We start from the raw sequence: 123,517 nt of genomic DNA on the forward strand, positions 1-123,517 counted from the left end.
TTGATGATGGGGGACTTTCTTTAAACATCTCTTTTGCTCTGTCAGCTATTAGCCAGGCCAGAAATGACAAACTGTATTTCTAGTGAGGCTTGTCAGGCTTTCTGTTGCTGTGTTGTTTGATTTAAATTATTTACCTTCTTTTCTTCCTTCACTGCAAAGAGCATTGGCTTTGGTGTCAAGCTGTTGAGTTAAATCTTGGCTCTGCAGTCTGGTGGCTGGGAAACTTTAGAAAAGTTACTCAACCACAAGTGTCAGTGTCTTCATTTGTAACATGCATTCATGAGATCTACAGTGCAGCTTTTTTTTTTTTTTTTTTTTTTTTTTTTGATGGAGTCTTGCTCTGTCTCCCAGGCTAGAGAGCAATGGTGCAATCTTGGCTCACTGCAACTTCTGCCTCCCAGGTTCAAGTGATTCTCCTGCCTCAGCCTCCTGAATAGCTGTGATTACAGGCACTTGCCACCACGCCCAGCTAATTTTTGTATTTTTAAATAGAGACAGGGTTGTGCCATGTTGGTCAGGCTGGTCTTGAACTCCTGACCTCAGGTGATCCACCTGCCTCAGCCTCTCAAAGTGCTGGGATTTCAGGCATGAGCCACCACACCTGGCCCAGTGCAGCTTACTTATGAACATAACATGTAGGCATTCGATGAATATCAGTTCACTAAAAATTATTCGCAGATTAGTAAAAAAGATGCTGCCTCTCCTTCCCCCAGATGGTCACCTTGACAGAGAAATTCTGTTTGCGTTTTAAAGGGGTTTGAGGACATTGAAAATACACTATTACTTTTGGAAGGAAAGTTTAGCAAAGTGCAAGGTTCATGCAATGATTTAGAAAGAAGTAAGGGGTGGGGAAGGTCACATCCACACTCTCCAAGCTTTGTCTCATTCTCGGTTAACGTTGCCTTAAAGTGTTCACATGGACCCCAGAACTGATTTTCCAGAAAAGTCATCATCTACATTATTCTCTTTAAGCAATCCATTATTTGAGAGTTAGATTTTATATTCAGATTTTTTAATCATAAAGTATGATTAAATGTGAATTCAACAAATTAACTCATTTTAAGAATTATTTGGGAGGGAAATCCAGAACTCAATTTCATACTTATGTTAAAACAAAGCCCAGACATATGCAAATAGAAGAGAACACTGATAAATATTTTAACCTTATGTGACAGTAATGGCCAGTCTTTTGATATAAATTTAAAAATTATTTTTAAAAACATAAAAAATAACAATATTTTTGAAAATTTCAGAATGGCAAAAATTATAATAAGAGAAAAATACAAACTGAGAAATACTATTAGTAACACGTGAAAGGCCATAAACATACAAAAAAGATCTCACAAATAAACATACAAAAAAGATCTCACAAACAATGAAATAGAAAAATGTGCAAAACTGTAAACTGAAAATTCACCAAATACTAAAAGCAAATCATTACATAAAAAGATGTTCAACTTCATTAGTAATTATAAAATATTTTAAAACACTAAGGCTGTTCTTTAATATACCAAAATTAACCAAAAACTTGACAAAATTAAGCATTCACTGGGAGCTTAGGGAACCAATCCTTTTAGTGCCCTATTAATGAGGTAAATGTCACAGCCCATACATTTTAACAAAGGGTATTAAAATGACAATGTGCATGTTGTGTGATGCCACAACCCTATACATGATAATTTATACTAAAGAAAAAATAAAAAATGCATGAAAGTTATGTGAGTGCAAGACAATGTATTACAATCAATCTGTTTCTGAGAAGCAAAACCAGGCTGTAGGACTACATGATCCTATTTTTATAAAATTGTACACAGAGAGAGGTGCATAGAAAGATATCTGTAGGCTACTCACCAAATTATTTATCTCCTGGAGATGGGATTTACTTCTTATTTTCTAGTTTTGCATTGATTTTCTAATAGCTCATGTGTTGTTTGCTAATGGGGAAAAGATAAAGCCATGTTCTTTATTTTTAAAAATGATGTCAACTAAGTGTAAAGGAAAGAGTGCTGATGGAGTCAGATCCGCTTGTAGCTGGTGTCCATGAACAAATGACTTCATACTTACTGACCTCAGGTTTTCTCATCTGTAAAATGTGGGTATTGGACACTGTGCTCACGTTTAATTTTAACATTTAAAAATTCAATGTCGGAGCCACTCGGGATTTTCTTGACAACAGAATGCCCATATCCGCCTTATCCGTGAGGAAGCTTGCCTTGGGCGCCCTCTGCTGGCCCTCCTGAAGCTAACGGGGCGAGTGCTCGGTGGTTTACAAATTGCCTCCATTCAGACTATGAAACTGTTCAGCCTGCTATAGTTAGATCTCTGGCACTGGCCCAGGAGGTCTTGCAGGTAAGAACAAAATCTCTTAAAATTTTCTAACCTGTACATCTAACTTGAGATTCCCTTCATTATAAAGTCTGCATTTAGCCAGGAAAATATTGTATTATTTTCCTCCATATGTATTAGTTGGCATCTAGATTCCTGGGTCCTTCTCACCTGTGCAAATGTGTTCAGATTTGCAGATCAAGGAGAACCCAGGAGTTTCAAAGAAGTGCTAGCAAGGTGTCTGAGATCCTTGCACTAGCTACATCCTCACGGTAGGAGGAAGATGGCTTCCAGAAGCATGCGGCTGCTCCTATTGCTGAGCTGCCTAGCCAAAACAGGAGTCCTGGGTGGTGAGTATCCATCATGTAGCTGGAACCGAGCCACAGCCAGTGTTCACCCAGCCCATGTGGGACAGCCATCCATTTGCCCACAAAAACATTTAGGAACTGCAGGAAATAGATTTTTAAACATGGGGATGAAAAACAAAGATAGGTACTAAAAAATTCAAGGGCTCTAGAATCCAACAAAACTCAATTTCGTATGATTATAACCCATACTTAAATCATCAGTTAAGTGTAAGTTATAATATTAATTTGGCAAGTTTATTGTGAAGGGCAGAGATAATGTGTTTAAAACACCTGTTGCCTAGCAGACTGTCAATAAGTCAGAGCCATAATTAGAATTCCCCAATGCTTATGCAATGGTTAATCATTTTGAGCATTATTAGGGATTCCAGTTTGCAAGGTACCTACAATCTAGTTAGAGAGATGGCACTTACGCATTTATAGATCACACATCAAGTGCAAAGTAACATGGCAACAAAGTGGGTAGCAATATTGTAAAATCCACCAATAGAGAAAGCAGGGGAGGAACAGTGTACGAGTGAGCTAAGAAGAAATGTCGCAGAATACCAGAAATGGAAGGAAATGAAATGTGATCTTATCTGGTGTAATGTCTTTATTCTATTTACAAGGAAAATGAATTCCAGAAAAGGGTAGAGATTTGCCCAATGTCACACAGTAAGACTAAGTGATGCTTGGGCTTCTAGTGCCTTTCACAGTCCCATGTGGCCTTGCTGGGTGTTGGACATGTAAGAGTGAGTGAAGAATCCATACTTGAGCATTGCCTCTGTTGAGAAGAGGGCTTCCAGAGGGGACCAGTGCTGTCTGTTACTTAGTACTGCTACTGCTGGGGAATGCCCTCGGCCAAGGGTAGGATGGTTTGGAAGGACATACTAAGAGAAGCAAGGTTCTTTGGGCATTGTTTTGGCCCCTATGGCTGAAGTCTGCGGTCCTGGTCATAGTTATCCCTAATATGTCTTTCATGGCTCTTTGTCTTCAACCCTACACGAGTTCACTGAACTATCTCAGGCTGCTCAGGACCCGTGGAACTCAGCTATGCAAGGGAAACCATGCAAGAGAGTGCAAGTCTCTGGGGGGCTGCTCTTGAGCCCCTCCTGCAGAGCTGCCTTCTGCGGCCATCTCTATGTGGCCAGGTGGTTCCCTGCCACTCTTGTTCTGTGCTGACTTCAGACCTCCTTAATGAAACTTGAAATTTGCCCAAGCTATATCCTGCGGAATGTGATACAACCTTCTTCCTATCCCTGGGATCTCACTAACCTCTCTGGCTTCTCTCCTGAGGAGGAGATGCAGACACAAGATTCACCACAGGTCCTTCAATTCCTCTTTTCTAGGTAGATCTCCCTTCCAGCTGCAGAAGGACATTCTACTTATTCTTACTATCTTGGGGGAACCTCCCTTATGACATATCCTAAATGTTCTTTGCACTGCTGTACTTAAGAGAAATCGAGGGGACTTAGAATTTAATTTTCTCTCTCAATGAGACCTTGTAGTGAATATTAAACTCTTATTGCTTCCACAGTGAATTCTTTGTCCTGATACCTGCCCTTCACCCGAAGCAATTCATGGCATTGATTCAGTGAGTGGAGAGACATAGAGCAACATCATTTATGGACACTAAAAAACTTCATCTGGCTTATCTTTTCAAAACTATTACATAATAATGATGATGGGTTTTAATAGCTTCAGGTTTTAACTAGCTACTGTTTATCGAACAATTCTTATACACTAGGCTCTATGCTAATCACTGTACGTGAATTATCTTAATTAATCTTCCCAACAACTGTGTGAAGAAGGCATATATTGTTGATCCCACTGTACAGACAAGAAAAGTAAAGCTAAAAGAGGTTAAATCACATTCCTAAGGTCATACATGTAATAAGTGAGGGAGTAGAACGAGTATTGGAGTAGTCCAGGCAAGATGCTAGAAGCTGAAACCTCTTGATACTGCATGTGTAGAGATGAGGGGCTCTAGCACCATGTGAGGCGGGGTCAAGGTTCTAAGGCCACCATGGAAACATTGGCTTCTCTCCCAGTTTCCACCGCACTCCCCATCTGGGTAACGTCAGCAGGTTACTCGCCCCTATGAGGAGGGTCCCTTCTCTGTACAGTGGAAATGGTTATCCACACCTATCTCTCAGGGAGGCTCTGGTAATTAAACAAAATAATCTCAACGAATGTGCTTGACCCATGTAGGATTTAAAGCAATAACTTGAGCATCATTATTAAGATGACTAAGACTTGGGGTCAGACTCTCTGTCTGGGGTCAAATCTTGCCTTTATCATTTATTTGCTGTAGGATCCTGGGACACGATGACTTCTTTCTGCCTTTGTTTCTTCATCTGGAACGTAGGAATAATGACAGGGTTATTACGAAGATGATTAGAATATATGTAAATGGCCTGGACCTGCATTGGGTACATACTAAATGCTCAATAAATGTGTGGCATAAGGCCGGGTGTGGTGGCTCAGGCCTGTAATCCCAGAACTTTGAGACACCAAGGCGGGTAGATCACTTGAGCCCAGAAGTTCCAGATCAGCCTGGGCAATGTGGTGAAACTCCGTCTCTATTAAAAAAAAAGTACAAAAAACTAGCCTGGTACGGTGGTGCTCGCCTGTAGTCCCAGCTACTCGGGAGGCTGAGGTGGGAGGATCACCTGAGCCCGGGAAGTCGAGGCTGCAGTGAGCCGAGATGGCGCCGCTGCCCTCCAGCCTGGGCGATGGGAGTGGGGTAGCGCAAGGCAGAGCCATAGCGCAGCAGAGCGGCCGTTAGTTGCATATCTAGGAGCTGAAATGTCTCCACCAGGGGGCTCACGGCCAGAGCCGCAACTTGCAGAGTGCAGGGCAGAGGGGAGGGGAGAGAGATGAAGTGAGGAAGGAGGAGGGGGAGAAAAAGAATGAGAGGCAGGGAACAGACAGTCATAGGCAAGGAGGGACACACATAGGCACAGAGAGAAAAGAGACAGAGTACAAAGACAGGGAGAGAACAGAGAGATACATAGAAAGTCAAAGACAGAGATGCATAAACAGAGAAAATTGAACACAGAGAGATGGTCAGACAGAGAGCACCACTCAGAGAAACACAAAGAGAGACAGAGAAAGGGGAGAAAGAGAAGAGAGAGAGTCATGATTGTCTGGGCTCCGGCATGGTCCTCCAAGTCCTCTGCGTGTGTCCCTAGGCCCTCTGCTTTCATGGCTTGGATCCAGGGGAAACAAAGACCATGGTGGTAGAGGGTCTGTCCTAACATGTTTGCTCACGGAATGCCAAGGACAGTTGCTTCAGAGTGCACAAGACCAAACCAGGAGCACCAGGTGTGATGCCAGGGGTCTTTGTCCTCGGGCCAAAGGTCAGAAATTTGGGTTCCTCTTTGCCACCTCTTTCAGAACAGTCTCACCGGTATTACATTGGAAGGCATGTTTTCACAGCTGTCCCTTTCTGAAATTCAAGCCCATGTCATTATCTGCCCTCTGGTAATCAATCGCCAGCCTTCTTTTAAGAAGATCAATTTTTACTTGAAGTGCAAGGATTTCTTTTCTTCCTGACAAAATAGTCAAGGCAGCCCAATTAATTATTTCTGTTGCTAAGTTTTGAATTTCTCATTTTTACAAAGGTTGAGAGGATTGGTGGCAGTAACATAGATTTTTAAATCATAGAGAACTGCAAAGCAGCTTTTCCATCTTACTGTGTGACCATGGGCAGATGACCACCCTGAGCCTGTTTCCTCACCTCCTCAAGCAATTATGATAAAAATGCAATATGGATAAAACACTTAACATGGTGCCTGGCATCAAGAAAGCACCTTGCAGGGTGAGGGGCAGAAAGGGGAGGGGAGAGAGATAGAAAAGTGAGGAAGGAGGAGGGGGAGAAAAAAGAATGAGAGCAGAAAACAGTCATAGACAAGGAGGGACACACAGAAACACAGAGACAAAAGAGACTGAGATGTAGACAGAGTGCAAAGACAGGGAGAGAACAGAGAGATGATAGAAAGTCAAGCACCTTATCTACAAAAGCTGGTGACAGTGGTACTAGTAGTAACAGCAATGGCATAAAGGCTGTGTTTTATTTATCATAAAATTATGTTCATATTTCTGAATGTAGTAGAAAATGAAACATTTAAATATATGAATATCTTTGCTGTTTGTTTGTAGTATATTTGACATATTCACTGAAACCTTTTCTGCCTTGCCTTAGCTAGGTTGGTCATTATTCATTATTCATAGATACAAGCAATAGCACATACAAAGGATCTAAAGCTACACTGAGCATTCATGTTCCAAGACGGAGCTGGGACTGTGGCATAGAAGGATGTGGCTGGATAGGGGCATACAACCAGGTTATAAAATCTCTTACATGCCAGATGAGCAGAGAGCTCATCTGAAAGCAATGGGGAGCCCTGGGAGATGCATAGGCAGGGGCTGAAGTAAAACAGAAGAGTGGGGCAAACAAGCGACAGTAGTATCATTTGAATGAGGAGAGAGAAAATGCTGTTATGACAGCTGCAGTCTGTGGACCTCCCTTATGGAAGGAAACACTTTTGCACCCATCATGGTGTCAGAAGGTAGCCACATAGTCACAAAGCCTACACTTGCTAGCTTGACATCCCCTTGATCACCTGGTGCCTCTGTACATCCAGCCATCTCACCCTCTTTATAAACCTTCAGATTCAGTGACATGGCACATTCACCAATGGACTAGCAGGAAAAGCATGTGCCTCCCTGAATCATGGATTCCTTTGCTTCTAGGCCCTGGCTCTTTCCTATTTCTGCCATGGTTGCCTGACAGACACCCTGTACTTAAGGCAGACTTAAGTGCTTGCTGTTTCTATGCACACCCTCACATTCCTGCCTCCTTTGCCTAAAATGTTCCCTCCCCCAGTACTGACACATAGCCCACCTATGCTCAAGTTCCAGTCAAGTTGCCATGTAACCTGTCCCTTGTCTCCCAGGCCAAAGTGACTTCTCCTTCCTTGGAATGCCCCAAACTACCAATTTGTGTCCCTCATCCACTCTTGTGATGCCTTAAATTATAGTTGTTTGACCCACTGCTAATACAAGATTCTGCCAGCTGCTGAGAATCTATTCCAATTATGAGTGTCTATCTAGTCCAATTATGTATGTATGTATATTCCAATTATGCATTCCAGAACTGGGGAGATAACCACAGCATGGGTTCAGGGGACCCACTGGACTCACTGGACCCACTGTGAGGCAGATCAAGCTAAAACTCCATTGATCACCTGACTTCCATAACCCCTACTCTGACTGGTGGACCACAGTGATGTTTTCTTGGAATTAGTGTCTGTTCAGAGGCAGTGTCCAGTAATCGCAGAAACACAGTCACGCTGGTAAAAGGCTATAGGTCCCTTTGGGTAAAGCCAGAAGAAGGGTAAGCTGTATACATTTTTGGCAGTGTAGCAGGACCCTTCATGAAGGGACTCTCTTCATTCAAGGGGTTCCTGATTGCAAACTGTATCAAGTCTGGGAATTGATTGTTTTTGCTATCATAATGTGCAATTGCCTTTTGTTTATGTGCAGATATCATCATGAGACCCAGCTGTGCTCCTGGATGGTTTTACCACAAGTCCAATTGCTATGGTTACTTCAGGAAGCTGAGGAACTGGTCTGATGCCGAGGTAAGAAACTTGCTGCCTGCTTGGCCTGGCCTTTCCAGAGCAAAGGACTAGCCAGAGCCCCAGATCTCATTTGATTCAGGATCAAATGTCCTTCCTGGGCACTATGAAGAGAAGCCCGTTTGGCTGGTGAAATGGAGAGAAGAGGGTTGTGTGTTCAACTCATTCAATTCTGTAAGCATTGCTGAAGCAGGTGCTGTATGCCAGACCCTAGATGGGCTACAAGCACATACGGATACATAGGAAAGAGCCCCTACCCTCAGCAAGCTCACTGTCAGTAAAGGAGACAGAAATACATCAATCAAAGGAGGAAGAGAAGATGAGGAATTCGCAGAAAGGATAATGGAGTGTCTGTACGAGATTTACCAGAAAGAGAGTGGTGTGTAGACATGCCTGGAGCAGACACCTTGGAGCCGCTGACAGAAGGTGAAGCAGTCCAAGAAAATGTGGAAACTTTTCTGCTGCTCTACACAGTCCACAAACTTGTCCATTTTATTTCATTGAAGCTTTGTCTGAGAGATAGCCAAATAGTCAAAGTAAGTTATCTCAGCCACATATGGAGAGTGGATGTTGCTGAATTGTGATTAATTGGGGGAGCCATATAGGTACATTTGGCATGATCTGGGCCCATGCGGTCTCAGAATCCCTGTAGAAAACTAGACAATGAAAAACAGAAAACAAAACAAACAAACAAAAACAAGAATGAAGCACCTACCACATGCCAGCTACTGAGGCTATGAACGTATTCTCTGGCCTTAGAAAGCCCAGGATTAATGCAGGATTGCGACATTTAAACAAAACATTTCAATACAGCATAAGTATAAATGACTTTCCCAAGTTTACACCGAGAGTAACTGACACAGCAACCCCAGCAAAGTCTGAGCTGAGTCCTGAATAATTGTATAAAAAAGGGAGAGAAACAGAGTGAAGAAAGGGTTTCCCAGACTCTGTCCCCGGAAAGAAAATGAGCTCGTGGAGAGGAATAGACTTTCTCTGTGAAAACAAAGGGAACAAAGAGGAAGATGTCTGGGAACCGAGTAGTAATAGAGACCTGAGTTTACATCACTACTCTGCCACTCCCTAGGTTCCTCCCTTTACCTGTTTCCCTACTGGAAAGTGGGATAATACTTTTTACTTTATGGACTTGTCAGGAGGATTCATTAAAACGACTCTCATAAAGCCTATGGCACATGGTAGATGCCAATTCAGGGTCTCAAGAAAGAACAGCCCACAGGATTGACACTGAACCTTAACAAAGTTAACAGGACCAGAGTGCAGACAGGGTGCTAGGACGGCGAAGCCAAAGAGGACCCCTCAAACCCAACAAGGGCTGTGCGGCTCCCTGATTCCTCACCAGTGTTGCTACCGCCCTTGGCTCTTGAGAACCCTGGAAGCTAATGGAGGCAACGTGAGAAGCACATGTACATCCGACCTTGAGCCTGAGAGGCAGAGGCCTGAGTTCTAGTTACAGCTCCAGCAGTACCGGTTGTGTGGACTGGGAGGGAGGCTATCACGTACATACTCCAAGCCTCCAAGCCTGTTTCCCCTTCTGATACAGGATCTTTTGTGGCAGGTACACAGTGGCCACTCAATAAGTGCTATCTGGTCATCTGGCTGGCATGCCTCATGGGCCTGAGAATTAAATAGAATCACAGTGATAGAAGCATGCTGGTATTGTAAGTGGGTGGTAAGTGTGATGACTAAATTATTATTAAATAGTAATCACATCTAATCTTGGATAAATTAGTAAAAGCAAGAATGGGAGCAGTAAAAACCTAAGCAACCCAAACTAAAATTTTATTGAATTAATTCAATTTCTTGTCATGTAACACAACCCCAGAAGAGAATAAAATAAAGTTTATATACACACACCCATATATATAAACATTTGCCTTGTTTAATTGAACAATAGGTTTCTGGTTACAGAATAAGAATTTTTCATGTCATGTGTTTCATACAATCCTTAAAACGTGAGTGATTACCATTTATTTGCCCACAAGAAAAATTCAGATTGCATGGCCTTGGATATGAAAGAAGACAGCACTTTTGCAAAGGAAGAAGGAAAAATTGGGGATTGATATGCAGACATACAGAAGTAAAACAGATTTGGGATTAAAGCTGAAAGTTTCAAAAGTTGCAACAAAGCAGATAGTTACATATCTGCCTCTAGTGCCCAGGAAACCCCCAAATCCAACCAGATTTGGCGGCATGGTTACTGTTGAGGAAAGACAAAGCGGTGGGCATATTCACCCCCAATCGGCAGGAATTCTACACCAGCACGGGGAGCGGACTCTTCTCCTCTGGAGGATCACCTCACATGTTTAGGCAGTTGATCCATGCCCATTCACTAGCAAGTCAAAATAAGTTACAGACCACTGTTTACAATTTACAATGTGTTATTCTTATGTAACATAGGGTAATATTAATTTAAAATAAACACAATATAGGCTTAGGAATTAGGGAGAGCTGGGCTCTCTTCCTGTGTCCAGTTGCCCATTCCTGATCCTCTGTCTCCCCATCCATAAACTAAAGGTGGGCCCCACCTCCTTAGGCTGCTGTTAGGACTGAATGGTGAGGTGCCCAGTGTATTGGAGGTGTCCTGCGAAGAGCACTGCCGTAGTGTCTGTTCTTTGATGCACATTATGTTCACGTACTGACACCTCTAAAATCAGGCGTGTGCTACAAACACACTGTGTCACAGTGTATCATAGATTCATTGACAGTGATTTTATTTTCTTTCTTCGTGGGACACAAAATAATGGCACATTTTACAATCAGCAGTTTCTTAGATCTGTTGAAATGCAGTACTATAATACAATAGGCCTCATGACAGGTCCTAGGTAGCAGTAATTATTTTACAGATGAAGACACTGAGCCTCAGAGAGGTGAAGTGATTTGTCAAGGTCACATACACCACTGAGAGGCAAGACCAGGACCCCGGGCATGTCCTCAGACCCTAAATCTCTTGCCCTGGCCTTGTACTGCCTCTTTCTCTGAGACCGAACGCTGCGGCAGTTGTGTTTTTTCCCAGGGTGGCAGGAAGCCTTCTGTGGGGCTTAGAGCACGATGTGTGGAGGAAGTGGGGGCTGCATGAGTCCCTCCTTCTTGGCACACTAGCATTCTGAGGGGAGGGCTGTGCTTTAAACACATTATGCAGGCATAATGACGCAAGCATCATTAACAGGACCTCTCCTTGTATGTAGCTCGAGTGTCAGTCTTACGGAAACGGAGCCCACCTGGCATCTATCCGGAGTTTAAAGGAAGCCAGCACCATAGCAGAGTACATAAGTGGCTATCAGAGAAGCCAGCCCATATGGATTGGCCTGCACGACAGAAGGTAACCTCAGACTTGGCCACAAAGGCCCTCTTGGGAAAGCTAGGCTGGCATCTTCTTTTTGGGGAATGGCCTCCCGGCCTATAACAAGGACACAGTGGGTGGATCTTCTCCAGATGTGCCTCCAGCTGACGGAGACCAAAGCGTCAAGGTCAGGGGCCCAGTTCTGGCCCTCGGTGGAGGATATGATTTAAATGACTCCATTGTATAGACCTTTGTCTAATTAAGGCCCTCCTGAATGGCAGAACACAAAATTACCAGCTTTCTAGAGCCTTAAAAAGTTTGTGTGTGTGTGTGTGTGTGTGTGTGTGTGTGTGTGTACACACAGGCCTATTATGAGACAGATTAATCAAATCTCCATTGGATCTTGAGTTAAAGTTGAAAACTTTCAGCCAGTCTTTTTTTTTAGATGCTGTAATTTTTTTTATGTTATCCTTGATGTTTTTCAATGTAACTTCCTGTTCTTTTCATCAATACCTTCTTGTAAGAAATGAAGTGAGTGGTCTTTGTAAGGAACAGCTGGTTGGTGAGGTCTAGGTGTGGGGTCTTCAGTTCACAGATTCTTGGTGGGGCTTCTTTAATTGACTCAGACAAACACAGGGAACATAAAGCGGGAAGCCCCATACTTCCTACTTCTTAATAAAACTGCTGAAGATACCGCACATTTGTTCACCCTCTTTCATGAATATGTATGTGTTCATCCTTTAGTACTTGTCTATAAACATCTTATGGCTTTTTCTCTTTTTGAATATTATGTTACAGAAAAACAGATAATTCTTTACCATAGTTGTTACAAATATTTTATACAATTATTTCATTTTTAATGTCATTTATTTGACTATCAGAAATTTTACATTTTTATGTATTCACATTGCTATCAATCAGAACCCTGTCATTCAGATGGAGTAAATATTTACATCTATTTCTATTTTTTGCAGTAATATGGGTAATGTTTTCCTATTAGTGGTTGAGTGGAATGACTTTCTCTTTTTCCTTCTTTAAGCATTTCTGTACTTTCCCAATGTTTGCAATGAAAACCATGTTTTAAAGGGGACTGAGGGGACTTCCTTGGCTGTGGCAGGTGGGTTGCTGAGCTGTACACTTCTCCATCTCCTGTTGTTGCAGAGGCAGCAGTGGCAGTGGATTGATGGGGCCATGTATCTGTACAGATCCTGGTCTGGCAAGTCCATGGGTGGGAATAAGCACTGTGCTGAGATGAGCTCCAATAACAGTAAGTTATAATGCACCATCCCTCACCACTTCCCAATGCGCAGACTCTTCCCTTTACCTAGTAAGCGCAAAAATAAGCACAGGGGACCACTGCCCTCCTCATTCTACACCAACAACTCTTTTCTCCAGCAGGGCAGTGGCCTTGCCACAGACATTGGTTACCAACCTTCAGTCCTTTGTGATCACTTTACAGTCTTTGTCATATCAATGTACCAGCTGTTCTGTTATTTACTCAATATTTTCTTTAAATCCATTCATTTCTTTCTGAAATACACTTATTTTAAAATCACATTCTATACCATGAGGGGGATATGTATCCCATTTTGTGAAACCCAGACCACAGGGAGTAAATATATGTGGTGAAAACAGATAAATCTCTTCTGACTTCTTTAAAATGAGGGTTTGCCATGAGCCCTGGAAAGCCAGTCTTTGCCTGAGTTCTTCTCTCCTGTCTGTTTCCCTGAATCTTGTCCCCAGAATGTGGTGGCCCGAAGCTCAGCGCAGGCTGCACACACTCGCGTGAGCCTTCTCCTTTCTCTGGCCTGCTTTCATTCTTTGTCTTTATGCTCATGAGTTAGACTTTTCAGCATTCATACTGGTGACATCTTGGGCTGGATACTTCTTGGTTGTGGGGGCTATCCTGTACATTGCAGGAGGTTGAGCAGCATCCCTGGTCTCTAATCAGTAGGTGCCAGTAGCACTCCTTCTCCCAGGTCATGACAATTGAAAATATCTCCAGGCATAGCCAAGTGTTTCCTGTGGGGGGCAAATTCACCCCCTGGTGAGAACCATGATTAATAAGCGGTGTAGAAAACTTCAGCTGTACAAGATCACAGAATATTAAAGAACACTCAATGCCAAAGTTCGTATACTTGAGAATATCCCAGTGGGTCTAATAGGCCATCATAGTGACACCAGGACCCCCTGCCAGCCAAGAAGTTGGCCTGGGGCAGGCCTGGGCTGAGGTCTCAGCTATTGGACTGGGGTAGGGAGGGACTCGGTTACCCACAGCAGGACATGGGGGCAGTTTACTGTTGTCAGAGGAGTAAACTTATAAGAAGGAAAGAGAGAGTGAGAAAACTTTCTAACAGCATGAGGCAAAGGGCAGGCATGAGGAGACACACTCTGAGGAAAGCCCTCAGAGATAAACAGCCATAGAGGGGATTTTCACAGACCAGTGAGAGCACAGCTGCTGCTGTTTAAGGCAGAAGTCGGGTCAAATGGAAAGAACACAACCAAAACCAATAGGTAGAGGCTACCAACAAGTGGATTTTTACTCTAATCAAGGAAAAAATTTTAAACAGTTAGCACTGCTCAAACACATAATGAGCTACCCCAGGAAGTAGCGAGAAACCTTATAACCAGAGTTAACCAAGCAAAAGGTGGACATTGTAGTTGTTATTGCAGTTGACACATTAAAAGTGTTAGAAGCGAGGCTCCGTGGCACAAAAGAATCAAATGAGGAACATTGTAAAAATACCAATATCAGGGATTTGCTTTTCAGACCTGCAGCATCAGAATCTCTGGGACTGGAGGCCAGACCTGCTTTGGGAGCAGTAGACTAGATGCCTCCCCAAGTCCCTCACATTCCCCAGATTCTGACATTCCCATTGGACAAAGTTCTCAAACAAAAGTCCTTTCCCTGTGAGTCGATGATCACATCAGCAAAATTCAGTAGCGAAGTTGCCTCTGTTGTGTGGATGGGATCCAGAAGCCTGAAGCTCTCTGAGAACAGCACGTCTTTGGGTTCCTTTCCTTTCCCATGGTTACTCACACAGCTCGTGGCGGTCAGAACACAGGCTCTCAAGGCAGAAAAGTGCAAGGAATGAAGTAAGGATTTGAGAAAAACTGGTGGAAGGTAGAATTTAAAAGCACATCCCCCTCAGCCACATCAGTACAATGGATTTTGCTCTCCACTCAGTTTCTATTTTTTTTAATTCAAAATGTATATTAATGCCCCAATATACAGCCACACACACATTCTTGTTCTCTCTTTGTAACAGGGCTGTTCCTTTCTTATAACTCTTTAGAAAGAATTCCAGAGCATTTTATTGTGTGTGTCCCTCTCTCACCCTTTCTGACTCTCCCCTTTACATCAAAATGTGTTTTGTGATTCCGGAAAATTGCAGCTTGCAATGTTTCCTGATGTTTTGCTGGTCCACTTTGAGACATTTAATAACGATAACTTGGGTTTTCCGGTTGGAAAAGAAATTTCATATTCAGTATACATTGAGGTCAAGAGCATGGGTTCTGCATTCTGAATGCCCAGGGTAGAATTCCAGCTCCTCCTAGATGAGCTGTGTGACCCTGTGCAGACCTCTGACTTCTCTGTGCCTCAAATGCCTCTTTATAAAAAGGAGGTAATAATCGCCCTAATCATCTGAATACATGTGTTATGCTTATCACGTGCAAGCTAGGCTCATGGCTCCGTGGCCTGGAGAAAAGGGAAAGTAAGGTTTCTCACTCACCCTTCCCTGCACTCCGCCTCTAATGAGGTAGGAAAAGCAGACCTCTCTAGCTTAGTGCCTGTAGTGAGCTGTGCTGTGCTTGATTGTTTGAAGCTGCTATTCTAGCTTATCCACAGGCTCAAAGGGCAGCAACCTCAAAAGGACCCGCTGATGAGAGGGTCAGTCTCAAGCCTGGCCCATGGCCTTGTGCCCTATTCTCTTTGCCCCACACTGTGAAAGTACCCACAAGCTTGCAGGCCCTGTTTCATTTATACTCTGTGGCCCCTACGCTGAGCACTATGGATGCAGGCATGGGCAGGCCCCATCCTCTGTGGCTCCTAAGAACTAGGAGTGGGAGGGGAACACCTCACCCTCTCCTCTCCCCAGGGCTCTCACCTACCCACACGCACTGGGAACAGGGACAGATCTGCAGGTCAGGGCCCAAGCAGACACCTCGCCAGGGAACAACTCCTCGCTCTGCTGCAGACACCCATGGAAGACAAGTGATGCTGTGGAGCTTGGCTTCTGGGAGGGAAATAGCTGGATCTCACCTCAAAAATACTTTAGTCCTTCAAAAGGCCACCTCCACCTTAGGCTCTCTCCTTTTTCATAAGCAGATGGCCTGTTGAGATGTGAATGGCTTTAGCAGCTTTCAGTTCTTTGAACTTTGAACAGGAGCTTCTTAGAGCCTCAGCTGTGGGCTTGAGGAGAGGCCACCCTCAGATCCTCACTGCATCATGCCTCAACACAAGAGCCCCTCATTCTCAGTTGATTCATGTCAACCCCTGCCTTTCCTCAAAAGCAGTGCTAGAGTGGAGCTTTTGCCATGGTGTGTGACATTTAAAGTGTTTTTCTTTCATTGGGAAAGTTAGTATCTGTATTACAGTTCTCCAGGGAAACAGAAGTAGTTGGATGTATATATAGAGACACAGAGATTTACTTTGAGGAATTGGCTCATGCAATTGTGGAGGCTGTCAAGTCTCAAAACCGCAGGACAGGCCAGCAGGCTGGAAATTCTTGCAGGACTTAATGTTGTTGTCTTGAGTCCAAAGACAGTCTGGAGGCAGAATTTCTTCCTCTTTGGGAGACCGGTCTTTTCTCTTAAGGCCTTCAATTGATTGGAGGAGGCCCACCCACATGATGGAGGGCCATCTGCTTTACTCAAAGTCTACTGATTGTTAAACGTTAATCACATCTAAAAAACACCTTCACAGCAATCAAACAACTGTACATCATAGTCTAGCTAAGTTGACACATAAAGTCAACCATCATATCGCCTTATCTATGATTCCAAGAAAAACACCCAGATAACTCTGGCAAGCTCAGTATAGGACTGAATGGATTTAAATGTCTGTTTATTTTCTTACAGACTTTTTAACTTGGAGCAGCAACGAATGCAACAAGTGCCAACACTTCCTGTGCAAGTACCGACCATAGAGCAAGAATCAAGATTCTGCTAACTCCTGCACAGCCCCGTCCTCTTCCTTTCTGCTAGCCTGGCTAAATCTGCTCATTATTTCAGAGGGGAAACCTAGCAAACTAAGAGCAATAAGGCCCCTGCAGCACTGGCTTTTTTAGGCTTAGAGACAGAAACTTTAGCATTAGCCCAGTAGTGGCTTCTAGCTCTAAATGTTTGCCCCGCCATCCCTTTCCACAGTTTCCTTCTTCCCTCCTCCCCTCTCTCTGGCTGTCTCGAGCAGTCTAGAAGAGTGCATCTCCAGCCGATGAAACAGCTGGGTCTTTGGCCATAAGAAGTAAAGATTTGAAGATAGAAGGAAGAAACTCAAGAGTAAGCCTCTAGACCCCTTCAGCTTCTACACCCCTCTGCTCTCTCTCCATTGCCTGCACCCCACCCCAGCCACTCAACTCCTGCTTGTTTTTCCTTTGGCCATGGGAAGGTTTACCAGTAGAATCCTTGCTAGGCTGATGTGGGCCATACATTCCTTTAATAAACCATTGTGTACATAAGAGGTTGCGTGTTCCAGTTCAGTAATGGTGAATGTGGAAAAGTGAAATAAGACCAAGAAATACACCCAAGTGCTTCTTCGTCTCCTTCATCTGAGTCTCTGCCTCCTGCACCACAGCAATAATACTGGTTCAAGGAGAGGAGAGATGCAGGTGACATGCCTGCCAATTTCTGAGCAGGGTTGGGTGAGTGGGTGCTATTTAGTTGTGAGTGCTTCTCAGCTTATGAGGGGGATGACAGTCACGGCAGGTATGGTGGAGCTGACCTGGACCCTGGACACTCATCTCTCGCACTGCCACTGACAACCTGTGTGGCCTTGTGTGACTCTCTTTGCCCTGTGAGGTTTGCAATGGCTTATGGGGTGGTTACTTCAGTAATGAGGATGTGATTTTGCCTGCAAACAGATATATGACTCCCTAGGTCATGAATCTGCATGGTCATGTAAAAAGAAGCATATATGGACTCAATGATTATAGCGTATGGCTGTGGTATGATCACATTCGCATTCCTTAGAGGGAAATGCCACCAGACAGGAGAGGCCATGTGGGTTGGCCATGCAGTTCAGGCTGTGTAGATCGCCACTTGCTTCATCCATGATGTGCTGCCAACCGGCAAACATACCAAGTCTTATTCCCTAGTCTGAGAACACTCCCTCTCATCTTAGCATCTATTAAGTACTGGCTGAAAGAAGAGTAAAAGAAAGGGGAAAGGGAAGTCATGGAGCCTCCGCCCTAACCGGTTCTCCTTCTACTCTCCCTTCCTTTCTTCTTCCTTCCTTCATCACGCCCTTGTCATTCTTTTGGTTGTCAAAGAGGAAAACGCTAGAAAGGATGTATTGCTCCTCTCAAGTATAAAAAGGCTGGATAACCCAAAAGATAAATCTCCTAATAGTGATATTTCAGACAAGGTGACAGGCAAATGGAAAAGGCTCATTCTTTCAAAGCATATAGTTAGCTTCAGCAAAACTGCAACCACCAACTCCTAAGAGGGTTTTGGGCAAGTCACTGTCAGAGAAACAAACAAAATTATCAGACTGCATGATAGAGATAAAAGATAAATTGGGGTGGCTCACACCTGTAATCCCAGCACTTTGGGAGGCCGAGGCAGGCAGATCACGAGGTCAGGAGATCGAGACCATCCTGGCTAACATGGTGAAACCCCGTCTCTACTAAAAATACAAAAAAAAATTAGCCAGGTGTAGTGGCGGGTGCCTGCAGTCTCAGCTACTCAGGAGGCTGAGGCAGGAGAATGGCGTGAATCCGGGAGGCGGAGCTTGCAGTGAGACGAGATCACGCCACCGCACTCCAGCCTAGGTGACTGAGCAAGACTCTGTAGTATTACCTGTAGGAACCGAAAAAAAATGCAAAGGAAACATGGCTGAGAATATCTCAGAAAGGTAGAAGCTCTCAGTTTTTTTCTGACTATGGCACATATGAAAGTTAAAAAAAGAAACATCATGGCCCATCTCCCTCTCCTAATTTATTTGCTTTTTCAAGAGGAAAAACACCTCATGATAGCAAAGAAGTACAGATGAACAAAATAAAAATCAAAAAAATTACAGATAGCAAATCTACTGAGACAAAATAAAGTCATTCTATAGATATTTACAATATATAAAAATATGTACAATATATTTAAAAATAGTTCCAATTGAAAAGGATCACCAACTTAAGACCATCTTGGCGATGTAATAATAACAAGCCTCCCTCCCTGAAATTGCTGAAATGCTGACAGTCTGCATGTGCACATACGCTGGGAAAGGCATGGATAAGTAGTCACCCATCTTATTGGAAGGCTGGGATAGTACGGAGTTAATTCTAGAACTGTCATGATTTTCATTTATGTATGTAAAATTGTAATAATCCTCAATAATTCACTGAGTGGATATATCATTCAACATATCTTTATTGAATGCATGCTGTATGCCAAGAACTCATTTTAGAAGCTGAGAATCCATCAGTGAGCAAAACAGATAAAATTCCTTGCAATCATAGAGTATCCATTTCATCAGGGATGGGGAGTGGATGTAGACAAACAACAAACTAAATAAGTAAAGGACATAGTATGAGAGGATGACAAGAGCTGTGGTGAAAACATAAAGCCAGGAAGGGGTACAGGGAGCAGGGATGTGTTGGAGTGTGTATGGAATAGGTGCTATGCTTCTCCTGCTCCTTTGGTCATAACTGACAGCCAGACTCTTTCAGCATTAAAAAAAACGTATGGGTTTATGTCACCCCACAGTCCATAAGTATATTTGAGCTTCAGGTATAACTTGACCAACAGCTCAACGAAGTTACCAGATGGGAGTTTTCTCTGTTTTGTGGCCATTTTTTGCTGGGGATTAGCTTCATTTTCTGGCCCCATCTAATGCAAGGTGGCTGAAGCAGGTCCAGCCTCACCTCTACCAGGAAAGAGATCCACAACCCTTAAACAGGAGCCTCCAAGTTAAGCCTCATTGGCCAGGAAAGGCCCTACATGAGTTATGTGCTCATTCTCCAATAGATTAAGGTAGCAAGGAGGATGGAATGTGATGATTAACTTAGCTAAGTCATCACCTGTAACTCCTCTAGAGCCCAGGAGTTTACGCAGCTTCACCTGAAGGACAGGACCACTTCTCACCCATATGGTGCCTTTGTAGAAATTGAAAAAAAAAGATGCCCCTTCTTTGTAAGAAGACATAGCCCCATGGTCTCTCAGAATCAAGACAGGCTGGAATTTAGCCCTTTCTTGTCCTCTTAGTTGTGTGCCTTTGTGCAGTGCACAAACTAGACAGTCCTATTCTGTGGCCCAGTGTACATGGAAGGGGAGTAGGGCAGAGTGGTTCTCAACCCAGGGGACCAAGGACCATGCTTTGGGAAATTTTATCCTAAGGACTTACTGCAATAATTTAGAACCAGGAGTCTCAACTGAGACTGGAGAAGCATCTGATGCAAGAGAAAATTCAGGTAAATGTTGTTTCCTGAGATGTGCCCATTTATATGACTCCAGCCATGGCTCATGGCAGTTTATTATGGTGGGAAGAGCAAAGGGTTAAGAGTTAAGCCACACTAGAACTGGCTGACTCTGCCTCAAACTGGCTGAGTGACATTGAGCCTACAGTGTCTGAGCCTTTGTTTTCTTTTCTCCGGGATTCGAGGATTAAATTAGTTAAGATATGTGATGCATTTGGAATGGAGCCTGCCATAAATGCTTAGCAAATGTTATTGTCTCCATGTTAAATCTTTGTGATCTCGAATATATGTCTCTCTTCCAAACCACAGTTTATCTATAAAATGGGGGCCTTAAACTAAATCCCAATGCTTATAGGGTTTAGTTAGACGTGAAGAAGTGGAGTGGTCTCTTGTAGGGCAATTTGAACTGGGAAATGAGCACGCAAATCAATTTCTTTCAACCATGTGAGAGCCAAACAAAGCAGATCTGTTGACCTTTGCCCATGGGACCAGTTGACAACCTTGGAATAAACAATCCCTTCCAGCTCCAGCATTATCTTGTTCTGTTTATATCTGGATCGTGTACTTCCCTAAGTCAAGAATCAGTCTCTAAAGTCACTGAGAACTTTTACAAAAGTAAGTGAATATGAAATAAAAGAATATGCACAATAACAGTGGATCAGATATGTATCCTACTTGAGGACAGTCATTTCAGGCTATGTTGGAACCAAGGAACAGACAGTATAGACATAAGCAGGTTATGAAAGTAGAAGTTTATGAGCAACCTCAAGGCCCTGCCCTGTAGCCCAAGGACCCCATGAAGACAGCTGGAGAGGAAATTTTAGGGACAAGGTGGAGCAAAAAGAAATCTGCAGGTGGAATCCTGGATTTGGGAGTAATGACTCTGACTTTAAACCTTTTTAAGGTTCTAGAATATAGTATTATGTCATAGTAAATTCATAGTCAATAGTAAATACATGATTGATCGATCGTAAAACTATTATTGCTTCCAAAAACTTCAGAAGATAGAATTAAGACAATGAACAGGTCTAGAATCTGATAACCTAGAAGGATATGGCTGGGTGCGGTGGCTCATGTCTGTAATTTGCACTTTGGGAGGCCGAGGCAGGTGGATCACCTGAGGTCAGGTTCGAGACCAGCCTGGCCAACATAGTAAAACCCCGTCTCTACTAAAAATACAAAAAGTAGCCAGGCGTGGTGGCGGGCGCTTGTAATCCCAGCTACTTGGGAGGCTGAGGCACAAGAATTGCTTGATCCCAGGAGGCAGAGTTTGCAGTGAGCCGAGATGGCACCACTGCACTCAAGCCTGAGTGACAGAGACTCTGTCTCAAAAAAAAAAAAAAAAGGAAACAATGCATTGATTTTCATTGAAACACCAAATTTTTTACAAATTAAAATGGAATCACCACAATACCTATGAATAAACATTGCAAAAATAAGGGAAGGATTAGCATAGAAAAAAAGAAAAGCAGATAAACAGCTCAATGGGAAAAGCAAGGGAATAAGGGGAGGAGATCAGAAAAATTGTTCTCCATTTATTCAAATAAATTACAGATAACGTGATATCCACTCCATGCCCCTCTCCCAAAAAGAGCTCAGAGAAGAAATAATAAGGGCATCTGGTAGAATTGTAGAAAGAAAAAGAAAGAAATTAGCATTGAAATGAGAGAGTAGAAATAATTAAAGGGAGAAATAATATTACTAAGAAAATCATGTGGCATGGTGAATTGGCTTGAGGAAATCACAACAAAAAAAGGAAAATAGCAATTATATTTAAGTGGTTAAAGAGAAAATGATAAAAATTGAAGACATAAAAGAACAAATGTGTAATTTTTGTTCCTGAAGAAGAGAATAGCACATATAGAACAGAAAAAAAATTCAGAGATAAAATATAAGAAAATTTCATTGAACCTGCATCTGCTCATTGAAAAGACACATGCATTCCTGGAAAAATTCATTCAAAATGATAAACACCAAAACATATGCTATCTTGGTTTCTGAACTCTATGGGTAAAGAATCTATTGGGTACATAGGAAAAATAAAGACAAATACCTGGGAATAAACATCTTGTCAGTCTCAGACTTCTTAACAGCAATGCTCAATGTCAGAAGACAGTGAAGCAATATTTACAAACTTCTGAAAGAAAGAAGTCTGAATAATAATTTTATATGTAATAGAGTAAAAAGGCACTAAATAGTTAAGCATGCAAGAACCAATATACCTCTTCTGAAACAAACTATCCAATAATGAAATCCAAACAATCAAAAAAGGAAGCAAATAAAGGACTCAGCAATGAAAAAAACATAATTAAAAATAGTAATTATTTAAAATTAAAGTTAAAATTATTGGTGGCTAATTAATTATAGAGCTAAGGCTGAGTAACTAAGATTTATGGTAATGGAATGGAATGCAAATGTTTTAAACCATGACAATATAAAAAGAGATTATAATTACATTGGAAATATGAAGGGGGAGAAAACAGAATAAAGTATAAATGCATGAATTTTCTAACTTTGAAGTAAGGAGGTAATAGATACTCTCTAAAGTTGAAACATGTATTACTTACAATAATAAAAATAGTTGAGGTTTTTAATATTAAAAAATGCTTCTTCAGATACTAATATTTTCTGCTGCAAACATTTATTTGAAGAAAGACAATTCCTTTAGTTTCACTACAGGTGCTTATTTTATACAAAAATCAAAGCTGATACTTTTATCTTAAATAGATGCATCTGCTATATCCCCATATCTAAAATTATTTTTTATCTCTCCTTCCATCTGCATGTATGTAGGTAGACATTTGAAGCCATGTCACCATTGTTAACAATGTTTATTTTTGCAGTGGTGGGATTGAGGTAACCTCTGTTAAATTTACTCTTTACATTTTTTAGAGTTAACTTTTTATAACTTGCATATTTTGTTTCTAAAAAGACAATAAGGCTATTGTACTTTAATAAAAATATTGTTTTCAAATGTGAGTAATGATCAGAGTTTTTATAGTGAAAAATTCTTGTGGCTCCCCAGTGTATAAGAGAACTATCTTCTTATGTTAAATTCATACAAACCTTAAAGTAAGCATATGTCCGTTATGCTTGTAGATCATATAAAACCAAGAAAATGACATATTAAATAGAAATAAACTACATATCTAATAAACTTCAAACTCAGATAAGTTTGATTTCATGGAGAATGTGGGTTTGTTGCAACTAAACTTGGCTTACAAGACAAGCCTGGAATGCCTTGCTATGGTTCAGGTTCTTTTGGGGTTTGACAGTCAGTTTTTGGCTGAAATATTACTTTACTTTTCTTTGTTTAAAGATGAAGTGGTGTAAGGCCTTTGTTCTTTGAGAGCCCTGCAACACTTGGCCTCTATGCCACACCCTGTTCCAGAGGAAGTCAGCTTATGTTCTCTGCCATTATCTCAGTTACTGTGCAACTTGATGCCAATGAACTTTAACATAAATGCAAAATGCAGCATGAAAATCCCAAAGCATTTCTCAGAAAGTAATCAAGCACGTTATCTAGAAAACTCTGTCTTTAAATACACAGTATTATCCAAATGAAAATAAACTTTCAAAAAACAAAGGGGGCAGGTGGAAACTTTTGGAGGTGAAGGCTAAGTTTATTGAGTTGATGTGATACTGGTTTCACAGGTGTACACTTTTCTCCAAACACATTAAGTTGTATGCATTAAACATCTACAGCTTTTTAATATCAGTAATACCCCAATAAATTGACTTAAAAAAAATACTGGCTGGGCGTGGTGGTGTGCACATGCAATCCCAGCATTTTGGGAGGCTCAGGTGGGAGGCTCACTAGAGCCCAGGAGCTGGAGGCTGCAGTGAGCTATGATCACAATGCTGCACCAGCCTGGGTGACAGGTAAGACCTTGTCTATAGTCTCTAAAAAAAAAGAAAAAAGAAAAAAAGAAAAGAAAGAAAATACATTTTAAGATTTTTTTTCAGTTAGAAAGAATAAATAATACCTAGTATTTGATAGCATAACAGGGGGACTATAGTTGATAATGATTTAATTGCACATTTAAAAACAAAAGAATGTAATTGGATTGTTTGTACACAAAGGATAAATGTTTGAGGGGGGTAGATATCCAATTTTCCATGATGTAATTATTATGCATTGTATGCCTGTACCAAAATATCTCACATACCCCATAAATATATACACCTAACTATATACTCACAAAATTTTTTTTAAAAAATAAATATTTTTCCAGAGAACCAGTAGCAAAACAAACTCCCCAACTTAGGGAGACCCCTGATGTGCTTCCCCCTGCAGAGAACCTATGAATGGACGTGCAGTTAGGGAAGTTTCACATCACCAAGATTCCTATCCCAGAAAAGCAGATGTTCATAGCTCTGGGAATGGAATGCAACCCCTGTGGAGAGCTATAAATGGACGCATGGGAGGCAGCTGTCCATATGGATAAGAGAGGGTTATAAACGCCCTCATCTTGCCATGGCTCTTCTAGGCCTCTTTAGGGTTAAGGCATACTCCCTTTTGAGAATTTCTGGTCTAACCAGTTGTCTAGCTTCACATCCTTTTTCCATGGGTTGTTTGTAACCAGCTTTTGTTGCAGTTGTTACTGCTGATTAATATCTTGCTAATCATCAGTTATGGAAAGATTGTGTTTCTGTTTTAAGGCTCTGTTAGAAATTACTGATGCACACACTATATTGTAAATTCTTATCTCTGTATAGTGTACTTCTGCATACAAATGTACTGTACTTCTACATACAAATGTTATGTTAAAGAATTACTTCGAAGATGGCCGAATAGGAACAGCTCCGGTCTACAGCTCCCAGCGCGAGCGACGCAGAAGACGGGTGATTTCTGCATTTCCATCTGAGGTACCGTGTTCATCTCACTACGGAGTGCCAGACAGTGGGCGCAGGTCAGTGGGTGAGCGCACTGTGCGCCAGCCGAAGCAGGGGCGAGGCATTGCCTCACTCGGGAAGCGCAAGGGGTCAGGGAGTTCCCCTTCCAGGGGTGACAGACGGCACCTGGAAAATCGGGCCACTCCCACCCGAATACTGTGCTTTTCCGACGGGCTTAGGAACCGGTGCCCCAGGAGAGTATAGCCCGCACCTGGCTCAGAGGGTCATACGCCCACAGAGTCTCACTGATTGCTAGCACAGCAGTCTGAGATCAAACAGCAAGTCGGCAGCGAGGCTGGGGGAGGGGCGCCCGCCATTGCCCAGGCTCGCTTAGGTAAACAAAGCAGCCTGGAAGCTTGAACTGGGTGGAGCCCACCACAGCTCAAGGAGGCCTGCCTGCCTCTGTAGGCTCCACCTCTGGGGGCAGGGCACAGACAAACAAAAAGACAGCAGTAACCTCTGCAGACTTAAATGTCCCTGTCTGACAGCTGTGAGGAGAGCAGTGGTTCTCCCAGCACGCAGCTGGAGATTTGAGAACGGGCTGACTGCCTCCTCAAGTGGGTCCCTGACCCCTGACCCCCGAGCAGCCTAACTGGGAGGCACCCCCCAGCAGGGGCAGACTGACACCTCACACGGCCGGCCAGGTACTCCAACAGACCTGCAGCTGAGGGTCCTGTCTGTTAGAAGGAAAACTAACAGAAAGGACATCCACACCAAAAACCCATCTGTACATCACCATCATCAAAGACCAAAAGTAGATAAAACCACAAAGATGGGGAAAAAACAGAGCAGAAAAACTGGAAACTAAAAACCAGAGTACCTCTCCTCCTCCAAAGGAACGCAGTTCCTCACCAGCAACGGAACAAAGCTGGACGGAGAATGACTTTGACGAGCTGAGAGAAGAAGGCTTCAGACGATCAAATTACTCCGAGCTACGGGAGGATATTCAAACCAAAGGCAAAGAAGTTGAAAACTTTGAAAAAAATTTAGAAGAATGTATAACTAGAATAACCAATACAGAGAAGTGCTAAAGAATTACTTCATCCCCATGTGACCATCTCACCTCATAATCAAATGACCCTAAATCCCTCACTAACCTACCCCCGCCCTCACTAAACTTAATAATAAATGCTGGTATATCCAGTGTATTGTTGAAACCATGGGACCAGAAGGCGGTGACCCCCTGGACCCAGCTTTCACTATCTTGTGTGTGTCTATTATTTCTCAACCTGCTGATCTGCCTGGGAACAAAGAGAGAGCCCCATTGCATTGCAGGCTGCTGGCCAGATCCCACAATACCCAACATATTTCTACAGAGCACAAGGGGTGCACAGGCTTCAGTCTGAGGTGTTTAGGTTCATGAGGCAAGTCTTTATATTCTCTTTCTTCATGTCAGAAGACAAGGAAAAAGCATGGATTTTTGTTGTCAAATGCACTTGGGTTACAATCCCAGGTCTGGCAACTAATAGCTCTGTGACTTTAAACAGCTCACTAACCTCTTTGAGGCTGTTTTCCCACCTAAAAAATGGAAGGCGGGGGCATGGGGGGAATGACTTTTTTGTGACTGTGGAAGAGATGACATGAAATTGTGTGTCAACACAGGTATTAAATTAGGAGCACAGTGACATGTGTCCCTAGACCCCTGTAGTGAGTCTGCCCTTTCAAGAAATAACACATTTGAATGGCTGCTGTCAATCTATGGCAACAACGTATTGTCCCAGGCAGTCATTGTCCCGGGATAAGGATTTAACAGAAAGTTTTGAGGCTTGACTAAAATTTCCTGAGAGTCACGGTAAGCAAAGTTGTCACAGGGAGAGATGGATCATCTGCCTAAGCAGCTCCAGAGCAGGAGAAGCACCCTGAGCTCTGTAGAATGGGAGGGCATGGTGCCATCAGCTCAGCCCATGGCTGATTCTGCAAACTACTGGGAACAAGCTCTCCCAGCCCAATGCCTGGGCTTCAGGGAATACTGGCTGAGCATGAGAGGGGGACCTGAAGGGGCTATGGGCTTAGATCCCAAGCATGGGCAAACACCTTGACCAGATATCTCCCTCCTGTGTCAGTGAACAAAGGCATCAAGTGAATGTACCTGACCAGACTCCGATAATCAGAATCAAGAGTGACAGCAGCAGTAGTCCAGCACTAGAGAGAGCAGCCTGCTCCTGTGAAGGGTTCGTGGGTGGTGTGGATGCTTGATATTAGGAATACCCATGGACTGTGATGAGCCAGAGTTTGAAAGAATCCTACTTGCAGACTTTTTAAAAATGAGGGCAAATATAACATAGTTTGAAAAACTATTCACAGGAGAAGACAAAGTGACTACAGCTTTAATAGGATATTAATTTTTCTGACTTCCAGTGTGATAATAGAGAAGGGAAATAACCAGAAAGTGATTTTTAAAGATCCTAACTTTGTCTAAATTTCTCAAAAGACTAATCTTTTTGAGGCACGAGAGAACCCAGTATAGTCATCCCCCAGTATCCTGTGGGTGATTAGTTCCAGGACCCTTATCAGACACCAAAATCCTCAGATACCTGAGTCCCTTATGTAAAATGGTGTAGAATTTGCATATAACCTTCTTACATTCTCCCAAATGCTTTAAATCATCTCTAGATTACTTATAATACCTAACACAATGTAAATAATTGTTATGCTGTATTGTTTTTTGTTTGTATTAACTTTTATTGCTATATTGTTATTTTTATTAATAATCTAGTATTCAAAATTTTCTATCACATTTGGTTGAGTCCGCAGATGTGGAGCCTGCTGATATGGAGGCCCAACCCTGGCCTGGGTTACGCAAGCGTGCCTATTGCCCAAGCTGGGAACAGCCAACAGAGATGAGGGCTGGGGTGTGGGACAGCCAGGGAGCAGCTCTACTTGCCAAATTGAAATGCTGAGATGCCAGAAGAAACCTCTGCCATCACTCTCTCTAGGAAGAAATATTTGAATCTTGACTGGAAAGAGTGCAGATATCAGAAAGGAAGAACAAGAGGAGGCTAATGTGGTTCCACTCCAGAAAATGTCTCCACAGCTGCAGGGAAGTTCTTGCAAGCCTGTAAAACAGTGTTTGGAAATAGGCAGAGCTGCCAAATAATGCTGGTAAATTTCTCATAGCAGAGTAGGAGAGAGCTTCAGCTTTACAGCATTTTAGAAGATTGCATAAATTCATAAGTTAAATATATGACATTCGTGTTCAGGAAGGACAGAACTTTACCCCACAGACTTTTGAAATGAGCCATGGAACAAGGTCCTGTGAGCCTTGACCTGGTCCTGACGTTGGAAAAATCAGGCAGTGCTGGCAAGCCCTGCAGAAGCAATGATGGAGAAGCATTATTGAAGAAATACATATTCACCAGAGAATTGTTGGGCCATCCTAATATTTATTTTCAGCAAAAATCGTTCAGGAGGAACAAGAAAGGGTGGCAATATTGGCTGTTCTCAAAACAAACCAAAGAGCAAAGTGGGCTGGGCCTGGTGGCTGGCACCTGTAGTCCCAGCTTCTTGGGAGGCCAAGGCAGGAGGATTGCTGGAGCACAGGAGTTCAAGGCTGCCGTGAGCTATAATCATGCCACTACACTCCAGCCTGAGCAAGAGTGAGGTCCCATCTTGAAAGAAAGAAGGAAGGAAGGAAGGAAAGAAGGAGAAAGAAAGAAAGAAAAAGATAAGAAAGAAAGAAAGAAAGAAAGAAAGAAAGAAAGAAAGAAAGAAAGAAAGAAAGAAAGAAAGGAAGGAAGGAAGGAAGGAAGGAAGGAAGGAAGGAAGGAAGGAAGGAAGGAAGGAGAAGGAAGGAAGGAAAGAAAGAAAGAAGAAAAGAAAGAAAGAAAGAAAAAGAAAGAAAGAAAGAAAGGCAGGCAGGCACCTTGAGGTCAGATCCCTGCCAACAAATTCCTAAAGAGTGGAAAGAAATAATGCTCCAACTCTGGTCAGAAGTTTCCATAGAGAACAGTTTTCTATGTTGCATAATAAATTACCATAAACTTAGTGGCTTCAAGCAACGCACATTTATTATCTCTGAATTTCTGTGCATCTGAAGTGTACACATGACCTAGCTGGGTCCTCTTGTCCAAGGTCATGTAAAGCTGCTGTCAGGGTGTCAGCAGGGCTGTGTTTTCATCAGAGGCTTTAAGAATCCTCTCCAGACTTGGGTTTTGACAGAATTTATCTCCTGGTGGTTGTGGGACAGAGGCCCCTATTTCTCACTGGCTGTTGGCTAGAAACCAGACCCTGCTCCTAGAGGCCAGCCACAGTTCTCATCCTGTGAACACTATAGACAGTTCAAACATAGTAGCCGTGTTCTTCAAAACCGGAGAGAATCTCTCTCTCTAGTCTGCTGTAATGGAACATAGTCACAGGAGTAATCATCTTATATTCGCTTGGCTACAGGTAAGTCACAGGTTCCTTCCACTCTCAAGGGGAGAGAATTAAACAAAGGGCATGACTCACTGGGGGTAACGTTAAGGTATGTCTGCCACGCACCAATAAAATTCTTTGTGTGTGCATGTGTACCTGTGCACACAGGCACATGTGTATGTTTATGGGAAAGGCAGATCACTGCCCTGGTTTTGAGTTCCCCAAGGCTCAGACTCTGAGGCAGGAATTCATGTGGAGCTGGCCTATTTGGGAGCTGATCCTAGGAAATGCCTGCAGGGCTGCAGGTGAAGGGGGAATTGCGATAGTGAAGAGAGGCAGCTAAGAAAAGATGTGTTAATAAATTATAAACTGTGGACTGCTTGAGCTTTCATCCCTCTGGGAATTCAAGACTCCCAAGCAATACACACGCGTCAGAGTACTACCTGAGGGCTGGGGGCTGCAGTGTTTATCCACCAGCAGCAGGTACTGAAAACAGCAGGAACTGAGAGGATACAGGCAGAGACCTGAGGGCAACTTCATGAGCACAAATATCACAAGGGTGATCACTAGACTAGCACCCCTGGTACTTAGCATGTAACTTCCTCGAGAGAAGGAAGATGAAGAAATATGTTTGTACTGTAAGTCAGTGGACTACTAGGTCTCTTCTCCTAATCTATCCCATAGGGAGAGAAGTTTTGAATCCAAAATTGTAAATATTTTCAAATACTTTCCTCAGGTTGAAAACATCATGAGATGAAGAACATTTCATTTACAAGAACCGTGGAAGAACCAGGGAAGCCAGAAGGCCAGGCAGGGCTGCCCTCCCAGAGAAAAGCTGTAGAAGACTGCACCTTCCAGGGAGCTGTACAGAGCAGAGATGGGCACACGTTTAAAGCAGGACCCCTGTGCATGAGGGGTGCAGTGGGGACGCAGCTGACAGATGACAGCAGAAGCATCCCTGATTGGCCTGACCGCCAAGGAGGCACTGTGGGAAGAGAAGAACTGTCAAAGTTGCTTTAACTTTTTATTGAGTATACCATACACGAACAGAAATGTGCACATAAGTACACACCTGAATGAATTTTCACAGACAGGACACAGCCATGGAACCAGACCCAGATCAAGAAGCAGAACCTGCACAGCACCCCAGAAGCTGCCTTTGTGCCCACTTCCACTCCTGATCCCTCCCCCCAAGGAGGCAACCACTATCCTGACTCAGCACAACGTGGACTTGCTTTGCCTGTTTTCATATACATGGAATCATATAACATATACTCATTTTTGTCCGACAATATTGTTTGTGACATCATCCATGTCATTGCATAGTTCTAGAGCATTTATTTTCATGCTATGTCATATTTCATTCTGGAAATATATACTAAATTGTTCGTTCTACTGTTGATGGGCATTGGGGTAGTTTCTTAATAGGATTTGAGTTTGGTTGAGTTTGTTTGCTCTGTGGCATACAATATCATCATTTTCCCTGTCTCAACACAAAATCTTTAATCAATGATGTGGGGCGTGAAAGGATTTTGTAAAGTCAATGCAAAGAAGTGCCAAGTCCAGTGTCGGGTATAGTGTAGCATGGAACAGAAGCCACGTTCGAACCAGCCACACTAGGTCGATTTTAATTTCTTGAGTTACTCATTAGATTTCATTCAACGAAAGTGCATCAAGTTACCTAATCAGGCTGACTGGAACCAGGCAAATTTAGACAAATGCCTCCAGTGGACATCTTGTATAATTTTGCTTTTTTGCTTCCCTTCTTGAGAAATTCCATGTAGTCCAGAGCTGTTGATTATAAAATCCCACTTATATACCAAGAAAATGGACATGGGACCCAAAATAGACCAATTAAAGTTTCATTCTTAGGAATTTTAATTTTGTGCATGTGACTTTCTTAGTTGTTTTGTTTGTTTATTTGTTTAATGAGACAGGAGGATCTCATGATGGTTTCGAGACTGGTCTTGAACTCCTGGGTTTAAGGGATATTCCTACATCAGCCTCTGGTGTAGTTGGGATTATAGTCATGTGCTACCACACCCAGGAATTTGAATCTTGAGAATCAAATGTTTTTGAACCTGAGTTACCGAGCGCACACCCAAAGCAGATGGTTCTTGAATAAGTGCTACTGCAATTCCCAAAGGGTGCCTGGTTCTTGCCCATCCTAAGAACATGAACAGCCCTTCTTTCTAGTCTGCCAAAGAACTGGAACTGTTTAACTCTTCTGACCCAAAATTTCTTCCCCATTACCCAGCCTATACTTTTTTTGAAATCCCCACATTAGTGATTCCTAGAGGGTCATACAATGAAAACATACAATACTACAGCTATTGTATGAAAGTACTGGGGAAGGAAATTTTTACTCAGCTAAAATTAATCACTGAAATATTAGTTGTCATGATACCCCTGCAGCTGAAAATCTCTAGAAAACTGGGAGAAAGTTAGGAGGATGCAGGGAGTTGAGTGGGTGGAAGGAGGCTGCTGAAGACAACAGCTGTCAATGTCATGGCTTTGGTTAGGTCAGTTTAACTTATTGTAGGTAGTCAGGAGTGTGGCCTCATATCCACAATAAATGGCACAGAAAGAGTATTCTCTGTTTTCGTTTTTGCTTCCAGTGATTATCATGTGCTACAAGTCTGGGAACCATGGAGTTAAATGCTTTATAATAACTTTGCTTGGGATTTTACCTCAGTACATTTTTATGTAACATTACCTTTCCTGAACTTCTAGAAGGTGGGGCTGTTAGAGGCAACTCATCCAACTTTGCAGAGCTCCCTATTCTTTGTTTTTTGGGTAGTGCTCTGAAGCGTGGCCGCTTGCTCTCTGAAATGCCCTGGCTCTGTTCCATCCCCACTTTTTATCTCAACCTTCTCTTCCCTTCATTGCTGTTGTCCTTATTCCTGCTCAGTTTTTATTTCACTCCCAAAGGTCCAGCCAGTCCTCGAAAAGAGCCCTGGCTCTTCCCAGAGTTCACAGCTGCCTCCAACCAGAGTCAACTCTGTATAACACTTCCCAGCGTCATGTTCATGTCAGTAGCCTGCAATCGACTGTGATGAGAGTGTTTACATCATGGAAATCAACAAACACTACAAATCAGGTTGTGCAAGCTATCAGCACAGCACTGTTTATGCTGTGCCAGCCCTTGAGATCTTATTTGGGGTTGGGGAGTGGAGCTTAAACTCATCAGCATTGGGGTAGGCAAAACTACTTCTGATTTGAGCTACTGCTGCTGAATCGGTCTGCCTGCTCTCCAGTGAGTTCTCTGGCTATTCAGAGATTCAGATTCCTTAGACACATCATTGCTGCCCTCTGCTTCCTCCCTCTCAGATGCTGCTGCAGGTTTCATGACTGTTGGTTTATCCTCATCCATTTTTTTTGCGGGGCTTCTACTAACGAGACACACTATCACTTGGTTTTATTGCAAATACTGATCTGCAAATTTTTGTTTTCTTCTGTTTTTATGTGGGGATTCAGATATTTGAAAACTATGCCACCACCATCTTCCCAGAATCTATAAGATGGATGACTTATAGATTCATTCTAAGGTTTGTTCCTGTTCTGAAATTGTCTAGGTTCAAATCTCTGAAAACTCTTTTTGTGAAACAGTGAGTTGGACCTAGAGCTATAGCTGGCCTCTCATGAGGCCCCCGAAGGCCTCCTGGGGGTCAGGGCTGGAGTACTACTGATCTTTCATAGAAAACGCCTTCTGTTAAATTTTTGTAGAATGTGCTTCTCCTTAGCTATCAGCTCTCTGGGGTCCTGCAGTTTCCACCGTTAAACTTCATGTCCTTCTGCCTGCTTCACACAGCCTCTGATGTTCTCTTGACTTTCTAGTCACTGTTTAACTCAGCAGATGCCAAAGTAATGTAAAACAAAAACAAAACAGGGTTTAAAGTCTTTAGCTCCAGAACAACCATTTTTCTGGAATTGTCTCCTCCAAAAAAGAAGGTTCCAAGACTCAGGGTCAGGAAATTTCTCCTCGGCTTAGTGTCAGTTTCTCACTTTGCAAATTAAAAAAAAAAGGGAGTCGTGCTAGAATCATGGTGTGTTTTCTGTTTGCTTATTTACATTTTTCTGAAATGAGTTTTGTCTTTATATTGAGAAGGGAACAATCAAGGAAACTTGCTCTGTGGGAAAAAAATTCACATTTGCTGTCCAGATGTTTTTACTAAGAATTCCAGGCCGGGCGCGGTGGCTCTCACCTGTAATCCCAGCACTTTGGGAGGCCGAGTCCGGCGGATCACAAGGTCAGGAGATCTAGACCATCCTGGCTAACATGGTGAAACCCCGTCTCTACTAAAAATACAATAAATTAGCCGGGCGCCATGGAAGGCGCCTATAGTCCCAGCGACTCGGGAGGCTGAGGCAGGAGAATGGCGTGAACCTGGGAGGCGGAGCTTGCGGTGAGCCGAGATCGCGCCACTGCACTCCAGCCTGGGCGACAGAGCGAGACTCCCTCTCAAAAAAAAAAAAAAAAAAAAAAAAAGAATTCCAGATATTTTACAATAATTTGCAGGCACAAGAGTTTTCACGAGAGTAGGAGTCTGGAGTCCCTGGCACCACCGCTTAACCAGCTACGTGCACTTGAACAAAGCATTTCATTTTTCTGAGGCTGTGTGCTCTGTCCAATGGCTTTAATACTTGACTTTTCCTCCAGATCCCGTCTCCCCATAACCAAACACGTCCTGAGTTCAAAAGGAAGGGGAAAAGAAACACCAATAAGCACACACAAAATTTATTTTTTATCACTGTACTATCAAATCATACAGCCATGGATATAAAATTTATGTTTTTATGATTATTTATTTTTCCATTTCCAGTTCCCTCCCCGAATTCACTGTGGCAACTATTCTTGTTTTTATCTGTTTTTGTGAAACGCATATTTTTGTTTTGTGGGTCTTTATTTTAAACTTATATAAATGTTACTTTGCATTACTTTAGCATTGCCTTTAAGATGCATCCATGCTATCATGTGCACATTTAATGTGCTTTTTCTAACAATTTCACAGCACTCCGTGTCATATCTCCAACCACATTTTACCCATCTCTCCCCAAAGATGTACACCCAATTACCCTCAACTCCTTGTTTGAGCTCGATTTTATTTTTCTCTACATCATTTACTAAATAATCCATTTGATTTTCTGCCAATTGACTAGGGGTATGATATTTGTCATTAAAATGTCCATCTATACATGAATTTCCTTTTGATCTCTCCGTTCTCCAATGGTCTTTTTTTTTTTTTTTTTTTTTTTTTTTTTTTGCGGAGGTGGGGACAAGGTCTGGCACTGTCACCCTGGCTGGAGTGCAGTGGCACTATCAGGGCTCACTGAAACCCCCAACTCCCAGGTTCAAGCGATTCTTATGCCTCAGCCTCCCCAGTAGCTGGGATTACAAGCACCCACCACCACACTGGGCTATTTTTGAATTGTTAGTAGAGCTAGGGTTTCTCCATGTTGGCCAGGCTGGTCTCAAACTGCTGGCCTCAAGTGATCCAACTGCCTGGGCCTCCAAAAGTGCTGGGATTACAGGCATGAGCCACCGCACCCGGCCTAATGATATATTTTTTGTGGCACCAAAACCACACTGTTTCTATTACTAGAGATTTGTACTAAGTTACAGTGACTGGTAAAAGAAATCTTCTTCATTATTCTTATTTTTCAATTTTAACTTAGTTATTTCTGAATATTTATTATCTCTTTTCAGTGTAGTTCAGAATAATAATTCAAGTTCCTCAAAAAATCCAACTAGAATTTGTATGGGGATTGCATTGAATTTTTGGATTAATTCAGGAAGAACAAATACCTTAATAATAGTAAATTGTGTCATCCAAGAGCACAGAATATTTTTCTATTATTTTAAAATCAGCTGGGCATGGTGGCTCATGCCTATAGTCCCAGCACTTTAGGAGGCCGATGTGGGAGGATCGCTTTAGCCCAGGAATCTGAGACCAGCCTGGGCAACACAGGAACGCCCCTGTCTCTACAAAAAAAAAATAAATAAAATAAATAAGTAAAATTATTTTCTATATTATTTGTTCAAGTTTTAAAAGTTTTTCATAGAGGTCTTTTATAGCCTTTGTTAAAATAATTTCTAGACACTAGTTTTTGTTGTTATTGCGAATTGCTCTTGTTGGTTCATTTTTTCATCAAATTTTCTAGTTGATTAATGCAAATGTAAGGAAATCCTACTGATTTTTATAAACTGATGTTGTCTGTTGGAACTTTGTTGCATCAGCAATACATTTACCAAAGTATTTGATCAGCCATGCTTTTTCTGTACTTAGTACTACATCCTCCTGAATTTGTTTTTCTCTACAAATGTAAAGAGATTTAGCTTCTTCCTCCGATTCTGTTTCCATTTGGGTCTTTGAGTGCCTGAGGACATATTTGTTATGCCCATATGTTTGAATGATAATTTCATGTGTCATCTTCATCAGTTCTTTAAATATATTACTTTATTGTCTAATTGAGTCCAGTGTTGCTGATGCGTAGTACAATGCCACCTGACTTTTTTCTTTTTAGGTGATCTTTCTCTCTAGCAGCGTTTAGAATGTCCTCTTTGTCTTTGTGTACTCTAGGTCCATTTTCTCCTTAACTCTCTTGTTTGTTCCTTGATGAGCTTTTTTTGTTGTTGTTGTTGACACTGAGTCTTGTTCTGTCACCCAGCCTGGAGTGCAGTGGCGTGATCTCAGCTCACTGCAACCTCCGCCTCCCAGGTTCCAGCGATTCTCTTGCCTCAGCCTCCCAGGCAGCTGGGATTACAGGCACGCCCCACGACACACGGGTGTTTCTTGTATTTTTAGTAGAGCAGGGTTTCTCCATGTTGCCCACACTTGTCTCGAACTCCTGGCCTCAAGTGATCTGCCCACCTCAGCCTCCCAAAGTGCTGGGATTACAAGCATGAGCCACTGCGCCCAGCCTTTTTTTCTCTTTTTCTTTTTTTAAATGAGATGTGTCATCTTTCCTTAAAAATGGAAATACGTCTTTATTAGTTCTAATTTTTCCCCTGTGGGGATCCCGTTATTCAAATATTCTTGCTACTTTTATATCTAGTCTGCCAACATCTTAGCACTTTTCTAAATGTTTTCTCTCTTTGCTCTTTCCTTTTTTGTGAGAGTTCCCCAATCAAATGTGCCTCCTCACTAAAAATATGCCTCCTCATTAATTATTTTTAGTTACATCCATCCTGTAATATTTCTCATTTAGCATATTCTTTATTTCAACATCATATTTAAGTATTTACACATGTAATTCTTAGTTATGATTTCTTTTTAGTGCACTATAGTAGGAAATCTTTCTTTGTGTCCTTGAGTACATGTACTAGATTATTCTACATTCTTGGTCTGTTTCAGGTGGTGCCTGTTGTTCAGCGTGCTGTCTTCCTTTTCTAATCCCCAGGCGTCTGATTATGTTGGTGTGTGAGTTCATGTTCCTTGGTGATCATGGCTGGTGCTTCTGGGGAAGCACAGAAGGCCTGGTCCCAGCCTATGTCCCTCCAGGCATATGTAAGGTGAGGGACGGGGAGGAACCCCACAGTGGAGAGCCCTAGACATGGCAGAAGACCATCCCTGCTTGCTGCCTCTTCACCTGGAGACTCCTGTGACCAAGGTTTCACATTTAAGTTGCTAGAAGGCAAGAGCACCAGGAGGAAATTATTGCTGCGACACCCATCTGGGGGGTTGGAAATGGAGGTTTGTTGGAGTGATTGTCAAGAGTGTGAGTGCTCAGTCCGCAACTCTTGTCATCAAAGAGGCCCCACGGTAGGGCTTTTACAGTAGGGCTTTTACAACGTTCCTCCTCTCACTGCCATCCCCTACCCCGCCCAGCCATCCTCCACCTCAGGCTCCAGCACTTCCTATCCCCAGCTCTGCCTCTGACCTTTACACATCCAACTCCTCAGAGATTTTGTGGCAAGTCAGGTCTCACTAATGCAGGTCTCAGTAACAACTGTTTCAGTACTGACTGGGTGGTTAAGTTAAATATTAAAAGCTGATTGAGCCAGTGCCCTGACACAAAGGCTAGATTGTAACAAAAGCCCACCAAGAGTTTTGCCCAGGCCTCTCCTGGGCCTTGAAGCATTACAAGATAACCAAGGAATTCTTAACAGGACCCATTTAGGATTAAACAAGTTTTATTGGGGATCTGAACAAAACTTCCCAGGCCTCCATAAACAAATTTATTGGGAGTCTGAAGGAACTCCCCAAATCTCCATGATTTAGCAGGAGACAAGATAAGGTTAATCACCCCAGCACCTGGACCCATTTAGAATAAGTAAATTTACGAGGCTCCTGAGGAAGATCTTTAGGACTGAGACCTTAGTTATAGATTAGAAGAAGTTAATCACTGATGTCTTTAGATGAATGCACACTTACACATTGACATATAGCTTAGAAGGTATATAAGCCCTTGAAAATTTTGTAATTTTGAGCTGGTCTGGCAATATTTTCCCGGCCTTCTCCCTGTACCTGGTTATAGAAATAAACTCTCTTCTTTCCCAGTTCACCAGCATCTTGTTATTGGGCCACAAGAATAAACAGTCCAACCTTCGGTTTGGTCCAGGAACAATTTCTCTCAGATTTTTTTATAAATTGTTTTTCAAATTAATACTTCCTTTTTTTTAAGTGCCTTTCAGTTTGATTTTGGAAAAAGCACTCCACAGCCTATGACAGTTTACCATATTGCCAGGTAGAAAAGTGATGACATGATAAAATGTTATGCAATTATAAAATATGATAAGAACTAGGACAAATACTTGATAATTATCTATCAATAAACTTCTAGTGCTCAAAAACGAAAAAAGAAAAGGAAGTTAGTTATGGGTATTATTGTGACATTATTTGTTTGACATAAAGTGGCTGTGAGAACAGATTTTTTTTTTAACTGTTTAAGTGTCCGCGAAGATGAAAGCTTGACAATAGACACCAAGAAGGATTGACACATAGCGATGTCGGGGTCAGGTCCTTGAGAGCCATGGGCAGCTGCACACTAGGTCTCCCCATGCAAATACTTAATTCCCACTTCAGACTCCAATTAGCTTGTTAGGCTTGCTCCCTAGAAACTGAACATACACTAAGGAACACCCGGAATGGTGAAACTTGAGAAGCATCAAAACACCAGTGCTCATTGTTTTTGTTTGGGAGATCTCATCAGACTCCATGCCCTTTCCCCTACTTTCCTCTGGACCTTTCACCTAATTAGCTAGGAATTTATATATACTAGTCACAGGGTTCAGGACTCCTCCCTCACCAAACTCTGCAGGCTTTGAAATCAAAGGTCTAAATGTCTCCCCAGGCAATCAGAAAAGGCAAGGCCTGGCAAATAAGAGATTGTACTAACCAGTAACAAAATCACAAACAACATTTGCTCTTCCCCTTCCACAGCAGAATCCACAAGTAGGTGCAATGAAAGAGCCCTAGATTTGGAGCCAAGGCCATCAAATGCCCTCCCAGCCATTGTCACTAATCACATATCCACAAGCCAGGTCACTTAATCTCTCAAAGCCTCAATGTCCATATCTTCCAAATGGGGCTAATAATTCAGGTTAACTCCATGGAACTTTCATGAGAAAAGACTGTATGCAAAAGCAACTGAAAACCGATATGCTAGTACTGCATTAGTATCGTGAAATAAATGGCTCATTTCCAAAGGTACAAAGACCCTGCAAGTATAAAGACTTCTTCCTAGGTCTAGACGTTCCATAAAAATAGCTTTCCTACCCACTTTCTGATGCCAAGAATTTTGAAAGTTCTTTTTCCCTTAGATTGAGATGTAAAGGGGAAATCTGCATGGGAAAAGATTGCTTCAATTTATCAGTCATGGGAACCTGGGGTAAATGCATTTTCAGAGCATTTATTGAAAGGAGAACAGTGGGCTACTGAGGTAGAAGAGTTGCAATCTTTATGTGGGCTAAAAGAGGCAAATCCAGGTACCTGGGAACCTTGTTTATAGTTTTGTTCTCCTACACCAGCAATTTTGTCAGAATTGCTTAAAAAACAAACATTGTTTTTGCAAGACCTCACCCTAGATGTCTAAACTTCTAAAATCCCTCATAATCAATTTTTCTGACTTTTAATGCTTATCTGGCAGGTAACATGCATTTTAAATTAATCCTTTTATCAACACTTCAGCTGAAAAGCTGAAGTCTAGGAGTTGAAGGACCCTAAAGTCTCAAAGCAAAAATAAATACATCTTTTTTCATCTGGAAGTATCAAAATGTGGGTTTATTTAAGTATTTGGGAGGTAGTATCTTCTTCAGACACAAATGTTGTGTTCCATTTTCTTCAACACTTTGAGCAATTAGTAGACAAACCAGTTATTTGATTGTATTTGAATACAATTACTTGACTAAGTCATATAAATTTCCTTCAGTATGAAAAACTACCACCTAATGGTGTTTTACTATTATTTCCCTCAATTTATACTTTGCATAATGCATTCCTGGTGCTTCCTCAATCTACAAGTTCCCTTATCCCAAAGGAACAACTTAATATTAGATTGGCCATATAAAATTTCCGCCTTCCCAAGTCAAAAATGGTTCATGATTTATGTGTAGAGCCAGATACCTGGATTCAAAGCCCATTCAGGCCATTTACTAGGTCTAAAACCACAAATGGTTATATAATTTTTCTGAACCTCAGTTTCCTCATGTGTAAAATCGGCTTAACAATAGTGCCAACCTCAGACAGTTGTAAAAATTAAATGAGATAATGAACGGAGAGTACTTAGCACAGTGCCTAGCACACAGTAAATTACTTAGTACATGTCAGCTTAAAAGAGAGAAGGGAATGAAGTTGATCCACCTATCTGTATTCCCAGTGCTTATCACAGTGCCTAATTTGTTATATACACTAATTAAAATTTGCATTGGATTGGATGGTTTTGGTCTTCAATTCTATCAAACTGAGCCATGATGTATCCATAATCCCGTGTGATGTTTGTGTAAGAGTTTAATATTTCTATTGTTAAAAGAAAAACTTTGAACAAATTAAATTTAGTTGAATTTATTTGAGCAAAGAAACCATTCATGAATAAGTCAGCACCCTGAATTAGTAAAGATTTAGAGATCTCCAATATAAATACTGGACTGTCAGTATTTAGAGACAAAAATAGCTTGATTGGTTACAGCTGGCATTTGCCTTACAGGAACATGTTTTGGCAGTTTGCAGCCTGCGATTGACTGAAAGCGTGGCTGCTATGATTGGTCAAGACTCAGCTACTTGTTACATGAATACACTCTCAGGTTAGGTTGCGGTTTGTTTATATATTAGGTTAAGTACCCTACCTACCTAGGCAGTTTTGGGCCACATTAAATTTACTTTAACACTATCGAGTTTTATCCATGGATTTTCTTACTGGAATAAGGAACATGTGGAGACTACCTGAGCACTCCAAAATTTAGAGATCAGAAAGAGGGGAGCACCTGTGGGGAGTGGCCAGGGATTTGGAGGAAAACCATGGGATTGTCAGGTCTAAGGGCAAAATGAAAAAGGTGCTCTGAGAAGAAGGGAGAGCAGCCTTGCCATTTGCTACTGAGAGGTCTAGTAAGCTGAAGGTTCAAGACCAAACACTGCATTTGGCAATGGGGAAGCCACTGGTGACCTTGATGAGAGGGAACTCCTTGGAGCACTGGGTGCAAAAGCCTAAGTGGTCAATTAAAGACAGAATGAGAGGTAAGCATGTAAAACACTGAGAGCAGTTTAAATAAATTTCCCTATAGATGACAGCATAGATTTGGTGGCACTCAGTAAGACATATAGAGTCAAGAGGAGGTATTTAAAGATGGGATTGTATAAGAACAATAACATAAGAAGAATGTAGTAGAAAGGGGAAATAGATCATGAGAAAGAGAGGGGAAAACTGCAGGAGCACAGCCTTATGTGAGAAACAAGCAGTACAACCAGTGCACACGTGGTGGTGCTGGCCCGAGGCCAGAGCAGGGACTGTTCCTCTGCATAGTGAGAAGGCAGTGAGAAGGCAATGTGTGGGGTGTAAAGGCAGGCAATTTGCCAGATTTGCTAATGGAAAACGGAGTTATTCTTTTCTGATTGTTTCTATTTTCTCAGTGAATTCAGAGTCAAAGTGATCAGCTGAGAATGAGTAGAAAGGGGCTATGGCAGAAGAGAAGTTGTGACTAGCCCTCTTGGGATGCGAGAGCAAATGGACTGGGAAAAGGTAGTAGAGTTACTAGGCCATGGTGAGGGTCCACTTGAGATGTATGTTTGTAAATTTAGAGCTAACAAGTTAGTACAAAGTTGTGTTTTTCTTCATCTATGTTTAGCTGCTCAGATGCAGGCATAGAGTAGATTAAGAGTTGGGTTTAACCAAAATTGAAGGTTTGCTAGGCCAGTCCGACAGAGAGCACAAATGGCAAAGTGTGTGCAAGGGATTGCTTACGGTGAGGCACCATGGTTAATCTGACCTGGATAAGGAGAGAAAAGAGGTGATGAGGTGTAATAAATGGTAAAAACATAGAGGAGTCAGTGGTAGTCTCAGTGGGAGAAAAAGGTGTGGGAGTACTTTAAACAGGAGTGGGGAAGATAGAGGTGGTTGGGAATTGGAATGATGAAATTAAAATGTTGGAGGTGGCATAGACACTGTAATAACAAAGTCCACATTATGACTGTGGAGTAGGAGGCTAAAGTCATGTCCATGAACATGGACATGGACGTGGGAGCTTCAGTGAGAGGCTAGGGCAGGTGAATTATCTTTTCTTTTCTTTCTTTTTTTAAATTTAATTTAATTTTATCTTATTGTTATTATACTTTAAGTTTTAGGGTACATGTGCACAGGTTTGTTACATGTGTATACATGTGCCATGCTGGTGTGCTGCACCCATTAACTCGTCATTTAGCATTAGGTATACCTCCTAATGCTATCCCTCCCCCCTCCCCCCACCCCACAACAGTCCCCAGAGTGTGATGTTCCCCTTCCTGTGTCCAAGTGTTCTCATTGTTCAATTCCCACCTATGAGTGAGAACATGCAGTGCTTGGTTTTTTGTCCTTGCGATAGTTTGCTGAGAATGATGGTTTCCAGTTTCACCCATGTCCCTACAAAGAACATGAACTCATCATTTTTTATGGCTGCATAGTATTCCATGGTGTATATGTGCCACATTTTCTTAATCCAGTCTATCATTGTTGGACATTTGGGTTGGTTCCAAGTCTTTGCTATTGTGGATAGTGCTGCAATAAACATACGTGTGCATGTGTCTTTATAGCAGCATGATTTATAATCCTTTGGGTATATAGCCAGTAATGGGATGGCTGGGTCAAATGGTATTTCTACTTCTAGATCCCTGAGGAATTGCCACACTGTCTTCCACAATGGTTGAATTAGTTTACAGTCCCACCAACAGTGTAAAAGTGTTCCTATTTCTCCACATCCTCTCCAGCACCTGTTGTTTCCTGACTTTTTAATGATCGCCATTCTAACTGGTGTGAGATGGTGTCCCATTGTGGTTTTGATTTGCATTTCTCTGATGGCCAGTGATGATGAGCATTTTTTTCATGTGTTTTTTGGTTGCATAAATGTCTTCTTTTGAGAAGTGTCTGTTCATGTCCTTCACCCACTTTTTGATGGGGTTGTTTGTTTTTTTCTTGTAAATTTGTTTGAGTTCATTGAAGATTCTGAATTATCTTATGTGGAGATTGACATCTGACATCCATTGCGATGACTGATGGTGGAAAGGAAAGCAGTGATCTATGTGCTTAAATTTTATCAATGAAGGACAGTGGAACATGACAGTTAGTTGACTGCAAGAATAAAGGGCACTGGGTGGCACAGACTGTAGCATGTGCTTTAAGACAGCAGGGTTTTCGAGAGGAGGAAGAGGAGAAATACCCTGGAAGTGATAGTGTGAAGCAAAGAGGACACAGGCCTTGTTGTAAGCATTTAAAGTGCATTGGATTGACAAGAAGCAACAGGTATTTCAGAGAAGAGATTGGAAATGAAGAATTTCACTGATGACAGAACTTTGCAAAAGGCTCAGTGTAAGAGCAGGAGGTGACACAGCAAGGTAGGAGACTGAGTTAGAACACCAACACACCAAGATATATGGAGATAAGAATTTAAAGATAAGATGGAAGACCTAGATATCCTGGACTGCTGGGGGCACCTAGACATTCTCTCTCTGTAGGAACATGAAGTCAACTATATCCCCCTAAAGCAGGAACCACTCCAGCTCTTTTCTGTGTTCTCTACACACTCATATTAGACAGGGGGTTGGTGGTGGGGATGACTGAATGAACTAAGGAGTGAATGCATGACTCTCATAAAAGGTAGAGGAAGATTGGTGCTGTGGGAGGAGTGGAGGGAGACATTCATTTGGAAAGTCAGATGGCAGGAACCTTTTTATTGAGTAGTAGAAGAGCAAAGCAGAAGGACCAGAATCTGGAGTCAAAAGACATGGTTGAGTTCTCATTCTGCAACTTCCTAGCTGCAGGTCTTTGGGAAAATGACTCCTTTATACATAACTCTGACCTCATCTATAAAAACCTTTCCTCCTTAGGAGATTGAGCTTCAAACTGTCACCTCTTTGAGGCTCCTGTCCCTTTACTACAACACTAATTTCATCCCATTTGGAAATTGTGTAGAGCTGTACAAGTAAAAGGGTGGACAATAAACAGGAGAAATATAGTAGGTTCCACATACTCTAACGCCCAGCCCTTGGCCTATGCACCAACACTCACTCCCAACTCCTTGAAAAGCTACTATTAAAAGAGTTTCCCTTTGGTTTTGAAAGATGTTTCTTATAATGCATAGCACATTAAAATAATAACAACTAACACCGCAGAAGAGTGTGGAACACCCAGTGAGAGTAATACCGATAAGGAGCCAGGGTCTAAAACAAGACACATAGGGTTACCTTGGGATGTGATACAACAAGGAACATCATAACCTCCTGCTTAGATGGCTGGGCAGAATCAAGGCTGCCACAGAGCCTGATGGAGTAGGAGGAACCACGCCCAGCCATTCCCACACATGCTCAGGAGCAGGGCAGCTATGTGCATGTTGGAGAGATGCTGTTTGTCTTTGACTCACCCATGTTCTGAGTGAGCCCTTTGACCCAGTTTTAGAAGCAGACTGAGCCACGGTGAGCAGAGGCGGGGCTTAGGGAGGCAGGAGTCTTGGGGCTTTATAAAGCCCTGCTGGGCACCACTGGGCATCTCTTTCAAGGTTTCTGCTGGGTTTCTGAACTGCTGGGTTTCTGTTTGCTACTCTGGAGATGCAGCGTCTGTTGACTCCAGTGAAGCGCATTCTGCAACTGACAAGAGTGATGCAGGAAACCTCCCTCACACCTGCTCGCCTGCTCCCAGTAGCCCACCAAAGGTGAGTCACTTTTTGAGAAGCACCTTGTAACTAGTAAAAGATAGTTTTTCCCTGCTTTTGGGGAAAACTCACTAGAATCCCACTCAAAATTTGGCAAGGCTTGTGCACAGCAGCCTTAGACAAGCAAGTTAACTTTACAGGGTCTCAGTTACCTCATCTCTAAACAGACAATCCCTTTCAGCTGTGAAGTGAGAAGAGCCCAAACCTCTGACACATGCTGTGTTTGTGAGCAATGGCAACTTTTACTCCACCAGCTGCACGAAGCAGTAGAAATATCAGTACCAGGCCACAGCTTTCCTCTCTCCACCACCATTCCCACCTTTACCCCTAGCCTCTGCCAAGACCCTCAGGACCTTGTGCCAACTGCAGTGTTAGTAAAACCAGTGACTTTATATCACTGCAGCAGGATCAGAAATGGACTGAGAATGAGAAGCTGTGTTTGCCTTGTGTTCCAATTTTATGAAAAGGGGAAATGTGTGTTTATGTGTGTATGTGTACATGCTCTTTGCAAGAAGAACATGCACACTCCTTTTCTTTGTAAATAGTCCCTGAACATGGCCCAAGTGCTTATGTTTTCCATCATCAGCGATGATGGTAACATAGCTATCGTTAGTGCCTCAGGCTCCCAGCCACCTGTGTGTTTCTGTCTAATCCCCAAAACATCCGCTACACATTGGGACTAGTTCTTTATTTCCTTACATTTTTACTCTATATTCTATGACTACTAAATATTTAGAAAAATGATTTTGACCTGGTGTCTTTCCTTGCCAAATACCCAGGGAACCTGGGTGTATAGATGTGCATGGTAGAGGCGGATGCACATAGCTTTCTTATATTCTTCATTATGCTGCCATCATCTCACTCTCCCCATGCACTGCCAAATCCTGCATGTGGGTTAAATGTCCCAGCTCAGGATTTAACCTGTTTCTATGTTTGTGAAGAAGAGATTGATGTGGGTTTGCTTGTTTTGATAGCAATAGTTGGCCATCAGCTAAAAGACACACATCAATCCTCCCCAACATTCTGACTCCCTTGGTTCAAACTCTTGGAATCATTCCCATTTCCCTTCTGGTATATTCACCGTTAATCCCATTATGCATGGCTTGAACTAATATTGCTTTTCATGAGTCACCTTTTCTCTATATGTCTAATCGCCTTTAATCCAACCCACATTGGCTCTAACTCCAACCTAAAAGTGAGACTTCCATCTCAGCATCTGCTTTGCTGTCTTCAAAATTAGGTAAGACTTGTGCCCTCCACTTCCTGTATTTCTCACATATTGTCTTCCTGCTCCCCTATACACCTGCATCTCCAGGGTTCCTTGCTTGTTCAGTCACCCCCTGCCATGGCCACTGACCCTTCATTCCCCTCCAGTTCTTCACTGGCAGAAGTCTGTCATCCATCAAGGTTTGCCTCAAATGTGGTCTCTTCCGTGAAGCTTCCCTGATCCTCCAACCCACTGAAATCTCTGCTTCCTTTGAACTCCTGTGGATTTTGCCCACATCCCTCTTGCGGGCCTGACCACATTCTGCCTTGAAGTTGGGTTATATGTGTGCTTATCATTCCTCACACTGGTCAAGGAGGTCTCAAGAACCTCACCCTCTTCTTTTCTTTGTCCAACCCCTTTGTTCAACCCTCACAAACCCTTCCCAGCACAGTGCCTGAAGTGTAGTAATTCATTTTGAAACACAAGGGAAGGAGGCAAGATGGAATACAGAAGTAAAGGTGTGGTGCGTGTTCTTGAAGTGGGCAACACCAGGAGAAAAATGATTTAAAATTACACAAAGTGATCATTCTTAAGAGAAAGCACAAGATGAGAAGGATACTCTTAACTTCAGTGGGCTGAAGCTTCTGGAAGCCTCTACGTGTTAATTTTCTTCAAGGCTTTATAATCCATTTCTAGAAATAGCTCCCCACCAAGACAGCTACAAAAGTTACCAACTGACCCGTTCTAAGCTTCTTCTCGCAAGCTTAGATTTCTAACTGGGAAGAAAGGGAGGCAGCCAGCCCAGAGAATTCAGAGTGAGAACGAGGCTGAGAGAAAGGCAGCCAAACTGGCAGGACAAGCGCTGGATTAACCATTAGCTCCTAGGTACTGGGGAAGCTCCTCCGTAAATATTTGGGAGTACAAACTCCAGTTATTTGGAGGGCGTCAAATAAATAGGGAAGATAAATAAACTCCAAACCTCTCCTGTCAGATATAATGCGTATTTATCACTCTGCCTCACTATCTTGTGATCATATGATCCACTTTTGCCTCACAGCTGTCCTTAAAAGTGACCTTGCTGCTGGGAGAATTGGGGCTACCAGAGGCTCAGAATCCCAAAGATGATTGATAGACACATTCAATCTGAGTTCCAGCTCCTGTAGAATGGAGCTAAATTTATAAGCCTGGCACCCAGGGCAGTGAAGGGACAGAGTATTTCTAACACGTGAGAAACTATGAAGTTACCCTGAGTGCATCACTTTAGCAGTGTGTGCCTTGGTTTCACTATCTATAAAATGAAGAATGTTGCTAAAGTGAACAGAAGGTATAAAGTACTTTTATATGGGAGCAGTACGAAGATCACCAAGTTCACCTCCCATATGCTCCCATACAAAAGGGAGCACAGATTTTCACCAGGGATATTAAGAATCTGGGTTAAAGAGAAGTGGATTGGTCCAGAAAAGAAATAGATCATCCCTCCCCTCTTCTGCTGACCCCTTCCCCTTTCTTTTTTCTCTGCTCTCATTTAGAATTGCACTTTCTGCTCTCTGTGTTCCCTGCATATTTAGCTGTAAAAATGTCTGCCTCTTTCATTGGGCTGTGCTGTCTTTATGGGCACAATGCATGTCTTATTCACCGCTGTGTATTTGGACTAGAACTGTGTTGGGTGTGCTCAATAAACATTGGAAGGCCCTATCAGAAAAATCAGCTAGCAGAAAACTTACTTAAAAGTAGGAAAACAGTGGGTATGTTCTTGTGTAGAAAAAATAAAGAAGAAGGAGAAAGGCATGTAATTAGAGGTACACTTTTAAAATGAGTAAAGATTGTATAATTATGCCCTATAAGGGCTTATAACATGTAGAAGTAAAGTATATGACAATAATGGTTCAAAAGGATGCAGAGAGTAAATAAAGTCAACCTAAAGTTTTTGCAGTGTTCCAAAAGTAAGATAAGTATTAATTTAAGTAAGATTACAACAAGCCAATTATGCATGTTATAATCTTTAAGGTCACCGGTAAAAGGAAAAGAGAGTGTAAAATGAATAATAAATATTTGCTTAATCAAAAAGGATATGGGAAAGGAGGAATAAAAGAACAAAGAACAAATGAGACAAATAGAAACAAATAAAAAAATAGACAGTTCCGGCTGGGCGTGGTGGCTCACGCCTGTAATCCCAGCACTTTGGAAGACCGAGGTCAGGAGATTGAGACCATCCTGGCTAACATGGTGAAACCCTGTCTCTACTAAAAATACAAAAAATTAGCCGGGCGTGGTGGCAGGTGCCTGTAGTCCCAGCTACTCGGGAGGCTGAGGAAGGAGAATGGCGTGAACCCAGGAGGCGGAGCTTGCAGTGAGCAGAGATCACGCCACTGCACTCCAGCTTGGGTGACAGAGTGAGACTCCATCTTAAAAAAGAGAAAAAAAAGATTTAGTTCCAACTATATTAGTAATTACAACAAATATAAATGGATGAAATACTCAAATTAAAACACCACTATTGTTAGACTTATTAAAATTTTTTTAAAGGACTAAAAATATATACCGATCACAAGAGACATATGTTAAAGATAAAGACTTTAAGAAGTTGAAAGTAAAAAGGGACAGAAAAAGATATACCATGCAAACAGTAAGCAAAAAGCTAGAGTAGCTATATCGACGTCAGGAAAGGAAACTTTATGCCAAGAATATCACAAAGATGAAAAGGGATATTTAATAAGGATAGAAGGGTCAATTCAATGAAAAGATACAACAATACTAAATTTGTAGTCATCTGATAACATAGATTCAAAATATATAGAAAATTAATTAAATGATTGCTATATTACTGTCTTTTGAGGAAATTGTCTACAAACCATTAGTGGGAGTTTGATTGTTATCTCCATCACAGGTTTTCTACAGCCTCTGCTGTCCCCCTGGCCAAAACAGATACTTGGCCAAAGGACGTGGGCATCCTGGCCCTGGAGGTCTACTTCCCAGCCCAATATGTGGACCAAACTGACCTGGAGAAGTATAACAATGTGGAAGCAGGAAAGTATACAGTGGGCTTGGGCCAGACCCATATGGGCTTCTGCTCAGTCCAAGAGGACATCAACTCCCTGTGCCTGACGGTGGTGCAACGGCTGATGGAGCGCATACAGCTCCCATGGGACTCTGTGGGCAGGCTGGAAGTAGGCACTGAGACCATCATTGACAAGTCCAAAGCTGTCAAAACAGTGCTCATGGAACTCTTCCAGGATTCAGGCAATACTGATATTGAGGGCATAGATACCACCAATGCCTGCTACGGTGGTACTGCCTCTCTCTTCAATGCTGCCAACTGGATGGAGTCCAGTTCCTGGGATGGTATGTACTGCCACGAACCTTATGTAAGAAAGGTGCTGGAATTGGAGGCTGAATATTACCAGTTTTGCTTTTCTGTTCCCTAGGTGGCTTCATCTAGTGAAGGAAGGACAATATATTCACACAGCTGCTGCTATCATCCAACGATAACCACTTAGACTTATATAGCTTTACAGTTAGGTAGCATGTTCACATAGCCATTCATTTAATTCTTACAACAGCCTAGGAAGTGTGTATTATACCAGATTTATAGAAGAGAACATGGAAGATCTGATATCTTACACATAGTGAGTGGCAGAGGCAAAAATGCCAAACCACATCTGACATATTTCCTATTTTACTGTACCTGTTTCTCTTAAAAATGTCCTAAGTCTCTGAGAGATTGGTGATGTTGAAAGATTTATGTAAGTTTAGATGTTCGGGAAAAAAACACCTTCATAGAAACAGGCCCAGAAAACCACAGGATAGACTGTGAATATTTCCACCCTTTCTCCCTTAGCTGGCTCCTCGCATATCGCTTTTTCCTTAACATATTAACATTACCTTGTATCTTACTTATATCTTCTCCCAATGCTATATTGGAGGACTAACCCCTGTTGTTACAGCAAGAAATGATTCAAGGGAAACAGTACAGTATGAGAGTTTGAAGCCATAGCTCTATCAATAATCATTGATAAATTCCTGAACCTCTTTGAGCCTCAGGGTTATTTGCCTATCTGCCTTGCTTACCTCATAAGAGGACTGAATAGAATAATTCATAGAAATGTGAAATTTTCATAAAGATGTGAAAAAACAGTATGTTGGCAGTAGTTAAGACACTCTATATTTACTAAGTTTGAAACTAGGATTAAAAACCTTAGAAACCATGATGAGCATTAATTATAAAATTAATCAAAAAGCCTTAATATTGGCAGAGTCCTCAGAGGTTATCTAATTCAATATCTTTTGCTTTAGAAAAAAGAGGTCAAGAGGAGTTTAACAGTTTATCTCTGTACATGCAGCAAGACAGTGCAATTCCAAAAGTCCATTCCAAGATTTTCCAACTGCCCTACCTGGCTCCATCATTAACAATTCCACTGACATGGGATGGTCCAGTCTACATCATCAAGTCTGTTCTTAAAGTGCCTCTCCTACTTGATACTTGTATTACTACCTCTCTAGTAACCCCTACCACCATTACCACCACTGATATGTCCAACCAATTATTTAGTTGAGGAGTAGAAATGAAAAATAAGGGGCATTCACCAGCCTTTAGCCAAAGAACAAAGAGTCTATTATTGAGAGCATTGTCAGCCTTAAGCACGCCATTTCAAATGAGTAGATTCTTCTGAGGGGCTGGGTATTCCACAGATGGGGTTGCAAATGCATCTTTAAAAAAAATATGGTATCTGGGTATAAAAGTAAAAATTTAAAAAACAAGTTATTGAAATGTGAATCTTTAGTTTGTATTTAAAACAAAAAACAGCTAAGCTTGAGCCCGGACACTCGGACGACATACCCTGCAGGTGACAGTAACCACCAGGACCGGAGGATGCCAGTGTGAATGAGAACTCTGCTTCTGACCTAGCCAATCATTCACCTGGGGACCCTCAGGTGGGAGGGAGTGGCTCTGAGACTCAGGGAGTTCGGAATCATTCCAGAGAAAAGAGGAGGGGATGAGGAAAGAGACGAGTATTTCTGGCTCAGATTGGCTGGGAGTCCCCATGTTTTCTTGTGTTTTTTTTTTAAATGAAAATAATTAAAATTTATATTTGGAAAAAAACATACACATACACAAAAGTATATAAAGCAAAGAAAGACTCCTCATTTGACCCCCATTACCACTTCCCAAAATTTAACACTAATGGTTTATATGTATTCTTCCAATATTTTTTCTAAGTACCTGCAAGTATACACATATCTATTCCATTTTAAACATTGTACAAAATATTCCTCATCTCTTAGGTCTTAGAGGTAATTCTGTATCAACATATGTAAGGTCTATCTGATTCTTTTTAAAACCACAATATTCTTTGATGGATATGCCAAATTTTATTTAATTAATCCCATATTGATGGATATTTAGTTTTTTTGCAATGATAAATAAAGTTTTAATGACCATTGTACAATAGCTTTGTATACTTTTGGCATTGTATTATAAGAATAAATTCCTAGAAGTGGAATCTCAGGATAGGTTGATTTAAAAGTTTGATAAAATGTGCCAAATTCTTCTCCAAAATGTTGTACTAACTTACATTCCTACAATGTATATATTATCAAACTTTATAATCTTTGTCAATTTAACAAGTAAAATTATAATGTTTTTGATTTGCCTTTCTTTTACTATAAGAAATCTTGAATATTTCTATGTTGTTTATTGGCCTTTTTTATTATATAGCTTGCCTTTTTTAATTTTTTATTTATTTATTTTTTTAGACACAGTCTCGCTCTGTTGCCGGGCTGGAGTGCAGTGGCGGTGATCTCAGCTCACTGCAACCTCCGCCTCCCAGGTTCAAGCAATTCTCCTGTCTCAGCCTCCCAAGTAGCTGGGACTACAGAAGCCCACCACCACATCCAGCTCATTTTTTGTATTTTTAGTAGAGATGGGATTTCACTGTGTTAGCCAGGATGGTCTCGATCTCCTGACCTCACGATCCTCCTGCCTTGGCCTCCCGTTTTTTGTATTTTTAGTAGAGATGGGATTTCACCATGTTAGCCAGGATGGTCTCAATCTCCTGACCTCACAATCCTACCGCCTCAGCCTCCCAAAGTGCTGGGACTACAGGCGTGAGCCACCGTGCCTGGCCTAGCTTGCCTTTTTAATGAAACTTTTATAAATGAAGATAAATTGCTTTTTGTTGGTTGTAAGTATTGTAAATACTTCCCCAATTTGTCTTTTGACTTTGTTTCTGATAGAAGGCTTTGATTTTTAGATAACCAAATTTACTGGCCTTTTCCTAAATGGATTCTAAATACTTTTCTATAGTTTCTAAAGTTTTCAAAATGTGTGCGTGTGTGCTTATATACAGGTAGAAAAAAGTATTGTTTTCCCATAATTTTATGTATGTAAAAATTATATATACTTAAATATATATTTATATATATTAAATATACCAATTTACTTATACTAATATATTTATATATACTAAATATATACTTACATTTATATATTTACATAAATTATTTATATATTTATATGTATACACACACACACACACACACACATGCACATAGTATTGGGGAAGAAAACAATACTTTTTCATTGATGTTGGAGTTGGGATTGCTATAATTCTTAAGAGAAGGTCCCTGGATTTCAGTGAATTTGGGTTGGAGTCCTGACTGAATCCTTACCCTACCATTTATTAGCTATGTGGTTTTTGGGCAAGTGGCTTAAATTCTTTAGGCCTCAGTTGCTTCATCTGTAGGATAGGGATAACTATATCTGCTATATAGATTTATCATGAGGATTAAATTATATGGAAATATGGCTCCCAAAGCAGTGCTGTGGGTGAATACTGGGAGCTTCCTCACAGGTCAGAATACTAAAATTACTACCATATCTCACCCACAAACTTGAGTTTTTGGGACAGTACTTCTGACAGATGAAAGTGGAACACATAATAGTCAAGACCACAATTATTTATTGTATACTAGTCTGATTATCATAAATTTAGTGACTACGGACCATTTACTCAACATAAACTCTTTTCACAATGAAAGTAGTGCCACACAATTCAAGTCACATGGTTCAGGATCCAGTCAGAATTGGGTTTGAATATCAAAATCCATATTAACTAGCTATGTGACCTCACACTAGTTACTCAGTCTCTCAGGAAGGCAATGTCTTCACTTATGAATGTGGATGTTACCTACCTCATTAGATTGTTTCAAGAATTATTTAAGGACAACTAGTGTCCTACTAGTGTTTTAAATGTTAGTTTCCCTCCCTGTCCTTTACCTTCTATGATTTAGGATATAATTTCAGGATCATGGTGTGCTATAAGGAGATGGGTACAAACGCAAACCTGAATTGTCTCCAAAAGTGCCAATTAACACATTTTTCACTGAAGTCAGAGACAGAATTCTGAATAAATGAGCGTTTTACAGAGTGTCAGGACACTAAATTTTGACTACACATTTCAAATGTATCATGAATTGCACTAGAAAATAAGCTCCACAGGACTGGGATTTTTTATTTTGTTTATCACTCTATATCCAGGACCTAGAATTGTGCCTGGTACACAGTAGGCACTCAGTCTACTCTAGATTTGGTAGTGATGGTAAATATTTCTTGTTTCTCTTTACAGGTCGTTATGCCATGGTGGTCTGTGGAGACATTGCCGTCTATCCCAGTGGTAATGCTCGTCCCACAGGTGGGGCCGGAGCTGTGGCTATGCTGATTGGGCCCAAGGCCCCTCTGGCCCTGGAGCGAGGTTTGTAGTAATTCATTACCAAGAGGCTGTGCATGGCATAGCCAAGAACGTAGATCCTAATCCCACATTGGTACACCTGCTACTCAGGGCTGAGGTATGGGTTTGAGGATGGTATTGCTTGCCTCTAAAAAGGACTGGTCTATGGAGCAGAGGGAGGAGAGGAGAAATGGGAGAGGGGAGTCCGCAAGGTTTCCTCTCTTGCATCATCAGGCATTGAGATAACGATGCGTGGAATGAGTGGTGCAGATGCTGGTGAGGAATCTTAGGGAACTCTTGTGGCAATTGAAGATTAAAATATATAACTGGATATAAAGTGAAAGTCTTTCCTTTGAGACTGTTGGCTTCTATTCTAGGTTTTGTTAAGCCCATGTAGGTGAGGAAAGGGAAATATACATCTCATTTTTGTAACACCAACAACCTGTCCAACTCCTTTTGAATATGGGAGGGATGTTGAATGGGCTTGAACTTGGGCATGGGACACGGATAATGACCAGAAACCTCCTTTATATGGTTCTCTCATCCTTTGTGCTCAAGGTAGGCTGCATTGTGTAGTCTCTGAAACCCTTTGTGTGCCTTTCCAGGGCTGAGGGGAACCCATATGGAGAATGCGTATGACTTCTACAAACCAAATTTGGCCTCGGAGTACCCAATAGTGGATGGGAAGCTTTCCATCCAGTGCTACTTGCGGGCCTTGGATCGATGTTACACATCATACCGTAAAAAAATCCAGAATCAATGGAAGCAAGGTATGAGATTGAGAGGGCAGAAAGTGGGGGCTCTATTTACATAGGCCAAGGGTTTGTACCCAAAGACCATGACATGGTCTCTTCTCTCCTGCCTTGAAAATAATGTCAAGAGAATTGTTTCCTGTCCTCTTTCTTACACTCTTCCCTGGGTCTATGCTAAAATCCATTTGGATGTCATTCAAGTTCAGGTGTAAAATTGCTTCTAACTTGAGCTAAATAAAAGAAAGTAAACAATCCAGGGCAAGGCCCCCAGTATGAAACCAAGAGGTGTCAGCCACCTGGGAAGATGGTGTTAAGAGGCTGGGCAGCCACATTCTATAGTGGTTGGCATTTGTTTCTGGTTAAGTTAGGCATGGTTTGACTCTTGGTTTGTAGTTTACCATCTTTTAAAGTCTGACGTTGAGAAATCGTACCTATATTTTCTATATGCTAAAGTGTTATCAGTAATTTTTCTCTTCGTGATGCTACTGCAGGTTGATTTTATTTTCACCTTTAGTTTTGGAATTTCCCTCCTGAGAAATATGTACTGCTTTCACAAGCAGAAAATAAGCAAAGAAATCTTCCTTTTAAAATACAGAGAAGCAGGGAGTGGTGGCTCACGCCTGTAATCCCAGCACTTTGGGAAGCTGAGGCAGGAGGATCGCTTGAACCCAGGAATTTGAGACCAATGTGGGCAACAAAGCAAGACCCTGTCTCTAAAAAAAAAAAATACAAAAGTTAGCCAGGCATGGTGGCATGAGCCTGTAGTCCCAGCTACTCAGAAGGCTGAGATGGGGGTAATTGCTTGAGACCAGGAGCCCATGCAGTGAGCTATGATCAAGCGACTGCCCTCCAGCCTGGACTACAGAGTGAAACAAACCCTGTCTCTAAAAACATAAATAAATAAAAAGAAAGTACAGTTAAATCCACTTTAAAGACACAAATAGTATTCTTGCCTGCTCAGGCATGCCCAGATGGGCATCTACAAAAGACAGATTGCAGTGTGGGAGAAGGCATGGATGCCTTGGGGGTGGCATAAAGAGCTACCTCTTGTCCCTTTCTACTGCAGTGGGTGGGACACCACCTGCCAGAGGTGAACCTCATGGGCAAGAAGTTGCTTTGGGCCTCTCTGCCTCTGTCTGTCTTCTGTAATTGGTTATTTGCTCCTAACTCCTCTGAATTCTTGTGGCATTTAAATTTTACTCCTTATTTGCATATGTAAGGTGACAGATGCTGCTTTGGATCCCAGCACTAAAATGTAATCTTTCCTAAGGGCAGAGATTGCATTGCCCTCTTCTTCAGAGTGAGAGAGATAGTCTGTAAAGTAGAGTCAGAGACATCTGAACCTGAATCCAAAGCCAGCCTTTTTAAAGTTGGACAGATGACAATGTTTTGTAGACCGGTTCCTTCTCTGGAAAATGAAGAAAATTATATAACACAAGGTTGATTTGAGACAAGTATCATAGAGGCTGGTAATAGTAGATACAAAGGCTTTGTTTCTTTCCCTTCTTTCCTTATTCGTAGAGATTGCTTAGTAAGTGCATGTAAAATGAATAAATAAAGCTTATATGTGTTTGCAGGAGGTGGGAAGTAGTTCTCTGGGAGGCCTGGAGAAACTCGGCACAGTTAAATCTCAGGGAGGAGATCTAAATGGCTCGCCCCTCATGCCCCATCCTTGCCTTCACACTTCCTCTTCCAGCTGGCAGTGATCGACCCTTCACCCTTGACGATTTACAGTACATGATCTTTCATACACCCTTTTGCAAGATGGTCCAGAAGTCTCTGGCTCGCCTGATGTTCAATGACTTCGTGTCAGCCAGCAGTGACACACAAACCAGCTTATATAAGGGGCTGGAGGCTTTCGGGTGAGTCCTCTTCTTGGGGAGCCTAGAGGCTGGTGAGGTGTGAGCAAGAAGGAGGCTTCTTCATGCCTTAAGTCTAGACCACCAGCACCCCTGTGGGGGACAAATGGCAATCCTCCAGCAGAACAGGAACAATCCCAGGTCCTTCCATGGGGTAGTGGGTTATTGTCTGGGTAGGGCCGTCCATGAGTTATTGCAGGGAAACATGGGGGATTTGGCAGCACTGCAGGATCAAGGGGCAATAAGAAACTACAGAGGAGAAAGAAAGAAAGAGAGAAAGGGAGAAAGGGAGGAAGGGAGAAAGAGAGTAGCTAAATCATTCAGTCAATAAACATTTTCTGAACATGTTATGTGCTAGACATCATATTAACCTCTCAGGATACTAAAATGAGTGTGACTCCATGGTCCCTGCCCTAGAGCATCTCACAGCCTATACAGACACAAACACACAGAAGCAAATGATCACACTACAGGGTAGCAATTTGAGAAGTGTCAGGTCCCATTCTCATTTGTCATTGTCTTAATTCATGTCCTGCTTTTGCTTTTCTCCCATCTATAAAATGGAGATGTTCCAGCTCATCCCCTTAGATGTGAAAAAGCAGAAAGAATGCTGTTTATTGATTCACTACACTAATACACTAATATTTACAAAGAAATGTCTTCAGTACAGTTTCCACTGGGAAAGGAATCTTTCCCTTTCTTCTTGGTACCTGTTTATTTCAAATTTTGGTCAATTTTATCAACAGTAGAATAGGCTACCAAGTGTAGCCCCTGTTACTAACTAGTACTCCTAACCCTGCCACTAACTAAAACATCAAAATTAACACAAACACTGCTTGTAAGACCAGCCCTATCGAAACAAAAAGTATAACATATACCAAAGATACTAGCTTAATATCTTTAATATATAAAGATATTATCAATAATAAAATAAATACCCTAACAGAAAAATGAGCAAAGGATATGAACAGAAAATTTTCTCAAAGAAGATATGTATATGATCACATTTTAAATGTGCATGTTCATTAATAAAAAGTTTACTCAAGTTACCATTTTTTCTAGATAGTCTTTTTAAAATGTGAATACACAGAATTGTCAAGCCTGTGGGAAAATGGGCAGTAGTGGATGTGTAAATGGATCAGGTGTTTTGAGGAGTAACAAGAGAGCATGAAGCCAAAGCCTTAAAGATGTGCAACCTTTGGGCTCAGTAATCCCGTGTGTTTAAAAGAACACCTACCTATTCACTGTAGTGTTTTAACTAGCGAGGAACAGGAGCAGGAAGATAGGTTAAAGTGCGGTACATCCTGTCATGGACCATTCTTCAGCCTTTACAAATAATGTTGTAGAATGTCATGGAAGAATATATATATATATATACACACACACACTAAGTTAAGAAAGTATGCTACCCACAACACATAGCATGATTTTCTTTCTAATTTCCTAGTAAGCTCTATAAAAGTAGGGATGGATTCCACCAGAAAAACATGCCCTAAATACTCTCTCTGAATGTTAAGGCCATTAGTGGTATGTTCTCCTTTGTACTGTTCTGTATTTCCAAATATTGTAGAAAAAACATGCACCCAGAAGTCCTCTCCAGAAGCTGTTACTTTTCCCCCTTGCTCCCTCCCTCCCCTCCCCTGGCCTCTCACATGGCTACCTCTGGCTACTTCCCAGGGGGCTAAAGCTGGAAGACACCTACATCAACAAGGACCTCGATAAAGCCCTTCTAAAGGCCTCTCAGGACATGTTCGACAAGAAAACCAAGGCCTCCCTTTACCTCTCCACTCACAATGGGAACATGTACACCTCATCCCTGTACGGGTGCCTGGCCTCGCTTCTGTCCCAGTGAGTATTGCATCTGGCTCCATGTCCTACATGCACACCCTCAGCCTCTGCCCCCATGGTCTGCAGGGCAACAAAGTTGGGTTTCTCTTTTGGCTCAGAAATTTAAAAGAAAGGAAGGGGCCTGGTGTGGTGGCTCATGCCTGTAATCTCAGCACTTGGGGAGGTTTAGGCAGGCAGATCTCCTGAACCTAGGAGTTGGAGACCTGCCTGGGCAACGTGGTGAAACCTCATCTCTACAAAAATTAGCTGAGCATGGTTGTGTGCACGTGTGGTCCCAGCTGCTCGGGAGGCTGAAGTGGGAGGATGGTGTGAGCCCAGGAGTGGAAGGTTGCAGTGAGCCATGATTGTTCCATGGGACTCCAACCTGGATGACAGAATGAGATCCTGTCATAAATAAATAAATAAATATAAAAGAAAGGAAAGGAGGAAGAAGGCAGGAAAAGGAAGGAAGATGAGAGAAACTTGTACCAAAGGTGTATGTATAGGCAGATTTACAGTCTATATCAGACAGTGGTCTCCAAAGTGAAGTACATGATATCAAGGGATGGGCAAGATCTGTTTGGGCGCATCAAGAAAACAGTAGCTTTGGTATGCATATTTTTGTCTCGTTTATTTAAAATCTCTATACTTAGTAGAGCATGGTGGTTCAATGGGTCTGACTTTAGAGCCCACAACCTGGGTTCAAATTTTTTTAACCACTTATTAGGGTTGACTTTGGATAATACTTAACCTCAATGCACCTCACTTTACCCATCTGTAGCATGTATGCAATCACAATACCTGTGTTCTACTGTTTTTATGAGCATTAAGTATCTAAAACAATTAAAATAGCAGTGCTTAGCAGGTGCTCAAATGTTGGATGTTATTTCTATTCATTTTCTGTTTTGTGGGTTTTCTAAGGAAGTACTGCATATAACATAAGAAAGTGCTCATGAAGTGGCTCATGCCTACAATCCCAGAGCTTTGGAAGGCTCAGGCAGGAGGATCTCTTGAGCTCAGGAGTTTGAGACCAGCCTCGGGAACATAGGGAGGCCCCATCTCTACAAAATTTTTTTAAACAATTAGCCATGGATGTTCACGGTGGCTCACGCCTGTAATACCAACACTTTGGGAGGCCAAGGTGGGAAGATCACCTGAGGTCAGGAGTTTGAGAACAGCCTGGCCAACATGGCAAAACCCCTTCTCTACTAAAAATACAAACATCAGCTGGGCATGGTGGTACGTGCCTGTAGTCCCAGCAACTCAAGAGGCTGAGGCATGAGAATTGCTTGAACCCGGGAGGCAGACGTTGCAGTGAGCTGAGATCGAGCTACTGCACTCTAGCTTGGGTGACAGAGTGAGACTCTGTCTCAAAAAAAAAAAAAATTATCTGGGTGTGGCGGCTTGCACGTGTAGTCCCAGCTACTCAGGATCCTGAATCCTGAGGTGGGAGGATCACTTGAGCCCAGGAGGTAAAGGCTGCAGTGAGCCATGATCACGCCACTGCACTCCGGGCACTCCAGGCTGGGCAACAGAGCAAGACTCTGCCAAAAAAAAAAAAAAAAAAAAAAAGGGCAGGAAAAAGTGCTTATGGGTGAACTTGATCAAATTATTACTCACAGGGGATGATCAAAAAGTTATGACTGCTGAACCATTACCAATCAACATGGGAGCCTGATGGGTGAGTCCAGGGGTCTGATCTCCATCTGGAGACACCTTCAGAATGCACTGAATTTATCCTGTCCTCATGAGAGGGGAGAAGCTCTATGTACACCAAAAATTATCTTGTGTTTTCTCTGCCTTACGTATCTTGGATATTAGCTGCTTTCCTTTTGGCAAGGTTTCCTAAACAAAGGCCTGTCCCTGGGGTTTACCACAAGTCCCTCTTTATGTAGGGTGCCTGGAACCCATTTCTAGTTGCATGAGGTAGACAGGGAGAAGATCTGGAAGATAGGCTGTTGTTCTATTTGAAGTGCAGAATATTTTATATATATATATATGTATATATAATGTGTTTTTTATTTGATTTCTTTCCCCCCAGCCACTCTGCCCAAGAACTGGCTGGCTCCAGGATTGGTGCCTTCTCTTATGGCTCTGGTTTAGCAGCAAGTTTCTTTTCATTTCGAGTATCCCAGGATGCTTCTCCAGGTGAGTGTTATCTTTCTAGTAGGCCTTCCTGACAAGATTCATCTGGTAGAATAACCATCTTCTTCCCCACCATTACTGAGGCTGCCGTCTTGACAGAGTTATGTTATTATTAATAGCAAAGTAAATCACTGAAGGGATTTAAGCATGGAGTAAGTTTGTTTAATTTATGTGTTTAAAGCACTTATTTGGCTACTACTTAAGAGACTAGATTGAAAAGGAACAAAGCTGGATATGGGGAAACCACTTAGATTGTTCCAGTAAATAGTTCAGGCAAGAGGTAATGGTGGTTTGGTTGCAACTGATTAAAGAGAAGTTGATGGATTTGAGATACCTAATAAGAATTTATTGATTATTTTGTGATTGATGTGATTAAGGACATGCATCTAAGTACTATGTGGCATACACGTTGACCAAATCAGTGTGTCTGCCTGCATGTTTTGCTAACAAGTATGTTTGCTTATCATTTCTTGGTATTCTAAGCCACACACACCACACGTTCCTCCAGGGTGTAACCTCCCACAGAACCTGGCTCTCTGTTGGACTCGTGATTGGCAATAGTGATAATGACAATGAAAAAGGTGTAACAATCTTGCTTTTGCTTCCCAGGCTCTCCCCTGGACAAGTTGGTGTCCAGTACATCAGACCTGCCAAAACGCCTAGCCTCCCGAAAGTGTGTGTCTCCTGAGGAGTTCACAGAAATAATGAACCAAAGAGAGCAATTCTACCATAAGGGTAAGAAAAAACGCAGGAAGAGAGGAAGAGAAGGTAACTTATCTCAGAGCCCATTCCAGTAGTTGGGAGCCAGGGATTTCTTCAGAAATCTAGAATTTAGTAGTCCAGGGTCAAGACTTTTATGAGATATGGTTGGGAGAAGATTTGCTAGAAGATCTGTTGTCCAAAGGGGCAAGAAGTGGGTGGGGAAACAGAAGATAGAGTTGGGTAGAGGGAGGCAGGATGCAGCTTCCCAGTATAGAATATAGCTAAACACCCAGAATGTGTAGTCCCATGGAAGCCAGAAGTACAGTCTTTGAAAACACTGTCTGCAACAGTTGAAAGAGTACAGACTTCAGAACTAGATATCCAAATCGAACCCTGAGCTGTGCCACTCACTAGCTGTTTATCTTTGGAAAAATGGTTGAACTTTTCTCAGTTGTCTTATTTCTAAAATCATACCGATTTTGCAGGATTTCCAAACAAATTAAATGAATTACTCTACATAAATATGTTATCGACTAATATTACTGTCTCCTCCAAATTGCCCTCTTTCTCCACCAAACATAAAAACAAAATATTGCTCCAAAAGCAACAAATGAAAGGAAAATGAAACCCAAAGGTAATACTAGAGTGATTAGTTGGTGGTTTTAAAACCATGGTAATACACAGTTTTACCATGGTTTCTATAGGTTTTATATATATTCTCAAGCAAAACTTGGGATGCGTGTTGTTTTGCAGCGTGGTCTCAAAAGAAGACAGAATATATGGAATTGGAGACGTTCCAGAAAACCTAGACCTAGTGGTCATTGATCTCTTCTGGACCACTGGATATGTTATAGCAAAGAAAGACAATGAAAATAAAAATAGAGCTGGGCATAGTGGCTCACGCCTGTAATGCTAGCCCTTTGGGAGGCAGAGGCAGGTGGATCACCTGAGGCCAGGAGTTTGAGACCAGCCTGGCCAACATGGTGAAACCCCATCTCTACTAAAAATATAAAAAATATAAAAATATGAATATAATAAAAAAATAAAAATTATGTAAAAATTAGCTGGGTGTGGTGGCACACACCTCTAATCTCAGCTACTCAGGAGGCTGAGGAGAATTGCTTGAACCCAAGAGGCAGAGGATGCAGTGAACTGAGATCACACCACCACACTCTAGCCTGGGTGACAGAGCGAGACTCTTTCTCAAAACAAAAAAAAAAAAAAAGAAGAAGAAAAGAAAAATAGGACCTCTGAGAACAAACGTTAATGGACAAAGCACTGAAATACTGCAATGAATCAGAACCAGAAAATTTAGAGTTTAGAAGGAAGTGTCTGTTAGGAAACAGGAAGCTGGGAATTGCATCTCAAAGTAGGAACTATTGGCAAAAGGATGGGATGAAGATTTCAGTGGAGGAAGGCTATGTTTACTGTCGGAAAATGTTGTACTCTTATAATAAAAGTCTTAATAGCCTTTTATTAAGGCCTTAAGTGCTAGATTCAAGATGGCTGCCCCTCTTGTTCTGCGGGTCCAGTGTTCTATTTGGTGGACTAAGGGTGACCTTGCAGCCCCTTGCAGCACAGCCAAGAGAGCTTTACTGTGAAGGGGCAGACATCTTCATTACCATTTTCTCTTCCAAAAATTCATATAACTCTTTGTGAGTACTGCCTCTTCTCCTCATTCCACAGTGAATTTCTCCCCACCTGGTGACACAAACAGCCTTTTCCCAGGTACTTGGTACCTGGAGCGAGTGGACGAGCAGCATCGCCGAAAGTATGCCCGGCGTCCTGTCTAAAGGTGGTGAGTGAGAATTTGCAGAGTTGGTGGCATAAAACCCTAATGTCTTCCTCTGGGTAACAACACAGAGAGAGAAGGTGGGGACAGGTGCAGGGAGAAGAAAGTTTAATGGAAGAGGATTGGGGTGAAAGGAGAAATGGGAGAATTATTTGTGGTATTTTTAAAAGGAAAAGCAAGTATTCAGAATAGGAATCTTGTAGTTTGGGAACATTAACCAGGCCAGGGAGGGTTCATAGCTTTCAAACTAATCAGAAGTGGGGATTTGTACCATAAAGACCAATTAAAACTCTTGGGGCTCTTTGCCTTGGAAAGGCAAAAGCTGGGGGAGAAACATGTTCTGAAATCTTGAATGTGAAAAATAGGAGCTGGATTTGTTTACCTGATCTGCTGAAGATAGGAAGCTCTCCTAGAAGCTTGACAGATTAGCATTCAGAGCATCCGTTGAGTGAATAGGCTGTGAACCTGAACCTATAGAAATCATTACTCCAGGGGGATGAGATCAACAGATCTGATGAGCAACAGAACAACCAAGATGAACAGCCCCAGAGCCTCAGAAATGGTACACACCAATGTGTGGGAGACAGATTCATAAGGAATGGGGCAGTTGAAGATTCTGTTAAAGCCAGACACTTCCGCTGGAGGGAGTTTTAGGCTAAGGGTCATGTAACAATTCTTATATCGTGGGATTCCTTCTGGGGAGAAGCAATGAGGTTTAGGAAATTCGTGGACACAAGGATAGGGAGAAGAGAGCAAAATGAAAGAGGATTGTGGTGAGAGGAGAAATGGGAGAATTCTTTATGATCGTTTTTAAAGGAAAGCAAACATTCAAAAATAAGAATCTTATATGAACCCAGGTAGCTGCCTTCAGTTGACCAAATAGGTAGGATAAGCAGAATGATAGAGTGAGAAGAGATTTATTTTACAACCCATAAATTTTAATTAGTGCTGTCTCCATGCTCAAGTTTTTAAGATTTTCCCCTCCTTTTGGTAGATGGAGAGGGAGGAAGAAAAAGGTGTGCCGAGGCAGGGAAGGAGCAGAGGAAGGGAAGGAAGAAGTCAGTGGGTGGCAGAGATGCACAGATACAGCCACCTGAGAGGAAGCAGAGGTGCAGGTGGAGGGGCCCTGAGTTCATTCCTTACCGCTGGGATATTGGCAGGTGCTAGGCTGTTGCAGCCCAGGTGTTGTTAGGGCTAGGAGAGGTGGACAAGTGGGCTGAGGGCCGCAGGATGCCTTTGAGAGGCCGAGCTCAGTTAGCAGGCCCTGAAGACTGTGGTACTGCCCGGGAGCCTGTGTGCATGTTGGAAATACGGTTCTTAAGGGCAGGTCAGTAGCAAAGAGGGGCTGTTAAATGTGTCAACTTAGTTCATTCATCAAAAGAAGAGTGGGAGAAATAGGGAGGGAGGGGGGAAAGGGAGAGAGAGAGGTTGGGGAGAGAGTCAGTGGGAGGGGGAGAGAGAAAGAGAAATTTGGAATTTTTAAAGGAGAATTTCCACGTCAGGCTCCCTCCCTCTCATGGTAGACAAGCTTCTCACAAGTGCTTAGGCAGCATTATACCTGAAAAAAAAGCTGGAACTCTTGAACTTTTCTCATGTTGATTATTAATATGAGCAGTGAACTTCCAACAATGAGATTTTAGCAGAAATGAGGGGCTGCTGTCAGTGCAGTGCTCGTGGTGGAGCTCTACAGGTCTCTGCAGTGCCCTAGCCTGCCCCTCCTGCTCTCCTATCACAAGCAGATGTGCGATGGGGACCCTGCCTACCCCCAGCCTTGGCTCCAGTAGCATTGGGCACAGATCCCTCAGGTGTCCAGGCTTGGCACAGGGTGCATAGTGGGAGCACCCTCAGGATGAAGTTAGGAGAGCCCCTCTGCACAGCCACGCCTCGGGCAAGAAGCAGGTACTGGGGGCAGGGTGCCCAAGAGGAGACTCATGATTGAATGACCTTTTATTTATTTAAGTTCTACAGATCCATGGAAAGCTTCCTGGGAAACGTGTGCTAGCAGAGCTTCTCCCCGTGAATCATATTTTTAAGATCCCACTCTTAGCTGGTAAATGAATTTGAATCAACATAGTAGCCCCATAAGCATCAGCCCTGTAGAGTGAGGAGCCATCCCTAGCGGGCCCTTCATTCCTCTCCATGCTGCAATCACTGTCCTGGGCTTATGGTGCTATGGACTAGGGGTCCTTTGTGAAACAGCAAGATGGAGCAATGGAGAGAAGACCTCTTCCTGAATCACTGGCCTCCAGAAATGTGCATGCAGATCAGCTGTTGCCTTCAAGATCCAGATAAACTTTCCTGTCATGTGTTAGAACTTTATTATTATTAATATTGTTAAACTTCTGTGCTGTTCCTGTGAATCTCCAAATTTTGTACCTTGTTCTAAGCTAATATATGGCAATTAAAAAGAGAGAAAGAGGAAACGATTCCTGTGTTTCTTGGAACCCAGAATACAAACCCAGCTAACATGCAGCAAGCCTACTAGACCTCGTGGGTCAGAGGGCTGGGTCCTCACCTCACAGGCTGCCTCTGTCCCCTTGCAATTCCATTCTATTTCTGCCACATGCCAAGTGCTATGACAGGTACAAGGCAAATAAGAATGGTAGAACACATCTTCCCCCAGCCCACTTCCCTGACCTAAAGATACCACATAGACAGAGAACAGCAGACAGGGGCCAGCAGGAGCTGTAGTTCAGATCTTCTTGGTCATTGCTTGCCGCTGTTATTTGAACAAATAAACACAGGGCAAAGGTTAACAAGTTTTTGCCTTCTATAGCCAAAAATAAAAAAATGAATAAATTTTGATGCCTGGCAGGAAATTATTCCATTACAGGATCTTTCCCCCTTGGGGGAGGGCACTGCTTCTTCCAGGGTCCTCTTATAAAATAGCAATGGTTCAGGGAGATGGGGATTGAGCTGAGGAGGGGAGTGAGAGGAGAGGGAAAGTATCAGGGTGTTGTCATCACTTCCTTTTAGAAAGTTTCCTCAGCCACCCCCATGAGGAAAGGGCACCTTGGAAAAGAGAGAGGATCCTTTCCATTGGTGGGGAGCAGAGCTGGTGGGGGTGGGGGAGGAGGCCTCAGGGAGCGCTTAAGAATGGCCCCACAGGAATGAGAAGCTGGGTCTGTTCCCTTCACTGTTTTACTCAAGGCTGTTCACGTCACAACAAATCCCAGATAAGCCCCAATTTGCTCAGCGAATCCAGCATCAGCTGACTGCCTTCCCAGGCCTCTCTCAAGGTGCCTGCAAAACTCTACTCATCACACCAGCTGCAGCCGCCGCTTAGCAGCCCCTCTTTGCTACCCTCTTGCTGCCTGCACCTCCTCAGCAAGATGTTTAGGGGCCCTCAACCTGGTTGGCATCCCTAGCAGAACAACATGTGCCTTTCGGTATCTGTGTGCAGGGGAGAAAAGCCAGCATTAACCTTAGCTCTGAGACAAGAGGCCTCGGGCTTGGCCTTCTATCCACACAGAAGCTCACTGTGGAGTGTTGGTGCTGAAACTGTCTCCATCAGCCTCAGTCAGCCTCAGCAACCAGAACTTCCCATACTTCCTGCATCAGAGGCCAGGCCTGTCTCCACTAGGGAGGCATTTGAGCACAAATGGGATGATGTTAAACATTCGACAACCAGGTTGTCAAGGGCTGACCAATTGAATGGACATGGCCCACACCCCGCACACCAGCTGGGCATCAGCGCTGGCTCCCTCCAACTTCCCTTATTCACCAACTTTTATACCGAGCCCGAGGCCTTCCTCTGTCAGCTCTGGGACACTGATGCCTGCCTGCTCTGAACAAAGCCCTCTCCCCCATGTAAGGTCAGCACACGAGGGAATGAGTTGCCAATGGCTCTGTCAACATTTTCACCCTAAAGTCTACAGATACCATACAAATAAAGACTTTCCCTGTAGGCAAAAATTCATGCAGGGTGACCCAGGGCAGGAGAGAGGATGGCAGATTGGGCAGGTGTTGGGCTATGATACACTCATTCAAACGGGAATACTCAACATGTGATGTTAAAACTGATGCAAAGGATGGCCCCGCCACTGACCATGAGACAAGCCCAAGCTCTAGGGGGACACACTGATCACATCTTCAGGAGTCAGCACGTTGAGGCAGATTCTGCGTGTGGCCCAGCTTTTGCCCTGCCTCCACCCTGAGCTCACAGCCAGCCTTCTGCTTCCCAGCCAGTGTGCACAAGAATGAACTTCTACTCTAAAGGGGCAGTGAAGAGATGCCACATACCACAGAGAACATGAGGGAGTCCATGGCACCCTCCCTGTAGCACTAGCTGGATTTTTCAAAAATTTCATTGTATATATTTGAGGGATAGAACATGATGTTGTAAGAGATATATATGTAGTAAAATGGTTACTGTAATGGAACAAATTAACATATTCATTATTTTACAAAGTTACCCATCCCCTTGCCACCACGGCAAGAGCAGCTGCAATCTAGGAAAAATCGTCAGTACAATATACTGCTATTAACTATAGTCCTCATGTTGTACATAAGATCTTTTGACTTACTCACCCTATGTATTTTCTACTTTACATTCTTTGACCTGTATCTCCCTAGACACCCCCTCAACTACTTTTCTAGTCCCTATGTCAATATATTTGACCTCTTTTTTTGGGGGGGATTCCACATATAAGTGAATATGTGCAATAATTTTCTTTTTGTGTCTGGCCTATTTACTTAGTCATCAGGGAAATGCAAATCAAAACCACAGTGAGATACCACCTCACACCTGTTAAGATGGCTATTACCAAAAAGACAAGAGATAGCAAGTGTTGGTAAAGATGTGGAGAAAAGGAGAAACTTTCTAGACTGTTGATGGGAATGTAAATTGATGCAGCTATTATGAAGAATATTACAGTTTCCTAAAGAAAGCAGCTGAATTTTACAACGAATCCTGCCCTTTAAGTTTGGGAGAGGTTATGTGGATAGCCATGGGACACGTGATACCATGAGATCGTCCCATGCCCTCTTTCATGACCCAGTCTAGGAAGACATTTTGAGATGCTCAAGTAATCCGGGTTTCTAGTACTGTTCCGAAGACCTTAGTGCACAGAACATGATTTGTTTAGGGGCTTATGAGGAAGGAGGCTGAGAGGCTAAACGTTGAGCTCAATTTTTAACTGAATTTTTAACTTCATAAATTTCAGCCTGTTTTTCTACCCATCAGTGCACTCAAGTGACCTCAGTGGATGCCATGTGAGGCACAGGCATTTTTCCATTTGGAGATAATGGGTTGTCTGATGTCAGGACACCCAGTGTCTAGATCTGGCTGAACATAATTGCAATGAGGTCATGTAGAGAACTATTTGGTTCATGGGGTTGGTTCTATGTAAAGGATTGAGACCTGCCTGTCTGCTCTCAGACTAGCATAGGATGAAGAAACCAACATTCACCAAGTGCTCCTGGCACTTCCCATAAGTCACTGTTTAATCCAGTAAATTCTCATTGCAGTTCTGTGAGAGGCACCATTAGCCCTCCCACAGATGAGGAAACAAAGGACTAGGATAATTAAACACTGAGTTCCCGGTCAGACAGCTGTCCAGAGTTGACCATGACATTCACAACCAGGCCCATTCCCTTCAAGGTGAGCTACAGCAAGGCCAACCCCTCTGAGTTCACTGCAGACACTAACACGGCCCTTACTGCTGGAGTTCTTATTGACGCCTAGCTCCATCACAAAACTAAGGAGGTCAGAGTGCTGAACTAGCCCCTGCCAGTGCCAAGCAGCTGCCCTGTGTCAAGCTTTCTTAGCCAGGCCAGGAATCTCAGAAACAGACACTATTGGGCACACAGTAAGAATGGATCATCCCTTATTAATGGGGAAAAAAATTCCCTGAAGTCAATCTTTTGGGTAGAATGCTGTTCAGCTGTTATTTTGCATGAAAATCATCTTTCAAAAAAAAGTGACATGTTCACCAACCCACACTGAACTTGCCTTGTGAACTTGCCAAATAGTCTCATACCCCCATAATTTTACACTTTCTTTCCCTTATGAAATCCTTCTAAACATCTCCTGAGACACCAATATCCTCAGCTCAAATTACTTCCTCCTGTGGACTCAAGAGAATTTCCTATACGCCTCTGTTGTAGCATCACTCACTGCTTCCAGTGACCTCTGCATGCTCTGTCCCTCTCACCAGACTTCTATGGAAAAAGGGTCAGGTTTGAATTCTCCTCTTAAAGTAAAGCACCTAGCCCAGTGCCTGGTACATAATGCTGGGCTTGTGTGTTGAATCTTACTTATTAATGTGCATGTATATTCCCAGATGGAGGGGGTCTGAAATACCGTAGCACTGTGAAATACTTTGTTCCTGTAAAAGTGCCTCTGAGTAACCTTCGACAGACAAGAGAGGGATCATCTTCAAAGAACTCAACCAAGCCATTTGCTCATCCCAATCTTCCCCCACACCCGCTCCGCTCCCGCAGTCTGAACCAAACCCTACGTCTGCCTTTGGACGCCCTCTGGTGGCGCTTTAGGATAATGACCACACAAAGGCGCAGAAGGAGTTGGGGGTAGGCTCTTTATTAGACGGTTATTGCTGTACTACAGGGTCAGAGTGCGGTGTAAGCAGTGTCAGAGGCCCGCGTTCAGCCCAAGAATGTGGATTTTCTCTCCCTATTGATCACAGTGGGTAGGTTTCTTCAGAAAAGCCCCAGAGGCGGGGACCAGTGAGCCCCAAGGTTAGAAGTGGAACTGGAAGGCTTCGGTCGCATGCTGCTTCCACGCTTCCAGGCTGGGCAGCAAGGAGGAGATGCCCATGACGTGCCAGGTCTCCCCATCTGACACCAGTGAAGTCTGATAGGACAGCAGCCGCACGCCTGCCTCTGCCAGGAGGCCTGGAAATAGAAGAAACTCCTGGTTGGCACAGGGGATAGGGGAAAAAGGAGCGAGGGATTGGGAGCAGAGTCAGAAGTTCTAAGCTTCTGTGATCAAAGGTGCAATGAGCGGATGATGGTCTCAGAATCAAAGAGCTGAGATGGGAGAGCAACAGGGCATCTGCTCAGCTTCCATGGATATTCCTGACTCTCTGGGAACACAGTGATCATCAGCTGTAGCTCTTGACTTTCTGATTGCCAGTTTTATCCAGCCAACAGCAAGGGAGAAAAGCAGGAAAGTTCCCTTGGGCAGCCAGCAAGAATGGTGAAATTAGGCCCTTCAGGGTTTGAAGGCACACCCTCCGCCAAACATGGACGTGTGCCAAAACCCCTAGCAGCCCAAGCCCCAGCTGACTGGGGCAGGTCCAAGATGCCCACCATGGCTGAAGGCTTTGTAGGTTTTGCTGCAGCTGCGCTGGCCACCAGGGACAGCCATAGGGCCAGCAGGCAGGAGTAAGAAACCTGCACTGAATGTCCCTGAGCTCCTGGGCTATGGCTCCACAAGCTGGTCCAGTGTACCTAACATGGCGAGCTGAGGACCTACAGCTGGGCAGGAATAGAGGCTATGGCCCCACCCCTGCCATGCTGCTCTGTGACCCTGGATAAGGCACTTTCCCTCTTTGAACTGAGTATCCACTCCCTGAAGGTTCTGAAAACTGGCATGACAGACCCTCTGTATGGTGCAGATCCAGAGACACCCTGGGACATGAAGAGGGGCTAAAGGAAGGTGAGTAGAGTTGAGTTCCAGGGCAGATCCCACCCCAGCCTCAAGGACACCAGCCAGCCCTACAGGGCCCTCCTCACCAATCATGGTAGGCAGCATTGCAGGGTCAGAGGTCTGAGTCCGGAATAGGAGCAGGGGCAGGTCCCTGCGGAGAGGCACTTCTGGCCTGAAGACAGCTCCATTGAGCCCCTGCAGTACAGGTGTAGTGCCCTGGACCAAGCCCACAGCCTGGTAAGGGGCGCCTGCCAGGGCCACGGCCAGGAGGCATTCCCCGAAGCCTTGCTCCCCTGGTGCAGCAGGGCTGTGGGAGGTGGTGACCTGTGTGGAGAAGGCAAGGCGACAGTTACTCTTCCTGGCTGCACCACGTCCACCCTCCTCTCTTGGCCAAATCACCCATTGGTAGGATGTAGGGCTCCAGCCTGGATAATGTGCTCAGTAATTCAGAACCAGAAGGGAGAGGGCAAATGGGCCAAGCTGTGTGCCCTTTGGCATCAGCTTCCTGGAACAGCCAATGATCTCCTTAAAGGGAGGGCAAAGAGATCTGCCAGGCACAGGCGAAGGCTTGGAGGAAAACAGGGAGCAAAGAAAAGGAGGGAGGCAGGGCTGTGAGGAGACTCCACTCTGGTCCCTCCTGCTCTGACACAGCTTCCTGCACAGCATCAGTGGCATGACTGAGATGCAGGAGTGGAGGGGAGCAGAAGGGTGAGGACACGGCAGCTCTACTGCCTATCCCTTCTGCCAGCTCCCACTGGCTGAGCAACAGGCTTTGAAACAGACTTTGATCTAAACAGGGAACCAGAGGGGAAGGCGCCAATGGGAAGCCGTGCGAGGCAGTAGGACGTGCCGCTTGCTCCGGGTGCTACGGCATGAGGAGCCCTGAGGGGAGTTAGGCAGAGTCAAACACGGCCTGGCAGCCATGTCGGGCAGAGCCAAACACACTGGCTCGTCATTTTCTTTGGCTGTGAAATGGGGACACTGCCACTGCCTCCATTCCCACAGCACTCATACACAAAGCAGTGCCATTAGCAACACTCGGGGCCAGGCAGTGTCTTCATTTTGCAGATGAAGAAACTGCAGCTACCCCTCACAGGTAGACAGGCCGATGCAAGGCTGGCACCTAGGCCTCCGCTCAGCGAACGGGCTCTGGAAATGTGGGGGAGAAGACTAGTGCTGACAGGGATGGGGAGGCAGCGTGGGGGAGAGGGGCGCACATTGAGGCCAGCCTCTTTCACCAGCAGCTTGGCGTTCACCAAGTTCACATCCGCCTGCTTGGAAGCCTCTTTCAGGAGACCGACAATGACTGCGGGGCTTAGGCAGTTCCCAGCATTCTTCAGGGATGTTCCTGGGGACAGAGAGAAGCTACCATGAGGTCACTGTTTGTTGAGCACCACAGGAGGGGGCAGGAAGCCACTGGCACCTAGCTCTGGACTATGGGCTCCTCGCTGCCCTGGGGACCCCAAGGGCAGCCTTCCCCAGGCAGGTCCACTCGCCCTTCAGTGGGCTCAGAGGAGGCATAATCTGGGCCCAAGCCAGGAAACCCAGGATGCTTTAACCACCCTGAGAAACTCCTGTCCAAAACTCAGCTCAACTCCACTCCGCTCCCCAACCCTGCACCTGGCTTGGCCATCCTGGCCTACCTATTATTCTCCCAGGGGACACTGGAAAATTCCCTACTCTTACCCCTCCATGGCACTCAGAGCCTTGCCAGCCTCAGGAAATCAAAGCAGAAAGAAGTAACCGAAGCAACCGCTGCCCAGCTCCCTGCCTTGTTTCCTTCAGCGCTTGGACACCCAGGCCAGTGGGACCCCCTGGCTCTGCCCTTCCCTGGTATTGTCAATGCCTGGGGTTTAGCTGCCCTCACCCTGCAATCTCTTCCCAACTGTGAGACACACCCAAGAGTCCATGGGGAAAGATAACCTCTACAGGGTTAAGGAAACTGGAGCCCTCCTTGGTCACTCAACCACATCCGCACAGTACTGGATCCACTGCAAAGGTGGCCACAGCCCACTCAGCAGCCCGAGGGGTGGACAGAGGGCACTGTTCTCATTCCCACTCCACGGCTGAGCAAACATTCTCAGGGCTGTCAGATGGCCCAAGGTACCACCTTAGCAAGTTACAGAGCACAAAGTGTCCTCACCGCCTCCTGGCTCATCTGCCCCTAACTCTCACTTTACAAGTGAAGAATCCAAGCCTCAGAAGGGAGAGTCACACAGCAGGCAAGAGACAGGGCCAAAAACCAGAATCCAGCATCCTGTTGCTTAATTAGGGCCTCCCTCCAGCCATCCTATAACCTCTCGCATGAAACTCTCTCTCTTGTAGAGGTCTCTCTTGCACCCAAAATATCTAGGTCTTAAAAATGCTACATAAACATGATTTATGAATATTCAGTACATCTTTCCAACGACTTCTTTTAACCCCTCCCTTTACCACCCTCCCACCAGTAGTAAGGGAGCTACACTCAGGGCAGGGTCCAAGCCACCCCACTGCCTCTCACTAACCTTGTGTCCTGTAGCAGATACACCCAGCAGGGCAGATCCCATACTCCCTCATCCCCTCCTCCCGCTCCCTCTGTAAGGTCCCCAGCTCACCCTGTGTTATCACCTGGATGGTCCCTTTGGGGGACCCAGCCCAGGCTCGCATCAGTGTCCCCAGAGCTTCTGCCAGACCAATCCAAGGCTTGGTGTGTGGAGAGAAGGCACTGGTAAGGGCCTGGGCATTCACCTGCAGAGGATGGAGGAGCGGGGCTGTGGTCAGGAAGAGGCATGGCAGATCCTGAATCAAGATCTGGCTGCCAAGACCCAGCTCTACAAGAAAGACAGTATAGGGTCCCTCCTGCCTGGTGGGTGCCTGGTGGGTGACAACTTCCATCAGCCACTAACAACAGGACAAGGACTTGTTCCTACAAATGAAGAAAGCTGTAGAGCCAGAAATGGACACAGAAGGCCACAACCACTCAAAATTGTTCCTTTCAGCATACTGTGTCTGCCCCAGCCCTCTCCATGGGAGACTTATTATTTCTGCACTGGGGAAGGGATTGGACAGCACAATAAAGGTGAGTCTTTGACACAGAACATACGGGAGTCGCAGATAACTTGGATAAGGAGTGACGGGTCTTCTCTGGCAGTCCCAACTTGCCTTCATTTTTATTTTCTATCTAGAATTTTTTTAAGTGTTTACATTGTCACTAAACACTACGATCAATTATCACAAAGTTTTGATGATCATGCTTCAAATATCAACGCATGCGAAGTCCACTGTGAGGCATGCTGTGACACTGAGGGGACACAAGCCCCATATCCCCCAAAAGTTATTAAGTCTAGGACCTGGCTGGCTGCCCCCTGCCCCACCCAGGGGCCTGATAACAGAACCAGCTTGTTCTGGGCCAAAATTTCAATTCCATTTTGTGGTTCAAAATGCTCTGGTTCTGAGTTAGGCATCTGGCCACTCTTATTGAGATAACCTGGAAAGTCAACCATCTCAGAAAGATGCAAATCAAACAGGCAGCTAAAAGATGTAATTAGAAGGAAACACAGATGCTTCTCTTTCTGTTTTCGTAAAGATATCATTGGAAGAATTTTTTTTTTTAAACAGAGAAAGAATCATGGTATTGGAAATGACTGCTGAGGCTGGGCTTCATGGGAGCCTCTCCAGTGTGGGGGGCGGCAGGTCTGCAGGCTTCCTGCTGCAGGGCCCCTGGATCCTCTCCAAGGGGTCACAGACAAGAAGGGCGGCGGGGTGGAGCAGTTAGCTGCTGGGAGGAGACTTGGAGCACCATGCTGCCACTGCTGGGGCTGAGGGCCTGCAGCAGCAGAGGAAAGTCCAACTAAGAGGGCCCATAAGGCAGGCACCTCGGCACATCTCTCTGTCTTCTGTGTGGGCCTGCAGAGCCCAAGCCCGGGGAGGTGTCCATCACAGGGCTCCCGAGTAAAAGTAGGATTCTCAGTCTTCCCTGGTGGAGAGGTGGGAGAATTCCAGGGAGGAGTCAGGCACTTTTGGACACCAACCTGACCCTAATGTTATTCTGTGTCTGAGGTTAGAACAGAATTGAACTGGGGAAAATGCAGGAAAGAATTAGGAAAATATATTTCTTATGTGACAAAAATGTCTGTTTTTCCAAATGGCTACTATAAGACTATTTGCTGATGTGGGTGAACAGTTCAATTTGCTAAGGGTAGTTATTTTGACCCACAGGTTTCACCTCTTAAGATGGGGACATTGTGTGGTCCATTTGATGGAACCCTGTGTCCTGCAGCAGCTACACCCAGCAGGGCAGAGCCCATACAACCCTCACCCCCTCCTCCCCGTCTCTCTGCAAGGTCCCCCTCCCTCCCCCACCCCCTCCCTCTGCAAGAGCTTACATTAAGGAGTCCCTTTCAGGAAAACCTCTGGAATGTCACTGCTACCTAATGGTAATGGCAATAAATCGCAAGGCTGCGATGGGGAAGGCAGACAGCTGCTTTCTGAGAAGGCTGAAAGGGTAAAACCCTGAAGCCCAGATTGGCTGGCAATGGTGATGAGCTCAAACCTCAGCCTGGGAAATGAGCAGCATCCCCTGGGAGGAATGAACCTGCTCAGAGGCCGACCAGGTGCACGATGAGTGAAGTGTGCTCTGCTCTGAGGAGCCCACACAGCATAGAGCATAGAGGATGCAGACAGGTCAGAGTCTCTGCTGACCTCCTCGCATGCTGCTGGTCATAGCCCTGCTGACTTCCATGGACTGTGTGGGGCTGCTGGGCAGCAGTAGGCACCCTTCTTTCCTCAGGATGGAGGGGGCAGAGAGGCCTGGAGGGCTGGGCTCTCAATCCAGAGGTGGGAGGGCAGAACCAAAATCCCTGTCTCTCCTGCCACAGTGCTGTCCTCACCAGCGAAAATTGCCCAGCTGAGGGTCAGCCAGGACAACCGAGAACACCCAGCCCATTTTCCTGACCCTTTGACTCCATGGCCTGGGCCCACCCACACAAGCTGCAGAGACGCTTAAGTCATGTTTTTTTGTCCTCAGGGAACTTAGAATTTAGGTTAAGTAGAAAGATTAGGGGGAAAAAAAAACACCCCATGGAACCGAACCTTAATAACAAGAAAGAACATGGTTCTCAGAATTGAGAAGGGGCTGGAAAGGCCAAGCAAGACTTCATCCGGAGGCAGCAAACCCCTGGAAGGAGAGCTAAGCCTCCCACATGCACCTGTGTCTCCCAAGAGCTATGACAATGTCTGGTACCCAGGGAACTTAAGGAATATCCACAGACTGAACGAATGAGACAGGACTTGAAGTGTAAGCCAGGTTAAGCTCGTAGGAGACGCGCATGCCAGGAAGGGCTTGATGGAAGCAAAGACAAGAAGTGGGAGTCTTATGCCATGATTTGGGGAAAGCAAGGGGGTCAGCCAGCATGGAGGGCTCATTTGGGAGTGGGTAGGGCAGGCTGTCAAGGCAGGGTCTGGGGAGCTTACAGGGTGCGAACTTTCTACATGGCTGCCCCCAACCACATCCCCACCTGCTGCGTCCAGCTGGCACCCAAGCAGCACTCCTTCACTCCCACGGCATGTGGAGAACAAAGGAGCCTTTCTCTAGAGGCGGGGCCTGGGAAGGGCCACAATCTCTGTAGCAAGACTACAATATAACAGGCCTGAGCCAGGGTCTCTGCTGCCAAGGCCTCTGCTATCAAGGCTGGAGACGGGAGGCTCCCGCCCACCCACTCCAGAGAGTGCTGACTCAAGCAGATTTCCCTTATCTTCAGGTCCCAGGGCTGAATCTGTTCACCCACGCTGCCACCAGCCCCTACAAGATGCCTTCCTTCCTCTCCTCCCTCTGACACCTGGCCCCCAGCCCCAGGTGGTGATACTTACAACCCCCGTGAGAGATTTCCCCTTCACCATGTCCACAAACTGAACAGCAATTTCCTCCCCACAGCGGCTCTGCGCCTCCTTGGTGCTGGCACCCAGGTGGGGACAGCTGATGACATTCTCATGGTCTACCAAGGCCCGGTCCCGTGGCGGCTCCTGCCCAGAAAGAGATACCTCTAGGTTGGCTGCCATGGACTGGTCACACCCTCTTGGGCCACCCCAGGCAACAGGAAAGTTGGAGGGAAGGCAGTCAGGAGTTCTGGTGCCTTCCACTTCTATTTTATCAGGGTGGTCACTGGACTCAATAATGGGCTTCCACATGAATGTTCCATCTCAGCAGAGTGGACACAGCAGAAAGTGTGAACCAGATTCAAATCTCACCTTCACCACTTAACCACCTAGGTGCCTTGGGGGTGAACCTTGATCTAAGCCTCAGTTTCTTTATCTGTGAAATGGGTTGATCCTATCTCCCTCATAACATTACTGTGGGGATTATGCACCTTTAACATGGGAGGCTCTCGACCAATGGGAGCTACTGTTGTTGTTGTTACTGGGCTTTTCCCTGAAACTCACCCCCCTGCATCCATGCAGCACTTGCTGTCGATGTGCCTTGCTGGACTTTTAGCACAGTGTCCAGCTCTTCCAAGACACTCCACGCAGGTAACTGCATCTTGGCTCTCATCAGGACATGTTGCCCATCTGTGGCACCTCCGCCCCACCCTCCAGTGTCTTTTCCACCCTTCTGTTCACTGAGAAGATTGCCCTTGGGAATGTTATTTAGGCATCTTCCGGCCATTTTCCTCAGGGCTCTGTTGGTCCCATTGAATTTTGACCATTTAACCCTGTGAGTCCTGGCCACATGTAACCATGTAACCCTGTGAGTCCCGGCCACATGTAACCATGTAAGTACCACCAGCAAGTGGTACAAGGATGCTGAAGAGAGCAGGAGAAGGTGCTGTGTTAGGAAGGATGGTGCTACAAAGATGGACAAGGCTTGCCCTGCCTTCAGGGGGCTTATGATCTAAGAGTTGAGAAAGATGACCAAGGTTACAAACCAAAAGGCACTGTGTGCCCTGGGCTGGGAGTACACAGTGAGTGCCACAGGGGCTCAGAGAGGGCTAGTGACCTTCCAAGGACACACAGCTAGTAACCTGCAAACCCAACTACCTAATCCAAAGTCCATGTCCTTTCCCCTTCCTCATCAGGGGAAGCTCCAATGTTGGGGACAGGATCTTTCAGGAGAGGAGCCAACAAGATTCAAGTGCAAATGCACTCTTCCCTACTGGATCTGGTGTGAGGCTGAGCCTCTGCTCCAGCTGGGAAAGCAGCTCACCCCGAGGACCCTGAGGGAATACTGCCAGTATCCTTTGGCTTCTGTCCACCCAGGAAGAGAAGAAGGAAAAAGGAATGACCATGAACAGTGGAAAGGACATTTTCTTGGCAATGGGACTGCACTTCCATCAGGGTACCTCAACTATACACTAAAGCCCCCTCTCTCCCTGCTCCAGACCCTCAACCGCAGAACTGATTTGTGGCTCTATCTTTGTCAATATGTTAGCAGTCTGAGAAGCCTGGAACCAGGAACTGGGTCCCCTTTAAAGCTTGAGTTTCGCAGAAAACCACACAGCTGCCTCCATACCAGGCTCCGCAAGGACTCCTCAAACCACAAAGGTGTGTTTTTGGCAACACAGTTTTCTCCTTTTACCATGGATGAAAGAGACAATAAGCTAGAGGCCTTCTGTAAAACGCCAGGCTTTCCCTGCCATGGGCCTCTCTGCTCCCTATCTCTCCCCTCCTCCTGACGCTGAGGCTGCCAGGCACTTACTTCCGTAAACACGTCCAGTGCAGCCCCGGCACACTGGCCAGACTGCAGGGCCCGGAGCAGGGCGCCTTCGTCCACGATCCCTCCACGGGCACAGTTCACCACACGCACCCCCTTCTTGCACTGGGCAAAGGTGTTGTCATTCAGCAAGCCTGGAAGAAAGAGAAGCATCTTCCTGCTGGGGCAGCACCAGGATCCCCACGCTCATCCCTGGCTTCCAGAGGTCTTCCCTTTCCTTGAGCCAGCTCTTTCCCAGAGCCTCTCTCCTGCTGGACGGCAGCCTCTTTGCTCTCATCTCTTCCTCCTCAGATGCTCTGGGGCAGGAGTCCCTGTTACGGATCTGGGCCAGACTCAGTTTAGAAACATCTTAGAAATTCTTGAGATATTACTGTTTCAAGTGGGTCTGGGAATCAGAAAGCCCTGCAGGGGCTGCAGAAAGCATCCACGAGGATCACTGGTCATCCCTGTGCCCAGCTCACCTAGACCCTAAGCACTTCTAGCTGGCTCACCCTCCCCTATCCAATGTATGGGTGTCTAACAAAACACCAGGCTCTGCAGGACCCAGGTGGACCTCTCCCCACAGCTGGTTACCACTGTCTGGGGAAGGCTCAGATGGAGGCCCCATTTGTTAACTGGTCTGTGGCTTCTGTGACCAATCCACAATGTAAGGACACACCTACCTGTCGTGGAGGGCAGGAGAGGAGTGTGCACAGTGATGAAATCACAGAGAGGCCAGATCTCCTCCAGGGGCAGCTGCTGAACACCAAAGGAGGCCGAGACCTCTGGGGAAATGATGGGGTCATACCCTATAGTCTGGTTGGAAGCAAGAGAGAGGGAGGAAGTGCCATTCTTAATTATTAGTAGTGTTATTCTTAAGAATGGCAAACATTTTTTGAGCATTTACCATATACTAACTACCATGCTCAGCTTAATTAATTCTCCAGGTAATTTACCATACACTAAGTACCATGTTCCACATACTAAGTACTATTTACCATATACTAAGTACCATGCTCAGCTTAATTAATTCTCGTGACCACACAATGATGCTGGGACTGTTCTTGTCTGCCTGAGAGCTGAGGGAAGCAGGGCTTCCACAACGAGGAGGGGCACAGCCAGAGCTCAAAAGAAGGTGCATCTGCCTCCATGCTGTGACCACACACGGATGCAACAATAGCTCATGTATGTCTGGACAAGGTGGAGCTTGGAAGTCCTTAGAAAGCAGGGAGTCCTGAGGGAGGGAGGGCACTCATGTGGGGAGCGGACAGCCAGGAAAGGGAGGAGGAGAAATGGCAGCTGCAGCTGGAGGGTCCAGTCCAGCAAACAGGTGCATCAGGTACTAAAAGAGAGTGAGCAGAAGCGAAGGAGGAGGACAACAGGGGTACAAGGCAGGACCCAGAGCGGGAGCGAGACTGCATGCCCTCTAAATCAGGAAGCCTGACCTGTGTCCTCCCCCAGTCACTGCCCACTGTGTGGAAAGGTACAGGTCAGTTCCCCTGGACCTGGGTCCTCAACCCTAAATAAAGGAGCTGGGCAGATGATTGCAGCCATCTCTCACTCTCACATTCAACCACTGGGAATTATTTGAAGAGAAATCCCCCTTAACCCCGAGAGAGAATGTAAAGAGTGAGCCCAGGATTAGACAAAAACAAAGAATACACAGCATAGTACTTTAACAGCAGTTGTCTCCGGGTAGTGGAATTATTTTTCTCCTTTTTGCTTTCCTGTGCTTTCAAGTTCTCTACTACATTATTCATAAATTACTTTTGAAATTACGGATACAGTATAGATACTTTAGAACATAATGGGAAAGATGGGTGCCATGGCTCATGCCTATAATCCCAGCACTTTGGGAGGCTAAGGCAGGAGGATCATTTGACTCCAGGAGTCAGAGACTAGCTGGGGCAACATAGTGAGACCCCACCTCTACAAAAAATTTAAAAAATTAGCCAAGTTTGATGGCATGCACCTGTGCCACTCAGAAGGCTGAGGTAGGAGGAACACTTGGGCCTAGGAGGTTGAGGCTGCAGTGAGCCAAGATTGTGCCACTGCACTCCAGCCTGGGTGACAGAACAAGTTGTCTCAGAAAAAAAAAATAAAACAAAATAAAAAAGAACATAATAGGAAAGAGGACTTCAAATTCAGTAATTCTAGGGCAGAAGCTAAAATGGTTATGATTAAGGTGAAGCCTCTGGATCCCTTTTTTCATCACTAGCCTTGTGGAATAAGGAAAGCCAAGTGGCCCCACACCAACCATCAGGCAGGTTTTGGGGAAAGATGCTGCCTCTCCCACGCCCTATAAGAACCTCCAGCTCAGAACGCTGGTGGTCTTTTTCAGACACTGCTGCTCCCCTCAGCTGTAACCTACTCATTTCTGGTGGGGAGGAGAAAGTGTCCAGGGGAGGAGACAGGATCCCTGCCATTGTTGTCACAAGTCTTCTTTGTCTGCTGGCCCTGAGGCCGGCCAGAACAATGGCCCTGTTCATCTCTAATCCAGATGTATTTTTTTTCTCATATGGAGTGGGGAGAGGAAGGGAACACCAATAGAGATCACAAGGTCCAGCCTGACTGACGTCTACTCCATGCTCAGGAGCCAAGAACAACCTGGGGGCTGGCGGGAGGAAGGACCCTGCAGATTGAACCTGGCCCCCTCCACAGACAGGTGCCTGGGGCTGGAGGGAGGGGGTTGGGGAGAGGAGCAGGTGAGCATCTTCCTCAGGGGTCAGTGAAGCACTGACTCAGCTTCCTTCTTTCACAGAGAGTGTCTCATTTATCTGCAGATGATTGCAGGGAAGGAATCTGGCTGAGCAAACCTCTGTTCTCATTTTCCACTTTGAGATAACCAGTGCAGAGAAGAGCTGAACTCAGCTGGGGGTTGGGGTTTCGACACTAGGAGACAATGTTGAGGGGATGGAAAGGGTGACAACAGGCCCAGGACACACGTGCCTGTCAGGGTCCTGGTGTGTCCTGGAAAGGGTCAGATGTCCTAATATACAGACATTGGAGCACCTCTGGGTACACACCATTCAAAGACTACTCCCGGAGAGAAGCCTTGGGGAGAAATATGAAGGGGTTCCCTCACCTCAATCCCAGCCCCAGGGCAGACTCCTGATGTTGAGGCAACAGAGGAAGCCTCACTTTCTAAGCAGGACTCCAGGGCAGCTGGTGGCTCCTACCTGCCTGAGGTCACAGAAGGCAGCCCTGAGAGGCTGGTATGCTGGCTGCAGGGCCTTGCTGGCTCAGCAGAGCAGAGGAGAGCAAGGAGGCCTCCCAGTTAAAGAGGCTCTGAAGAAGAACCCTCACTGTCACGTGCTCTCTCTGCCCCACAGCTGAATTTTTAGTTTAGCATTGGAACTCTCCCTACCACGGCAATGAAATCTTAAACAGAGACCCAAATATAAAAACAGGTCAATTCAAAGCTGCAGAGGTGAAGGCTCAATGTGCCACCACCCACTGTCTCCCTGGGCCCCTCCTTGCTCCCACCTGTGTCCCTAAGGCACCTTGCCAGAACCCGAGGCTCTGAATTTGAGAATCACTGCTCTGGGCAGTAAGCATTCCAGGTAACACACTGAGACAGGAGCTGCCCATCCTGGAGAGTGTCTGTCCTTGGAATAGCTAAGCATACTGGCATGGCACAGGGACTGTTTACCTACAATGGATCATGAATAAAGTCAAGTGGTACTGGGCAAAGAATGCCAGCCTGGAAGGCTGAGCCGGAATTCACCAGTTCATAGTCGCATTATCTTCAGCATATCATAGAACCTTCCTGAGCCTCAGTTTCCTTATCTGTAAACCTGGGATAATAATTCTGACCCTGCAGAGTCATTTCGAGCACAGGAACCTACACAGTAGACCTCAGCAAACATTAGCTGGACCTGAAAAAATCAGTGATAACTGGTGCCTCAGGTTCAACATCCATCCCTCTGGGCTAAAGTTGGATTCATCACAATGCTGGCTACAAATAAACTGTTAAGAGATGCTTGTCTGTTCCCTCAAGGAAAACCTTGATAATAAAGCACAAGGCTCGCTTCTTGATTGGTTTGTGCCTCTTAACACATTCTAAGGAACACACCAGCATGAATGAGCTGAGTCTCTGAGGTCACGACCTGTTATTCAGCAACACTATTGAGAAAAAGTCTCTCGCAGACAGAACAGTATAGAGCATAAGACCTGTATGACTCAGACCACAAGCAGGCTGCAGGCTGGTCAGGCCACAGCGTAAGGAATGTCACCTCCCTTGCTCCGGAAGCCATACTTCTTTTAATGCTGCCAAATGTCAGGTTACCTTTTCTATCAGCTATGCCACTGATAACCACACTGCTCTTTTGTAAACCAAAGCCCTGCTCCCCCAGAAAAGCTTTTGACAAATGCTTCTACATCTAAAACTTGTCTAGCTGCTTTTTGGACCCACAAGTAGGGTGCAGAAATGTATTCTAGCTAAGTTTCCTGTGAGGGTGCCCAACCATTCTAGCCTTCATATGTCTTTTCGGACCTGATTCTGCATCCTTAAGTATTAACTACCTCTCCTTGCTTCCTGCCATCCACAAATGACACATGGTTCAGGCTGTTGATGAGAATCGTGGGCAAGGTGGAGCACTATTGCATACAATCTCCCTCCAAACTGAGGTGGCCCATTCCACAACAGCACCAAGCACTAATCCCTTCAATAGCACCAAGCTCAAGGGGCTCCATCTGAACCCCGAGGGAATCATGAAAGATGTCCTACCAAAGTCCACATCTATACACAATCTAAATGCCCATCATTGAGAGAATGGCCAAATAAAAAGCAATTTATCTGCACAATAAAATTCCATACAACTGTTTAAAAATATGCTAGATTTAGTTGTTCTGAGATAAACATGTTTTTTTCTTAACATCACGAACAATATTCCATTCTTTGCAGCCAAAGAATCCATCCATAGGCATGGAACTGTATGCATTCTGTGCAAATACATAGAAAAGTCTCGGATGACATGCTAAACTGATGTTTACCGTGAGGAGACTAGGGTTCAGCTGGTAATCAAGTATAGCCTTGTCCATGTTTTAATTTATATGAGAATGCATTCCTTTATTACATGATTAAAACATAACTTTAAATAGTCCGGGTATATGACATCTAGGGATTTCCATACTCTACCAGTTTAATAATGGTTTCCAAAGACAGAATGAGGCTAGTATGAAATAACTTGTGTTTAATAAACACTTATCCTCGTTTCCTGTCTGGATGCTTATACATGTCTTTCACAATATGTTCAAGAATCTTCCTTTCCCTTTAGAAAATCTTGTTCTCCAAGACCACTAGAACTGGTGAGCTCTCCGCCCTGAGACAAAATTCATCCAGATTCAAAAGTATGATAATGACGTGGTCGAGGTAAGCAGCTGAGTACGAGCAGAGGCCACTTAGACTCTCCGGAATGCTGAGGTCCAGGCAGCTCCGGAGGGTTGAGGTGGGAGGCAGAATGATCCAAGCTATGTTTCAGGGGTTTACAAAGAGCACGTTCTGGAAGCAAGACAGTTAAGAATGACCCTCCAGAGACATCTGGACAGAAGAAATGCAAAGTGAAGGCACTGGCACCCTCCACACCATGCTGGGAATGGGAATAAAACATTCAGTGGGTGACCTGCTCTGAGGTACAGATTAACACTGAAATGAGCAGGCTGTAGACATCTCTTTCAATCAAACACATGCCCGAGAGGTGTCAGCCATTTCCTGATACTGATGCTCAAGGTCCCAGATACCCATGCACCTCTTGGAAGCAGCCCAGGGTAGAGAGTTGGGCAGTGCCAGATGGACAGACAAGCTTACCTAGCACCTCAATCATTCAGGAATGAGGTGGGGCTTTTCATCTGGTTTAAGTCACTGCTGAAGTCTCCATGATGAAGAATATTGCTGAGCCAGGAATTTGATGTGTAGTGGTGCCACGGAGAAGGAAGGCCCAGGGAAGGGGAGTCATGGGGAAGAGGACCCCCTGGGGAAGGGGGCAGGAGCCTTGGAATGGCCACTGGTCTGGAGCCTGTCTCCCAGTTACTGCTTCATCAATGAAATGCTCACCCATTTGGCTATGAGTGCTCTTAGTTTTACTTAACTCCTGATCTCTGCCTTTTAGATCAAAATTCTCCATGGACTAAACCTTGACCCTTGATCCCTTACAAAAGAGGATGGAGGAGAGAGTGCTCTTTGTGGCTTATGGCATCCCACCATCCCTGCACAGAGGGCAAGGCTGTGGTTTGTTTACATGATCAATGATCCTGCTGGGCTACATCCACCTCTCTCAGCAGTCCAGGGATCAAGAATACACCTGGCCCTTCTCAGTGCAGAGGCTTATGAAAGATATCTGGCTGACTTAAATAAATAAGATGGGGAGTGGAGGCAGGAGGGAGAGGATAATATTCAATGTGTACAATGGGATGCTCACCAGGCTCTAGGCTACTGTCCATTTGCTATGAGTCCTTAGGCATAAGCTTACAAATTCTAGATGTCAATGTAAAATTAAGGGTTAATCTATTAAAATCCCTTCTAACTCTAAGAAGGTAGGAGGAATGTAGAAAAAGGGAGAGTTCCGTAGCAGCTCTATGTAAACTTTTCTAGATCTGACATGATCTGGTTGTCAAAACTAATTTCCTAATGTTTAAAGACTTCCTGGCTGCAGTTTGACCCTATAATCCCTGTAATTCCCTAAAACAGAAAGTGAACAGAGAGATGTCCCATAGTAGCCTTAGTGGGTTCATCTCTTTGGCCTATCTGGGAAGCCCTGCAGATCCCCTCTCTTAGCTGAATTGTCTCTCTCATTTGCAGGGTCTCCTGGATTAGCCCAAGTGGGTGGCACTGCTACTGACTGCAACCCTCTGGTTGCTAAGGGAGTAGCCAGAAGCCTACTGAGCTCCCAGAGTAGGAAAAGGCAGAGACCTGGGGGAAGACAGGAGATAGGTGTGATTTCTGAGACCGGTGTGAGGTCTTCCAGCCACCATAGGCTCTACAATCATATCATAGTGTACATACAAGCACTTTTAAATCTTTTCTGAAATATGGAGGGAAACTGGAAGGACAGATGGACAATGGATGTAAGGCTCTACTGTGAGGCCATAAACTTGTTCCTGTTTTCTAAATTATCACAGGAAAGCAGACACAACAAAAGCAGGAAGGAAAGAAAGACTGGGCAGGACACAAGCACCCTCCCTGTGAGGCAGGATAGGTAATCAAGGAAGTGCAGCAACCTTGGTGATCCTACAGTCAACACAATAAGCCTTGGCATTCATATTATAACTGAGCTCATTCAAGCAAAGCTATCTTCAGTAGGGAACTTCCCATCTAGACAACCTGTGCACTTTGATTTTTCCTGTCCTCAAACTGACCCCCTGCTCATTATAATAGTAAAAAACATACTCCTGGGTGGAGATTTAAGATGCTAATAAGACATGTGCCAAATGAACAAGCATGTACAGCTACTACTCATGTGTACCCAGAGGACCACCCAAAACATGCTTACTAGTAACAGCTCTTCCCACCTCCTTATGAATAATCATGTAAAACTCCCATAAAGGGAGTTCTCCAGCAATAATCAACACTGCCTCATTCGTTTTTGTTTTTGTTTTTGTGTTTTAAGACGGAGTCTCGCTCTGTCGCCCAGGCTGGAATGCAGTGGCATGATCTCGGCTCACTGCAAGCTCCGCCTCCCGGGTTCATGCCATTCTCCTGCCTCATCCTCCCAAGTAGCTGGGACTACAGGCGCCCGCCACCACGCCTGGCTAATTTTTTTTTTTTTTAGTAGAGATGCGGTTTCACCATGTTAGCCAGGATGGTCTTGATCTCCTGACCTCGTGATCCGCCTGCCTCGGCCTCCCAAAGTGCTGGATTACAGGCATGAGCCACCGCACCTGGCCAACACTGCCTCATTCTTATGAGCAGCCCACCCTGAGTTCTCTCTCTCTCAAGGTGTAGTGTCTACTCTGCACTTAACTTTCAAAATATTCTTTTTCCTTTGCAACAAACTCCTCAATGCTGCACCATGTCTCCTGTTTAAATTCTTTTAAACTAAGAAGACAAGAACCAAGGTCTCAAAACAGCCATCAACACCTGGTTCACTGGGACTCAGGGCTATTCACTCACCAGAGAGCTAAAGGACCCCCACCAAATATTTCCAGCTTTTGAGTCCAGATCAGCAGGCCAGTGTTCTCTCCCTCCTTGGCTTTAACGCTTATTTAGATGGGGGCTCCAAGAGAGGGTCAGACCTTCCTAGAACAAAGCTTCTGGCTTCTGCCCAGACATGCTGCCTTTCCCAAAATTGCTGCAGAAAGTCCCACATCACAGGGTTCCAGCAACATCTTACCTTCATCCCAAAGGACTGCATCCGGGTAGCTACCTCTCTCCCAATCCTGCCCAGGCCAAGAATTCCCAGGGTCTTTCCATTCAGCTCTGTTCCCATGAACTGCAACCAAACGGGCAAAAGGAAAGAAGCTGAAGTCAGCAACATGAGTGGACCCTGGGCCCTGAGCCCAGGTGGGGCGAGTCAAGGCCGCTGCTCACCTTCTTCCGCTCCCATTTGCCATCCTTCATCGAAGCCGTCGCCTGGGGAATCTGCCTGCAAGGATAGACACAGGTTCAGAGGGTCCATTTGGACTCCCGCCAGCCCAGGAAGGAGATGCAACATCAGGTTTGCACAGTCACTGCCCATGACAGCCACTTCCCCAAGAACTGGGTCTGGGGGTTCAGGTTTAGGAACACTGATGGGGGATAAAGGGAAAACAGAAGAGGGAAACCCTTGGCAAGATCTGACTTAGAAAGCCTGGGATTTCTGTGACCAGCCAGGCATCTGGGAGGAGGTATGGATTCCACCTCAGCCACTGAGGCATCAACCAGAGTGAGTTTTTTACTTGAAGCGATCGCCAATCCTCCAGGGTCTGTAGGGATAACTGAGTGGGGTACTGGGCAACTCTGATGACATCAAGTACTCCAGAAGCTCAAGGAATTATTTTCATCTTCCTATCTCATCCAGCACCATAACCTATGACGTCTTCTACTATTATGAAGAGGACACCTAATTACCTGTGCTTCCTTGACAGTTTCTTAACCCTGAGGGTCTTAGACTAGTCTGGACCCTCGAGTGGGTGGGTGGATGCCAAAGCCCAGACACTTCCATTCTGTCCTGAATGCATGGTCCCAACATTTTTCAACATCCACACCACCTTCCTGTCCCACCACCACCAACACACACACACACTCTTCACAGCCTGTCTCCTCCTGTTAGTTCAGATGGAAGTCTGAGTCTATGTCTGTGTTTTCTGGAGGAGACAGAGGAAGTGGCAATTAGGGCAACATTAGAGGTTAAAGGGCAATATATGTCCTGTGGGCGTGGGTCATCAACACATCTCTGGAGGCAAAAAAGGAAGAAATGAGAAACAATGTTTAAGGAGCACTTTCTCTATTTTAGACATCCTAAAAGAAATGTTTAGACACACATTAACTCCTCTAACATTCACAGCTGCACGGAGGGAGGCACTGGGGGTTAAACAGTTCTCCCCAGATCACCCAACTGGAGGCACTTGAACAGATTCAAAGCCAGCAAAGTCAACCCCAGCACGGCCAGCCTCCTGAGTACTTAAATGTAGGCCTTTAACCTGATGCCAAAAACCTCAGAGTGAGCGAGTGTGCAAAAAGAGAAAGCTCAAGCTGCTACTTCCGTGCTTTCACTTCACTAACTTCTAACACAAAAACATTCTCTCATCTCTACACATCACTAGGACATTGATCTCCATCTGAGGGTAAGGCTGAAGGTGGAATCTGTCCTCCTCCATCACAGAGGTGCACGATCTTATGGGTAAACTCAGAAGAACTTCAGTACCAAGCCACATGGGGGACAAGCTGCATTCACCTCACTGCTCTGACCCATCAGGCAGGTAATAAGGACAGGGACTTGCCTTGAGGAAATGCTTCTTGGGAAAGCTTGCCTGATAAAATGCCTTTGACCTAGTGAGATAGAGCCCCACCTGGCCCCTCTCTCCTCTCCCTCACATCCTATTTTCTTCCCACCAGACTCCACAGTGCTATCTAAGATGTATGCATGCGACACCATAGAACACAAGAAATCCCTAACCCTTTTCTCTGGCTGCTGCCCCCAGCTGATCATGGAGCCTCTCCAGGTTTCAACACTTTGGAATCCTCATCAGGCCAGACTGGAGAGGACTCTAATGTGGGCGAGGGGCCTCACAATAATTAAATGGTTGCTGGCCTGACTTACTAGAGGAGGAGATGGTAAAGCAGGCAAAAATGGTGAAACCTACATTTGTTGATTCTCTCCTTCCTTCCTCTCTGTGCGCTGTTCTTCTGCACCTCAGGAGCCCCCCCCATCTGCTCAAAGTCCCTACTGTGAGGCCAGGCCACGCCTGCTCTCCACCCACATTGCCCAACCCTGTAGAGTCTACATACAGCACCCACACTCTCCTACTGTCCTCCCTGCTAGGAAGTCTGATGAAACGAACACATTCCTTCCCAATAGGGTATGCGTATTTCCTAGTTTTGATGTATTTTTGATGAGTGAGGTCATGGTGAGAGGTTGACAATGGGGAGCTTCTTTTAAACCACAGTACTTCACCGATTCCTTTAAACAAAGCTTGTCCTGGAAAAGGAGGGAAAGTATTGCTGGCTCCCAATCCTTTCCTTCTACCTCCAGAAAAAATGTGAAGTAATTAATTAGAAAGCCACATTGAGATCTTTTCCCTTACTCAAAAAAAAAAAAAAAAAAAATCCCTGAAGGTAATAGCTAAAGTGAAACCAGGGCGCCAGGCTTCTGTACTTCTCCAGGGGGACAGACACTCAGCCTAGATGTTCTGGGAGAACTTGGCTGCCAGCTTGGGGGCCCCTTCTAGGCTGAGACCCTACTGCTGTGTAAGCTATCCCTGTTTCTCCTTTCCCCCCACTGCCTCCCTTCACCTACCAGTGAATATCAGTGAATACCAGAGAGCTCAGATGGAAACTGTAGGGAGGAGTTAGAGCTGAGGTAAACTCTCCCAGATCCTCCTCCAGCAGGAGGGAAAGCAGGTCTTGCCATGGGAAAAGTAATTTCTTGGTCCTGGAAGGTTTCAGGCCTGAGTAGAGAAACAAGGAGTCTTTGATGCCTAGGTCCCCTGGTTTAGGGAATCCATGGAGCTTCAAAGGGACCTAGAACAACTTCCCGCCCTGTTTATTGGGAGCCTTGTTCTTCCCCTTGACCACATAAATGCTTGAATTGCCTGTTCAACAGAAGTGCTCCATGCAATCAGTTTTGCCAAATTACTAACCAACACACTGAGACTCAAGGACATTCTATGCCATATCCATTTGATTTATAGGCTGCCCCATCCACTCAAGAGGCCTGGAACTCCTGCTAGAAGAGCAAGAGTCTTGCCTATTTGCGTTCCATTGCGTTATGAACCTACAGGAACACACAAGGACCCTAAAGCAGGTTCTTATTCCATTCTATTACAATACAGATTTGTAAGGGCAGTGACAGAGATAAGCCCTGAGGGCCAGGGGAATCAGTGAGGGACATAGCCTAGCTGGAAAAGCCAGAGAGCTTCTTGGATAAATTCATACTGAAGCTTAATCTTGAAAAGTAAGCAGAGGGTACCTAGACACTGTCCATACCCTGCTGCCTGGAGCATCCTTCCTTGTTATCTCCAGGCAGTGGGGTATGGAGAACATTTGCAAGAGTTGGAGGCTAGAGAAGGCAGAGTGTCTGCAGCACGGAGACTAGAACATGAGTAAAGAGAAGTGCACCTTTGTGCACTAGGGATCCTGTGTAATGAATGTTGAATAGAGGACCTGATGGCCTTAAAGGTTCTTTGCAGTCTGCATGTCACCTTCTTAGCAGTCTGCACGTCGCTGAGATGAAATGTTTCTAAGTTTTTCTGGGTCCGTTTGCTTGGCAAGTGGTAATAATTGGCATATCGGAGAGACTAGCTTTGCTGAGAAGTCAGGGACTTACCTGGCCAGGCACATGATCATCCCACAGGTGAGTTCTGCGGCACTGAGGCTGTTCCCATTGGGCGTGCTAAAGATCAAAAAAAGGGGGACATCAATGGGCACAGACCCAGTATTCCCACTCCTTCCCCAAGAGAAAACCTTGAGTGTAGGCTGTGCTCTCTCACTCCTGCTCCATGAACTGACCACGCTACTGTCCAGAGTTCTCTGATGTACTCTTGCCCTAAGCCAAGGGCTGGAAAGAAACCCCCTTCCCCTGGCTTTATGTTTCCCTGCAGAGGGAGCTCCATTAGAGAAACGTATCTGGCTTCTCTCTACCCAAACACTCCTCCCAAGGCAGAGAAGTGTCTCACATGATCAGATTTGTGTGTGGTTCAGCCCTTTTCTTTCTCCTATTTCAGGATCTACTTGCCTCCAGAAAGCACAAATTCCCTGCTGCTCCTGCCATTGATCTTACCAAGGTCTGAGTCTCTCAAATTCAGGGCTCAGCCCATTGCCTACATATCTTCATCAAGTTACCCAACCTGGCTTTTTTTTTTTTTTTTTTTTTTGACAAGGCCTCGCTCTGTCACCCAGGCTGGAGTACACTGGCATGATCACAGCTCACTGCAGCCTTGACTTCCCAGGGCTCAAGCGATCCTTCCAGCTCAACCTTCTCAGTAGCTGAGACTACAGGCTGATGCCAACATACCCGGCTTTTCTTTTTGTTTTTTGGTATTTTTATAGAGATGGGGGATCTCACTTTGTTGCCCAGACTGGTCTTGAACTCCTGGGCCCAAGTGATCCTCCCCCCTTGGCCTTCCAAAGTGCTGGGATTACAGGTGTGAGCCCCCACACCCAGCCCCAACCTAGCTTTTATTAGTATTCTCCACCTGTCTGACTACTCTTCCTATCTCTCAACAAGTTCTGAACTGAGAAAGCCTCCTCACACCCTAAGTCACAGGGCAATGCAGACCCTTCCCATTTTATAGAAAAAAGAATAGAGGTGGCAACCCACAAAACTATTTTTCTTTTCTTAAAGGCTTTTTAGGTTTTTGAAAGAATTTCATACATGTGTTCACCCTGATTATTCCCCTACTGGGTTTGTCTTTTTCATCTCTGGAATGAAGGTTAATAAGGTTACAAGAAGAAAAAGTCAAGAGATCCTGTATAAGATAAAGGGACTCTCAGAGTCTGTCTGTCTGCAAAACCACCTGGCTTCTCATCCTCCCACAGCAAACAGGCTGTATGGGGGAGCAAGTAGAGGTGCAGAGATTGGGGCCTGGCTGCCTCTGGGTCCAAGGCAAGAATGTGAGACGGGTTATCGTTTAACATTTCTACTGTGGAATATTGACTTCAGTCAGGTGACCAATTAACCTCTACCCTACAGGGGGAAGTGCAGCGCAGGGGAGGGGAAAGGTCTTAAGGACAATGAAGTCTCCAAGGGAAGAGAAAAGTCTTAAGGACAAAGAGGTCTGGGGATGGCCTTGCCATACCATCTAAGTGACAGAACAGGTACAGTACAGCATTGGCGTGCTGATGGCCTCTGCCCCTGTGCTTCTGCGGAAACAGCTTTAAAGGGGACCCTTTTCCTCTTGCCCTAGAGCGCTGAAAGAGAAACTAGTGTCTTAGTTCCAGAAGGTGGCAGGGAAGTGGAGAGGGCAAGGATTCTAGTCACTAGTCTACTAGCAAAGGTTGTGCCTCTGTACAAGCACAGTAAAGTAGAGCTGACAAAAACCTGACACAAACAGCATTAATAGAGGCAGAGGAGGCTGGGTGGGAGCAGGAAATGCAGATGAACTCACTGACCTTCCGATTCCTGAACCAGGTCGCAGAGGTGCAAGCAACTGCGCATGGGCTGGGTTCGTGAAACATTTTGAGATTAGACAGGGACTCTCAATTTCAAAAACTGTGGAACCCCCTGATGGCATTGGTGATATAGTGGTGAGCATAGCTGCCTTCCAAAAACCTTGGAACCACTATGCTGTGTGTGTTGACCATGCAAGCCCTAGACCAGGCATCCTCCTGGAAGCCCTTCCAATGGACTCAGCTTTCTCTCTGGTGAGTTTTTTCTCCCTTGGTGTGGTCAGTCTCTGCACTCACCCCTCTTCCCCCACCCGCAGCCTCCATGACTTACTTCATAACCAAGATGCCCTTCCTTGTTGCGGCCTCCAGATCCACATTGTCCACACCTGTGCCAGCCCTGCCCACCACCTGGAGTTTCTCAGCTGCGTTGATGACATCAGCAGTCACCTTGGTGGCAGAGCGAACAATAAGGCCTTCACAGTCCTGAAGCAGAAGAAACATTTGGGTCCAGAAAGTAATTCTGTGAGAACTCGTAAAGCCTCAGGCACATCATTGCTTACGCCTGAGTAAGAGATGCATTTCCAGAACCTTAGGAAGTCACTGATGACTGCCAGCTCATAGACATCTCTGGTATACTCACTAGGGAAACGTGGGCTAGGACTCATGCTGATTTTTACTTAGAGTGGAGGAGACTGTGCCTCTAACACACCAAGTGCTTTGTTTGGCATGCTCAAGAAAGGGCAGCATTGGCCCATGGGCTCTGGGCACCTGGCTCATCTCTCTAGACAGCACCATGATGCCTGCAGCCTGGATGTCCATCAGACACATGCTGGAAGTCAGGGGCCATTTCCTGTTCCTCTCTGTATACCATATCATTCCTGCACATTGCTTGCTCAAAATGGGAGTTCCTACCTGCTGGCTGATTTTGATATATCCAAAGAAAAAAAGGCAATCTCATCTGTCCACACATCTGATAGGTTCTGCCATTGGTCAGGCCTGGGTTCAAATCCAAGGCCCCTGCCTTCCCAGCTATGAATCAGCTTCGGCCTTCTCAAGTGTGTGAGGAGCAAGCGAGAGAGAACAGGCACAGCACCTAGCACAGTATCTGGCAACGCTTAATGAACATCACTACCTCCATTAGACACTGAGCTACTAAGGGCAGAGGTGGGATCAAATTCTACTTTGTAAGCCCCTTTCCCTGACACAGGGAAGGCACTCAATAAATGTTGGTTGGCCGAATGAGTAAATAATGAATGAAACGAATGTTGAAAGAAAAACATTTCCTAAAAGAGAGACCAAAGGAAGAGGGGCAGGGGACAAATGAGAGCAATTAAATTCATCTAGACTTGCTCAGACACCCAGGCAATATTAGACTAAAAATATACAAATGCAAAAAATAAGACACTGAATTCATCACAGCCACTATACGTGAGCTAAGTCAGATCCCCAAGACAATCTTCCTTACGCTCACCCAGAATCCTGTGGTATGTGGTTCTTTCCAGAATAAGAATATTCTTGCTCAAACACAGAATGAGAATCCCTAAGAAATGGGGCAGGTGAGCAAGTCCACACTCTGTCCCAAAGTGGCAGACACCAGGCCGGTGAGAAAGCAGCAAGTATGCTTTCAAAAGCACCAAGCTGGGAATCAGGAAGACAGAGTTCTAATCCTAGATCTGCCAACAATGTGTGGATCACTGCAGTAATTCACCTCACTCTATAACCTTAGTCTCTATCTGTAAAATAAAAGAGATGGAGCACATGGCTCCTCAGATCCATTTTCCCCGTAGAGCTCTCAGCTGGATCCCATGAAAACCTTCTTTTCCCTTCATTCCCACTGCATGGATTCTGGAGATAGAGAAAGGCCATGAGAAGTTGGCTTCTAGGGTAAGGGCCCACACTGTGTTTGTTGTGCACAAGCCTAGAGCATAGGAGCAAATATGGACAAAGTAAATGTAAGGAGAGCAGTGGGTAATTTTATCTCTACTGACAAGAGAAGAGGAATGATGCTTACGCTGCAGCATAGAATATTTAAGCCTTAAGAGCTTCTAAATACTGGAATAATTGTTCAAGAGCAATAGCAGAACGATTCCTCTGGAGGTGTTTATGCATCACACATCCTCACTGCTTGGGGGCTGTGCCTACCAGCAGAGAGAAACATGCAGGCGGCCTGGAAGACTCTCCTAAGCCCTTTTATGTCTGAGGTTCTGAAGCAGAACGTCAGAGTGGGAGATTCGAAGAAATGTTCACCAGCATCTGGTCCAACCCCATTTTATAGAGGAAAAACTGAAGCCCAACAAAGTTAAGCCCGCCTACTTCCCCTTCCCCTCCCCTGTACTTTTCTTCCTTCATTTTATCGGATGCCCGCTATGTATGTATCTGGCATTATGCTAAACTGATTATGACCTGGGTGTATACAAGTCACATGGGCACCCAGAGCTTAGAGGAACCAAACAGAAGCCACTTCAGTGCTGACTGGCCCAATGCTGAGGCCAACACCAGGTGAGCACCTGGAGGTACTCTGATTTCCCCCCATAGCAGCCTAGATAAATATCAGCCAAGCTAGGCAGAAACAGGATACTGACACCTTTTCCACATTCAGGTCCACCACACAGGCTCCAAGGAAAAGGATTTCCCTGCCTGGACACACTTTACTGACTTTTCAAGGCGCAATAAAGTTATCTTCCAGGAAACATTTGCCAACAACCCTGAACTGTCACTCTCCCTACACCCCACCATTTTTGTTGTGATCACCAATATAATATGTTTCATATCTAGTTGTCCTCTCTTAGACCTGCAGTTTGGTCTCCTTAGTTATATTTTCTATGCCTAATGCAGGGATTTTATATTAAAACTTTATCTACTCTATACCATATATCCATAGTACCAGCCTCACCAGCACATAAACCATTTATTGAGCACCTGCTGGGTACTAGGCATTACACCAGTTGCTTTACATTATTCTCTCCACAACTCCAAGGAGAAGGGGTATAATTATCCCCAGTTTCCAGATAAAGAAACAGAGGCTTTGAGAGGTAACCTGCCCAAGGTCACTCTCACAGATCAAAAACCAGCCAAGAACTGGAAAGTCATTGCCACTGGCTAACTCTGAGATTGTAACTGAAGAAGAGTGGGTAAACCTACCAAGATGTCAAGAAGATAGGGCCAGAGCCAAGGCCATGGCCAGTTAGGTGCAAAAACCAAACTGTAAAATCCCTTGGAGAGATTTACCAGTAACAATAGCTACCATTTTCTGAGCAAGTACTTTGTATCCAGCACTGTGCTTCACAACAATCCTAAGACAGATATTACAATTATCCCTATAGTACAGACAAGCAAACTGACACTTAAAGAATTTAGAGAACTTGCTGAAGTCACATAGCTAGGATATGGTAGAAGCTGGAATCAAGTCCAAATCTGTTGAGTACCAAAGTCCAAGTTCCAACTACCTTCCAAATACAGCATTTAGACACCTAAACCAGGAGAGACATTGCCAGAAATCCTGTGGCTTCTCCAAGATGGCAGAACCTAACAAAGGGAACCTAACAAAGGTCCCTGGATCTTCTGGTGACCTACTCCTCCCAGCCAGCCTGCCTACTGGGGGATAATAGAAATAGGAACAAATGCCTCTGTCGAGAACAGCAAGTTGCCTGTGGCCTGTAGGCAAGCTCACAGATGATACTTCACAATGAAGCGTTTTATACACTTCCATTGAATAAATGAATTCAGTGATGAGAGGCCAGTAGAAACCACCCTCATCAGTCCCCCATCCTCACACCTTCACCCTCTTTCCCAAATAACTTTAACACGTCACATGCCTGAAAATCGCCCATCAGAAATCCCTTCCTTTGACTGTGATAAGGAGGCATAAGGTCTACTTCAAAGAGTGCTCAAGGATTTTCAAAAATCTTATTAAAAGAAGTTGAAAAAAAGCAGGAAAAACATGTTCAGAAATTGACAAATCAGTCAACAGAACTAAATAGACACTAGACAAACAGAATATGTGAGAATTTAGAAAATAAAAAGCAGAACTCAAATTGATGGGGAAAGGAAGAACTAAACAAGAAATAGTGTTATGAAAATTCAAGAAGAAAAATAATAGACTGCTACCTCACTTCAGATTTTTTAAAATCCAGATGAATTAAAGAATTTTTAAAAATAGAAGCATTAGAAGAAAATGTCAAGGGATATTTTTATGACTCGAATTGGGAAAACCTTTCATAAGCAAGGCACAAATCCCAGAAACTCTGGAAGAAAATATTGACAAATCCAGTTACATTCAAATTTTAAACTTCTGCGTGGAAAAAGATCCCATAAACAAAAGCAAGTAGTGGTCCTGATATGTGGAGAAAACTTTCACCATATGTAACAGAACAAGGATTCGTCACCAAAAGTGATAGAATTCCTACAAATCAACATTTTTTTTTTTTTTTTGAGACAGAGTTTCACTCTTATTGCCCAGGCTGGAGTGCAATGGCGCGATCTTAGGTCACTGCAACCTCCGCCTCCCAGGTTCAAGGGATTCTCCTGCTTCAGCCTCCCGAGTAGCTGGGATTATAGGCATGCACCACAAATCAACTTTTTTAAAGGATAAAGAACACAATAAAAAATAGGTAAATATATGAATAGGCAATGCACAGAAGAAGTACAAAGTGGTCACTAGTTTCACTAGTTTACAGACTCTTCAACACTAGATATCAAGGAAATATAAATTTTTAAATATGATATTTTCGGGCATCATTTTGGCAGAAAGAAAATGAATAATATTCAGCATTGGTGAGCATGGAGGGAAACAGGAGTGTACACTGCACGGCCTTTTTGGAGGGCAACTGGGCAGTGGGTGGGTAAGCACATTTTTAGTGGTCATTTCTTTGCAGCCAGCAATGACACCTTAGAAAATTGGTAACACACTGAGGAAATACAACCTCCTTTCAAGTGGTCAGCTCAGGACCAAAAGTCAAAGTTCAACTGACAAGAAGCAGACATGGAGCAAGAGGAGAAGGGACCACCCAGAGTCATCATCTTATCACCTTGTCTCTCTAGCATCAAGTTCCAGAGCCCACATCTCGGGCCCAGTCCTGCTCCAGAGGCTCTACCAATCATTCCCTTGGGCCTTAAGGGTCCAGCCTTCTTCAATGTTCTCTCCAAAGCTGCCACAATGCTCCTCAAACCTCGCAAACCTGCTCCCCACAGGCAACACTAGCTGGAGAGCATGTGGACTCCCCAAAGTCCACCCATTCTTGTAGCCTCTGAACAAGCACAGAAACAGCACTATTGTTTCTTTCATGAGCATGGACTCTCTGGATGGATCTCCCTTGTGAAGATTTACACTGTAGTCTCTTGACTTTTCCCTCAAACCAGCCTTCTTTGGTGCCAGGGAATCTAAGAGTCCCCAGTCAGACTCCTACAGACGAGCATCAGGTCTCACCTGTCCCAAGGGCAGAAACTCTCACTCAGGGGACCTTGGTCCCACATTAGAACCAGACATCCCACATCAGTCAGAGTTAATGAGCTTCCAAGGCCTCTTACAACCTCAACTAACCACTCTATCCACTCATTCAATCAGCACATATTCACAGACAGCCTGAATCCAACCTACCTCCTGCTGGACCCTCAAAGCCCCTGCACCCAAGCCCCTTCCCTCCTCACGCCACAACTCACCCCCTTCAAAGACTTTGCCCCAGGCTGCCTGCTCCTGTCCTCTACTTATGCAAACTACAGCCCTAACCAAATGCACCCATCTGCTCACATCCTCTGCAGTTTGCGATTAAAACTTCTCCAGTGTCCAGAGATCCTCCCTCCTCTTTGTCATTCCCTGGGTGAGGAAGCAAGTCTCTCTCTACACAGCACCAAATTCTGATGTTCACTGCCCTCTGCGTGTGGCTTCTGTGTCTGCACTGTGGCAGGAACAGGCACTTCCCACACTTCCTACAGGTTCTCCCGCTCCCTTGTCCTTAGCTGCTGTTCAGCTAGAAAACTGCTTGATTTATCGCTGTTCCAGACAAACTGCTAACTCAGCAATGGGAACCCATTCCCGTTCCTCAAGTTCACACATGCTTCCTTACCCAAGAGGACAAGCTTGGCCTATGAGGTAATTCTAGCATTGCCGTGCCTCTGACTTAAATCATAGGGAAAGACAATGAAACTGTCCAGGTCATGTTCCCCAGCTATAGGGAAGGCAGGTCTACCCTGTTTTGCACAAGATATGTGACCCTGATTAATTTGATGGTTATTTAACTTTTGCAAACTAAATCCTTGTGTAAAGGCTGGGAAGTTCCTATTTTAAAGAGGTTTTGAAAAGAAATTTGGCATGGAAAGATTTATTCCCTTCTTAATCTTTCTTCAAGTACTGATGAAGATATGGATGTGCTTCAGTAAATTAAATACCATTACCAGTGTTTAGTTTAGTGGTCCTGACCAGCAATGCTACTTAATGAAACAGAAGAAAATACCAGAATGCATCATATGTAAAAAGAGTAAGTATTATTTCACAAAATGTGTGTGTGTCTGTGTGTACACATATGTATGAGTGTTTAAGTTATGACATAAAACAAATTTTTTATTGTGGGTCACAGTCAAAGTTTAAAAGCCACTGATACATGGTAATATTATTTAAATATTTTCCGGCATATTAGGTATATTTAAGATGTGAGTTCCAAACAAGGTGCTTTATTATTTTAAGGCAATGTTTTCCAAACTTTTTTGACTGAGGCTCACTGTAAGAAACACATCTTTTTTGGTGGAGGGGTGGGACAGGGTCTAGCTCTGTTGCCCAGGATGGATTGCAGTGGCGAGATCATGGCTCACTGCAGCCTCAACCTCCTAGGCTCAAGCGATACTCCCACTAGAGCACCAGGCTGGGAAGAGTGACAGCAACCAGGGCCTCAGCCCTCTACCCCACCCCTAAGTAGCTGAGACTACAGGCTTGTGGCAAGATGCTTAGCTAATGTTTGTATTTTTTGTAGAGACAGGGTTTTGCCACGTTGCCCAGTCTGGTCTCAACCTCTTCGGTTCAAATGATCTGCCTCCTTTGGCCCCTCCCAAAGTGTTGGGATTACAGGCGTGAGCCACCGCGCCCGGCCAAGAAACACATCTTTAAGTTGTAATTTCATACTCACATACCACACACATACAACTACACAACATAATTGAAACAAAATTCATGAAACAATACTTACAGCCTTACTATCTGCATTGCTGTCTGATATTTCCTACTTTGTTTTTTAAAATGCTAGTCATGACCCATTAAACTGAACTATGACTTGCTTCAAGTCTGAAAAGCACCACTGAAAGGGCAGGGAGGAATGATTATACTTCCTGACCAGGGGGTGAGTGAGAGGAGACTGCCTGCCCAGAATACAAGGCAGTGGGAACCAAGGCCAGGCCCGGTTCTAGCAATGGTGCCAAAGCTTCCTTCAGCATTAAAGAGATTTCAGTGGGAGAGGGCAGGAGACACTATGCCAGACACCTCTTCATGCAGAATAAAAAGGCATAGTGTAGAAATGAGGACCCTTCAGTGGGCTGACCAAGGAGATTAATTGGCATTCTGAACCAAATGTGTTGCAAAGACAGACAAGAAAGCTGAGCCCTCCCAAACAGTCCAAAAGTGCCCAGCAGTCAAGTTAGCCAACAAACACTCCTCCTCTCCTGCCAAGAGTTTTCAGTGCCTTTAAAATGTTCTCCAAGTTTCAGCACCAGACTCCCAGCAGCCACCCAGCTGATTCCTGACTTCATGGAACAACCCCTCATTATGGATGAGGCCTCCCATTCCTCTCAATTCTGCCCTCATCCCTCCCTATCCCCACCCCCTCATTGGGGTATCAGGTTTCTAATTTCCTTTAGAGAGGTGAAAGCACTTGATTGCCACCCTCTTCCCAACCTGGTGCTCTGGTGGAGGTGAGAGTCAGAGGCTGTTCTGCAGGACACCCCACTGCCTTTCCTGGTTGTTCTCCAGAGCCATTGATACCATTTCACACAAGAAAGGAGGTGACAGATGTGAGGAGCCTGCCACCCATCCAATCCTACTCAGGTCCTAAGCCCTTGCCCACCAATTCGGTGCATGATGATTGGCCCTTTCTCTGGCTTTTCCAGCAGGGGAGCACGCAAAGGTTAGGGAGCTAGATGGTCTAATTCGGGGCTATGCTCTGTGTCATCTGCTCAACTGTCTCCTGCGTATTAGCCATGCTCCCTAACCAGCTTACAAACTTCTTGACGGCAGGGACCAAATTCTTCTGAGTACAGGGCAGAGCTGGATACTTGGATATAGTGTCACGCCATGGTGACAAGATCCAAGCCAGCAGATACAAAGGCAGACAAAGAGAGCGAGGCAGTTTCCAGGACCACGTGGTTGTGGCACAGCTAAAGCAAAAACAGCAGCCTCTGCGGTCTAAGGGGTCCTCGAAGAAGGAGATGGCTGAAGGTGGTGGACAGGGCTGAGGCTGGCAGAAGGCGGCTGTGCGATTTGGAGGGTGGGGGAGAATATACTGGATCAGGTGAGGTAGAGACTGGGCAGCTGGGTCGACTCCAGAGGTCGAAAGTGCAGGCACTGGAGTGAAGGGTTCACAAAATAAATATTCCGGGCAAGGCCAGCAGGCCTTTTCAAACACAGTAGATAAAGATTTGAAGTAGATTAATTATATATCACAACAAAAGGAGATAAAAAATTGCTAAGACTATAAATCATCTGGGAGCGTTTGGGATCGGATTCTAGTCGTGTCTGGTCACTCCCAACCAGCGATAAACCAAAGGTGGGGAGGAGGCTAAATCTGGACCCCAGCGCTCCCCGCCCGCCTCCCTTTCCTCCGAAGGCTCCCAGGAGGCAGAAGGGCGGCGAAAGCACGGAGCAGTCTTGCATCAGACGAGGGGCGGGTACGGGTTCGCTGCCTTACGAGGGCTGCCTTCCCCTGCAGCTGCCCCAGCAGCCACGAGACTGGTTGGGGCTCCGCCAGCGTGCCCCCGCCCCCCGCCCCCGCCACCGCCAAGGCAGGCTGGAATCAGCGGGGCGGCCAGAACTTGGTTGGGAAGAATCGCCAGTCCCTGGGTTCCCCGCAAAGAAGCCACTTTGGGGCCCCTCTCCCGATCCCCCCGCGCGGAGGCGGTTGGGGGTTGGGGGAGAGGCGGCTCCAGGCTGCCAGAACAACAGCGCGCGAAGGCGCTGGGGCGCCGCGCTGGCATCCCGCGCTGGCATCCGCGAGCAGCCTGCAGGACCAGTTGGAGCAGCCCGCACTTTGCAATGCTAGCGGAGGCATGCCAACGTGACAGACGCGGTTGCAAACTAAAAGAAAAGTTTGCATCTCGCCGCCGTTTGTTCTTCCCTCTTTCTGCCTCCTCCGCCCCCGTTCTCCGCTACTCCCCAATCTCAGGAGGCCCCGGAACTAATTGATACGGGGGGCACGCGAAGGGGGCGCGCTGGCCTGGGCGCAGCCAGCCTTTTTCCGTGGAGGTTGCCCTAGAGACCTCAATTTTCTCTCGCTCGCCTTACCTGCAGCTCGGCTATCAGCTCCTCTTTGCTAAGGTTCTGCTTTTCCACCACCTGCAGCCCTCCATCTTGCAAGATCTTCCGGCAGCAAGGGTCCAGGCTGTCACTGATGAGCACTTTCCGCAGATTTGCAAAAGCCATTGCTGGAGTTGGCCTCGGAATCGGCCGCTGTGAGTAGAAGTACCTAAGCCAAGAAGCTGCGGTTCGGCCTGGCGCGCTAGAGTAACTGGGCAGTATTCTCGAGCTCCCGCTCCCCTGTCATCTCCTCCTCCTCCTCCTCCTACAGTGTCCTTTTGATTGGACGGAAATACTCAAACTCTCCGCGACTCCGCCTCCTCCTCGCGGCTCTGAGGTTGCCAAATCCCTGCCCGCTTTATTATCCTCCCGCGATGAATTTCTCCATCTCAGCCAAAGCTCTTACCTACACCTGGTGAGCATATAAAAAGCACAATTTACGCTGACTAGCTGATGCATATCTGAAATGAACGGAGAAATACACCTTCTCATCCTGAGAGAAAAACTTCATTTTCACTTTTCGTCCTAAGGATTCATTTATTAATTCCTTAAGAAATTTTTTTTTGAGTGGTTAAATGTGCAAGGCATTGTGCTAGACGTTGAAGGGAATTCGACTATCAAAAAGATATATCCTCTTTCCTCCGGTGGCCTAACATCCTAGAGTACCAAGCACACAGACTTGGAAAGTTACGTAGTGAAAAGCAATAGGAAGCTTTCTGAGACACCACGGAGCTGTGATTAATTTCAAATTAGTGATGCAATGAGAATTATGAGTTTATAAAAGAGCGGGGATCTGGTGCATTTAAAGTAGGCATACTTTGTTAAAGTTATTTATTTGCTGTCCCTCCACTTCCTCTCTAATTATGAAAAAGAAAAAGGAAAACGGGATGTCAGTGTGGTTTAATTGACCAAGGAGGCACTTCTCAGCTCTTACCTCTTTTATATTTAAACCCCATAACCGACATGCTCTCTCATGCCCCATTTTACAGAAATGTCAGAAAATTCGATTTGGGATTAAGGTCACCTAGAATCAGAAGCAGAATCAGAGATGCTCATAGTTGAGTTAGAATTCAGCTTTATGGACATATCCATTCCAACTAACCATTGTGTATTATGTCATCCTGAGCTATTCATAACTCAAGTGCTAGATCCTTATCCTACAGAACTATGCAATATCAATTCTATAAAGTAATGAAAATTCTATACTGATAATTCCTAGGCACAAATCAGATTTATAGACCCAATGTCCTCAGTGGGTAAAAAAAAAAAATTGTCTATCATGTTTACTTGTTCTGATGAATTGTTATTCCTACATTCCAAGACTCATCAGCATTCAAATTCTCTGTCTCTCTTGAAGTGCCCAGCAGTACCCTAGGGTCTAGGGACAGACAGGAGACCTATCACAGGAGGCTTAATGGAGGGTCTTGGGAAGCCTCCATTTTTGTAACTGCTTTCCTTCAACTCCTCCCAGGGCTCACTAACTGCTTCCTTTCAGTGTAGAATCTAAACCCTGCTATCATTAACATGTAATCCCACCCTTTCACACCAAGTCAAACTTCTTGGATACTGACTGAACTCACAACCCAGAGGGCAGCCTGATCCCCTGTTTTCTTTATTTATTATTTATGACCCACCTACTTTTAAAACAGATCCAAGCCACACAATAAAAGACACTTCTAAACCATTAAGAAAATAATTAACAGATAAGAGTCCATTTTCAAGTGAAAAGGAGGGTGTGTGATAATTGTTACATAAGTCAGAAATGTTCCCTCCTTTTAAATTTCTGTAGAATTAACTTTGCGTTATCTCACAGTGCCTTAAGGAATATATTTATGAACTTTTCATGTCTTGTTCCCCATGGACTCTCATTTCCTTAAGATCAGAGACACGACTTTGTATACCCCCAGTAGTGCCTAGCACCATGCCTTCCACATCACAGAGGCTCAGAAGAGGTTTGATTCAAAAATTAATTTATCCAGTACCTCCTATGTGCTAGGCCCTGTGACACATAAGACACAGCCTTCTTTCCTCAAAAAGAAAAAAGAACAACATTTTAAGAAGAGTACCCCAGCATGGTGGCACATTGCTATAGTCCTATCTACTTGGGAGGCTGAGGCAGGAGGATTGCTTGAGCCCAGGAGTTCGAGGCTGCAGTGAACCATGATTGTGCCACTGCACTCCAACCTGGGCAACAGAGTGAGACCTGTCTCTAAAAAATAATAAAACAAAATTAAAAAGGTATAGTTTAAGAATTATAAATAAAGGTGTGCTGGAGTGCTTTGGGAGCAAGGAGGAGAACCATCTCCTGAGGTGCCAGGAAGATTTCCAAGCAAGGTTACCTTTCAGCTAACCTTTTGAAACTCATTCAAGGCAGCTACTTTGAGAGGCTCAAGGATACAGAGATAGGTAAAACATAACCTGCCTTGAAGCTGCTCATGGTTAACTGCCTAATCTTGAGAGCTGAATATGAATTAGCCAGGGGGAGAAGAAATGACATTTCCAAAGGCTTAGAGTTGTGAGGAGTTGCAACATATTCATGGCTTCTCTACAATGGCTGTGGGGGATTCCAGTGGGATACTAGGAGGTGAGACTGTAGAGGGGCCAGTGGCTGCTCATGAAGGGCCTTGCTCTGAGGAGGAGTTTAAACTTGACTCCAAAGTTAGTACAGAGGTACTGAGTGATTTTTAGAAGCGATATCATTAAATGTGTTGCTGGTCGGGCTGAGACCTCATACTGCCAATACAGATATATCCCTCACCACTACACCCCAGAATCTCCAACATCAATTGCAAACTAAGGGTTTTTCTTTGATAATTGAGGGTTGGAGTTGGGGAAATTTCTCCCTCTCCCTGTGTTATTGCATCCATCCATAAAACAGGAACTTTGGCCTGCTTGGAAGTAGTGGGAAAACAGTTCTGCCCTTCTCCTCAGACCCCTCCTTCTCTCCCTTCCTCTGGCACCAACCCCTTGGGAAGAGAAAACTATTCTGATTAGTGAAGTTTGGGGAAAAGGTCCTAGTGCGTGCCCAGGCCAGCCCCTTTTGGCTCTGTCTTTTGAAGCTGGAAGCCTAAAATAATGTACACACTCCTGCTTCCTTGTGTGTAGTGAATCTGTCAAGGCAGGACCTACCCCTGCCTAAGGTTGCAGGATGTCCAGCTGCTCTGCCTGTAACTCTGAGGATAAAGTTAATGGGGTTAAGGGGAGGAGAGTAGGAACTCTGTTTTTCTACTTGGAGACCAGCTGTGATATCCAAACTTGAATCATAAGAAATAAAATACGTAACAAACCTGCACATTGTGCACATGTACCCTAGAACTTAAAGTGTAATTAAAGAAAAAGAAATAAAATGATATTTTAAGATGTAGAAAATGAACTGTCATCCACAAAACAGGCATATCTTGATTTGAATTTCAGCTTCTCAAGTTATGAACAATGTGATTTTGGGCAAATTACATTGCCCCTCCAAGACTTAGTTTTCTCCTCTGTAATATGGAATGAATAGTATGATAGTGCTTACTTCATAAGGCTTTTGTAGGGATTAAATAAGGCAAAGCATAAAAGTGAGTGTAATCTCTAGTGCTTGACTTTCTTTCATTCATCCACTCAGTGTATATTTATTGAAACTAATGTGTCAGGCACTGCTGAGGGGGTTGGAAATGAAGCTTCGATTAAGACCGTCTCTGCTCTCATGGAGCTTACATTGTGTTTGAGGATAGAAAATAAATAAATAAACAAAAAATTGAACTGGATAATTTCAGGGCATATATAATAAATAACGTAAAACCAGATTATGTGAGAGACAGGATGAGGAAGAGGAGTCATAGACTTTATGATGAGGAAAGGCCTTCCTGAAAAGGTGGAGCTGGGGTTGAGATTGAAATAAGAAGAAACTGGCTATGCAAAGAATTAAAGAAAAATAGAATTCTAGGCAGAAGGAAAAACAGAACAAGTGTGGCACATTCAAGAAACCTGCTCAAATATTTCTATAGTACTTACTATGTGCCAGGCACTGGAATAACAATGCTGAACAAGTCACATGTAGTCCCTGCCCAGAGGGAACTTTTTTTTTTTTTTTTACAAATTTAAAAAATTTTTTAATTTGTAAGAAAATTTAAAAATGTTTCTATCCCTAAAGAGAATGAATCAAGTTACATATAAATAAAGACAAAAAGAGAAAAACAAAGAAGAGAAGAGAATGAGAGGGGAAGAAAGCGGAAGAAAGGAAAGGAGGGAGAAGAGGACAAAAAGAAAGAGCTTAGCCAAGCATATCTTCACTGACAATCTTGATTAAACTTCACTTTTCTCCCCATCGAGAATTCTTCACATTTGGCTATTATCATAAATACACTCCATAGAGAATCATTCAATAAATATTGTTTGAACAAGTGGACAGTCATCTAGAAAATAAAGTCAAATCTGAATTTTATGCCAAGACAAATTTCAAATAATTTATGTGTGAAATGTAAAAGCTAAAAATATAAAGAGCACAAACATCACGGAAGAATTAATTTTTTTTTTTTTTTTTTTTTTGCTGGGGATGGCAAGGCAGCCCCATTCTTCAGTATTTATTTATTTATTTATTTATTTTCTTTTTTTTTTCTCTTTTTTTATCATACTTTAAGTTTTAGGGTACATGTGCACAACGTGCTGGTTTGTTACATATGTATACATGTCCCATGTTGGTGTGCTGCATCCATTAACTCGTCATTTAACATTAGGTATATCTCCTAATGCTATCCCTCCCCACTCCCCCCACCCCACAACAGGCCCCGGTGTGTGATGTTCCTCTTCCTATGTCCATGTGTTCTCATTGTTCAATTCCCACCTATGAGTGAGAACATGTGGTGTTTGGTTTTTTGTCCTTGCAATACTTTGCTGAGAATGATGGTTTCCAGCTTCATCCATGTCCCTACAAAGGACATGAACTCATCATTTTTTATGGCTGCATAGTATTCCATGGTGTATATGTGCCACATTTTCTTAATCCAGTCTATCATTGTTGGACATTTGGCTTGGTTCCAAGTCTTTGCTATTGTGAATAGTGCCACAATAAACATACGTGTGCATGTGTCTTTATAGCAGCATGATTTATAATCCTTTGGGTATATACCTAGTAATGGGATGGCTGGGTCAAATGGTATTTCTAGTTCTAGATCCCTGAGGAATCTCCACACTGACTTCCACAGTGGTTGAACTAGTTTACAGTCTCACCAACAGTGTAAAACTGTTCCTATTTCTCCACATCCTCTCCAGCACCTGTTGTTTCCTGACTTTTTAATGATTGCCATTCTAACTGGTGTGAGGTGGTATCTCATTGTGCTTTTGATTTGCATTTCTCTGATGGCCAGTGATGATGAGCATTTTTTCATGTGTCTGTTGGCTGCATAAATGTCTTCTTTTGAGAAGTGTCTGTTCATATCCTTCGCCCACTTTTTGATGGGGTTGTTTGTTTTTTTTCTTGTAAATTTGTTTGAGTTCATTGTAGATTCTGGATATTAGCCCTTTAGTAGATTGCAAAAATTTTCTCCCATTCTGTAGGTTGCCTGTTCACTCTGATGGTAGTTTCTTTTGCTGTGCAGAAGCTCTTTAGTTTAATTAGATCCCATTTGTCAATTTTGGTTTTTGTTGCCATTGCTTTTGGTGTTTTAGACATGAAGTCCTTGCCCATGCCTATGTCCTGAATGGTACTCCCTAGGTTTTCTTCTAGGGTTTTTATGGTTTTAGGTCTAACATTTAAGTCTTTAATCCATCTTGAATTAATTTTTGTATAAGGTATAAGGAAGGGATCCAGTTTCATCTTTCTACATATGGCTAGCCAGTTTTCCCAGCACCATTTATTAAATAGGGAATCCCTTTCCCATTTCTTGTTTTTGTCGGGTTTGTCAAAGATCAGATAGTTGTAGATATGCGGCACTATTTCTGAGGGCTCTGTTCTGTTCCTTTGGTCTATATCTCTGTTTTGGTACCAGTACCGTGCTGTTTTGGTTACTGTAGCCTTGTAGTATAGTTTGAAGTCAGGTAGTGTGATGCCTCTAGCTTTGTTCTTTTGGCTTAGGATTGACTTGGCAATGTGGGCTCTTTTTTGGTTCCATGTGAAGTTTAAAGTAGATTTTTCCGATTCTGTGAAGAAAGTCGTTGGTAACTTGATGGGGATGGCATTGAATCTATAAATTACCTGCCCATAGGGAACTTGCAGTCTAGTGTGTGAGCATGTATGTGCTATGTGTGTAGTCTGTGTCAGAAAAGCCTCAGAGACGGTAACACTTAAGCAGAGATCTGAAGGTGAAGACAGCCGGTGAAGACAACCAGTGAAGACCATTTAGAGGAAAGATAATAGTAAAAACAAAGTCCTTGGGTAGGAAAGTACATGGATTTTTCTAGGAACTGACAGAAGGTCAGAACAGCAATGATATAGAGAATGTGGGTGAACATGGCAGAAGACAAGGTGGGAGACATCAGCAGGGGCCACACCATTGAGGCCATGGGAATAGTCTGGACTTTGGGAGATGCTAGTATCAGAAACCCAATGTAAGCTGGTTCAAGGAAAAAAGGGAATGTATTGGCTCAGGTGTCCAAAAAGATCAACTGTGGACAAAAACGTGCTCAGATAGTGTCACTGGCAATCCACGTCTCTCTCACCTGTCTGTTTTCCTCTGGCTTGCTTCATTTCCAGAAAGGCAAAATGTGGCAAGAATGTCACAAATTAGTAAAGAATATAAAATTCAGCCTTATAGTCTAGCAGTTTAGCCATCCTAAAAGATTGCACTGGTTTTCTAATAATTGCCACAAAATGTCCAGACCTTATCCTCATCAGACCCCCCCCCTCCTCACCCGGGCCACATATCTGTCCTTGGATTAGTCACAGTGCCCAGGAGGATGAATATGCAGATTTGTCAGTCCTGAATAAAGCAACCACTTCAGATCTCAGGAAAGAATTCATCTATCTGAAGTATACACTAAAATTATAAGAAAAGTGGGTCCTCAGAGGAAAATTCAGGGTGCTGAGCTGAAAGAAGGGAAATGGGGATTGGAGGACAGGCAAGGAACACCAACACTGACTACTCCACCATGGTTAAGAAGTTTAGATTTAATTCTAAGTAGATGAGAAACAATTGATGGGTTAATTATAAGGAGGGGACTAATACTAAATTTTCTACAGAGCACTCTACCTTAACACAGAAGCTACATTTCACAGTGTTTTCATGTTTTCATTATCACAATGACAATGATGATGATGGTGAGCAGGGAGGTGATTCCCTTGTGGGGCACATGAAGGGACAGGATAAGACACACCTATAACTTGAAAAGGCAACTCTCTGATAGTGAAAACTAAGAATCAGTGAATCACGAAGGAAGCTAATCATCCAGGAAAGTCACCTATCCTGAGAGAAGGCAGATGCCGGAAAAGAGTTTGAGGAGACACCAGATCAAAAGAGACTATTTCATCAAAATATAATTGAACATTAAAAAACCCTGTAACATAATGAATTATGATTTTTTTTCTGTGGAAAGAATATATTAATAGAAAGGGCTAGTTAGCATATTCAACAAAAATGAGCCAAGAAAAGTCTTGGCTTTTACTCAGCACTGTTCCAAGAGAAAGAAAGGAAGATCGTGCGTGTGGCGGACAGGGGTCCTGTTGTCATTAGTGAGTTGTACTTTGATGTGGTACAGAGGGAATTCATCAGATGTTATCATAGTCTGTACAAAAACATGCCTCCTGATTCTACAACTCCCTTTCTTTGCCATGCTTCTGAGTGGTTATTTTGTTTTCCAGATATCCTGATGCCAGTAAAGAGCTGCTGGGTGATCTGTTTCCCACCAGTTACCATTGTCTTTAAGTCTTGTGGCAAAGGGGAGAAAACAGGCAAGGCTACAAAATGGTTTAAGGGCTCCCTGTCTGCAGGGAAATGCTGCTCAGGCACCCCAGCCAGGCAGTACAGGAGAGGGGAACTGGTGCATGGTCACTAGATGGGCAAGCTCCACTCTCACACCACTGAACGTGGTGGCTATTTTGGTTTGTATACTAATATCATGTGAGTTGGTCTGAAACTCTGCTCAACATGAAGGTCTCTGATAGAAACACATTCTTAAATTTATTGATCTGAGGATGGAGCCTGAGCTGTTGCCTTGGAAGTCTCATAATCAGAGAGCTTTCTCATCTCAAGTTGAAGTTCTTCCCTTCAACCATTGTGCCTCAAAACCTGCTATGGTCACTGAATCCAACAAGAATCTAATGAAAGCTACAAACCTTCTCAACTTCTAAGCTGTGTATTCAGTTTTGAGGATACTTACACCTCCTGAAACCTGCTCATGGGCCTCCTAGGATCCCATGAACCTTTTATTGGAATTCCGTATGTTATATGGTTTAGGCATGGTAACAGATGCAAAATAAGCCTAAAAGTATGTAAACCAAAAAGTATCTGAGACAGTTCTCAATCAATTTGGAAGCTTATTTTGCCAAGATTAAGGACATGCCTGGAAGACAAGAACATGGAAACGGAGAAACAGTCTGTACTTTGTGCCTTTCTCCCAAGATGATTTTGAGGGCTTTGATATTTAGCGGGGAAAAGTGGACTGGAGGGGAAAAAGGGAGGGTATGGTAATCCACATGCTGCAAGATAAAAGGAGCAGGGAGGGGAAGAGTCAATTCTGTTTACATCTGGTGCCCAGTAAATGTGCAACAGGCAACACAAATCCTTGATTTCTGTCTGTCATTAATATGACATTCAAGCCTTTTTGTGTTGCTGTTTCTAAACTTAATATAATAGTTTAGAGATCAAAGGACTTTAGATTATATTTTGAAAGATTCAAAGGACAACAACACAATTAGAAGCACCTTCTTAACATGGTGGCAGGAGAGAGTCAGAGAGAGTGAAGGGGAAAGTGCTACACACTTTTAAACAACCAGCTTTTGTGAGAAGTCATTCACTATCATGAGAATAGCAAAGAGGAAGTCCACTCCCATGATTCAGTCATCTCCCACCATGCCACTCCTCCAACACATGGGGATTACAAATCAATGTGAGATCCTGGTGGGGGCACAAAGCCAAACCATATCATTCTGCCCCTAGCCCCTCCCAAATCTCACGTCCTTCTCACATGTCAAAATACAATCATGCCTTCCCAACAGTCCCCCAAAGTCTTAACTCATTCCAGCATTAATTCAAAAATCCAAGTCCAAAGTCTCATCTGAGACAAGGCAAGTCCCTTCTGCTTATGAGCCTGTAAAATCAAAAACAAGATACTTTCAAGATACAATGGGGGTACAGGCATTGCATAAATGCTCCCATTCTAAATGGGAGAAATTGGACAAAACAAAGGGGCTACAGGCCCCCTGCAAATCCAAAATCCAGCAGGACAGTCATTAAATCTTAAAGCATCAAAATGATCTCCTTTGACTTCACGTCTTTCATCTAGGCCACAATGACACAAGAGGTGGGCTCCCAAGGCCTTAGGCAGTTCTACACCCATTGCTCTGCAGGATACAGTGCTGGCAGCAGTTTGCACAGGCTGTCATTGAGTGTCTGTGGCTTTTCCAGAAGCATGGTGCAAGCTGTTGTTGGATTTACCATTCTGGGGTCTGGAGGACAATGGCCTGCTTCTCAAAGCTGCACTAGGCAGTGCCCAGTGGGGACTCTGTGTGGAAGGTCCAACCCCACATTTCCCTTCTGCACTGCTCTAGCAGAGGTTCTCCATGAGGGCTCTGCCTTTGCAGCAAACTTCTGCCTGGACATCCAGGCACTACCATACATCCTCTGAAATCTAGGTGGAGATTCCTAAACCTCAACTCTTGATGTCTGTGCACCTGCAGACCCAACACCTTGTGGAAGCTGCCAAAGTTTGGGGCTTGCACCCTCTGAAGTCATGGCCTGAGATGTACTTTGGTCCCTTTTAGCCATAGCTGGGATACAGGGCACCAAGCCCCAAGACTGCACAAAGTAGAAAGGCCCTGGTGCCCTGTGTCCTAGGCCTTTGGTTCTGTGATTGGAGGGGCTGCTGTGAAGACCTCTGACATGCCCTGGAGACATTTTTTCCATTGTTTTGGCAATTAACATTTGGTTCCTCATTACTTATGAAATTTCTGCAGCAAGCATGAATTTCTCAGAAAATTGGTTTTTCTTTTCTATCACATAGTTGGGCTGCAAATTTTTGGAAGTTTTATGCTCTGTTTCCCTTTTAAATATAAGTTCCAATTCCAAACCGTATCTTTGTGAATACATAAAATTGAATGCTTTTAACAGCAGTCAAGTCACCTCTTGAATGCTTTGGTGCTTAGAAATTTCTTCCACCAGATACCCTAAATCATTTCTCTCAAGTTCAAAATTCCACAGATCTCTAGGGCAGGGGCAAAATGCCTTCAGTCTCTTTGCTAAAACATAGCAAGGGTCACCTTTATTCCAGTTCCTAACAAGGTCCTCATCTCCATCTGAGACCACCTCAGCCTGGACTTCATTATCCATATTACTATCAGCATTTTGGTCAAAATTATTCAACAAGTCTCTAGGAAGTTCCAAACTTTCCCACATCTTCTTTTCCTTTTTTGAGCCCTCCAAACTGTTCCAACCTCTGCCTCTTACCAAGTTCCAAAGTCTCTTCCACATTTTCAGGTATCTTTATAGCAGTGTCCCACTCTTGGTACCAATTTACTGTAATAGTCCACTTTCACACTACTATAAAGAACTACCTGAGACTGGATGATTTATGAGGAAAAGAGGGTTAATTGACTCATAGTTATGCTTAACAGTAAGCATGACTGGGAGGCCTCAGGAAACTTACAATCATGGTGGAAGGTGAAAGGGAGGCAAACACCTTCACATGATGTCAGGAGGGAGATAGAATGAAGAAGAAAGCACTACACACTTTTAAACAACCAGATCTCATGAGAACTAATTCACTATCATGAGAACAGCAAGGGGTAAGTCCACCCCCATGATTCAATTACCTCCCACCAGGCCCCTCCTCCAACACATGGGGATTGCAATTTGAAATGAGATTTGGGTAGGGACACAGAGCCAAACCATATCATCAAGTATCTATTTCCTGGAATGATTAACTGATTAAGGATGCCTAAGGCCAAATTTGAGCAAGATAGAAAATGTTTCCTATCCCCAAGCCAGCTCAAGGGGCTGGATTTTTAGTCTTTGGAGTTTGGCACTATAGGCAAAAAAATTTGAAAGAGCTATTTAAGGAGGTGTCCCTGAGGCACAGGGAATGCTGCTGAGGTGCACCTAGGTAGTAGAGAGGAGAGAGGTGAGGGAATGCATTGTCCTCCACCCTTCCATTCTTCTTTCCACTGGAGGGAAGTTCAGATTTTCCCTCTGAAGATTCAGGTCTGATTCTGTTGAAGTTAATTGACAATAGACAGAGCAACTGGGAAAAAAGGCATACAATCTTATTAACATGCATACCTACAGTGAAAAAGCAGGAAAATTATTATCCAATAACCTAATGGGAAGAGATGGAGAATGTAGGCAATTCTTTTGAGGTACAGTAAATGATTATTAGAGAGAATGAATGGACTTAGGAGACAGAAATTAACTTGTAGAATGCGAATGAGCCTGAGAGACAGACTAAAGTGAAATTAATCAAATAATCACACAAATGAGAATATATTTATAACCTAGGATAAATGTACTACAGAATTGGTTCTTTGAGAGTTTTTAACAAAAGAACTGAATAAAGACTTGTGGAAGAAGGAGGAAGAAGAGAATCAAGGTTTCTTTGAGGGAATGAAGATCCAGATGATATCTGAAGAAAGCTGAGATATTAACTAGCCCTCTGAACCTTTCATGGGGAAGAGACACAAAGGGGGAAAGAGTGCTCCAGGCAGAGGAAACAGGGTGAGTGCAGATCTTTTGGGGTGGGAGAATGGGAAGTGATCGTGGAATGTTCATGAAACTGAAAGAAGGCCAGTGTGGCCAGAGTCCAGAGAGGAGGGTATGCACAGGTATGCACAGACTGTCATTCTATTACCTCCAGGACTGGTGACTGTGTCACTGACAGAGATTGTTGTATCATCACAGTGACCATCAGCAGAGAAGCAGAAATGAGGCAAACTCAGCTGTGTAGGCAAGTGGGGCAGGAACAAGGAAATTCAGACTTTCACTGTTAATATAATTTGAGAACGTGGATGTTACATCCAAATGAAAGGATCTTCTGTAGTTTGAGGTGTAGTCCTCTGTCACAGCATTGAAGATTCAATCATTGTCATCAATGCGTAGAGAAGATGCAGTTTGATCCCTTGATGCCACTAGGATCTTAGGCAGGACTGGGTTGGAAGAAGGCCCTGGCACTGTCACTCCTTTGATAATTGCCATGCACATAGAAAGTGGAATTCAAGACAAAATGAGCGTCTCTAAGAAGACACCAGGTAGAAAGTTTCTTCCCATTCCATTTCTGTCATTCCTCAAGATGAATCAGAAAGACCTATGGAGAACAGAGGTACTTGCTGCAAAAGGTACTTTCCTGCAAATCTTTACCATCCCACACCCCCACCCCAAAAAATTCCAGGCTCTAAAGTCAGGCTTCCTCAACACATATCAAGTTGAAGATACTTCTATAGCTCAGTACACATGAGATTTCAGAATACAAATATATATATACTCAAATATTATATATATGGATGAAATTAGTTATAAATTCAAAGTCCTCATTTATTGTTTGCATTGATTGTACCGGAGGCATTAATCTTTCATTTTTTCCAAGTTCTTCTAGTTTTATTGCTTTTCCAGACAGCAAACTCTCCTCTCCATTCCTTATCTTGATCTTGGAATTACTCTTCTCTCTTTTTAGGTTGCCTTCTCATACTTTCAGGCCACAGTTGCCCTCTCTCCAAGCCTTCATGTCCTCAAAGAGGCAGCATCCTTTTCTAACCAGGCTCCAGGTCCTGTTCAGTGACTTTGATAAAATGTTTAACATTACATTTTAGGGCAATCTGGAATAATTCCTTGACTAACTTACTATCATCTAGACTCATTCTTCTGTATTGGATCCCTAATCTCTTACTTGCATTTTAGGGAGTGAGAAGGCCTGGGGCAAAAATGGGTAGCTACCTGCAATTCTACTATCAACTTTGAATCTGTTTTAGTAAAAGCTCTTACTAAACACATTCTCACTAAAGTACAAATGACTGATATAACTTTAATATAACTTCTCTCACAGTTATTTGCATGCACGTTTCATCTATTCAAATAAGATCTTATATTTATGTATGAATTATATATTTCATAAAATAACAATAACGTGGTAATGTAGAACAGACTGATATTAAGAACACTGTTTCCAAAATGAGAAAATTGGGGCACAAAGAAGCTGCATAGGACTTCTACTTCCAGCCAAATAGAGTAACAGAGTCCAGGTTTACCCTCCTACCTGAAACAACTAAAACAATGGACAAAATGCATGAAGCAATTGTCTTTGGAGATACTGGTCATTTGATGACAAAAGACAGAGATGTCTGAGACACAAGAAATACACAGGATAAATCTTATGATTGCCCCAGCTTACTGTATAGAGAGAGTTTCCAGGCTACAGGGCAGGGATGAGGAAACCTGATGGAGTACAGTGGTCTCCCTGACTTAAAGAAATCAAGCTGTGTGATAGAGAATGCTGCAGGGAAGAGAGGTAAAAATCGAGATAATTTTGGAGATCAGCAGAGGAGCCCCTTAGAGTTTTCAGCTGAGACTGACCATAGCATGCATGTGTTGACACTACTGGAGGCCAAGGAAAAACCTGCAAGGATTAGAGGGAGCAATCTCTAAAGCTCACACAGGCGAGGAAACATTCCTATTCTCACCAGCCAGACTGAAAACTGAAAATCCTCATAATTTATGGGCCACTGGGCCTTGCCTCAGTAAAAGAGAAAAATTAGCTCCAAACTAAGATGGCTTACCTCCCATCTAACAAAGCTTAAAAGAAATTCGTGAAAGGATCAAACTGTTCCCAATTAACTTGGCTATGTCCCAGAACAACTTGAGAATAGAAATATATGTATAAATACAACAAAAGCCAGCATGCAACATGCAACAAAGTAAACTTCTCAATATATAGAATTCAATTTTAAAAATGACCAAACATGCGGTTCCAAGATGGAAGAATAGGAACAGCTCTCTGGTCTGCAGCTCCCAGCGTGATAGACCCAGAAGATGGGTGATTTCTGCATTTCCAACTGAGGTACCTGGCTTATCTCATTGTGACTGGTTGGACAGTGGGTGCAGCCCACACAGGGCCAGCTGAAGCAGGGCAGAGTGTCGTCTCACCCGGGAAGCACAAGGGGTAGGAGGATTTCCCTTTCCTAGCCAAGGGAAGCTGTGACAGATTGTACCTGGAAAAACGGGACACTCCTATCCAAATGCTGCACTTTTCTCAAGGTCTTAGCAACTGGCAGACAAGGAGATTCTCTCCTGTGCCTGGCTCAACAGGTCCCATGCCCACAGAGCCTTGCTCACTGCTCGCGCAGCAGTCTGAGATCCTACTGCGAGGCGGCAGCCTGGCTGCAGGAGGGGTGTCCGCCATTGCTGAGGCTTGAGTAAGTAAACAAAGCAGTGGGAAGCTCAAGCTGGGTGGAGTCCACTGCAGCTCAGCAAGGCCTACTGCCTCTAGAGTCCACCTCTATGGACAGGGCTTAGCTGAACAAAAGGCAGCAGACAACTTCTGCAGATGTAAACGTCCCTGTCTAACAGCTCTGAAGAGAGCAATGGTTCCCCCAACATGGGATTTGAGCTCTGAGAATGGACAGACTGCCTCCTCAAATGGGTCCCTGACCCTCGTGTAGCCTAACTGGGAGATGCTTCCCAGTAGGGGCTGACAGACACCTCATATAGGAGGGTGCCCCTCTGGGACAAAGCTTCCAGAGGAAGGATTAGCTAGTAATATTTGCCGTTCTGCAGCCTCTGCTGGTGATACCCAGGCAAACAGGGTCTGGAGTGGACCTCCAGCAAACTCCAACAGACCTGCAGCTGAGAGACCTGAATGTTAGAAGGAAAACTAACAAACAGAAAGGAATAGCATCAACATCAACAAAAAGGACACCTACACCAAAACCCCATCTGTAGGTCACCATCATCAAAGACCAAAGGTAGATAAAACCACAAAGATGGGGAGAACCCAGAGCGGACAAGCTGAATATTCTAAAGATCAGAGCACCTCTTCTCCTCCAAAGGATCATAGCTCCTCACCAGCAACAAAACAAAGCTGGATGGAGAATGACTTTGACAAGTTGACAGAAATAGGCTTCAGAAGATTGGTAATAACAGACTTCTCTGAGCTAAAGGAGCATGTTCTAACCCATCGCAAGGAAGCTAAAAACCTTGGAAAAAGGTTAGACAAATGGCTAATTAGAATAAACAGTGCAGAGAAGAGCTTAAATGACTTGATGGAGCTGAAAACCATGGCATGAGAACTTCATGACGCATGCACAAGCTTCAATAGCTGATTCAATCAAGTGGAAGAAAGGGTATCAGTGACTGAAGATCAAATTAATGAAATGAAGCAAGAAGATAAGTTTAGAGAAAAAAGAGTAAAAAGAAATGAAAAAGCCTCCAAGAAATATGGGGCTATGTGAAAAGACCAAATCTACGTTTGATTGGTGTACCTGAAAGTGACAGGGAGAATGGAACCAAGCTGGAAAACACTCTTCAGGATATTATCCAGGAGAACTTCCCCAACCTAGCAAGGCAGGCCAACATTCAAATTCAGGAAATACAGAGAACACTACAAAGATACTCCTCGAGAATAGCAACCCCAAGACACATAATTGTCAGATTCAACAAGGTTGAAATGAAGGAAAAAATGTTAAGGGCAGTCTGAGAGAAAGGTTGGGTTACCCACAAAGGGAAGCCCATCAGACTAACAGCAGATCTCTCTGCAGAAACTCTACAAGCCAGAAGAGATTGGGGGCCAATATTCAACATTCTTAAAGAAAAGAATTTTCAACCCAGAATTTCATATCCAGCCAAACAAAGCTTCATAAGTGAAGGAGAAATAAAATCCTCTACAGACAAGCAAATGCTGAGAGATTTTGTCACCACCAGGCCTGCTTTACAAGAGCTTCTGAAGGAAGCACTAAACATGGAAAGGAACAACTGGTACCACCCACTGCAAAAACATGCCAAATTGTAAAGACCATCAATGCTAGGAAGAAACTGCATCAATTATTGGGCAAAATAACCAGCTTAACATCGTAGTGACAGGATCAAATTCACACATAGCAATATTAACCTTAAATGTAAATGGGCTAAATGCTCCAATTAAAAGACATAGACTGGCAAATTGGATAAAGAGTCAAGATCCATCAGTGTGCTGTATTCAGGAGACCCATCTCACGTGTAAAGATGCACATAGGCTCAAAATAAAGGATCTACCAACCAAATGGAAAGCAAAAAAAAAAAAAGCAGGGGTTACAATCCTACTGTCTGATAAAACAGACTGTAAACCAACAAAGATCAAAAGAGACAAAGCCATTACATAATGGTAAAGGGATCAATTCAACAAGAAGAGCTAACTGTCCTAAATATATATGTACCTAATATAGGAGCACCCAGATTTATAAAGCAAGTCCTTAGAGACCTACAAAGAGACTTAGACTCCCACACAATAATAGTAGGAGATTTTAACACCCCACTGTCAATATTAGACAGATCAATGAGACAGAAGGTTAACAAGGATGTCCAAGACCTGAACTCAGCTCTGCACCAAGCAGACCTAATAGACATCTACAGAACTCTATACTCCAAATCAACAGAATATACATTCTTCTCAGCACCACATAGCACTTGTTCTAAAATTGACCACATAGTTGGATGTAAAGCACTCCTCAGCAAATGTAAAAGAACAGAAATCACAACAAACTGTCTCTGAATCAAATTCGAACTCAGGATTAAGAAACTCACTCAAAACCACACAACTACATGGAAACTGAACAACCTGCTCCTGAATGACTACTGGGTACATAACGAAATGAAGGCAGAAATAAAGATGTTCTTTGAAACCAATGAAAACAAAGACACAACGTACCAGAATCTCTGGGACACATTTCAAGCAGTGTGTAGAGGGAAATTTATAGCATTAAATGCCCATAAGAGAAAGAAGAAAAGATCTAAAATCGACACCCTAACATCACAATTAAAAGAACGAGAGAAGCAAGAGCAAACACATTCAAAAGCTAGCAGAAGGCAAGAAATAACTAAGATCAGAGCAGAACTGAAAGAGACACAAAAAACCCTTCAAAAAATCAATGAATCCAGGAGCTGGTTTTTTGAAAGGATCAACAAAATTAATAGACCGCCAGCAAGACTAATAAAGAAGAAAAGACAGAAGAATCAAATAGATGCAATAAAAAATGATAAAGGGGATATCACCACCGATCCCACAGAAATACAAACTACCATCAGAGAATATTATAAACACCTCTACGCAAATAAACTAGAAAATCTAGAAGAAATGGATAAATTCCTGGAGACACACAGCCTCCCAAGACTAAACCAGGAAGAAGTTGAATCTCTGAATAGGCCAATAACAGGCTCTGAAATTGAGGCAATAATTAATAGCCTACCAACCAAAAAAAGTCCAGGACCTGACGGATTCACAGCCGAATTCTACCAGAGGTAGAAAGAGGAGCTGGTACCATTCCTTCTGAAACCATTCCAATCAACAGAAAAAGAGGGAATCCTCCCTAACTCATTTTATGAGGCCAGCATCATCCTGATACCAAAGTCTGGCAGACACAACAAAAAAAAAGAGAATTTTAGACCAATATCCTTGATGAACATCGATGCAAAAATCCTCAATAAAATACTGGAAAACTGAATCCAGCAGCACATCAAAAAGCTCACCCACCACGATCAAGTTGGCTTCATCCCTGGGATGCAAGGCTGGTTCAACATATGCAAACCAATAAACATAATCCATCACATAAACAGAACCAATGACAAAAAACACATGATTATCTCAATAGATGCAGAAAAGACCTTTGACAAAATTCAACAGCCCTTCATGCTAAAAGCTCTCAATAAACTAGTTATTGATGGAATGTATCTCAAAATAATAAGAGCTATTTATGACAAATCCACAGCCAATATCATACTGAATGGGCAAAAGCTGGAAGCATTCCCTTTGAAAACCAGCACAAGACAAGGATGCCATCACTCACCACTCCTATTCAACATAGTGTTGGAAGTTCTGGCCAGGGAAATCAGGCAAGAGAAAGAAATAAATGGTATTCAATTAGGAAAAGAGGAAGTCAAATTGTCCCTGTTTGCAGATGACATGATTGTATATTTAGAAAAACCCATCATCTCAGCCCCGAATCTCCTTAAGCTGATAAGCAACTTCAGCAAAGTCTCAGGATACAAAATCAATGTGCAAAAATCACAAGCATTCCAGGCTGGGTGTGGTGGCTCACGCCTGTAATGCCAGCACTTTGGGAGGCCAAGGCAGGCAGATCACCAGGTCAGGAGATTGAGACCATCCTGGTTAACATGGTGAAACCCCGTCTCTACTAAAAGAAATACAAAACATTAGCTTGGTGTTGTGGCAGGCACCTGTAGTCCCAGCTACTTGGGAGGCTGAGGCAGGAGAATGGCATGAACCTGGGAGGCAGAGCTTGCAGTGAACCAAGATCATGCTACTGCACTCCATACAGCCTGGGTGACAGAGTGAGACTCCGTCTCAAAAAAAAAAAAAAAAAAAAAAAAAAACATCACAGGCATTCCTATACACCAATAACAGACAAACAGAGAGCCAAATCATGAGTGAACTCCCATTCACAATTGCTTCAAAGAGAAGAAAATACCTAGGAATCCAACTTACAAGAGATGGGAAGGACCTCTTCAAGGAGAGCTACAAACCACTGCTCAATGAAATAAAAGAGGACACAAACAAATGGAAGAATGTTCCATGCTCAAGGATAGGAAGAATGAATATTGTGAAAATGGCCATACTGCCCAAGGTAATTTACAGATTCAATGCCATCCCCGTCAAGCTACCAATGACTTTCTTCACAAGATTGGAAAAAACTACTTTAAAGTTTCTATGGAACCAAAAAAGATCCCACATTGCCAAGACAATCCTAAGCCAAAAGAACAAAGCTGGAGGCATCATGCTACCTGACTTCAAACTATACTACAAGGCTACAATAACCAAAACAGCAAGGTACTGGTACCAAAACAGAGATATAGACCAATGGAACAGAACAGAGGCCTCAGAAATAACACCACACATCTACAACCATCTGATCTTTGACAAACCTGACAAAAACAGGAAATGGGGAAAGGATGCCTTATTTAATAAATGGTGCTGGGAAAACTGGCTAGCCATATGTAGAAAGCTGAAACTGGATCCCTTCCTTACACCTTGTACAAAAATTAATTCAATATTGATTAAAGACATAAATGTTAGGCCGAAAATCATAAAACCCTAGAAGAAAACCTAGGCAATAACTTTCAGGACATAGGCATGGGCAAGGACTTCATGACTAAAACGCCAAAAGCAATGGCAACAAAAGCCAAAATAGACAAATGGGATCTAAATAAACTAAAGAGCTTCTGCATGGCAAAAGAAACTACCATCAGAGTGAACAGGCAACCTACAGAATGGGAGAAAACCTTTGCAATCTACGCATCTGACAAAGGGCTAATATCCAGAATCTACAAAGAACTCAAACAAATTTACAAGAAAAAAACAAATCACCCCATCAAAAAGTAGACAAAGGATATGAACAGACACTTCTCAGAAGAAGACATCTATGCAGCCAACAGACACATGAAAAAATGCTCATCATCACTGGCCATCAGAGAAATGCAAATCAAAACTACAATGAGATACCATCTCATGCCAGTTTGAATGGCAGTCATTAAAAAGTCAGGAAACAACTGATGGTGGAGAGGATGTGGAGAAATAGGACCACTGTTACACTGTTCGTGGGAGTGTAAATTAGTTCAACCATTGTGGAAAACAGTGTGGTGATCCCTCAAGGATCTAGAGCTAAAAATACCATTTGACTCAGCCATCCCATTACTGGGTATATACCCAAAGGATTATAAATCATGCTACTATACAGACACATGCACACGTATGTCTATTGTGGCTCTGTTCACAATAGCAAAGACTTGGAACAAACCCAAATGTCCATCAGTGATAGACTGGATTAAGAAAATGTGGCACATATACACCATGGAATAGTATGCAGCCATGAAAAAGGATGGGTTCATGTCCTTTGCAGGGACATGGATGAAGCTAGAAACCATCATTCTCGGCAAACTATCACAAGGACAGAAAACAAAACACCACATGTTCTCACTCATAGGTGGGAATTGAACAATGCGATCACTTGGACACAGGGTGGGGAACATCACACACGGGGGCCTGTCAGGGGGTGGGGGCCTGGGGAAGGGATAGAATTAGGAGAAATACCTAATGTAAATGATTAGTTGATGGGTGCAGCAAACCAACATGGCACACGTATACATATGTATCAAACCTGCACGTTGTGCACCACATGTACCCTAGAACTTAAAGTATAATAATAATAATAATAATAATAATAATAAATTACCAAACATGCAAAGAAGCAGGAACATGTGACCCATGATGAAGAGAAAAAAAGTCAATAGATGGAAATCAACCCAGAACTTGACACAGATGACAGAATTAGTAGGCAAGAACATAAAAATTATTATGATAACCGTATTTCATATATTTAAAATACTTAAAGGGATATTGGGCCAGGAATGGTGGCTCACACCTGTAATCCCAGCACTTTGAGAAGCCGTGGCGGGCAGATCACCTGAGGTCAGGAGTTGGAGACCAGCCTAGCCAACGTGGTAAAACCCTGTCTCTACTAAAAATACAAAAAATTAGCCGGGCATGGTGGTGGGCGCCTGTAATCCCAGCTACTTGGGAGGCTGAGGCTGGAGAATCACTTGAACCTGGGAGGCGTAGGTTGCAGTGAGCCAAGATTGCGCCACTGCACTCCAGCCTGGGCAACAAGAGCAGAACTCTGTCTCAAAAAAAAAAAAAAAAAGAAAAAGAAAAGAAAAAAAGAAACATTGAACGTGTTAAGTACAGACATGAAAGGATATATAAAAGACTCGAATCAAACTTCTAGAGATGGAAGCTGCAATGCCTGTGATGAAAAATCACTGGATGGGGATAACAGCAGATTAGACATTATGGAAGAAAAGGCTGGTGAACTTGAAGATATATCAATATAAATGACCCAAAATGAAACACATCGAAAAAATGATGAGAAAAAATAAGCAGAGGATCAGTGAGTTGCTGGAAAATATCAAGTGGCCTAATATCAATGCAATTCGAGTCCCCAAAAGAGATCAGGGGACAAAGTAGGAGAAAAAAAATTTGAAGTAACAATAGCCAAAAGTTTTTCAAGTTTGTTGAAAATTGTAAATCAACAAATCCAGAATCTCAGTAAACCCCAAGCATAAAATATAGGAAAAAACACACCAATGATCACATAATAAAGTTGCTAAAAAGCAAACAAAAATTAAAATAGGGACAAAGGAAAAATCTTAAAAGCAGCCAGGGACCAAAAAAAAAAACAAAAAACAAAAAACAAACAAACAAACAAAAAAAACCCATGGTAAATATAGAAGAAGAATAAAGATAAGAATGATTGCAGATTTCTCATCAATGCAAGCCAGTATAAAGTGGATTAACATTCTTAAAGTACTGAAAAGGGAAAAAAAATCTATCAACAGGTATTCTATAATCAGCAAAAACACTTTTCAAAAATAAAGATAACTTTCTCAAACTACAAACGCTGAAGGAATTAATCACCAGCATACTTTCGCTATTAAAAAACATTTAAAGGAAGCCTTTCAGTAAAGTAAAATGATACCAAATGGAGATCTAGATCCACACAAAGGAATGAAGAGTCCCGGTAATGCTAACTATGTGAGCAAATACAATGATGACTTGCCCAAAGTCAGAAAGTGGTAGAGCTGGGACTTGAGTGCAGGGCTTTTGACACCAAGGTCAATCTTAACCCACTCCACTGCAGCTGCATTTAACACTGCCATTAATTTAAATTAACAAAAACTGATTACATTCTTATTCTATACAAAGTTGGTACAACATTGGTAGTGTTGGGGGGGAATCTAAGAGTAAATTAAGTACATGCTCTGCTCTCAAAGGAGCTTATCTTCTATTCCGAGAAT

General features: G+C 43.9%; 3 protein-coding genes across 5 annotated transcripts; 2 read left to right on the forward strand and 1 right to left on the reverse strand.

Moving 5' to 3' along the window:
• The first annotated feature begins 2,608 nt into the window (after positions 1 to 2,608).
• On the forward strand, positions 2,609 to 17,296 carry REG4 (regenerating family member 4). The gene is made up of 5 exons (XM_002810347.5): positions 2,609 to 2,675; positions 8,220 to 8,317; positions 11,518 to 11,651; positions 12,776 to 12,879; positions 16,695 to 17,296. Exons 1-5 carry the CDS (start codon positions 2,609 to 2,611, stop codon positions 16,760 to 16,762), a joined length of 471 nt encoding a protein of 156 aa, XP_002810393.2. The 3' UTR covers positions 16,763 to 17,296.
• Positions 17,297 to 44,260: 26,964 nt separating this feature from the next.
• Positions 44,261 to 65,625, forward strand: HMGCS2 (3-hydroxy-3-methylglutaryl-CoA synthase 2). 2 transcript variants are annotated; one of them, XM_024257556.2, is made up of 10 exons: positions 44,261 to 44,822; positions 48,917 to 49,371; positions 53,655 to 53,780; positions 54,362 to 54,526; positions 56,205 to 56,370; positions 58,045 to 58,215; positions 60,236 to 60,342; positions 60,949 to 61,074; positions 62,728 to 62,839; positions 64,794 to 65,625. In XM_024257556.2, the coding sequence occupies exons 1-9, from the start codon at positions 44,719 to 44,721 to the stop codon at positions 62,832 to 62,834; spliced, it is 1,527 nt and encodes a 508-aa protein (XP_024113324.2). In that variant the 5' UTR covers positions 44,261 to 44,718; the 3' UTR covers positions 62,835 to 62,839; positions 64,794 to 65,625. The 2 variants fall into 2 exon arrangements, with proteins under 2 accessions (XP_024113324.2, XP_054384648.1); XM_054528673.1 differs by having other exon boundaries at positions 44,658 to 44,822; positions 64,802 to 65,253.
• Positions 65,626 to 69,358: 3,733 nt separating this feature from the next.
• On the reverse strand, positions 69,359 to 101,671 carry PHGDH (phosphoglycerate dehydrogenase). Of its 2 annotated transcripts, none has more exons than XM_054547645.2 (12): positions 101,331 to 101,671; positions 92,184 to 92,335; positions 90,072 to 90,137; positions 86,636 to 86,690; positions 86,439 to 86,537; positions 78,792 to 78,924; positions 78,115 to 78,263; positions 76,293 to 76,445; positions 73,040 to 73,172; positions 71,663 to 71,793; positions 70,532 to 70,769; positions 69,359 to 69,688 (listed from the first exon to the last, which is right to left on the reverse strand). In XM_054547645.2, exons 1-12 carry the CDS (start codon positions 101,466 to 101,468, stop codon positions 69,534 to 69,536), a joined length of 1,602 nt encoding a protein of 533 aa, XP_054403620.1. In that variant the 5' UTR covers positions 101,469 to 101,671; the 3' UTR covers positions 69,359 to 69,533.
• Positions 101,672 to 123,517: the final 21,846 nt, after the last annotated feature.

The sequence above is a fragment of the Pongo abelii genome, chromosome 1, assembly GCF_028885655.2.
Source record: "Pongo abelii isolate AG06213 chromosome 1, NHGRI_mPonAbe1-v2.0_pri, whole genome shotgun sequence".
Taxonomy (NCBI): domain Eukaryota; kingdom Metazoa; phylum Chordata; class Mammalia; order Primates; family Hominidae; genus Pongo; species Pongo abelii.

Bases quoted from the DNA above. Each gene is read 5' to 3' on its own strand.
- HMGCS2 (XM_024257556.2), top strand. From the start codon at position 44,719: ATGCAGCGTCTGTTGACTCCAGTGAAGCGCATTCTGCAACTGACAAGA. The intron at 44,823-48,916 runs GTGAGTCACTTT...TCTCCATCACAG, and splicing joins CTCCCAGTAGCCCACCAAAG to GTTTTCTACAGCCTCTGCTG. The intron at 58,216-60,235 runs GTGAGTATTGCA...CTTTCCCCCCAG, and splicing joins CTGGCCTCGCTTCTGTCCCA to CCACTCTGCCCAAGAACTGG.
- REG4 (XM_002810347.5), top strand. From the start codon at position 2,609: ATGGCTTCCAGAAGCATGCGGCTGCTCCTATTGCTGAGCTGCCTAGCC. The intron at 11,652-12,775 runs GTAACCTCAGAC...GTTGTTGCAGAG, and splicing joins ATTGGCCTGCACGACAGAAG to GCAGCAGTGGCAGTGGATTG. The intron at 12,880-16,694 runs GTAAGTTATAAT...ATTTTCTTACAG, and splicing joins TGAGATGAGCTCCAATAACA to ACTTTTTAACTTGGAGCAGC.
- PHGDH (XM_054547645.2), bottom strand. From the start codon at position 101,468: ATGGCTTTTGCAAATCTGCGGAAAGTGCTCATCAGTGACAGCCTGGAC. The intron at 90,138-92,183 runs GTAAGTCATGGA...TTTGATCTTTAG, and splicing joins AAGGGCATCTTGGTTATGAA to CACGCCCAATGGGAACAGCC. The intron at 86,538-86,635 runs GTGAGCAGCGGC...GTTTGGTTGCAG, and splicing joins GCAAATGGGAGCGGAAGAAG to TTCATGGGAACAGAGCTGAA.